This window comes from Manacus candei, unplaced genomic scaffold (assembly GCF_025592945.1).
Source record: "Manacus candei isolate 608988 ecotype Guabito, Panama unplaced genomic scaffold, ASM2559294v1 h1tg000099l, whole genome shotgun sequence".
In the NCBI taxonomy this organism is placed as follows: domain Eukaryota; kingdom Metazoa; phylum Chordata; class Aves; order Passeriformes; family Pipridae; genus Manacus; species Manacus candei.
In genome coordinates, this window is record NW_026138147.1 from 534,137 (window position 1) to 662,375 (window position 128,239).

At 53.1% G+C, this 128,239-nt stretch overlaps 5 protein-coding genes across 11 annotated transcripts; 2 read left to right on the forward strand and 3 right to left on the reverse strand.

Moving 5' to 3' along the window:
* Window positions 1–3,405: 3,405 nt before the first annotated feature.
* LOC127461281 (uncharacterized) lies at window positions 3,406–114,550 on the reverse strand. Of its 6 annotated transcripts, none has more exons than XM_051768959.1 (8): window positions 114,451–114,550; window positions 12,164–12,190; window positions 10,721–10,845; window positions 9,800–9,858; window positions 9,046–9,105; window positions 7,519–7,638; window positions 5,732–5,896; window positions 3,406–4,369 (listed from the first exon to the last, which is right to left on the reverse strand). In XM_051768959.1, exons 3-8 carry the CDS (start codon window positions 10,822–10,824, stop codon window positions 4,299–4,301), a joined length of 579 nt encoding a protein of 192 aa, XP_051624919.1. In that variant the 5' UTR covers window positions 10,825–10,845; window positions 12,164–12,190; window positions 114,451–114,550; the 3' UTR covers window positions 3,406–4,298. The 6 variants fall into 6 exon arrangements, with proteins under 6 accessions (XP_051624919.1, XP_051624915.1, XP_051624916.1 ...); XM_051768955.1 differs by lacking the exon at window positions 114,451–114,550 and adding an exon at window positions 13,397–13,755 and having other exon boundaries at window positions 12,164–12,290; XM_051768956.1 differs by lacking the exons at window positions 9,046–9,105; window positions 114,451–114,550 and adding an exon at window positions 13,397–13,755 and having other exon boundaries at window positions 12,164–12,290.
* On the reverse strand, window positions 25,932–27,006 carry LOC127461284 (olfactory receptor 6F1-like). The gene has a single exon (XM_051768963.1). It carries the CDS (start codon window positions 27,004–27,006, stop codon window positions 26,023–26,025), a length of 984 nt encoding a protein of 327 aa, XP_051624923.1. The 3' UTR covers window positions 25,932–26,022.
* LOC127461327 (uncharacterized) lies at window positions 47,356–53,768 on the forward strand. The gene is made up of 6 exons (XM_051769006.1): window positions 47,356–47,417; window positions 47,875–47,903; window positions 50,803–50,962; window positions 51,688–51,790; window positions 52,395–52,686; window positions 53,208–53,768. The coding sequence occupies exons 1-6, from the start codon at window positions 47,356–47,358 to the stop codon at window positions 53,276–53,278; spliced, it is 717 nt and encodes a 238-aa protein (XP_051624966.1). The 3' UTR covers window positions 53,279–53,768.
* Window positions 78,597–82,623, forward strand: LOC127461328 (uncharacterized). Its single transcript, XM_051769007.1, has 4 exons — window positions 78,597–78,805; window positions 80,919–80,999; window positions 81,776–81,878; window positions 82,264–82,623. Exons 1-4 carry the CDS (start codon window positions 78,597–78,599, stop codon window positions 82,621–82,623), a joined length of 753 nt encoding a protein of 250 aa, XP_051624967.1.
* LOC127461282 (uncharacterized) lies at window positions 101,802–116,017 on the reverse strand. Of its 2 annotated transcripts, none has more exons than XM_051768962.1 (7): window positions 115,659–116,017; window positions 112,047–112,105; window positions 111,291–111,350; window positions 109,708–109,875; window positions 105,991–106,158; window positions 104,316–104,417; window positions 101,802–102,895 (listed from the first exon to the last, which is right to left on the reverse strand). In XM_051768962.1, the coding sequence occupies exons 1-7, from the start codon at window positions 116,000–116,002 to the stop codon at window positions 102,825–102,827; spliced, it is 972 nt and encodes a 323-aa protein (XP_051624922.1). In that variant the 5' UTR covers window positions 116,003–116,017; the 3' UTR covers window positions 101,802–102,824. The 2 variants fall into 2 exon arrangements, with proteins under 2 accessions (XP_051624922.1, XP_051624921.1); XM_051768961.1 differs by having other exon boundaries at window positions 104,253–104,417.
* Window positions 116,018–128,239: the final 12,222 nt, after the last annotated feature.

Below are 128,239 nucleotides of genomic sequence, written 5' to 3' on the forward strand. Positions count from 1 at the left end.
CATCTCTGTGAGACTCCGCAGGGTCACAACGGTCCCTTGATTCTGTCAGATTCCACAGTATCCCAGGATTCCTTTGCTTCCCTGGGCCCTGCACAGTCACAATGGACTGTTGATTCCATCAGGTTCCACGGTGCCAAAACGGCCCCTTGATTCTGGGAGGTTCCACAGCATCCCAAGATTCCTTTGGATCCACAAGGCCCAGCAGGGTCACAATGGCCCCTTGATTCCATGAGGTTCTTCAGTGTCACAGTGGCCCTTTGTTTCTATGAGGTTCCACAGTGTCCAAGGATTCCTTTGGTTCCATGAAGCCCTGCAGTGTCACAATGGGTTGTTGATTCCGTGCAATCCTGCAGGGTCACAAAGGCCACTTGGTTCCACGAGTTTCCTCAGTGTCCCAGGCTTCCCTTGGTTCCATCAGGTCCTGCAGGGTCACAGGCACCCCTTGCTCCCATGTGGTTTCCCAGTGTCCCAGGTTTCATTTTATTCCAGGAGGCCCTGCAATGGCACAATGGCCACACAATTCCATGGGGTTCCCCAGTGTCCCAATGGCCCATTGATTCCATGAAGTTCCAAAATGTCCCAGGGTTTCTTTGCTTCCATGAGGTCCCCCGTGTCACACTGGCCACTTGATTCCAGGAGATTCTGCAGTCTCCCAGCTTTCCTTCAGATCCATGAGGCCCTCCAGTGTCACAATGGCCCTTTGATTCCAGGAAGTTCCACACTCTCCCAGAATTCCTCTGCTTCCATGAGCTTTGCAGGGTCTCAATAGGCCCTTGAGTCCATGAGGTTCCAAACTGTCCCAGGCTTCCTTTGGTTCCAGGAGACCCTGAAGTGTCACAACAGCTCATTGATTCCCTGACTTTCTCTGGTGTCACAATGACCCCCTTGATTCCAACAAAGGCACCCTATCTAAATTTGTTCCTTGCAAACTGTCCTTGCTGTCACCTCCTGGCAGTGGCTTCATGGCCCCTGTCAGAGCCAGCCCTGTCCCTGCACTGACCCAGCTCTGCTGCCCCACAGATGCTGGATCAGGAGGGGAAGGCCCACGGTGCAGGGCAGTGCACTGGGACTCATCCTGGAAGGGACCTCGGCAGGTTTCTGGGCCAAACCAAAGCACAGCCAGTGGAGAAAGGGACACAGGGATGGGCAGTTGGTGTGCTCTGCCACCTCAGGGGGAGATGTAGAGCTACAGGGACACCCAGCCCATGTGGATCCCTCCAGGAGATGGTTCCCAGGTCTCATCTAGGCAGTGGGTGCTCCGGTTTGATGTTCACTGGTGGTCACACCCACCCACACCCACACCAGTCTCATGTGCACACACACCAGTCTCACCAGAGTCTGGCCCCCCAGAGAACACAAGACCCCATCATTTGTCAATCCCACTCCAGAAAGTGGCACTGGGACCTCCCTCCAAACCCAGAGCACAGAGTTCCCTTGTCCTGAAAAGTTCTTGGCAATGGAGGGATGAAGCAAACGGGACAGACTGTGGGGATCCCTTGCCGGGCATGGCCAGGGATGGGCACTGACCACTCACCTGTTTGCACGTGACCAGTGAATCCGAACAATCGGCCCCAAAGACTGCTCAGAGACATTCTTTTATCTTTAAGCAGCAAGGTATTCAATGTTGGGAGCAAGCCCGTTGGCACTGGACAAAGTTACTCAACTTGAAAGTGCAAAACTAAGCCATTTTATACGCTTTGGATACAGGGTTACCTCATTTATTATACATATTAATAAGCAGGCTGGTCTCTGGGCAGAGTCTTTCCAGACATGCCCAGTCTTCTACTGTGGGGGGCTTCTCCTCAAGCCTTCATCCCTCTGGTGGTCGCCATGGACGTCTTCCTCAATTTGACCTCTTCAATCAGGTGACCTGAATTCTTCAAGCTTGCAAAATCCTGGCTCTGGGCCTTCTAGATCTTATTCAAACATCTGGGCTACCTAATTTATTACTGTGTGTGTACTACTCCTATTCTTTCTATAATAAGGCCTTTGGTCCAGTGAGCAGAACAGAACATGAGATTAACCAGTGCTCCGAAAATGTTCTTCCAGCAAAACAGGTATTGGGTTTCTCAGCAGGCCAAGATATCTCAGTTAACTCTTCTAGGCCTGGCTCCTGTTTCAATCCTCCTTCTGGCCCTTCTTGTGGATGGGCATCACATGAGCACCTCCACTCATCGGGTCCTCCCTAGTGAGCCAGGACTGATGGTAAATGGTGGAGGGTTTCTGCTGAGCTCTCCCTCCAGCTCCCTCAGCACCCTTGGATGAATCCCTTCTGGTCCCATAGACTTGGGAGTGTCTCAGTGGCTCAGCAGATCACCAACTGCTTCCTCCTGGATTACAGAGGGTCCATTCTGCTCCCTGTCCTTGTCTACCAGCTCAGGGGCCTGGTTGTCCTGAGGATAACAGGTCTTTCTGTTAAAGACTGAGGCAAAGAAGGCATTAAATGCCTTGGCCTTTTCCTCATCCTTGGTGACAGTGTTCCCCCTGGTGTCCAATAAAGGATGGAGATTTTCCTGTGCCCTCCTTTTGTTGATGATGTATTATATAAACCCTTTTTATTACCCTTTACAGAAGTAGCCAGATTGAGTTCTAGCTGAGCTTTTACCTTTCTAATTTTCTCTCTACATGGCCTAACAACATCCTTGTACTCTTTCTGAGCTGCCTGCCCCTTCTTCCAAAGGTCATAAACCCTTTTTATTCCCCCAGTCCCAGAAAAGTTCCCTGCTCAGCCAGGCCAGTCGTCTTCCCTGCTGGTTCATCTTGCAGCACACATGGACAGGCTGCTCCTGGGCCTTCAAGATTTCCTTCTTAGAGTATATCCAGCCTTCCTGGACCTCTTTGTTATTAAGGACTGTTTTCCAGGACACTGTCTCAACCATTTCAGTGTCCTGAACAGGCCAAAGTCCACCCTCCAGAAGTCTAAGGTAGAAGTTTATTGACCCCTTCCTTACCTTTTGATCCCTTAGAAGCTGGACCGGGATGGCCAGACAGAATGCAGAGGGGGTGACCTTGGCCCCCCCGCTGCTGCTGCTTACCCAGTTGGACGAACAAGATGATAACCATAGCTGTTGTTTCTTTATTTACTTTTATTTCAATTTTGACATTTGTTCCTTGCATAATTATCTGCATTCAAAATTTGTTCTTAAGGAGTGTCTCAGCTAATATCATCATAGAAAACAAGAAGGGGGTGATGCGGGGAGCATGGAGGAGGAAAGAGAGAAGTTTGCGAGGTGGAGAAGGCAGCTGCGAGAGACCAGAGCTGAAGAGGCGACAGAGGAGGACGTGGATTCTGGGCATTCAGTGTCCAGTTATGAAGACTGAGACTGTTTTACAGACTAGGACTGAACAGGATTGTTAACAAAAGTTACGAATGTATTGTACCTCAGTTTATGCCAAATGTTTTCACAGTTTTCTCCTCATGTTTATTACCTATTTTCTGACTGGCTGCAATCTGCTGCATTGCAGATGTTTTCCTTATTGGCTCCTATTTCTCCCTTATTCCCTCCTTTCCCTTCTGACTGGTCCATGTCCCTGCCTGTCCTATGCTCCTCCCTGGTTTCTGGAACCTTCTCCTGCCGCCCTATAAATAGGGGTGGCACACCCTAATAAGGCTGCAATAGCTTCGAGCTACCACTCTGCACGAACCCCCGGCTGTCGCGGCTTCTCTCCCCTGCGACTGTGACAGATGGTGCCCAACTAGCGGGGCACAGTGGTGGTTCTCTTACTCTAAGGGAACTCCTCTGCCTGCGCAGGGCACAGGCACCCTTGGAAGACAGGTGTTGCCCCGGCCTCAGGAGGAACATGCTAATTCTACACTTGTGCTGTGCACATTAACTACAAACAGAAGCAGGAAAGAAGACAGGTAATGCGAGAGTAGTAAACATGTCACAGAAAAATCAGGATTGCAACTGAACACTTCATTCTCCAGGTGAAATGGTTCCCCCACTGCTGTACATCCCAGATTCTTCACACACGCAAAATGTTAAAACACTTAAAATCCAGGATTCCCAGGACTCTGCCCTGAGATTTTGTGTAGAGCTCGCTGGGTAATTCAGCTCTGCTCTGGGTTGCACTTTGGCTGCTGTTGCTTTCACTTGTTTGAAACCAGGCAGTGGATGGATCTGCCCTGGCACAGCAGGAACCAGCTCACAGGAGGGAGAAAAGCCCTAACAATTATCTCAGTCTTCCGGCAGCACGAGCACTTCCCAACACAGCAAGCCCAGGGAGTGCAGGGGGTGGGGGGCCAAGCTCAAGGGAAATGTAATGAGAGCCAGACTTTAATTTTGTTGATCAATGCTTCACCAGCTCAGGAGTTGTCTGTGCATCTGTATCATGGCCTCGTCTTCTGATGCACTTTCTATCAGCACACCTGCAAAAGATTAAAGAGCCAAGAGGAAGTGAAAATTAAACCCACACAGGAATTGGGTAGAGATCCAGCTACCTCTGACTTGGTAGGTTCTGAAAGCTGTGTTTTCAGATGTCTCGTGCCCTGTACAGAATCACAGAAACACAGACAAGGAGAGGTTGCAAGGGACCTCCAGAGACCATCTGGAGCTGGGTGGCCAGAACCTCCTCCAGGGGTTTTTGAATATCTCCAAAAAAGGAGACTCTACAATCTCTCAAGGAACTGGTCACCCTCACAGTGCTGAGTCACCCTCACAGTAATGAAGTTCTTCCTCGTGTTCAGGTGGAAATTGCTTTGTTTCCCTTTCTGCCCATTGCCTCCCATCCTATCACTCAGCACCACCCAGAAGAGCCTGGCTCCATCCTCCTGACCCTTCAAACACTTGTGTCCACTGATGACATCCCCTCTCAGACTTCTCTTCTCCAGACTAAACAGGCCCAGCTCCCTCAGCCTCTCCAGCCCCTGATCATCTCTGCAGCCTCAGCTGGACCCGCTGCAGGAGCTCCATGTTTCCCTTGTACTGAGGAACCCAGCACTGGACACAGCACTCCAGATGGGCCTCACCAGGGCTGCTCCTCCCTTGGCCTGCTGGCAAAGCTCTTCCGAAGGCAGCCCAGGCAGCCTTGGGCCTTCTTGGCCATTGCTGACCCTTGGCCAGCTCTCTGTCCACCAAAACCCCCAGGGCCTTCTCTGCACAGCTACTTGCCAGAGGGTCAGCCCTGAGCCTGGACTGGTGCCTGCCCTTCTTCCTGACCAGGTTCCTTGAATTGCTTGGATGGGTTGAGTGCAGCAGGGCTGGGGAAAGAGCCCAGGCCCTGTGAGCCTTCCTGAGGCCTTGGCAAAGGCCTGGGGGGCAGGATGGGGGGTAGGGATCATCCCCCTCCACATCTGTAGACAGCATCCGTGGGCCATGGGAGACAACCCTCTGTCATGAGGAAGGTGAGTGCGTGGGAGGACTGGCAGTGGACACCTTTAGCACCCATCGGGTCAGAGCTGTCCTCACTGCCCTCAAAGACAAGGGAGAGAAGAGGGGCCTTGACCCCCTGCAGGGAACACTTCAGCATGGAGCTGTTTCAGTGTCACGGATCACAAAAGCTGTTTGTTCCCCGTGGGCAGAGGCCCAGACAAGTGGCCTTTAGTCACGGGATGGATTGTGGTGGTGATTCCCAGGACTGAAGGCAGCTTCTCTGGGCCTCTCCCCATGTCAGGGCTGTCCTTCTCCATCCCCTTTGAGGAGCTGTGCAGGACGAACTCACAGGGTGGTTTGCCTGTAGAGCAGCTTCGGCGTCCAGAGAGATGGAAGTGCTTGGGAATGGCCCTGCTCACCTTGTTCTATCTCCATTTTTGCTCCGAGGAGCTGAAGGATGTGCTGTTTGGACCCCTGCCTCCCGTAGAATTCTTGTTCCAGAGTTCCAATTCTTTGGCAGAGCTGCTGAAATTTCTTGTCCATCTTGGATTCCTGGGCCCTCATCATTTTCTTCATTTTCCTGTCTGTGAAGGCAGAACAATGATCCTGGGTCACTGACTGTGATGGCTTTGCACAGTTACTGGTGGATTGAGATTGTAAACAAGTCACTCCCCTTTTGTTTCAACCTCTCCCTACTCCTCTCCAATAATGAAGGGACATAATATAATATGTCCTCTCCATATAATGAAGAGATAAAAGTACAAAAATAACAATTTAAAAAGGAAATAGCAGGAACTCCAAAGAACCAAGGGAAAATGGTTTAAGCTGAAAAGGCAGAAATCGTTTCCTAGTCCCCCTACCCTGGGACAGAAAAGCCCCAAATGGCAGCTACCACATGGTTGCCACAAGCAAAGCCAAAACATTGGGAGGCTCCCCTGCCATCTGGACCATGCAGGGGAAAAGAAACAAATTAAACCAAACCATAGCAAACAGGTTCTCAAAGACCCACCCTCCAGGATGAGGGGATGGGGTGAATATTCATCACAAAGCTCCACGCCCTGGCTTTGGAACCATAACACTGATGCTTCCTCCTTGAGAGGCAGACCAGCTCTCTGACACAAGGATGCCCAAAGGCTCTGATTTAAGCTCCCTGCCAGAGGGTCTCTTCTCAGGGCTCTCCTCTGGGTGTATATTTTCCTTCCTCACTCCCCCTCAGAAATCCTCAGCTCACAGGAATTCAATTTTGTGATGGAGGTACAATCTGGAAATGGTTTTCCCTTTGCCCTCTGTCCTTTAGCAGGGAGGGAACAAGAAACTCGGAGCACATTTTCCTCCCTTTTCAGCCTCTCATTGGTGCTTTCTGTAGCTCAATTAAATATGGTTTCAGCTTTGAAAAGGGGGGCACAGGCTTCATCCTAAGGCCACAGTGCCCTGAGCCATCAGGAAGTCAAGGGGTTGCCCTGGACTGTTCTGGGCTGCTCACTGCCAGAGATTTGCTCCTGCAGCAAGAACGGGACCCCCAGGCAGGTGAGGCCCATCTTGTCTCCCCTTTCCCTGCCCGGGGTGCAACAGGCTGTGCCCCAACACACACTGTGTCCTGCCTGAGCCAGGCCCAGGAGCACCATCTGGGGCTCAGCAGGCCCACTGGGGTGTCTGTGCCCCAGCTGACTCCTTCCCTTCCCAGCACCAGCTCTTCAGGGAGAGCTGTTCTGCACAGGCCCCTGTGCTCAGAGACACCTGCAGTGCTCATGGAGCTGGGTCTCCTTGTGGATCTTCAACAGGAAGACAAGGTTGGGATCACATGTGCCCCAAGACGGCCCCAGGAGTGGGGAGTGGGAGAAGGGGAGTGGGGAAAGGGAGAGAGACGCTGACAGGACTGCAAGGGGGGAACCTTAACAAGGATCAGGGGATCAGAGAACTCACAGCACACACTCTCTGCAGAGATGAGGGAGACAAGTGTGGCCATGACCACCTGCAGGGAACACTTCAGCATGGAGCTGTTTCAAGGTCAGGCAGCACAAAAGCTGTGCCCCATGTCAGGGCCGTCCTTCTCCAGCCCCTTTGAGGAGCTGTGCAGGACGAGCTCTCAGAGTGGTTTGCCTGTAGAACAGCTTTGGTGTTCAGAGAGATGGAAGTGCTTGGGAGTGGCCCTGCTCACCCTGTTCCTTCTTCAGGCCTTCTATGAGCAGCTGAATATCACACTTACTGGATTCCTGCCCTTTCTGGAGATCTTCACGCATAGCTTTCACTTGTTGGATGAGCTCCTGGAAGTCCTCCTTCATCCAAGATTCCTGAGGCTTTGTGGCCTCTGCCTCCCGTTCTTTTTCTGTGAAAATAGACAGGTGTCAGTGGCAGACTGACACTGCTCCCTTGAAAGGGAGACCACCCATCTGCCCTAAGAATGCTCAAAACCTCTGTTGTCAAGTCTCTCCTTCAGGGTCTCTTCTCAGGCCTTCCTGCAGGTTGTCTTTTTAATTCCTCTCTGCTCCTGAGAAATACTCACTTCAGAGGAATTAAACCTTGCACTCAAGGTGCAACCTGCAAACGGGCTTTTTAGCCTTATATCTTTGGGCTGGGAAGGAACAAGAAACTCACACTCAGGTCCCTCATGTCCAGCCTGTTTACTAATTTGTGTGCTCCAAACTTCCTTTTCTTTAGAGAATCCTTCCTAATTCAGCAGCCTTGGAAAACAACTCACTAATTCCAGAAAAACAGGGCTGGGGAATTCCCAAGCTGATGCACTGTGGGCACCATCAGTGATCTCTTGCCCAGCTTTCAAATCCTTTCCCACCAGGAATTTGCTCCGGGAAGGAGCCTTGATCTGTCCTGCAGCTGCAGTCTTCCTTGGGACATGGAGCCTGTTTTCTCTTCCAGGTTTTGTCTGTGGAAAGGAGTCTCAGCACCACTGTGAGCCCTCAGAACCATGGGCTTGGAGCTCCTGTGCTGCTGGGGAGGAGCACTGACAGGAAGCCCCCTGCCCCCTCACTCCCCAAGGGCCTGGCCCCGGGGGAGAGCCCAGGCCCTGCTGATTTCCAAGTGTTCCTTGAGGGAAGAACATTGCCCTGCCCCCATGCCAGCTGCAAAGAGCAGGGACAGACAAACAGCTGCCTTAGAACCTGGGCAGGATGGGAGCCAGCAGAGCCCAGGCTGTGCTGGGCAAAGCCACTGCCGGGGCAGCTCTGCACCCTGGGGGCCTGGACACCTGCACGGGGGTGGGAAATACAGCAAAGCACTTCTGGAGGCCCTTGGAAGTGGGAATTTATGGACAGATGGGACTATTTGGCCTCACTGTGCTGGGCCCTCATGCACAACAGGCCTTTGTCTCTTCTCTTTGTTCGGCAGGGTTTAGTTTCCAGGTAGTGTGGGCAAGTCCTGGCCCTCACCTGCATGCAAAGGCTTCTCCCTTTTGGCCCTGGAGGAAAGCCCAGGAGGAGATTCCTCCTTTAGTGGTCAAGGGAAGGAAAGGAAATCCCAGAAGTGCTGTGTTATGCCTTTCAATCCTTACCAATTGCCAGGGATACCCTCTGCTAGAGCAGGACGTGTCTCTGGTCAAAGAGGGACGTCCCTCTGACCAAAGTCACCCCACCCCAAAGGCCTCCTGCTGTGCACTGAAGGGGTTCTGTAGGTAACGTGCTCAAACCTTGACTGGCTTTGCTTCTCTCAGGGATAACACCTCACATCCCAGAGGTTCCCAAGGATGAGCACAGACAAGAGGAATGGGATCAGCACTCACTTCCTCGCTCGAATGCCTCGTCTATGAGTTTCTCAACCAGCTTCACACCAACCGCAGCAGCTGGGCATCAGGGTCACATGGAAATAAATCAAAGAGAAAAAGAGGATTTTTAAGGAGGAGCTTTCCCTGAGGAACTCCTGGAATGCATTGAGCAGGTTCTGGGGCAGAACACACCATCCAGCTGGCCCTGGAACCACAAGGTCCTGTGCACCAGAGCCCGACAGCAGTGCTGGGGGGGCTCTGACCTTCGAGGCCACTCAGGCTCTCCTGGCCAAGAACCTGCCTCGGCTGCCACAGCATTCGGGCACCACACAGGTGCCTCAGCACAGTCCCACCAGAACAGAGACACCCCAAAGTGTGAGACACTCCTCCTCCACACTGCACAAGTGGAGAGGGACCTCCCAGGGCCCTTCATTGTCCCTTGGCCTTTTCATTTGGGCCTGTCTTCTCAAAGACTTTCAGATGACCACAGGCAAGAGGAATGGGATCCAGCACACCTGCTTATCAACCCAAATACATCTCTTAGGACACTCTGCCACCAGCTCTCCATTTCTGCCCACTGGGTTCACATGGAAAGAAAAAGGAAAAAAGGAAACTTCACTAGGACTTTTCCCTCCAGATTTCAAGAATGCATGAAGGAGCTTTTTTGGGACACATATCCCTTATACTATTCAAACCTCTGATGTACTTGGGGTTTTAAAATCACTTATTTCCCCTTCTGTCACTGTCTAAACAGAAGAAACACAACTCTTACCAACTGTTCCAATGCCTGCCATGCTTCTTCTCTCCCAGGTCCTTTTCTCAGGGTTCACTCTGCAATGCAAGGGAATAGAGGAGCAAAATCTATGGGGTGGGCACAGGACTAGAGAAGAGGAGGCAGTTGAGAAGATCTGGGGGGGCAGCCAAGAGAGACAGGAGGCTGTGAACTGCCAAGCCTTTGCCTTCCCTGGGTTTGCTGGAACAAGGGCTGAGCCCTGCTGCTCCCCTATGATCCACCCCAGGGCCTTTGCTGGGCTTTATGAGAGCCAGGGACGAGCCTGCCTGGTGTGAATTTAGGAGGAGAATAACATTGATGACCCAGCCGAGTCTCGGCTGTGCCTCAGTCGTGCTCACCCCAAGTCAAGGACCTTTCAGTTGCCCATGATCTGCCCGGGAGGAGCTGCACAAGAAACCAGGAGGGAGCACGGCCAGGACAGGTGACCTGAATGGGCCAGAGGGATATTCCAGAGCCCAGAACGTCATGCCCAGTACATGAACTGGGGGAATTGACTGGGAGGTGCCTCCCGGGGATGGGCTGGGCATCGGTCAGTGGGTGCTGAGCAGTTCCCTTGTGCATCACTGGTTTTTCATGGCATTTATCCCTCTCAGTACTTTCCCTTTTCATTCCCGTTATTGCTATTACTATTGTTGTTATTACTGTTATTATATTTTACTTTATTTCAATTATTATACTGTTCTTATCTCAACCCACCAGTTTTACCTCCTTCTGATTCTCCTCTCCTATCACAGGGGTGGGGATGATGGGAGGGAGCAGCTCTGTGCTCCTTAGTTGTTGGATGGGCTTAAACCACAGCAGTCCTTTTTGGTGCCCAATGTGTGCTCCACCAGCACTCAGGCACAGCCTTCCAAACCATTCCACAGTGCCATGAAAACCCCTCACTCCCAGAGCTCCTACCTCCCACCCAGCTCTTGGGCTGCTCCAGAGTATTTGGTCACAGAAGCTGCTGTGACCAAGGACACCCTCTGCCAGGAGCTGCCCTGCCGAGGCTCCCCGGGCATGTCACGGCCCAGGACCTTCACCTGGAGAAGAGAAAAATGGGAAGAGCTGCAGGAAAACCACGAAGCTCCAGAGCTGAGAGCTCAAAGGGCTGGGCAGGGTCTTCTCCTGCTCCCACCCCCTTAGAGATGAGCTCCAAAATCCAGGCCCTGGTGTGGGAAACTCCCCTATGGTGCTCCAGAGGAGACTTGGGAGTGGAAAGTGGAGGGTTGGTGTGTGATACTGGGAGCACTGGGGGGAGCCAGAGAGCCATACTGGGAGCACTGGGAGGGAAATGAGAGCGCTGGGGGGGACCAGTGAGCGATACTGGGAGCTCTGGGGTTGCACTGGAATTTTTAGGCCCTGAACCCCACAATCTGATGGCAAACAGGGCATGTAGCTTAAGTTAGGGGGATTCAAGGCTCTGGAGCATTAATTTTGGGAGCTGCAAGGCTCAGAAAGACAAATTTTGGGAGCTCTGGGGCTCAGAAAGAATGATTTAGGGGGCTTTGGGGCTGAGAAACTGATTTGAGGGACTTTGGGGCTCCAGAACACTGATTTCAGGAGCTTCTGGGCCTAAAAAGCCCTTATTGAGGGATCTTTTAAGCTCAGAATCAGCAATGTAGGGAGTATTTAGGCTCAGAAACCCCCATTTAGAAACATTTTTTGGTCCAGAACACCAGTTTAGGGAGCTTTGGAGCTGAGAAACACTCTTCTGGGAGATTCTGGGCTCAGGAATATCCATTCAAAGAATTTTTGGGCTTCCAAAAAAACTTGTTCAGGAACCCTGATTTAGGAAGCTTTGGGCCTGGGAAACACACGTTTAGGGAGCTTTTAGGGTCAGAGCCAGTGATTTAGGGAGCTTTTGATGTTCAAAGCATTGATTTTGGGAGCATCTGGACCAGAAGGACCAATTCAGGGAGCTTTGGGGCTCCCAAACCCCCTCTATTGGGTTCATGTGGCCAGGTTTTGGTAGCGGGGGGGCTCCAGGGGTGGGTTCTGTGAGCAGCTGCCAGAAGCTTCCCCCATGTCCGGCACCGCCAATTCCAGTGGCTCCATCAGTTGTGCAGGAGGAATTAGAGCCAGAGGAGAGCAGAGTGAGAACAGAGGAACAGCTCTGCAGACCCCCAGGGCAGTGCAGAAGGAGGGGCAGGAGGTGCTCCAGGCACCAGGGCTGAGATTCCCCTGCAGCCCAAGGAGGAGCCCACACCAGAGCAGGGGATGCCCCAAAAGGAGGATGTGGTCCTGTGGGAAGCCTGTGTTGGAGCAGAGTCCCTGCAGGGGCCTGGGGATCCCTGGAGAGAGGAGCCCACGCTGGAAGAGGTTTTCCTGGAAAGACCTGTGGCCCTGTGGGGGACCCACCTTGGAGCAGGGAAGGGACTTTGACTCCTCTCTGAGCAGCAGCAGGATCAGCCTGTGATGTTTGGGATTACATTCCAGTCTCCCTGAACCACTGAGGAGGAGGAGGGAGGGTCTGGGATGGAGGGGGCTTGGGGGGAAGATTTTTGTAAGATTTCTTTTACCTCTCATTATCCTGCTCTGATTTTGTTGGTAATAAATTCAATTAATTTCCACAATTCCAGTCTGGTTTGCCCATGATGTAATCAGAGAGGGATCTCTCTCTGTCCTTATCTCAACCCATGAAGCTTTTGCTGTATTTTCTCTCCCCTGTCCAGGTGTGGAGGGCAGTGATAAAGTGGCTTTGGTGGGTGCCTGGCACCCAGTCAGAGTCAACTCACTACACACCCATCTGGGGAGCTTTTGGGCTGAGTGACAGCGATTTAGGGAGCTCCTGCATTCAGAAATACCCATTTTGGGATCTTTGAGGCTCAGAAAAAAAGGTGTAGGGAACTTCTGGGCTCAAAACCAGCAACTTCTGCTTTTTTAGGGGCTCAGAACCCCACCCCTCAGGAGCTTTTGGTCTCAGATACTGCAAGTTTGGGAGCTTTTGATCTCAGAAGCAGTGATTTAGGGAGCTTTGGGGCTCAGAACCATCCATTTAGGGAGATTTTGGTGTCTCAAACACTGATTTAGGGAGATTTGGGGTTGAAAAACACCAATTTCGGGAGCATTTGGCTCAAAACCACTCATTTAGGGAACTTTTGGCCTCAGAAAGTCTCATTTAGGGAGCTCTTGAGCTCACCCAATTCCAATTTAGGGAGCTCTTGGTCTCAGAAACAAGTATTTATGGATCTTTTGGGGCCTGAAGCAGCAATTCAAGTAGCATGTAGGTTCAGAAAGAGGGATTTAGGGAGCCCTGGTGCTCCAGACCACCAATTTAGTGAACCTTGGGCCTAAGAAACCCCAATCTGGGGAGCTTGAGGCTCAGAAAAGCTGAGTACCAGTATCCTGGTATCAGGAGCTTTGGGTCAGGGAGAGCGATTTGGGGATATTTTCAGCTCAGAAAGAGCGAATGAAAGAGCCTTTGGGCTCCAAAAGACCAAGTGAAGCAGATTTTGGGCTCAGTAGCCCCCATTTAGGCAGCTTTGGAGCTCCAAACCAGCGATTTGGGAAGCTTTTGGGCTCAGAAACACTAATTTCGGGAGCAGAAGTAGCCCCACGGGGGGAAGGGTGGGAGTGAGGGGCTGCACTTACCTGGAAGAAGGTCGGGACGAAGCGGCTCCGCAGGGAGCACCGCGGGGCTCCTGACGCTTATATTCCTCCTGCCCTACCCCACTCCTACAGGACCTACCCCTGCCCTTTATCCCCTGGCACCTCAGTTCTCGGGTGTACACCAGTTTCTCGGAAATCCCTGGAAACCAAAAGCGAAAATGCTCCGAGCAGGGGGCGGCTCCTGGGGCGGGAGAGGAACAGCAGAGCCCCGGGGTCCCTGCTGGGGCGAGGGGGCACAGCCAGTGGCCCCTGCCTGCTCCTGGGGCCTCCCGGGGCACCAGGAATGGCACTGGGGGGGAACTGGGAGCACTGGGAGCGAACCCCATGGTCTGATGGCAAATGGGGCGTGTGGCACGAGTTAGGGGGTTCGGGGCTCTGGAACCCCAATTTCAGGAACTTCGTGGCTTAGACACTCCTCTTTTGGAGGTTTGGGGTAATAACAGCGATTTCAGGAGATCTGAGGCTGAGAAAGAGCAATCTGGGGGGCCTTGGGGCTCCAGAATACCAATTTCAGGAGCTTTTGGGCTCAGAAATTCACATTTAGAGAGCTCTGAGTCTCAGAAACACCAATTAAGCAAGCTTTGGACTGAAGAAAAAACAACCCCCAAACCAAACAATAAAACAATTTATAGATGTTTTGAGCCAAGAAAGAACAATTTAGGGAGAGTTTTGGCTCAGAAACACCCATTTAGGGATATTTTGGGGTCTAAAAAACTGCTTTAGGGAGCTTTAGGGCTGAGAAACACTTGTTTTGTGAAGATTTAGACTCAGAAATATCAAACTGAGGAGTGTTTGGACATCCAAAAAACCTGTTTAGAGAGGGTTTTGCTCACAATGGCTGAAATATAAGTATGGGGAGGCCTGGCAGATTGTCTGTATCCCACTGCCCCAAACCCCTCAGCAATGCCATGTGCTTGCAATGGGGGAACCAACACTGGATGGCTGGAAACATCTCCTGTGTCCCAAGGCACTGCCTGGAACACTGTCCTGGGCCTGGAGAAGCAAGTTTTAATGGTGACATGAAACCCCTGAAAGAACTGAATCAGACAGTGGAACTCATTTCTGAACCAGCCTCAGAGACACTTGGGCCAAAGAACCTGGCCCTGAGCGGGTGAATCACATCCCCTGTCATGCACCAGCCTCTGGGGAGATCCCAGGATGCAAGGGACAGGTGAAGAGGACACTGAGGGCAAAGGCTGGTGGGGCTGCAAACACGGGGTTACACATTTACCAAAGGTTCCTCAACAGCAGAGGATCTGCCAGTCGGGCTGGCCCTGCCCAGTCAGCATATTTACGTGCTGTGGAAGGGGACAAAGTTCCTGCAGTGCACATGAAAAACATGCTGGGGAAATGTGGTGGGTTTCTGTGGCTGGGTTTGGTAGCACTGGGGGGGGTTACAGGGGTGGCTTCTCTTAGAAGCTGCCAGAAGCTTCCCCTGTCCTGTGGAACCAACACCAGCTGGCTCCAGGACGGACTCCCTGCTGCTGGCCAAGACCAAGCCAATCAGGAGTGACAGTAACACCCCTGGGATAACATATTTAAGAACAGAAGGCTGTGGGACAGAAAGAATTCCAGCCAGGGAAGAGCGGAGTGAGAACATGGGAACAACAAAGTAGACCCCAAGGTCAGGGCAGGAGGGGCAGGAGGAGCTCCAGGTGCTGGAGCTGAGGCCCTGCAGCCCGTGGGGCAGAGCAGGGTGGGGCAGCTGTGCCCCTGTGCCCATGGGGGAGCATCGGGGTGCAGAGACCCCCCTGCAGCTCCTGGGGGAGCATCGGGGTGCAGAGACCCCCCTGCAGCCCCTGGGGGAGAATTGGGGTGCAGAGACCCCCCTGCAGCTCATGGGGGAGAATTGGGGTGCAGAGACCCCCCTGCAGCTCATGGGGAGAATTGGGGTGCAGAGACCCCCCTGCAGCCCCTGGGGGAGAATTGGGGTGCAGAGACCCCCCTGCAGCTCATGGGGGAGAATTGGGGTGCAGAGACCCCCCTGCAGCTCATAGGGGAGAATTGGGGTGCAGAGACCCCCCTCCATCCCCTGGGGGAGCATCAGGTGCAGAGACCCCCCTGCAGCCCCTGGAGAAGCCCACTCCAGAGCAGGTGGATGCCCAAAGGAGGCTGTGACCCCGTGGCAGGCCCAGGATGGAGCAGGGTCCTGGCAGGGACCTGCAGCCCGTGGAGAGGGAAGCCCAGGCTGTAGCAGGTTTTTCCTGGGTAGGACTCGTGGCCCCTGTGGGGGACCCACGCCGGGACAGCTCATCCATGAGGGACTGACCCCATGGAGGAGTGACCCACGGGACAGCAGGTTGGGAAGAGCTGCTGCCCAAGGGGTGGACTCACGCTGGAGAGGTCCATCAAGGACTGTCTCCTGTGGGAGGGACCCCAGGGCAGCAGGGGAAGGACTCCAACTCCTCTCTCTGAGCGGCAGCAGAAACAACAACTGACTGCAACCCCCATTCCCGTCCCCCTGCACTGCTGGGAGGGAGGAGGGAGAACATGGAGGGAAGGAGGGGTGGGGGGAAGGTGTTTTTAAGACTGTTTTATTTCTCACTCTTTGGCTCTTATCCTGTTAGCAATAAATTGAAGTAATATCCTCACTTTGAGTCTGTTCTGCCCATTGCAGGTAATCAGCAACTGACTCTCCCAGCTCTTATCTCAGCTCATGAATCCTTGGCTGTGTTTTCCTCTCCTCTGTCCAGTTGCAGAGGGAGAGTGAGAGAGTGGCTTTAGTGGGTACCTGGCATCCGGCCAGGGTCGACCCGCTGCAGGAGAACAGTCTGGGTTATTCCTGCCTCAGGCAAAGGCAAACCCACCCGTGGGATTGATGTTGCTCAAGGACACGAGTGTACTTGGTGGCTGATGTGGGAGAGTGGGAATTCCTGTGTGTGCCTTAAGGGGATTTGATTTGGGGTGAAAATAGCCAATGAATTAAATCTGATGTTAAGAACTAACCAACACTTCTGTGGTGGCTACGTGTGCATCACCTGAGCACCTCCCAGCATCGACCTCAACCACAAGTGTTCTGGGGATCTGAGCCTTGACTTCCCTCGGAAGGAAGGAGGAACTTTGATCAAACTGAACAACAATTGAACAGTGGAGTCAGAACTGACTCCAAAGTGCCACACGCAACAATCCAACACCTCCCACACAGCTTTCCTGTTCCCAGGGATGGAGGCCAAAGTCATGGACTGAATGAATTCAACAAACAATTTTTGTGGACATTTTATGACCATTTGACAGAGGTGTTCCACACACTATGGGAATGATGTCTGTATTCATATCTACCAAATAGATAAATAGGAAATGTGATGGGGAATTGGGAAGTGTGAGAATTGGCATGACATCATTGGAATGGGGTAAGGGGTGGATATTGTCCTGTTTTCAGCTGGGAAGGAGTTAATTTAGTCTCAGTAGCCATTACAGTGCCATGTGTTGGATTTGGAATGAGAATATTGTTGATAACACACTCATGTTTGGGGTTTTACTGAGTCGTGATAATCCTAAATCAAGGAATTTGGTTTTGGTTTTGTTTTATGTCCCCTGCTCTGCCAGTGAGAAGGTTCCCAAAAGAAAAAAGCTGGGAGGCAGTAGAGCCAGGACAGGTGACCTGAAATGGCCAAAGGAATATTCCACACCATTAAACATCATGCCCAGTATATGAACTGGGGCAGTTACCTGGGATGGGGGACTGATCTGGGCTTGGGAAGGGGGGCCTGGCATCAGTCAGGGGGTGGTGAACGATTGCATTGTGCATTGTTTGGTACTTTTTTCCTTTCCATTTAATCATCATTACTCTGATTATTCACTATATTATTATATTTTACTTTGTTCTCAATTATTAAACTGTTCTTATCTCCACCTGCAAGTTTTTCCCTTGATTCCTCTCCCCACCCCACCGGGGGTGGGGGGGCTGTGAGCGAAGGGCTGGGTGGTGAATAGTTGCCAGGGGGGCTTAAACCAGGACAAAGAGCTACAGAGTGAGGCTGCAGGAAGGGGGCCCATGGCACCGTCCACAGCCAGGCCTCCAGGTATAATCCTGGAGGGCCTGATCTGTGGCCTGGTTTTCTGGACCCCCTGCTCAAGGTGCCCCAGGGCCATTGTCACCCACCAGGCCCTGGAAACCACTGTTCCCAGCACTGGTCTGTCAGCCACCTCTGAGAGGTGGTTTGTTCCTTCACAGAGGGACATCAAGTGACGGGGCCAGAACTCCAAGAGGTCCCAAGACTTTGTCCCCTCGGGCACAGCCTGGTCTGTGCCACCACGGGCTGGGAGGACACACGTTGTGCTGAGGCCCTGGGGCCTCGTGGCCTCCTGGCACAGCCCGGCAAGGCTGGGCACTGTCACCCCCTCGTCCTTCCCTCAGCGTCACCCCCATCCCAGTGCCCTGGCAGAGCCCTGAGCAAGGTGAGAGGGACAGGATCTGCCTTCCCCGGGCTGGGGGTCAGGGCTGGGCCTTTCTGCTGCCTCCAGCCGAGCCAGGCTGTGCTCAGCACCTGAGCTGCTGCCCAGAGCCTTTGCCTCCCTGCACTCACGGCCTCCAAGGATCTGCTGGAGAGTCCCTGGGGAGGCTTTGTCAGGAATGGCCCTTGGGGGGCTCCTTAATGCTTCAAGAGACCGCAGGATTTTCAAAGTACTTTTCATTTTCCTTTCCACACTGAATCTCTGAGAGGTTTGTGCAATCATCTGCAATTATCTGCTTTAACCAGTCCCCTGAGAGCCTGTGTCAGTAGTGACACTCACTGGGGCTCATTAATTCTTTCAAGGAGTTCAGTTTTTAGGGGGACTTTGGGTTTTGCTTTTGATACTGAGAGGTTTGTGCAATCGTGGCCCCCCGTTATCTCCTCCAAGGGGGTCCATGAGGAGCCTGTTTTGGGAATGGTCCTCAGTTGCACCCATTAATGCTCTGAGATACTTTCAGTTTCTCTTTGACCCTTGGAAAGGTTTGTGCAATGTCCTCTCAGTCCCTGAGGTTCAAAGGCTCAGCACCAAGTACACCACGGGGTTCATTGAGATAAACCAGGTCCTAATAAACCATGGAACTTCTGTGATTGCCCTCTAATCTAGGAGGGTTAATTAAGAAGGTTGCCTGTGTAGTTATGGAGAAAGTTCAAAGAGCTTCTAACAAATATGCATTCCTACTTTAAAGGGTGTACTTTATTACTTTTCTCTTTGGAGAAGAAATGATTGCAGCGTTCTCGAACTGATCTTGATCCAGGGTCTCTCCTAAGGAGGTCTGGACTATTTGGAGAACTGTCCCTTGAGGTCTGACACAGTGTGGACAACCTTGCTCCACATCTCCCCAACCCCATCATGTCTCTCATCAGTCTCCTGGGTCCTGCTCTGCTCACAGAACCGGCTGCACACAGCACAGAGGGGTTTTTCTTCTTTCTTTGCAGCAATCTGAAAGCCCCAAGTTTCACCTTTGGTAACAGACACTCCTCAGCTGTGAGCCAATCCCCGCTGCCACCAATGGGGTTCAGCTCCCCCAGGGCAAACCCGTGCGAGAAACGTTTTAGACGAACAGGAACACAAATAAAGAGTTGGCACTGGGGGGGCACTTAGGGATCCTGGGGGGTACTTGTGGGTCAGTTTGGGGTCCGGGAAGCATTTTGGGACACTTGGGCGTCCCCGGGGGGGCACTTGGAGGTCGGGGGAGGGAATTTGAGGGCACTTGGGGGTCTGGGGACACTTGGAGGAACTGGGGGCATTTATCGGGGCTCTGGGTGCGGGGCATGACGGGAGTTGTAGGCACGGGTACAATGGGCTCTATGGGGCCGCAGGGCATGACGGGAGCTGAAGTCCCAGAAGTGGCTCTAAGAGGCACTTCGGGGTCCGAGGGGCCATTTATGGGTCCGAGGGGCCACTTTGGGGTTCTCGGGGCGCACTTGAGGGCACCTCAGGGGTCGGGGAGCCTGTGGGAGGCACTTGGGGGTCTGCAAACACAGCTGTAACGGGGCTCAATGGGGCGCGGAGCATGACGGGAGTTGTAGTCCCTGCCTTGACTTTCTCGGGGCTCTGTCACCCCCTTGTCCTTCCCTCAGCGTCACCCCCATGCCAGTGCCCTGGCAGAGCCCTGAGCAAGGCGTGAGGGACAGGATCTGCCTTCCCCGGGCTGGGGGTCAGGGCTGGGCGCGTTGCTGGGGGTCCCAAGCAGGGGTCAGGAGACCCATCGGGGTGTGAGGGGGCTCTCAGGGATCCCGGACGGCGCCGATAACGGGTCTGTACGGGCCGCGGAGCATCATGGGAAGTGCAGGCGCGGCTGTGATTGGCTCGTGCCGCGGGGCACGATGGGAGCTGTAGTCCCAGAGTGGTTTAACGGCTCTTGAACAGACTAATACCCGCTAGAGCAGAAGAACTTCTTCCTGAAAGCCAATGTGGTTTCAGAGCCAACAGGGGGACCACAGACATGGGGTTTGTTCTCAGACAACTGCAAGAGAAGTGCAGGGAACAGAACAAAGGTCTCTATGGAACCTTTGTTGAGCTCACCAGGGCTTTCAATACTGTGAGCAGAAAAGGTCTGTGGGAGATTTTGGAACGTTTAGGTTGTCCCCCCAAGTTCCTTAAAATAATCATCTACTCCACGAGGATCAGCACGGCCAAGTCAGATATGGCAATGCACTTTCTGAGCCCTTTCTAATAACCAATGGTGTGAAACAAGGCTGCGTTCTCGCACCAACCCTATTCACAATCTTCTTCAGCAGGATGCTCCAAAGGGCCATGGCAGACCTCAATGAAGAAGGTGGGATCTACATCCCATATCGTACCCCTGGAAGCCTTTTCAACCTAAGGCGACTGAAGGCCCACACTAAGACCTTAAACCATCTTGTCCAGGAGCTGCTTTACGCTGACGCCGACGCCCTCGTGGCTCACACAGTGGCAGCTCTGCAGCGTTTAACATCCTGCTGTGCTGAGGCTGCTGAGCTCTTTGGGCTGGGCGTCAGCTTGAAGAAGACACAAGTTCTCTATCAACCTGCACCTCAGGAAGGCTTCCATCACCCCCACATCACCATTGGCCAATCAGAGCTCAAATCAGTCCAGCAGTTTAATTACCTGGGTGGCCTCATCTCCTCGGGCGGTGAGATTGACGGAGAGACAGACAACAGGTTAGCAAAGGCATCGAGAGCTTTCGGAAGGCTCCATCAAAGAGTTTGGCGAAATAAACACCTGAAGAAAAGCACCAAGATCAGTGTTTACAGAGCCATTGTGCTGTCTACTCTCTCATATGGGTCCGAACCGTGGGTCATCCACCACCACCACCTGCGACTCCTCGAACACTTCCATCAACGCTGTCTCCGCACAATCCTAAACATCCCCTGGTCAGATGATGTGACCAATACGTCTGTTCTAGAACAGGCAGCAGTCACAAGTATTGAGGCCATGTTGCTGAGAACACAGCTGAGCTGGGCAGGGCATGTCTCCAGGATGAAGGACCAACCACCCCCTCTCGAAGGTCCTGCTTTATGGTGAACTTGCCACCGGCTGCCGCAAGAGAGGAGCCCCGAAGAGGAGATGCAAGGATTCCCTGAAGCAACATCTCAGCCTTGGCCACATTGATCTCCATCGCTGGTCTACTCTGGCCTCCAGTCAGGAGGTCTGGAGACACACCATCTATAACGCTGCTGCTTCCTTTGAGAACGCTCACAGGATCACTCTCGAGGAGAAAAGACAGCGCAGAAAGAATCGTGTCCTGCAGAATACACCACCTAAGGAGTCTTTCTGCTGTGCCTTTTGCAATCAGATATGTCTATCTCGTATTGGCCTCATTAGCCACCAGTGTGCCTGTAATAAATGTGGATAGAGCCTTCCTAAATCTTCGTTTGCGAAGCCCAGCCATGAGGGGGTAGGAAAGGGTTGTGGGGGCACCATGGAGGCTCGAGGGGATCAACATGGGGGCATTTAGGGCTTAGGAGGCATTTAGAGGTCCTGAGTGGGCCCTGGGGACACTTGGGGGGCCCTGAGGTGACAATGGCGGAGCTCAAAGGGGCCGCGGGGCAGGACGGGAGTTTTAGTCAAAGAAACGGCTAAAATGGCGCGGCTCCAAGGCACCGCCCCCAACCCCGTTCCCGAGCGGTGATTGGCTGAGCGCAGTGACGGGCGGGCGCAGCTGCCAATGGGAGGTCGGAGGCGGGAAGCGGTGGCGCTGACGGGAGCATGGGGGGCAGCGGATTTGGGGGGATTTGGGGACTTTGGGGAGTTTTGGGGGTCCCTCATGACCCCCCACAGCCTCCCGGGACCCCCCTGGCGCCTGTTGGCCGTGAACGTAAAGGAGGAGAAGTCAGATGAGCCCTTCCCCCTGCGGTTTCCTCCCGGGACCCCCAAATCCCGCCGGACCCTCCCCAAACAAGGGCGGGAAGGGAAAGGGGTCCCGGAGGCGCTGCCCGCGCTCCCTGGGGGCACTTCTGTGCTGATGCCCCTTGGTTGTTGTGCCTGCAGGGACTGGAACATGGATGTTTGTCCCAAGAAAGCGCTGCTCCATCTCCGAACCGCCCCTGCTCCTCTCACACCTTGTTCTCTCTCTTTGCCCAGCAGTCCCTGGGTGGCTCCAGAGCCCTCCGGCTGTGGGTGTGTGACACATTCACATCAGCCCCTGCTCTCCTGGGCTCCTACACACGCCAGCCATGAGCTGCTCCTCCGTGATCTTGCTGTCCGTTCATAAACAGATCTTTGAAAGTGTTGCTGATTTAGAAACTGAACCTCTCAAGGCCCTTCCCCATCTTCGTTGCCTCCTTTGGAAAATCTCTAAGGGCTCAATGTCTTTATTTTATTGTGTCCCCCCAGACTGCCCCAATGGTGCAGGTGAGGCCGCCCCAGGGCAGAGCAGAGTGGGACAATCCCCTCCCTGGCCCGGCCGTGCTGGGCCTGATGCCCCCAGGACAGGGTTGTCCCTCCTGGCTGCCAGGGCACTGCTGGCTCAGGGCCAACTGGCCACCCACCAGGACCCCCGAGGCCCTTTCCTGGCACTGCTCTCCAGCCTCTCATTCCCTGCTCTGTCTGTCCATCCGTGGTTGCCCCATCCTGGGGGCAGAATCCAACACTTCCCCCTGTTGAACTCCCTGTGGTTGGTGATTCCCAGCCCTCTGATCTGTCGAGGTCTCTCTGCAGGGCTTCCCTCTTCCATGAGGCCCCTCAGTGTCCAAATGCTCCCTTTGTTCCATGAGGTTCCCAGGGTCCCTTTGGCTCCTTAAGACTGCAGTGTGACAATGTCCCCTTAATTCCATGAGTTTCTGAAATGTCTCAGGGCTCCTTTGGTTCCAAAAGGCCCTGCCATGTCCAAATGGCCCCTTACTTCCATGAGGTTCTGCAGTGGCCCAGTTTTCCTTTGCTTCCATGAGGCCCTACAGTGTCACAATGGACCCTTGATTCCAAGAGGTTCCAAAATATCTCAGGGTTCCTTTGGTTCCGTGGGGCCCACCAATGTCACAATGGCTCCTTGGCTCCATGACTTTCCATAGAGTCCCTGAGTTCCTTTGCTTCCATGAGGCCCTGCAGAGTCCCAGTGGCCCCTTGATTCCTTGAGGTTCTGAAATGTCACAATGGCCCCTTGATTCCTTGAGGTTCTGAAATGTCACAATGGTCCCTTGATTCCATGAGGTTCTGAAATGTCACAATGGCCCCTTGATTCCTTGAGGTTCTGAAATGTCACAATGGCCCCTTGATTCCATGAGGTTCTGAAATGTCACAATGGTCCCTTGATTCCATGAGGTTCCACACTGTCCCAAAATTGCTTGGGTTCCATGAGCCCTTGGAGTGTCACAGTGGACCCTGTTTCTCCAGGGGAAGAGGGACAGCACAAGACACACAGACACCAACTCTAAGGAACAAGTGTGTCATTTCTCCGTAGTGCAAAAGAGCAAAGAATTACAAAAGGATAAGCTCAGTAATGCACCTCATCGTTCCTACAAAGAGTGCCTGGAGTGATGAGAAAAGATGCATCCTCAGTTCCCCTCATCCGTTCCCCTCAGCCAGGCCCGCACGGCAGCGGGGGAGCCCCGGTCACAGCCAAGAGTTGGAGAACCCCTCCTGGGGAAGGGAAATCCACTCGTAGGGGAGAGCTCCATCTCTGCTGGGAGGGGGTCCAGCTTTCCTGTGCTTGAATAAACAAGCTCACAGAGCTATGTTAATTTGGAAGGTTCATCCAGAGGCCAACTTTGGCTCAGGGATGTTGTTCAGGCCTCAGTGCTTCAGCTGCAGAGCCTTGTGGAACCAAGGGGCCGTTGTGACACTGTGGGGCCTTGTGGAACCAAAGGGACCCTGTGATACTGTGGAACCTCATGGAGACAAAGGAACCCTGGGACACTGTGGAACCTCTTGGAATCGAGGGGCCATTGTGACATTGCAGGGCCTCTTGGAATCAAGGGGCCATTGTGACACTGTGGAACCCAAGGAACCCTGGGAAACTGTGGAACCTCATGGAATCATCAGGGCAATTGGGACACTGTGGAACCTCATGGAACAAAAGGGTTTCCTTGTGACACTGTGGGGCCACATGGAACCAAAGGGACCCTGTACCTGTGTCTGATGGACACTCGAGGCCCATTATCCTGGCTGATTATGGACTCTAATGGGCACCAACACAGGATCAGTTCCCCATGGACATTTCCCACATTCTGAACCACTCTTACCATTGTATAAGTTTGTTATTTTAGCTTCTCTAATGACCTTGATGTTCAAGTATATCCTCAACAGACAGAAAACTGGATGTATATCCAGACGTGAGACAAAAAACTGCTCAAGCAGAAGTGGGAAGGACTTTTGTCTCCCAACGTGGCTGTGGAAGCTCCGTGGGGAGACTCCCAAATTCCCTGTATGGGAATAAAACAGCTCTGGACACAGAGGAACCCCCTGTCCTGGACAGTGCAGTGAGCAATGAATCTGCTGCAGGTAAAGCTGCAACAGAATCAGAACCTCTATAATGAAAAGCATTAAATGGTTTATCTTTTTCTGTTTACAGGACATTGTTTCTGGTATTTTTAATATAAATATAATAATATTTAATATTTCATGGTTATTTATCCCTGGATTAGCCAGCCATCCTAACAAGACCTTGCAACTCACGATTTTAGAAGAAAGAATTCAGAGTGATGTCCCCTAAGGGCCACTCCCATACAACACACAGAGAGCAAATGCCACCTGACCCTTGGAAGAGAAACTCACCCCGAAAGCTAATGCAGGCTGTGACACTGATAACAAACAGCAGGAACTGCTGGATTTGTTCTGTTTCCCACTCCTTCAAATGAAAGCATTCCAATGATGGGACTTCCAACACCAAACATGGACCACTCCAATGGTCTCCCTCCAACTGGAGTGATGCTCCTTTTGGAAGGAAAAGCAGCCCAACCTCCCATAGATCCACAAATCCTCTTCATGGTCACTCCCCTGGGGTTAAGTGAAAGGAGAGATCTGCCTGCTATCTCGTATGGTGGTTTATATCAATCTCTTCTTAATGCTTGTTTCTTTTGCAGGTTCGGATATAATTGCTTTAATATAATTGCTTTGATACAGTGCACTGTACTACTTTATGCTGTATTATACCCTACTAGTAGGTTTTTAGTCTTTACACTGTGTAGTAAACAAATCTGATTAAGAGTTTTCATCTGTTCACTTGTCTGTTCATTTGTCATAATAAATAATTCATTTTATATAAATACATCTGATCTGCCATCGTTAAAACCTGTGAGACAAAATTATTTAATCACACCTCTGTAATTCCTTAAATTTAAACTGTTGACACAGCCCAAGGCTAAGACTGGATCCAGCCACACTCGGGCTCCTCTCTGAGAAGGCATTTAGAAAGCAAGGGGATCCTTTCTGTACCTCGTGACTCAACAGCAGGGCTTCTTTAATAACTTTGTCTGAGCCTTCCACTCCCCCCGTGCCAGCCCCGCGCCCACACACACGAACCCTGCAGTCCAGTCGCTCCAGTGGCTCCGTTGTCAGCACTATTGACACGGGGGCTGTTCAGGGCCCTGCTCCTCCTCCAGTTGCTGCACTCACACCCCCGTGCTCACGAGCTCTTGCAGAGAGAATTGGCTCACACAGGAGTTGGAAGTTAAGTTTAATGAGAAGACAGAACAGACTGCACTGGTTGGGGTCCTCCCCTCAACTTCCCTCCAGTCCTGTGTTATCCAAAACTGCTCTTCCCCTGCATCCCATCATGTGTCCTACACTCCAAGGCAACAATCCCCCTAGGCCAAATGGGGATCTGCTCTCAGTGACTGAGGGGTTTCAGACCTGGACAACAGGGCTGATGGTTCTCCCAGGGCAGCCCTGGAAAGAGCTGGGACATGGGATCCATTTCCCAGAGCCTGGCATTGGGGTTGTCACTTGCCACTGTTCCTCTGTGCTCTCTCTGTTTGGAGATGGATTCTTGGAGAGCTGATGGCCCTGCAGTGATGGAGCAGCCAGGGCAGAGCATTAACTGAGTTACTCCTCCTCCCACTGTTAGTGCCCTGTCTGTGTGTGCAGATGAGCTTCTTATCACTTAACCTGACACAAGCTGACAAGAGCACAAATCTCCTGAGGCATCCGTGTTTGGAGGTCACACACATATGCCCTGCTATTGTTTAACAGATGAGAGCAGATCCTTGGAATTTATGTCCAGAAATGCATCAGGATTAGGGGAAAAGCTTTGTTATTGTACTGGCAATGGATTTGTTCAGTGCCAGTATCACAGCCTTGTTCCTAAGGCTGTAGATGAAGGGATTTAAGAATGGGTACAGGACTGTGTTCAGCAAAGCTACAATTCGGTTGGTCTTCAAGGAAACATCTGCTGAAGGACACATGTAGAGAGCAATGCAGCTCCCATATGCAATGGATAAGGTGATGAGATGGGAAGAGCAGGTGGTAAAAGCTTTCTTCCTCCCAGAGGCTGCTGGAAGCTGCAGAACACAGCAAAGGATGCACGTGTAAAATGCCAGAGTTAAACAGAAGGAACCCAGCACGACCCACGATAAGAAAACAGAGTCTATTTTCCAAAGCAGGCTGGTGTCAGAGCAGGACAGTTTGAATAAGGGGGAGTTGTCACAAAGGAAATGGGGGATCCTGTTGGAGCCACAGAAGGACAGCTGAGAGAGGAAGAGCAGGCGGTAGCTCAGGAGGGTGAAGCCGAGGAGCCAGGCAGCAAGAACCAGGCAGAGGCAGAGCTGAGGCTCCCTGGTGGCAGCGTAGTGCAGGGGGTGGCAGATGGCAACCCAGCGGTCAAAGGCCATGACAACAAGCAGGACAAACTCTGTGCAGCCCAGGGCGAAATAGAAATAGGATTGGGCAAAGCAGCTGCTCAGCGAGATGGTTTTCTGATCAGAACTCAGGATGGCAAACAATTTGATGCTTGTGGAGGATGTAAACCAGATTTCCAGGAACGCCAGGTTGCTAATGAAAAAGTACATGGGGGTTTGCAGGTGGTGATCCACACACACGAGGAAAATGATGGTTGCATTCCCTGTCACTGTTGTCAGGTACATGAGCAGAAGGATCACAGAGAGAAACAGCTGCAGGCTTTGATCAAGCCCTGGGAAACCCTCTAGGATGAACTCAGTAACTGTTGTTTCATTTGCTGCTCCCATGCTGAATTTCAGTTCATCCTGCCGGGACAGGAACATGGCAAAACCAAGTGTGATAATTTCACAGGCAGGACAAAATGTTCTGTCCTTCCCTCTCTGCTCCTTTCATTTCCTGCACTCTTCCTGTACAGCCCAGAGATCGTCCTTCAAGCAATTCTCACACCCTGATTTTTCTGTTTCACATTTCACTCAGAGTCCTCAGAGATTTTGCTGTCTTATTTCTACTTTGCCAAATACTCACAAAGAATTCTTTCACCAGAACAGAGGATTCTGGAGAGGCTGTTGGCTATTTCACCCCATTCCTGGGAAATCCCAGGCTCACTCAGACCTCTGGCAAACATCTGTCACACCTCTGTGCCAAAAGCCTCTCTTCTACTGCACAGATGCTAACCCATGAAATCACATCCACTCTGCATGTTTAAAGCTCTTGTCTCTACTTTTCAGTGTTGGCCTTTTGCACTGGGAATCCCTGAGAATCTGTTGATTCCAAAATAAGCAATATCAAGTATTTTGCAATCCCCTGCTTTCTGCCACAGCTTCTTGCTCTCTGGTTCTTCAGGAAAAGAGAGGGGAGGGCAGAATAGGGACCAAGTATAACTTGACTTTTTAGTACTCTAAATAATGACCAAAATTTATTATGGATCCACACAGTGTGTCACAGAGTCCCACCTCACACCCGTCTGCACAAAAAGGCACTTGTTGCCATACAGTTGCTCGTTGCTATTGCTGTCAAATGTTCCAACCCAAATGCAGAGCAAGAGAACAGTGCCAGGAAGAGATTTGTAACCTCTCCTTTGCCTGCCAGTTTTAGACTGGGAGAACCCAGCCTCCAGAGCCTTCTCTTGTCTCCACTGACTACAGAGGGAGCCTGGAGAAAACAAGTTCCATAAGGGCCTGCAGTGGAGCAGATGAAACTCATTATTCAAGTCTCAAATCTCCGATTAATTAAGTTGTTATGCTTTTAAATGAAAATTCACAGTTCACAGAAAGAAGCATGAGAAAAAATGTGCAATAAAGACTGGCATTTTCCCTTTCATCTTTTGATTTTGTTTTTAGGCAGAGAGGAGCAGAGCACATGGCTCCAAAACCAGGGTGATTTGAAATTCCAGGGGGAGAAGAGGGGATGGTGGTTTTGAAGCAATGAAACAAAGCTGTGTTGATGTGCAGCCAGAGCACTGAAGTCATTAGTCCCCTGAGTGGTCCCAGCTCATTGTCCACATAGATAAGAGGAGAGACTGGTCTGAGAGAGCCCATCAGCTTGAAACCAAGGGATTGAATTCAGTCAAGACCCTTAAAAATTAACAAACTCCAAAAGGAGCAACAATTTTGAGTCACCTTCAAAATCAGCTGTTGGACTGAATTGTGTGGGACCTGCCCAGGGACACCCTCCAGGGAAGTCCAGGCAGTCCTGGAGATGGGCAGATCCTGCTGTGCCCAGGCCTTTTCTGGGGCATAAATGTGGCGACTGCCGTCCTGGGGGGAGAATCTGACGCTTCAGAGATCCCTGGAGCAGCTTCTGCTGCACAGCTGAGTAAACCTGAATGAGTTGGAAGATGCTTACACATGCCAGAGGGGGCATGCAGGACCACAGGTCAGGTGGATTATAAGAATTAATCAGAACAGTGGTGACCAAAGTCACACCTGATCCAATTGAAGACACTGGTGCAAGGACCATTGCAAAGGAAACTCTTCCAATCTGAGTTATCCCACAAGTCAAGCAATCTTTTCCTTGAGAGCTCATCAAAAATAGAGAGGAAGAAAAAAAAAGCGAGGAAGAAGGAGAGATATAAAATGTGCTAATACCAACTGAGAAGAACCTCTGAGCAATGTTTCACCACTCAAACTGTTGGTAGAAAATGTGTTTGGGAAATGACTGCACAAAGAACATTCATGAATCTGGGAAGGAAGACTTCTCCAGAGAGTACACAGAAGTCTTCATGTCAGAGGGCTCCACTATTTCCTAAAATCTACGTTCAGGGCTTGAGTCAGCTGTTTGCAGAGAGGCCACCAGTGGCTCCAGCATTCTCTGGGGTAGCTGAAGCCCTCTGGGACTGGGAAAAGTGTCCCAGGACCTACGGGAGCTCTTCTGGAGCACGAGCTGGAAGGCCTGAGCTGAGGCAGGTACCTCAGGAGCGGTGCAGGACTGCTGGGTGCACTGGACAGGGACCAACAGCCCAGGAGCTCCTTGTCCTTCTGGGTGCCAGCTGTGAGGTCACTTCTGTCACAGGAACTGAGTAGCCCCCAGCTGATCTGTGGGAAGGCAAAGAATCAGAAGTCATGAATGTCATCAGAAAGCTACTCCCAACATGATGGCAGATTTGGGAAGGTCAAGGGGAACGGGGACAAGGGAGATGGGAGACTTGGCAAGGGAATAATGCTTGGCCAAGAGAGATGGAAGATTTGACCAGAGAAGGGCTGCTGGGAGATGTGATGGTCAGAGGTGTCTTGGGCACAGCAACCATGAAATGATGGAGTTTTCAGTTCTGGGTGAAGTAAGGAAGGGGTCAATAAAACCTTTACCTTGGACTTCTGGAGGGTGGACTTTGGCCTGTTCAGGACACTGAAATGGTTGAGACAGTGTCCTGGAAAACAGTCCTTAATAACAAAGAGGTCCAGGAAGGCTGGACATACTCTAAGAAGGAAATCTTGAAGGCCCAGGAGCAGCCTGTCCATGTGTGCTGCAAGATGAGCCAGCAGGGAAGACGACTGGCCTGGCTGAGCAGGGAACTTTTCTGGGACTGGGGGAATAAAAAGGGTTTATGACCTTTGGAAGAAGGGGCAGGCAGCTCAGAAAGAGTACAAGGATGTTGTTAGGCCATGTAGAGAGAAAATTAGAAAGGTAAAAGCTCGGCTAGAACTCAATCTGGCTACTTCTGTAAAGGGTAATAAAAAGGGTTTATATAATACATCATCAACAAAAGGAGGGCACAGGAAAATCTCCATCCTTTACTGGACACCGGGGGGAACACTGTCACCAAGGATGAGGAAAAGGCCAAGGCATTTAATGCCTTCTTTGCCTCAGTCTTTCACAGAAAGGCCTGTTATCCTCAGGACAACCAGCCCCCTGAGCTGGTAGACAAGGACAGGGAGCAGAATGGACCCTCTGTAATCCAGGAGGAAGCAGCTGGTGATCTGCTGAGCCACTGAGACACTCCCAAGTCTATGGGACCAGAAGGGATTCATCCAAGGGTGCTGAGGGAGCTGGAGGGAGAGCTCAGCAGAAACCCTCCACCATTTACCATCAGTCCTGGCTCACTAGGGAGGACCCGATGAGTGGAGGTGCTCATGTGATGCCCATCCACAAGAAGGGCCAGAAGGAGGATTGAAACAGGAGCCAGGCCTAGAAGAGTTAACTGAGATATCTTGGCCTGCTGAGAAACCCAATACCTGTTTTGCTGGAAGAACATTTTCGGAGCACTGGTTAATCTCATGTTCTGTTCTGGTCACTGGACCAAAGGCCTTATTATAGAAAGAATAGGAGTAGTACACACACAGTAATAAATTAGGTAACCCAGATGTTTGAATAAGATCTAGAAGGCCCAGAGCCAGGATTTTGCAAGCTTGAAGAATTCAGGTCACCTGATTGAAGAGGTCAAATTGAGGAAGACGTCCATGGCGACCACCAGAGGGATGAAGGCTTGAGGAGAAGCCCCCCACAGTAGAAGACTGGGCATGTCTGGAAAGACTCTGCCCAGAGACCAGCCTGCTTATTAGTATGTATAATAAATGAGGTAACCCTGTATCTAAAGTGTATAAATTCGCTTAGTTTTGCACTTTCAAGTTGAGCAATTTTGTCCAGTGCGAGCTGGCTTGCTCCCAACATTGAATAAAGAATTACCTTGCTGCTTAAAGATAAAAGATTGTCTCTGAGCAGTCTTTGGGGCCGATTGTTCGGATTCACTGGTCACGTGCAAACAGGTGAGTGGTCAGTGCCCATCCCTGGCCATGCCCGGCAAGGGATCCCCACAGTCTGTCCCGTTTGCTTCATCCCTCCATTGCCAAGAACTTTTCAGGACAAGGGAACTCTGTGCTCTGGGTTTGGAGGGAGGTCCCAGTGCCACTTTTTGGAGTGGGATTGACAAATGATGAGGTCTTGTGTTCTCTGGGGGGCCAGACTCTGGTGAGACTGGTGTGTGTGCACATGAGACTGGTGTGGGTGTGGGTGGGTGTAACCACCAGTGAACATCAAACCGGAGCACCCACTGCCTAGATGAGACCTGGGAACCATCTCCTGGAGGGATCCACATGGGCTGGGTGTCCCTGTAGCTCTGCATCTCCCCCTGAGGTGGCAGAGCACACCAACTGCCCATCCCTGTGTCCCTTTCTCCACTGGCTGTGCTTTGGTTTGGCCCAGAAACCTGCCGAGGTCCCTTCCAGGATGAGTCCCAGTGCACTGCCCTGCACCGTGGGCCTCCCCCTCCTGATCCAGCATCTGTGGGGCAGCAGAGCTGGGTCAGTGCAGGGACAGGGCTGGCTCTGACAGGGGCCATGAAACCACTGCCAGGAGGTGACAGCAAGGACAGTTTGCAAAGAACAAATTTAGATAGGGTGCCTTTGTTGGAATCAAGGGGGTCATTGTGACACCAGAGAAAGTCAGGGAATCAATGAGCTGTTGTGACACTTCAGGGTCTCCTGGAACCAAAGGAACCCTGGGACAGTTTGGAACCTCATGGAGTCAAGGGCCTATTGAGACCCTGCAAAGCTCATGGAAGCAGAGGAATTCTGGGAGAGTGTGGAACTTCCTGGAATCAAAGGGCCATTGTGACGCTGGAGGGCCTCATGGATATGAAGGAAAGCTGGGAGACTGCAGAATCTCCTGGAATCAAGTGGCCTTTTTGCACTGAGGGGCCAGAACTGGACACAGCACTCGAGGTGGGGCCTCAGCAGTGCCCAGCACAGAGGGGCAATCAGTTCTCTGCTCCTGCTGGCCACACTCTTCTCCACAAAGGCCACGATGCCCTTGGCCTTCTTGCCCCCCTGGGCACACTCTGCCTCATATCCAGCCGCTGTCAAGCAGCACCCCCAAGTCCCTTCCTGCTGAGCAGCTCTCCAGCCCCTCTGCCCCCAGCCTGGAGCGTTCCAGGGGGTTGTTGGGACCCAAGGGCAGGGCCTGACACTTGGCCTTATTGATCCAGCCTGTCCAGATCCCTCTGCAGAGCCTTCCTGCCCTCCAGCACATCCACAATCACACCCAACTTCATGGTATCAACCAATGTACTGAGGGGGCACTTGATCCCCTCATCCAGATCAGCAAGAAGGATGTTAAACAGGAGCAGCCTGAGCCCTTGGGAACCCCACTAGTGACCGACCCCAGCTGGATTTAGTTCCATCCCCCACCACTCTCTGAGCCATCAGCCACTTTGTCACCCAGCAAACAGTTCCCTGGGCAAGCCATGAGCAGCCAGTTTGTGCAGGAGGTGCTGGGGGAGATGGGCTCAAAGGCTTTCCTGAAGTCAGAACAGACACATCCCCAGCCTTTCCCTCAGCTTCTGAGGGGGTCATTTTGTCAGAGGAGGAGACCAGGTTGGTCAGGCAGGACCTGCCTTTCCCAACCCCACACTGGCTGGGCCTGATCCCCTGGATGTCCTGCCCGTGCCGTGGGATGGTGCACTCGGGTGCATCCCTTCTGGGCCCAGGGCCTTGTGGGGGTGTCACTGGCAGGGCAGGTCACTGAGCATTTCCTGCTGGATTACAGGGGCTTCACTCAGCTCCCCATCACCAGCTTCCAGCCCTGGGCTCAGGGGATCCTGAGGACAAGTGGTTTTAGAAGTACAGACTGAGGCAAAGGAGGCAACAAGTCCCTCAGCCTTTTCCTCCTCCCCTGACACTGGGCTGCCCTCTCCACCCAGCAAGGGATGGAGACTCTCCTGAGCCCTCCTTTTGCTGCCCATGGATTCAGAGACACATTTTTTTGCTGTCTTTAAGTGCAATGGTCAAATTCTGTTCTGGTTTGCCCTTTTCCCTTTGAATTTTCTCCCTACATAACCTCACCACATCCTCGTAGTCCCCCCAAGTTTCCTGCCCCTCCTTCCAGGGGTGATAAACTCTCTTTTTTCCCTGAGTTCCAGTCTAAGTTCTCTGTTTAATCAAGTTGTGCCTTTTGCCTCCTGGCTTGTCTTAGGGCACATGGGCACAGTTCCTGGAGCTTTGAGATTTCCTTCTTAAAGCACCTCCAGCCTTCCTGGACTCCTTTGCCCTTCAGGATTGACTCCCAAGGGACTCCAGCAATCATTCTCCCAAACAGGCCAAAGTCTGCCTGCCGTCAGTCCAAGGTGTCAGTTCTGCTGCCCCCTCCTTCCTCCACCCAGAAAGGAAAACTCCAGCATTTTGGGGTCTCTGTGCCCGACGGCTCCGACCACCACCTCCCCCACCAGTCCCGGAATCATGGAATGGTTTGGCTTGGAAGGGACCTTAAAGAGCATCTCAGTGCGGCTGTGAAGCCGGGGGTGCAGCCAGGGGTGCCCAGGGCTGTGGGGCAGAGCAGGGTCCTGCAGCCCAGGGCGCTGTGCTGGGCAGGGACTCTGCTGCCTGCCAGGGGCAACTCTCAGCCGGCCCGGGAGCTGCTGCCAGGGCTGGGGGAGAAGGGCTGTGGGCAAGGAGAAATCCCTTGGAGGTGAGGGCAGCATCCTTTGGATGCCGTGCTCTTGCAGGGTCAGACCTGCTCACAGCTCCAGATCCCCACAAGGTATTTTACAGGGAAGATTTGACCAAGCACACAAAGTCAGGGGCTTTGGGGAGGCACTGGGACATAGAAATTGTTCTCTCAGTTTAGGAAGAAGCACTTAAATGCAAAGCCTTTTCCTCTCAGACATGAAGAATTCAAGGACTCTCAGAATCAGACAGGATCCTGGGCAGTGTTGAGCTGTGGGGGGAAGTCACAGCCCCACGAAGCCCCTGAAGCTTGAGGGCTTTGAAGGATTACAGAGTGTTAGACCGTTTTCCATGAGAACAGTAAGGCTAACTAGATAGTTCCCATGGTCACAGCCTTGAGATATAAAGAGTACAAGGTCAAAGCAGTCTGGTTGAAGGCAGCTGCTGGATGCCTAAGTGTTTCTGCAAGAATATGTTTATATTCTGTGTGTGAAAGTAGAAGTGAGCGAGCTCAGTAAAGGCTGTGCTCTGTGGATCCCCTGGGAGCAGGGACAGCACAAAGCCTTTCCCACGTGCCTCCCTCACCTGGTTGTGGTCTCCCTGTTTGTCAGCACTGCCATATTTTCCAACTTGAACCCCCCTCCATCTCCTCCCCATCCCTGGATCTGACCCTGTCAGTTCTGTACTCAGTGGTTCCTCCAGCACTGAACCCCCTCATCTACAGCCTGAGAAACCAGGAGTTCAAGGATGCTCAGAGAGAAATGATGACTGGATGCTTTCCAGGAGCAATCAAGTGCCTGTTTTCTGGGCTGTAGCATTCAGAATGGGTCTCACTAATGGCCCAGCCTTTCTGCTCAGGTTTTTTGTGGAGTTCATGGAGTTGTTCTCACAATAAGTTTCTGTGCAATTAAATATTATTATGCACCGGCCTTCTAATTTAGTGTTCACCTTTTGACCCAGAGATGTATAAATGATGAATTGTACTCTCGGAGTATTTAAACCATATAAAGGACCCTGCAGTGCCTTCTTTGTCCAAGATCCTTCTTCTTAGCTGTTCCCAAAGGACAGCACACTGCAGGACAGGATGTATTTGCAAAGGGGAAGGGGACAATAATCCCAGCCCAGCAGCACTGCCAGGGAGCAGCAGCGCTTGGTCTTCCCAGAGCTGTTCTCTTGCCCCTTCCACACTGTCCTCCTGAGCCCCTTTCTCCCTGTAAGGCCTGAGTGCTCTCTGAGCACAGTCCTGGGGGCTGGAAGCCCTTGGAGCACAGGCAGGGACAGGCCCTGGGAACTTGTGAAGCAGAGCTGGGCTCCCTTCCAGCATCTCCAGGATGCTGTGGGATCTTCTGAGGGCAGGGCATGGACTGGGGCACTTCTTCTGTCACCTTGCTCCAGGGCTGGAACTCTCCTGCAGTGTCACCATGACACTCCTGCTCTCTGCTTTCCAGGTTCCATTTTCAGATCCAATCTTCCCCTCCTGTTCCCAGGGACATCCTGGGAGTGCTTCAGAGCTGCCATCCTGGGGCAGCTCCTGCCCAGCGTGGGCAGGCACAAGGTCTCTCCAGCTGCTCCTCTCCCCTCCCCAGTGCCACTGTTTTCTGCAGCCTCCTCATCCTTGCCCAGCACAGCCCTCCTGGCACAGTTGGACACAGCCCTTGTTCTACCCCCTCCTCAGGCACCTGCCCAACCCCCTCAGCTCCAGCCTGATGGCCACAAACCTTCAGGGCAGGGAGGCACCAGGGAAATGCTGAGGAAACCTTTCAGCTGCACTCCAATCCAATTGGAGGGGTTGGCCTGGAGGAAGAAATCCCTTCTCATTGTCCAGAACCACCAGGACAACCTGTGTGGTGTCCTGGGCACTCCTCTGGAAGTGTGGGCTATGGAAAAGGTTTTGGTGTCAGGGATATTGAGAAGGCTGGGCAGTGTCACTGGGAGACCTCTCCCAAACCCTTGGAAAGGCCAGAGCCATCCCAGAGCTTCCTGGGGCCTTGGCAAAGGCAGACATGGAAGCAGTCTGCAAACAGGGCAGCAAGGAGGGTTGGCAGAGTTCCACACTGCTCAGGCTCAGCAGGGAAGGGGAGAGGGCAAGTCCTCCTGCAGCCATTGCCAGGCATGGGAAGGACAAGGCAGGGACTGCAGAACCCCTGTGGGAGGGGATAGAAGAGGATGTTGTGTGCCCAGACTCCAGCAAGGCCTTTGACATGGTCTGCTGTGGTCTCTTAGAGCCAGACTGGACTGCAGAAGTGGAAGATGTGGTGGGTGGGAAGTTGGCTGAATGAAGAGTGTCCAAAAAAATCCATGGTACAAAGTCCTCTTGGTAGCAACTTCCTGATGAAATCCCTCGGTGACCAGCCCTTGAACACCACTGTAGAACATCTTTATTCTCTTTCTGTACAATGGGACCAAATGTATTTTCAAGTCCTTTGTGGATGATGCCAAATTTCAGGGAGCCCTTGAGCAACCTGTCCTGGTTTAAAGACACATATTGGGCAGGGAACTCCAATCAAATGAACTCACTCCCCTTTTACTCCCCACCAATACAGGGAGACAAAAATACCAGGAGGTATAAGTGAAAAAATAACAATTTACTGACAAGAAATATGGCAGCAAAAACAACAATACCAACAGAACAGTTCAAAGCAAGAGCCGAGAGAGAAATTGCCTCCTCTCTCCCCCCCTGCCCCAACTCCCTTTTGTAAAGACAAAACCAGGGATCAGCAGGTGCCTCCCTTCCCCCTCTTCCCCCTGAGTGAACAAAGAACAAAAAACAAAACCAGGGGAAAGAGGGGGCAAAGCAAAATGTGGGAAACTCTCTGGCCTGAGGTGAGTTGTGCTGCCCAAGAACACGCTGACTCCAGAGGTGTCCCAGCGGGGCAGAGCCGGCGACTCCGGTCCGTGGGGCAGGGGGGAGGCAGCGGCTCTGCTTGATCCCATGGAGTTCTGGGGAGGCACAGGGGGGGCCAGGAGACTCTTCAGTGTCACTGTGGCCCCTTGGTTCCAAGAGGTTCCACAGTGTGGCAATGGTCCCTTCACTCTACAAGGTTACGTCCTCTCACAGGGTCCCCTTGGCTCCAGGAGGCCCCTCAGTGTCACCAAGCCCCCTTGATTTAATGAGCCTGCACTGTGTCCAAATGGCCCCGTGGGACCACAAGGTTTCACAGTGTGCGGGTTTCCACGAGGTTCTGCAGTGTCCAAGGGTCCCTTTGGCTCCATAATGCCTGGTCACAATGGCCTCTGGATTCCATGGGATTCCTCAGTGTCACAATGGCCTCTGGATTCCATGGGATTCCTCAGTGTCACCATGGCCTCTGGATTCCATGGGATTCCTCAGTGTCACAGTGGCCTCTGGATTCCATGGGATTCCTCAGTGTCACCATGGCCTCTGGATTCCATGGGATTCCTTAGTGTCACAATGGTCTCTGGATTCCATGGGATTCCTCAGTGTCACAATGGCCTCTGGATTCCATGGGATTCCTCAGGGTCACAATGGCCTCTGGATTCCATGGGATTCCTCAGTGTCACAATGGCCTCTGGATTCCATGGGATTCCTCAGGGTCACAATGGCCTCTGGATTCCATGGGATTCCTCAGTGTCACAATGGCCCCTGGATTCCATGGGATTCCTCAGTGTCACAATGGCCCCTTCGTCCCACAAGATTCCACAGAGTCCTGGTGCTCCTTTGCATCCCTAAGGCCCTGTAGTGTCACAATGGCACCTTGATTCCATGAGATTCCAATTTGTCCATGGGTTCCTTTGGCTCCAGAGGGCCCTGTAGTGCCAAAATGGCCCCTGCATTCCATGAGTTTCCACAGTGTCCTCTGGTGCATAGGGCCTTCAGTGGCACAATGCCTCCTTGATTTGCACAGTGTCCCAGGGTTCCTTTGTTTCCATGAGGCCCTGCAGTGCCACAATGGCCCCTTGATTCCATGTGTGTCATCACAAAGCTGATCCCACCCAGATGAAAGTTTGGGGGAGATTGGGAGGAACTGGGACAAAAAGGATTGGATATTTCGGGAAGGAAAGAGGGGCTTGGCCAACAGATAGGAAGGATTTTGATGAGGTAAAAACAGGTTTAGGTAATTCTGAGGGTGCTGAAAAACTGACTGTGAAAACAGTCCTGATGGACTTTTACTCTCTTTGTAACCTCAAGCCACACCACTACCCAAAGTGCTGCCCCTCCCATTGAAAGGAATCCACTGCTCTAATCCCAACCTCAACTGGACCTTGAAGGCAAACCCAAAAGCCAGAACTCCAAATTCTTATTTGTCCTCTAATGCCCACCCTAATCCCAAACCTGTATTACCAGTATAAAAAGCCAAGCTTTAATCCTAACCCAGCCCAAAAAGCTCTTCCCCTAATCATGAACCAGACACCACCAGGAGAACAACAAAGCTCCCAAAGTTGTGCCTCATCCCCAGCCTGAGCTCTAAACCCCAAGCCCTGACCATTCAGCACCCCCACAGCCCTTGGGAGCAGGGCAAGGACCTGCAGGGCCCAGAGCAGGCCCAGGGGGTTGGCAGAGGAATGGGAGGTGACCTGGATCTGCTCAGCTCTGCAGTGACCCCCAGGAGAAGGGCCTGGGCTCTGGCAGGGATGTCCTGTGGCACAGGGGCTCAGGATCCAAGTTCAGAAGGCCAAGTGCCCATGGCAACAGCCAGAGCTGGTGCAGAGACACCAGGGAGGGTCTCGAAATGCTGCTGGGAGGGGGTGGGAAAGCAGGAGGGGTGTGTGCAGCCTGCAAGGCCAGAGCAGCAGCAGGGCCAGGGCAGGACAGCCTGCAGGAGAGATGGCCAAGGGCTCTGGCAGGGCTGCAAGGCCCAAAGGCACCCAGGCCTTTGTCCCCTTGCCTCTGGCAGCTGCCTCTGCCACTCAGGCCACCACAAGCAACTTGCCTGGCAGGTTCTGCACTTGGTTTCTGCCTCGCCCCTCCCCAGGAGCCTGGCAGGGGTTGCCCAGTTTTGGGCCTTTGTTGTTCCTCCCCTCCCATCCCAGTGCCCCCCAAACAGCCCTGAGCCAGCCGGGAGGGACAGGATCTGCTGGGCCAGGGCCTGGGGCTCAGCCCTTGGCCTTTGTGCTCCACAAAACCAAGGCAGGCTTTGCTCAGCATTGCAGGGGCCTGCCCAGAGCCTTTGTCTGCCTGCACTCCTGGCCTCCAAGGAGCTGCTCCAAGGAGTCCCTGGGGAGGCTTTGGCAGTGCCTGCCCTCAGTGGGGCCCAGCAATGCTTCAAGGCACTTGGAGTTTGGCTTCTGACTTCTTCAGCAGCTGCTTCAATCTTCTCTCAGCACCTGAGGAGAATGCATGCAGCTCCAAACACATTGTGGGACTCATTAAAACACAGAAAAACAAATTCTTTCCCTTCCTTTAATTGTCTTCAAGTCTTCAAGACATCAACAACTAATTGCAGTTGTTTTGTTGTTCAGCTAAGGAGGAAGATTTTAAAGTGGACGTCACGAAAAATATATATTTTTTGATGAAAGGGAATGATTTCCACAGAGCCTTGGGATGCCAGAGGGTCAGGGCCCAAAGGATTTGGATCCAAAGATAAGGGGGCAAAAGACATTAGTAGCATTTGCTTATTGATCAGTTTAACAATTATCAAGTGATTCAACAGCATTTGCTAATATTTTAACAGTGACTGAATTAGAGATTCCCACTCCAGGGACACTTCCCCACACCCCTGGTCCAGTCCAGGGGCTCTTCATTGCTCAGCTGGTTTGGTCAAGGCTTGTCAGGAGCTCCTGAGATCACTGACCAGGCCTGAGGACAATGGGGGAGGATGCACCACCACAGGGGCTTCTAAGAAAGATGGGCACAAACTTTGTGTAGGGACATTTCTGAGCACTCTCCAAGGGTTTTGCAGATGAAAACATTGTGCTCCTAGCCTGAGATAGTCCCAGGGATTCATTTTACCAAGGCCTGGAGTGGCAGAACATGGGGCAATGGATTTCAACTGACCTAGGGGAGCTTTCTATTGGATAAAATGAAGAAATATTTACCAGTGGGGTTGGCAAGAACTGCAACAGGTTCCAAGAGAAGTGGATGTGCTCTGAGCCTCATGATGGGCAGCCAGAAAGGGGATTTGGGGACTGGGCAAGACTTGTCCTGGGATGTCTCCGAAGGAACTAAAGCAAGGGGAGGATCCCAGTGGTCACTGGAGGAACAAGCATGAGAAAACAGAGAGCAAAGAGGCTGAAAAAGCTGGTCCTGTTAAACAGGAGGCTGGTCAAGACACGTCCTTGGCTGTGCCCTGCAAGTGATCCCCACAGCCTGTCCCGTTTTCTTACGAACTCCATGGCCAGGAAGTTTCTGTGGGGAGGGACCTCTCTGCTCCTGGCACAGATTGTGGCCCAAGTTCCAGCCACTGCAGCAGGAGCCACAACTAGTCAGGTCTTGTGTTCTTTGGGGGCCAGACTCTGCCCAGACTGGGGTGTGTGTGTGTGTGTGTTGGAAGCACAAAAGAGTGAAGGAAATGCAAAGCTAAACACCCAATGTAGCCTGACTTTGTCCCTAAGTGGGGCTGAGAATTGGACACAACATGTGCAGGGACAGAGGGAGGGGTTTGTCCCCCTGGCCCTGCCCACAAGGGACACCTTTCAGGAAGGGTTGTGGCCTTGGCTGTGCTGAGGGTTGCCCCGGGCAATGCAGCTTGGGATTGCAGTGGCACTGTCAGGGCTCTGCAGAGCTCCTGGCAGTTCCTGCATTTGTCCCCAGCAATGCCAGAGAACTGCAGGGGTTGCAGTCAAGTCATTGTGCTCTTTGGGACCCTGACTGGCTCTGCTGAATGGGGCAGACCTGGAGTTCCCAGACTGTTCCTGCATCCAGGGTCGGGCCTGCAGTGACGTTTGTGCAGCATTCAATTGGCGCAGTGGCAGGATGGCCATGGATCCATTCCTGCACAAACACAATGGTGCTCCGTCCCAGGCAGGGGTAGAATGGGCCCAAGAATTTTGGAAGGATAAGAAGCAGGGAGTTTTGGCCCTGTGGAACCCCATGGAACCAAAGGAACCCTGGGACATGGCAGAACCTCCTGGAATCAAGGGGACATTGTGACCCTGCAGCACCTCACGGAACCAAAGGGAGTCTGGGACGTGGCAGGGCCTGATGGAAACAAAGGAACCTCCTGGGAACAAAGGGACCCTGGGCACTGCCAAAAGTCAGGGAGACAAGGGAACCCCAGGACACTGGGGAATCTCCTGGAATCCGGGGGCCATTGGAATCCACTGGGGCCTCCTGGAACCAAAGGGAACATGGGACACTGCGGAACCTCATGGAATCAAAAGGACCCCGGGACTCTGTGGAACGTCAGGGAAACAAGGGGCCAGTGTGACATCCCAGAACCTTTTGGAACCAAAGGGACCCAATGGGACTTTGTGGAACCTCATGGAATCAAGGGGCCATTGTGACACTGGGGAAAATGATGGGATCAGTGGGCCATTGTGGGCACTGCAGTGCACTGCAGGGCCTTCTGGAGCCAAAGAACACTGGGAAACAGTGCAACCTCATGGAATCAAGGAGCCATTGTCCCACTGCTGAGCCTCAAGGAATAAGGGATCCAATCTTTGCCTCAGATTTTGTCAACAATTAAATTTAAGGAATTACAGAAGTGGGATTGAACCACTTTTGTCCCACAGGTTTTAATGATTGGCCAAATGAGAATATTGATATAAATTGAATCATTTATTCTTACAAAAGATCAGACAAAAGACCTTAATCAGAATTATTTACTAGACAGTATAAAGGCTAAAACTACTAGTAGTGTAGTATAAGATAGGATAGTGCCCTATATTGAAGCAATTATTGAAACAATTCTATTAAAGCTACCGGGGGTGGTGGGGAGAGGGGGTGGGTAGGGGGGAGGATTAGCGTAGGGTGTCAAGTAGACCGTGGGGGTCCGCCGACCAGCAGGAGGGAGAGCGGCACAATCCCATCTGAAATGTCGCAGGTGAGCAGTGTACCTGAAGATATGTGGAAACGCAGTGGGGGGAGGATAAGGTCAGGGTGGATAGTGGGTTCTTTTAGAATAATGGGGGTCCCCGCCAGGCTGGGGCCATGAAAGGCACCCCCGCCTCGATGGGTACTGGGGTCAGAATGATTGCTTTGTTTGTTTTGTCTGTCTGTTTTTGGTTCTCCTGCGGCTACTGCCCAGGTTCGGCATGTTCTGGATATACTTGCTTTGCTCTGTTACATCCTGAAACGGTGGGCAGGACAAAGGGTTGTTCCTGGGTACCTCCCTCAGTTTGTTTATAGATAGGTGTTAATAAAGCAGGAAATGAAAGAGTTGCCCAAAGCGTTCTAATAGGAACATAGTCTCTGTACCCCTGTGTGGTTGCGAGCTATGTGGTACGTGCCTCCAGTAGGGTCGCCCACGCCAGACAGGTCAAAACCGTAGGACCAGATTTAATACATTCTTGGGCAGGATGAGCTCATTAGCCTCCTGGCAGTCAGCCTAGGAGAAGGACAACTCCAATCCCAAACCCGGGCAGACGGAGCTTGCTTAGCCCTGTAAGGCCATCCATCTAAGAGAAGGTCACTCTAATTAAACCTGTGTCCTGAGGACCTCACTGCCACCATCCAAGCTCGCTCGGCCCTGGCAGATGAACCTCAGCATTAAAGGGTGGGTTCAGTTCTGCGCACACTGTGTCTCACCTAAAACATCCATTGCGCAGGTTTGAAGCCTTTACCCACATGCAAAAAGTCCTGTAGCGACGGGCGAGGGTCGAAATGGCAGGTGAGAGGTGCACTGGGAGCCGCAGACCCAACCCTGCATGCAGGCGGTTCAGGATATTGGTCATTTGAGACTGACCGGAGACGAGTCTCTTGGGGCAGCACCCTGAACGACCAAGCAGCCTTTCCAAGGACAACACTGCTTGCTCCACTCGGAGAGGGGCCTAGAAAAGGTGGCCTAACCAAAGCTCATCTCCACTTTCACCCGGTTGGTTAACCGCGGTCAACGGGCATCTTCTTCCAGCGCAGTCGCACAAAGATAAAAGACAAAGGCACGCACCTGCCTCCAAAGGTGTACCTAAATTAACTCTAGCATGTTGGAACTCAGAACCATGCTCGATTCTGCGGATAGCGGACGTCCTGAGCGTCGGTCTGCCCTAATTGCCCATGAGCTGGCTCGTCTCAACATCGACATTGCCGCTCTCAGTGAAGTTCGCCTTCACAAGGAAGGCAGCCTCAGAGAACGTGGTGCTGGTTACACACTCTTTTGGTCAGGCAAGCCCAGAACCGAAAAACACCTCTCAGGAGTCGGCTTCATGATCAAAAACTCCATTGTTCCTAAACTCGAAAATCTGCCGACAGGTCACTCTGACCGCATTATCTCCCTACGCCTCCCACTAAACAACAACCAACACGTTGTCATCTTTAGTATATATGCCCCAACTCTCCAAGCTGACCCTGCTGAAAAAGATAAATTTTACACCGACCTGCGCCACCTTACCCAAAAGGTGCCTGCAGACGATAAGATCATTATCCTTGGTGATTTAAACGCCAGAGTAGGCAAAAATTTTGAAGTCTGGAAAGGAGTATTAGGCAAGCATGGTGTTGGAAACTGCAACGATAATGGTCGACTTCTGCTAGAATTCTGTGCAGAACAACAGCTCACCGTCACTAACACTATCTTTCAGCAGAAAGATAGTCTGAAGACAACCTGGATGCACCCCCGTTCTAAGCATTGGCACCTCATTGATTATGTCTTGGTGTGACAGAGAGATGTCCACGATGTCCACCATACCCGCGTGATGCCCAGCACAGAATGCCAAACAGACCATCGGCTTGTGCGCTGTAAACTCAATTTCAAGCTCAAATTCAAACCTAAAAGGGGCAGCATCCCAAGGAGAAGACTCCAAGTTAACAATCTCCAATCAGCCACAGTAAGAGACAGTTTCCAGGCAAACCTTCAAACTAGGCTCGAAAACCTTCCCACAGATTCTGCAGATTCCTCTCCTGAAACAATCTGGCACCATATTAAAAACAGCATCCTGCAATCCTCTGAAGAATCCCTAGGGTTCTCCCTCAAGAAGAACAAGGACTGGTTTGACGAAAACAACCAAGAAATCCAAGGCTTGGTGAGGAAGAAGAGAACCGCCCACCAAGCACACCTTGCACTGCCATCCTGTCACGCAAGAAAAGCAGCCTTTCGTCTCGCATGCAGCAGCTCCAACAGAAACTCCGTGACATCCAGAACAAGGGGTGGATCGATCTAGCTGAGAAAACTCAATTATGCGCAGATACAGGTGATCACAAAGGTTTCTATGAGGCCTTGAAAACAGCATACGGGCCTGCATACCAGGTCCAAAGCCCTCTGCTCAGCGCTGATGGTCAAACCCTTCTAACAGATAAAACCTCCATTCTGAATTGATTGTCTGAACACTTTCAGACTCTTTTCAGTACCAACCGTGTAGTCCAAGACTCAGCAATTCAGTCCATCACACAACAACCAGTAAAGTATGAATTGGATACTGCCCCCACTTTAGGAGAAACCCTCAAGGCCATACAGCAGGTGAAAACTGGCAAGGCAGCTGGGGTTGATGGAATTCCACCTGAAGTCTGGAAACAGGGGGGCCTTGCACTCCACACCAAATTTCACGAGTTTGTGGTGCGCTGTTGGGAGCTCGGTGAACTACCATCAGACCTTCGAGATGCAGTCATCATCACCTTGTATAAGAAGAAAGGTATTAAATCAGATTGCTCAAACTATCGTGGTATTACTCTGCTCTCCATTGTTGGCAAAATCCTGGCAAGAATACTCTTGAACAGACTAATACCCACTATAGCAGAAGGAATCCTTCCTGAAAGTCAGTGTGGCTTCAGAGCCAGCAGTAGTACCACAGACATGGGATTTGTCCTCAGACAACTGCAAGAGAAGTGCAGGGAACAGAACAAAGGTCTCTGTGTAACCTTTGTCGACCTCACCAAGGCTTTTGATACTGTGAGCAGAAAAGGTCTGTGGCAGATTTGGAACGTTTAGGTTGTCCCCCCAAGTTCCTTAAAATGATCATCTCACTCCATGAGGATCAGCATGGCCAAGTCAGATATGGCAACACACTTTCTGAGCCCTTTTTAATTAAGAATTGTGTGAAACAAGGCTGCATTCTCGCTCCTACCCTGATCACTGTCTTTTTCAGCAGGATGCTCCAAAGGGCCACGGCAGACCTCGATGATCAGGACGGGATCTACAGTCGATACCGTACTGATGGAAGTCTATTCAACCTACGGCGACTGAAGGCCCACACCAAGACCTTAAACCATCTTGTCCGGGAGCTGCTTTATGCTGATGATGCTGCCCTTGTTGCTCACACAGTGGCAGCTCTGCAGCGTTTAACATCCTGCTGTGCTGAGGCTGCTGAGCTCTTTGGGCTGGGCGTCAGCTTGAAGAAGACACAAGTTCTCTATCAACCTGCACCTCAGGAAGGCTTCCATCACCCCCACATCACCATTGGCCAATCAGAGCTCAAATCAGTCCAGCAGTTTAATTACCTTGGTAGCCTCACCTCCTCAGATGGTAAGATCGACGGAGAGACAGACAACAGGTTAGCAAAGGCATAGAAAGCTTTTGGAAAACTCCACAAAAGAGTCTGGCGTAATAAACACTTGAAGAAAAGCACCAAGATCAGTGTTTACAGAGCCATTGTGCTGTCCACTCTCTCATATGGATCTGAATCATGGGTCATCTACAGCCACCACCTGCATCTCCTGGAACGCTTCCATCAACGCTGTCTCCGCACAATCCTAAACATCCCCTGGTCAGATGATGTGACCAATACGTCTGTTCTAGAACAGGCAGCAGGCACAGGCATTGAGGCCATGTTGCTGAGAACACAGCTGTGCTGGGCAGGGCACGTCTCCAGGATGAAGGACCAACCACCCCCTCCCGAAGGTCCTGCTTTATGGTGAACTTGCCACCGGCTGCTGCAAGAGAGGAGCCCCGAAGAGGAGATACAAGGACTGCCTGAAACAACATCTCAGCCTTGGCCATATTGATCACCATAACTGGTCTACTCTGGCCTCAAATCGGGAGGCCTGGAGACACACCATCTATAACGCAGCTGTCTCCTTCGAGAACACACGCAGGATCACTCTCGAGGAGAAAAGGCAACGCAGAAAGAACCGTGTATTGCAGAATATACCACCTAAGGAGTCTTTCTGCTGTGCCTTTTGCAATCGGATATGTCTGTCACATATTGGCCTCATTAGCCACCAGTGTGCCTGTAATAAATGTGGATAGAGCCTTCCTAAATCTTCGTTTGTGAAGCCCAGCCATGATGATGATGTTAAAGCTAGCCAAAAGAAATAATTATTACGTAGAGATCTGATGGAACTCACCCAGACCAACGGTCACTGGGAGATTTCTTTTGCTCAGCCTTGAGGAGTGTCCTTGGAGGGCGTCCCCAGCCAAGGCAGGAATCTCCACACATCTACCCCAAGAAGGGCTGTGTTGGAAGAACCTGCCTGGATGAAAGGGGACTGGACTTCTCTAGTATAAAGTGACTGACTGCTCCTCACAAATGGACAGGCCAGTTCCCAGCTTCTCTGTCCCACCCAACTTCCCAAAGCAGGATGTGTGTTTGCAGTTGGCTGAACCAGGCTGGTTTGAGCATCATCCAACACCAAACCCATTCCCATGGTGGCACCAGTAACTCTCAGATCTCACAGACAGCTTGCAGGAGAGCTGGCACTGTTGGCATTGTCTGATGGCATTTTAGGCCTTCTCAGGGCAGGCCCTCCTGCCACCCGGGTCGAGAGGTTGGCTGTGCAAGTCCATCCTGGAGATGCACAGGGAGCCAAGAGTTGGGCTCCTGAGTGACATCCAGCAATGGACAGGGGGATGGGACTGAGCAGATGAAAGTGTCTCGGGTAGAGCTGGACTGGCAACACAAGGGGGAATTATTCCTGGCTCGCTGGGCCCAGGACACCTCAGGGCCTCAGGGAAGAGCTGCAACAGGGCAGGCACAGTTCAGACTGAATACCCTCTTTGCACTGGAAGGCATTTTTTGTTGCACAGGCATTTAAAAGCATTTCCCAGGACAGAATTTCGGGACAGGGGCACAGGTAGGTGTGGGGAATCCCGGCTGGGCCGGGACCCCTGGTATAGAACGAAAACCTGACTGTGAATAAAGGCCTTAGTGCTGACAGCAGGCACCCTGAGAAGAGGAGAAAAACATCCAGAGAACAAGGCCACTGTTCCTGTGAGAACAAGGATACTGTCTCATGGGAACGAGGACTTGTTTTGAACAGAGTGACTGAGAAAAATATAAACATCAAAGGGAAACAGGGACAGGTGCCCAGAAATGTTGTGAGAAAGTAGAACTGAGAAAGTGCAACTCAAATCCACCTATTGGCTGTAAGAATTGTAGTTTGTGTGTTTAAATGGACCCATCTGTGTGGTATACATGTGCCTGAAGAGCTGTATTTGAGAGGCTGTAAACTGCAGCTCGTGGCTGCTGCTGCTGCTCCGTAGTCCGTCCCAACCAGGACAGGGAGGTCCCAGCCTCACAGGGGTGCCAAAAGGGCTCGGGGGCGGCAGAGCTGGTCCCCAGGTGTGCTCCGCTCTCCGGCTCCTCGTCTCCCTGCACGAGACACTCGTTTCTCGGCCAAGGAGGATGAGGAAGGGAAGGAAAGCAGCAGGTGGATGCAAAGGGCTGAGCGAGCAGGCGGGTGAGGAGAAAGGCTCCTTTGGAAGAGCGAGACAATTGGGGCACATTTGGGATTAAAAACGGAGGGCCAAAAAGCGGCGAGCGGTAATTTGGGACTGCAAGGTCTGCCGTCATCGGGAGCGGGACCGGGCGAGGATGCGGGAAAGGCGGGGAGCGGGACGGGAACAGGCTCGGGGCTGCCGCGGAGGATCCCGCAGGTGCGGGAGGAGCAGCACCTGGGCTGCGGGAGCGCGAACGGGGCAGGGGGAGGGCACCGAGCGCTGCCCCGGGGCCCGGCGGGGCTCCGGCGGGGCATCGAAGGTGCAGAGAAGGGACAGCGAAGGGGCAGCGAAGGGACAGCGAAGGGACAGCGAAGGGGCAGCGAAGGGACAGCGAAGGGGCAGCGAAGGGGCAGCGAAGGGGCAGCGAAGGGACAGCGAAGGGTTAAGCGCGGCCGCGCCGCCGCCGCTCCGCCGCCCGCCCCCCGCGCACGGCGGGGCCGGGAGTGGGGTCTGCGCGGAGCCCGCCCGGCCCCCGCCGCTGCCGCTCAATGCTGCGGGAACACCGGGAGCACCGCGGGGCTGCGGGAGCCGCGGGAACGCCGGGAGCACCGCGGGGCTGCGGGAGCAGCGCCGGGCAGGGCAGGGCAGGGCAGTGCAGGGCAGGGCAGGGCAGGGCAGGGCATGTCCCCCCCGCCCGCACAGGTGAGCGCGGCTCGGCACCGGGAGCAGGCAGGGGGGGTTGGAAAGGGGAAAGAAAATAGGACTAACTAAGGAAATTAGGAAAGGCTGCGGTTCGGGGGAAGGAGAGCGCGGCCGCGCTGCGGGAGCCGGCGGGGATGCGGGGCCGGGCGGACGCGGTGCCTGCCCCGCCGGGCTCCCCGCAGTGCCCCCGCGGCTCCTGGCCGGGCGGAGCTCTGTGCGGGGCTGGGCGCGGGGTCCGCAGAGTCGGCCCGGCCGGGGGTCGCTGCGTTGCCCCCGGGCACGGGGAGCGGGAGCGGCGGGACCGGGAGCATCCTTCGCTCCCTCCATCCCTCCCTCCCTGCACGCGCAGGGATGCTCCCGCCAGGCCGGCACAGACGCGCGCACAACTTTTTGCTGGCTAACGCGGCTGGAGCTGAAGCTCCTTTCGCCTTCCCCGGGCTGATGCTGCTCCCGTGTCGTGAGCAACAAACTGCAGCGTGTTGTTTTATCGATCCCAGACAGGAATGACTCGCTCTCTAAACTACAACTTAAAGGATGCTGCTTGCATAACAAGTGGGAATAGTTGGGATCTTACATACTAATTATCCGTCACCCTCTAGGCTCAGCAAAAGAGGGTTTGTGGGGTTTTTGCAAGGAGGGTTCGATAAAGCCGCCTGATGTCTTGTAGCCACGTCTTCATCTCCACTGGCTGGATTAATGTGGGCAAAGGATTAAGAGCCAGTACGTTGATGAGGCACCCGGAGGTGCAGGGAAGCAGGGGAACGTTCGGCTGGGGAGAGAAGTCAGTTTTTGTGTTTGTGCTGGCAGATCCTCCCGTTTCCGTGGCTCAGTTCAGGACCTGCATCCCAGCCGATAAATCCCTGAGGTGAGAGCAGGGACTGGTGTAAGGCTCCGGTTCTAACGCTCGTGCTGCTCCCGAGCTCCTTCCCGACACGGTGTCCAGCACGGTGGGCAGAGCTGCCCTCCCACCCGCCGTGGGGCCGGAGGTGCTGTGACCCATCCCAGTGGCATCGTGGCTGGGGGAGCCCCTTCCCCAGTCCCTCTGGCTCCCTGCAGCAGCTCCAGCCCGGCTGTGCAGGTGATGCTCCGGCCGCACCGTGGCCGGTACCGATCGTGGGCAGCGGGGGGGGGGTCTGCACTTGGGGCCAGCCAGGTGGTCCCTCCAGAAGCCTTTTCTGCTGCTTCCCTGGCCGGGACACTGGTTTTTATTCTTTTCTGGACCCGAGGAGCTGCATTTTTACCCCGCCTTTGTAAGTCCCTGAAAACTGCTGAAATGGCTCTGGAATAATCCTTCAAAGTCACCTCCCCTCTTTAATCTAATACCAAAAGGGCTTACTTTACACGGCTAATCCCTCTTTTACTTGCTGTACAGCCTCATTTGGAGGTGTGCCCACTGCTAATTTTCCCCAAGCAGGCTGCTCTAGACAAGGGCTTCCACTGGCGTGCAGCAACCTCTCCCTCCTGTGCTGAACTCTGGGCAGAGCTGAATCCCTCTGACAAGATTTTACTTCATTTCAGGACGGGTCAAGTGAAGGAACCCTTCTCAGGAAGCCACAGCAGACGCTGTTTAGTGTGTATTTGTAAATCCCACTTCTTGGGAGGCTCCCAGGGTCTCCTGGCCCAGGTGCCCATAGCCTGGAGGCAGCACTTGTGTGGTGAGGGCTGCAGGGAGCCAGGGGGTGCCTGCAGGGAGCTGGAGTTGAATGATCCCGGCTAAACTCTGGGGAGCTGGAAGTTCTGCCATCCATCCCTTCTGCAGTGAGCTGAGCTCTCTGTAGCCCATCCAGCGCTCCCAGAATTTTCAGCCTGTGCTGTTGTGCAGGTGACAGGACGTGTGTTGGGAATGTGACTGACAGCGGGAGAGCAGCTCACCTTTGCCAGCAGCCTGGTGGCAAAGGGGATGGGATGATGCAACCTTCAACCCCTGACTTTCCATGGGGTAACAGTGGTGTCTGGAGCTCCTCAGCCTCTCACCTGAGCTCACCAGGGGTGTCCGAGGAGGGCAAGTGTGTCTTCGGTGTGGTGGGAGGAGGCGAGTGGTGACGTGTCCTGTTCCCTGAGCCACAGGACACCTTTGGCTGTGGTGTGGCACAAGCCCTCTGGGGTGGGTGGTCTCTGAGACCGCAGCCACCCTTCCCTGGGGTGACCTGAGTTGTATTTCCAGCGTTAATCCCTCCAGGGTTTGATTCCTGCTGATTTTCAGCCCTTGGCTGAGGAGCGTTGTTGGAGAGGGAGGAACAGCAGCACTGGCAGACACCAAACAGCTGGTGAGAGAGCCCTCCTTGGTTCTCAGACTTGCACCTCCTCATGCAGGAAAGTGTTTCTTGTTGCTATCCAAGTCTTTTTTTATTCGGATTCCCATTTCTTTGATTTCAAATTCACTCCCGTGTTACCCCATCAGGGACATCCAGAAAGCAGGGCTGAGCTCATGAAAAATTTCTACCACAGATGCAAAACTTCAGAATAATTTTGTAGATATTCTGGTGCCCCGTGATTTATTTCCCTTGGGTTAAGGAGTTGGCTTGGTCTGACAGTTCTGTGTAGTTAACGGAATTTAAAACACTCTTTAAAAATCAGAGGTGAAGCCAAGGCAGAGTGAAGGAAGGCTATTAACCATCAGGTAACTCAATTGCCTTTTTCTTTGCTCTCGTGGTCTTTGTGAGCTCTGTTTGCTGGGCCATGCTGGAGATGGCTGATCCCCATCAGGGGCAGGGGTGGGCACAGCCCTGGTACTGTGCAGGCCCTGCCAGGGAAGATGCTACTCCTTGGAAATCCTCTGCTGGGTTTGAAAGTCCCTAAATCGTGCCAGGTCTCTTTTTAGGTGTGTTAGATTCGAGCGAGTGTGGGGTTTCTTCCCCCTGTGGCCTGCAATGCCCCCCTGCCCCCCCTGTGGCAGCAGTTGGCAGCCTCCCTTTGCTGCTGCTGCTGCCCTGGTGTTCAGCGCCGCGGTTCCCCAGAGGACGAGCCTCCCTTTGCAGAGGATTTGGCGCGGGGGGAGGCGGAGCGGCGGCGAAGAGCGGCGAGGAGCGGCTGAAGGAGATGGAGGCCGAGATGGCGCTGTGAGGGGCGGGGGGAAGGGGCGGGGCTTTGTGGCCATGGCAACGGGGGCGGGGCCGGGGGCTGCAGGGAGGGGAGGTGTGCCCTGGGAACGGGGGCGGGGCTTGGGGTGGCCATGGCAATGGGGGCGGGGCCTGGGTGGGGGGTGGTGGTGGTCGGGGGAGGCCTGAGGGTGGCCATGGCAACGGGGGAGGGGCTTGGGGGTGGGTGGAGCCTGAGGGTGGCCATGGCAACAGAGGCGGGGTCGCTCTGGTGGGTGGGGCTTAGAGGCAGGAGGAGCTTTGGGGTGTTAATGATTGTGGGCGGGGCTTGGAGGTTAATGGCGATAGTGGGTGGGACTTGGGGCAGTGGGCGGGGTTTAAGGGTGTCCATGGCAATGGGGTGGGGTTTGGGGCAGTGGGAGGAGTTTGGGTTCCTATGGCAACAGGGGTGTGGTCTACGGCGTTGGGGTGGGCGGGGCTTGGTTTTCCCGTGGCCATGTGGGCGGGGCCAGGGCCTTGGTGATGGGGGTGTTACTGGGAGGGCCCTGGGTGTTACTGGGAGCACTGGGAGGGTGCTGGGGGGTCACTGGGGTGTTACTGGGAGCACTGGGAGGGTGCTGGGGGGTCACTGGGGTGTCACTGGGAGCACTGGGAGGGTGCTGGGGGGTCACTGGGGTGTTACTGGGAGCACTGGGAGGGTCACTGGTGTCACTGGGGGGGTGTCACTGGTGCCCCTCCCCCCCCAGGTTCGAGCAGGAGGTTTTGGGGGCTCCAGGCCCCGCCCCCGGGGACCCGCTGGCCCCACCCCCCATCCTGCGGCCAATCATCGCCACCAACACCTACCAGCAGGTGACCTTTGACCCCCCTAAAATGACCCCTGACCCCCCCAATGTCCGCCAGTGTCCCCCCAATGTCCCCAAAATCCCTCCAATGTCCCCCCAATCTGCCCCCAATGTCCCCCCAGTGTCCCCCCAGTGTCCCCCCAATGTCCCCCAATATCCCCCAATGTACCCCCAATGTCCCTCCAATATCCCCCCAATATCCCCAATGTCCCCAATGTCCCCCAATGTCCCCCAATGTCCCCCCAATATCCCCAATGTCCCCAATGTCCCCAATCTTCCCCCAATGTCCCCAATCTCCCCCCAATGTCCCCAATCTTCCCCCAATGTCCCCAATCTCCCCCCAATGTCCCCCAATATCCCCCAATGTCCCCCCAATGTCCCCAATGTCCCCAGTGTCCCCCAATGTCCCCAATGTCCCTCCAATGTCCCCAATGTCCCCCCAATGTCCCTCCAATGTCCTCCAATGTCCCCAATGTCCCCCCAATGTCTCCAATGTCCCCAATGTCCCCCCAATGTCCCCAATGTCCCCCAGTGTCCCCCCCTTTGGAAATGTTTGGCACCATCCAAACACAGGTACAACTCACAGCTGTCCCTCCTCACGTCCCTCGCAGGTCAGCAGCAACATCCTTGGAGGAGCCTCAGGATTGCTCCCTGCAGTGATCCCTGCTCCAGCCTTGGAATACAGAGCAAAAACCCAGGGAATGCTCCGTGCCTGCAGCTCTCCCGCTCTGGGCTGTGCCACCTCCACACAGCTTCTCCTGGGAAGTTCTCTGCAGCCCAGCACAGGAGGATTCAGCTCTGCTCGCGGCCCTCTGCTCGTGGAGTCGTCGAGAAGCAGCTGCAACAATTCCCCGAGTCCCATTCCCGCGTCTGGGGACGTTTCCTTGGAGCTCCCTTTGTTCTGTGACATGTTCCAAACCTCCTCAAATGCCCCCGAAAACTCCCCCAGGACCCCACAAACCCTCCTGTGACCCTCCAAAATCCAGCAGAGACCCCCAAACCCCCCCAAATCCCTCATGTTCCCCCAAATCCCTGCAAATCCCTCATGTCCCATCAAATCCCCCCCAAATCCCCCCAAATCCCTCATGTTCTCCCAAATCCCCCCAGATCCCTCATGTCCCCCCAAATCCCCCCAAATCCCACTCCCACCTTGCTGGCGAAGCACAGGGAATTGATGGATTCCCCAAAATTCTCCTCCAGGGGGAAAATGGTTACTAACATGTCTCCAATTTCCCCTCTCCCCTGGCACAGAATTAGTTTTTCCCCAGGGCTGGGTTTCCTTGAGGGACACATTGGATCTCTCCATCCTTCCTCATAACCATCCAGGGATTTCCGGGCCCTTGAGCAAAAACAATCCCACGACTGGGTTTGTCTTGGCCTGAGGGAGGAGTGATCCAAAGGGCCTTACCTAACATACCTTTTAGATGGATGGCTGGAACTTTGTCTCCATCTCCAGTGTGGAGGGATTGTGCTTGGGCAGGACCAGCTGGGTTGACAGAGCCTCTAGTGTTGACTAGCCAGGTGGCCTTGGCTAAGTTCTTATCCCAATTTTTGTAAGTTCCCTCACCTAGTGCCTTTAGGGTTGTCGCCAACAGTCCATTACACCTTTCTACTTTTCCTGCAGCAGGTGCATGATATGGAATGTGATATACCCATTCAATCCCATGCTCCTGTGCCCAAGTGGCTAATGGGCTGTTCTGGAAATGAGTCCCGTTGTCTGACTCAATCCAGCACTCGCTGAGCTCCCTCTGGAGCTGCTCCCGGCACTCCTTGAGCTCCCTCTGGAGCTGCTCCCGGGATTCCTTGAGCTCCCTCTGGAGCTGCTCCCGAGATTCCTTGAGCTCCCTCTGGAGCTGCTCCCGGGACTCCTTGAGCTGCCTCTGGAGCTGCTCCCGGCACTCCTTGAGCTCCCTCTGGAGCTGCTCCCGGCACTCCTTGAGCTCCCTCTGGAGCTGCTCCCGGGACTCTTTGAGCTCCCTCTGGAGCTGCTCCCAGGACATTTTTGATGGGGAAAAAAGTGATTTTTGAGGGAAAAAATGTCATTTTTGAAGGCAAAAAAGGGATTTTTGAGGGGAAAAAGGGCATTTTTGGGTGCAGCCCTTCTCACCTCGTCGGGCTGGCTGACAATGAATGTGTCATTGTGCGGGGAGAAGTGCAGGTGCTGCATCCCCCGCTGCCGCTCCGACTCCTCCGGCAGCATGGGCCGCACGCGGCAGAACAGGGGATGTTGTCCTGGAAAACGGGGAAAAAAACGGGATTTAGGGATTTGAGGAAAGTTTAGGGGGGAGTTCCCCTCATAAAATGCCCCCCTCTGCCCCAGGCCCACTTTGAGCTCCTGGATGTCACTGTGGAGGCGGCGTCGCTCCATCTCCAGATGGTGCATCCGTTCGTCCCGCTGATCCAGGAGAGATTTTTTTGATCTCTGTACCTCCTGGAGCGCGGCCATCTGGTGCCGCTGCAGGCAGAGATGGTCTTCGACCCGCCTCTGGTGAGCCTGGGGAGGAACGGGGGGTAAATGGCACCAAAAGGGAAAAAAACGGCGGAATCGGGGCAAAATTCCCAAGGTTTTCCTGACTCTTCCCAAATTTTGAGGTGCCACGAAGCGGATTTTGACGCCAAAATGGCAGAATGGGTAAAAAAGTGCCATTTTTTCCAGATTTTTGAGGCACCTCCTGAGGGATTTTGATGCCAAAAGCAGCACAATTGGTAAAAATTCCAAATTTTTTTCTCGGTTTTTCAGCATACTCAGAGGGATATTTGGCCGAAAAATCGTGAAATTGGTAAAAATTCCCATTTTTTGAGAATGTTGAGGTGCCCCCCCAAGGGATTTTGGGTGGAAAATTCCCTTCTTTTCTTCTTTTCCCAAATTCTGCGGCGCTCCCTGAGAGATTTCAATGCCAAAAAGCTCAAAATCGGTGCAAACCCCCATTTTCCCACCTTTTATTTTGGCACCACTGGTGGATTTCAGGCACAAAACCGCCAGACCTGGTGCAAATTCCCCATTTTTCCCAATCTTTCCCCATTTTTTGGGATGGGCTTTTGATGCCAAAAAGAAAGCCGAAATCAGAGCAAATCCCCGATTTTTTCCCCATTTTTCCCAAATTCTGAGGTGTTTTCGGTTCAAAAACCAGCAACACTGGTGCGAATTCCCATTCCTTGCCTTTTTTCCTTGACTCTTCCCATGTTTCCGGCCCCCCCCTGAGGAATTTTGGGCTCAAAAGACCGGGAATTGCCGCCACCCTCAGATTTTCCCGCCTTTTGTTTTCCTCCGCGTTGGCGCCCCCTGGCGGATTTCGCCCCACAGAGCACCCAAACGGCTCCGGATTTCCCCGGTTTTTTCCCCGTAAGTTTTTGGGAATTCCAGGCCCCCCGCAAACCTCTGATTTCTCGGAGATGTTGGAGAGCTCTTCCTGCGGAGCTGTGGCGTGGCTCTGCCGCTGCTCCTCCTCCCGCAGACGCTGCTCCAGCTCCGACTGCAGGGAGCTGCGGGAAAGTCCCAGAATTTCTCCCTGAATCTCTCCCAAATTCCCATCAAACCTCTTCCCAAACCACCCCTCAAAAGTCCCAAGCCCCCCGGAATTCCCATCTCCCCCTTAGAATTCCGAAATTCTTCCCAAATCCTCCCTCTGATCCCCCAAATGCCCTGAATTTTCTTGAATTTCCCCCTGAATTTTCCTGAATTTCCCCCTGAATTCCCACCAAATCCCCACCAAATCCCTTCCCAAACCCCCCTCAGAATTCCCAAATCCTCCCTCTGATCCCCCAAATGCCACGAATTTCCCCCTGAATCCCCCCAGATTCCCTGAATTTCCCCCCAAATTCCCTGGGTGTCTCTGAATTTCCACCCAAATGCCCCCAAATCCCTGAATTTCCCCCCAAATTTCCCCCTGAATCCCCCAAACTCCTAAATTGGAATTCCCAAACCTCGAGGGGCTTGGGGGATTTGAAGGCAAATTGGAGGGAATTGATGCCATTTTGGAGGGGGCTTTGTGGGGAATTGGGGAATTTGTCGAAGGGTTTTGGGGAATTTCTGTGGGGATCCTTGAGAGAATCTCAGAAAATTCCCATGTTGAGGGATTTGGAGGAAATCTTTGGAATTTGGGGTGATTTGGGGAAATTTTGGAGAAGTTGGAGGGAATTGGGGAATTTTTGGAAGGCTTTTGGGGGAAATTCTGTGGGATCTTGAGGGGTTTGGGGTTGACTTGTGTGGACTTGAGGTCAATTTTTGTGGATTTTCAGAAGGTTTTGAGGGATTCTTGATGGAATTTGAGGGGGTTTGGGTGTATTACAGGGGAATTTTGGTGGTTCCCTCACCCCACTCGGAGGCAGCTTTCCCACAGCTCCGGCTGGAGGGGGATTTTCAGTGGATCTTTGATGGATTTGGAGTCGGTTTGGAAGCATTTTTGCTCCATTTCAATGGATTTCAGCTCAGTTCTGAAGGATTTCCTGGAATTTTGAGTGGATTTCAGGGGGATTTGGAAGGATTTGGATGGATTTTGATGGTGTTTTTTATGGGATTTGCGTGCATTTTGCTGGATTTGGGGCAGTTTCGGGGGATGTTTCGGTGCTTTGCTCCCCATACTCTGGAGCTCAGGTCGCTTTCCCGTCGTTCGCGCTCCCTGAGCTCTCTGTGCAGAGTCTCCCGGGACTCCTTGATTTTCCTCTGGAGCTGCTCCCGGGACTCCTTGAGCTCCCTCTGGAGCTGCTCCCGCCACTCCTTGAGCTCCAGATTTGGTGAACAATCCACTCTGGTTCCTCAAGCACGGTTCAATTTTGTGGGACAAATCCCATGCCCATCCCAGGACACACTCACCATTCTCTGGATCAGTTCAGCTCCTGGTTCCAGCCTGTTTTCCTCCAGGCCTTTGCTCAGCTCTTGCAGCTCTTCCAGCCTCTTCTGCAGGGCCTGGAGTTCCAGCATAGCCAACTCCTTTTTCCTCAGTAAGTCTCTCTCCTCTTCCACTAGGGATTGAACAACGATATTCAATGAAACGATAAGTCCTGGGTTTCTCAGTGTGGTCCTGACAAGCTGCTTGCTTTTCATCGTAGGGAGGTGTGCAAGTTTCGAGCTGGCTTCCCGCCAAGTCCCCGAAACTCGACAAGAAGGACCTGCTTCCCAGAGAGGGAAGAGAAAAAAAAACGACTTAAGCAGCCAAAGCTATAGCAAAAATATATATATATATATTTTACATATGAGACAGATATATACAATGAGAATACTATGCACCACAACTCCAGAAATCCCAAACAGCTCCCCAAAAAGGGAAGAGGGGGAGAGAGAAAGGAAAAGGACAAAAAGGGACAAAGACCAACCAAGTCAACCAGCCAACTGCAGGTAAATTAGCAAAATCTCACCACTTCCCTTTGAACAGGCAGGATGGCTGGACACGGCCCAGCGCTCTCCCCTCACGCATGGCAGATAACAGCAGTCACTGTGGGCCTCAGCTCCAGATAAGCCAGACCGAGACAGGGACCCGCCGTTCTCGAACCTTGCCGGGAAGGAAGAGCGCGAGGTCCCTCCTGCTGGCTTTATTTATACCTCAAGTTACGCAAAGGAATAGCATGGAATACTTCCGTGATCACCTTCCTGGTTCCAAGCTGGTCTCCAGGAAGGCCTGAGTGAAACCATCCCATTCTCCACCCCTTATTCCATACTATTTCTTTACGTAACACCTGTATATTGTGTCCATCTCTATCCCGCGCGTATACATATACATATATACATATAGTCCATGTTTATTTCGAGGCTGTCGTCTGTTGTTGGAGATCAGCACCACCAGCAGCTCGATTAGGATTCTTGGCCCTTTCGTGGCAATCACAGTTCTGGTTTAGGGCTGGCTCATTGGTTTGGGCTGTCTCATCATGGGACATCCTTGGATACCGGAATCACTTTGTTCGGGTCTTTTCCGTCTGGTGTCTGGTCTCCTGTAAAACACAACTTAGGGCACAGAATTAGTTTTTCCCCAGAGCTAGGTTTCCTTGAGGCACACATTGGATCTCTCCATCCTTCCTCATAACCATCCAGGGATTTCCGGGCCCTTGAGCAAAAACAATCCCACGACTGGGTTTGTCTTGGCCTGAGGGAGGAGTGATCCAAAGGGCCTTACCTAACATACCTTTTAGATGGATGGCTGGAACTTTGTCTCCATCTCCAGTGTGGAGGGATTGTGCTTGGGCAGGACCAGCTGGGTTGACAGAGCCTCTAGTGTTGACTAGCCAGGTGGCCTTGGCTAAGTTCTTATCCCAATTTTTGTAAGTTCCCTCACCTAGTGCCTTTAGGGTTGTCGCCAACAGTCCATTACACCTTTCTACTTTTCCTGCAGCAGGTGCATGATATGGAATGTGATATACCCATTCAATCCCATGCTCCTGTGCCCAAGTGGCTAATGGGCTGTTCTGGAAATGAGTCCCATTGTCTGACTCAATCCTCTCTGGAGTGCCATGTCTCCACAGGACCTGCTTCTCCAGACCTAGAATGGTGTTTTGGGCTGTTGCATGCGGTACCGAATATGTTTCCAACCATCCTGTGGTTGCTTCCACCATGGGAAGCACATAGCGTTTACCTTGGCGGGTCTGTGGCAACATGATATAGTGTCCTAGTTAGGACAGCTGAGATCAGTTCATCATGGTGGGTGTAACCCAAAACTGTATTCTATAGCCTTCCATGTCATTTCCCAGAAACTAGACTATTGTTGTCAATAGACTATTCGCACCCTCTGCCCATAGAGCCTGACTCCTCAGGCTATAAACTAGGTGTTAAGAGGCCTGTGAGATAGGAGGATGTTTCTGTCCTCACACCCTTTGTGGAACTCCCCACCCTGAGGGGAGCACTGAACATTCCTGCCTGAACTGGAGGATATATAATCTTGGAGTTTTGGAACATTTTTAACCCACTCGTGGGATCCAGAGGAAGGCTGCAGCTCATCGCTCTCAACCAGACTTAGACCACCACTGGACTGCGATCACCAGTTCTGGCCAGACTGCAGCAGCTCTCCCACCAGCAGGTTCTTCCCCTCTCCCTTTACTTTGGACTCAAACAGGGCCCAAGGAACACCACTTTGTTCAGGCCCCAGGGTACTGGGTTATACATTTGGGTTTTTGTGGGTTGAGACCAATTGTTGGTTTGTATTATTGTACTTATTGTATTATTGTAATAAATTGTTATTCTGATTTATAATCTCTCCTTTGAGTTGAGTTCATTCCCCCTGCTGGTTAACTTTTAAACCAGCACATTTTGGCGCCCAACGTGGGGCAGAGAGAGAGAAGTCAGAATCACAATTTCATTTGAAGCATTTGTCTATTTGAATATAGAAACTCCCTGATCACCATGTTGTTTGATGCACTCACATGGATGTTGTATTTGAGCCTGTTCATATTTCCACAGATGGGGTATTATTTGCCTTTTTGATGCTCTCTTTAAGACCAGGGAGAGGGATCCAAATTGTTTTATTAGTATATTATGTTTATGTCATTCTAACATCAGAAGCAATGAGTTTCATTGTAAATGTGTATTCAGTCCTGTTTGCCTGTCCTGGTTTGGGTTGCTACCTCTGGGGCCTCATTAAAAATCGTACCCAGCTTTTTGGGGGAACAGGGGTGGATGGTTTCCAGCCTCCCACCTCCTTCTTCCCCTTCAGACCTGCTACAACAGTTTTTGAAAATATTGAGTTCCCTTTTGATGTTAAGGACAGCATAATGTTATTGTTAGTGTTGCTCTGTCTGCTCTGTACTGTGTACACCATGTTTAGGGTCAGAAAAGTGCCTTTTAGGGAGGTTGGTTGGACACCTGCCCTGGGAGCAGATAATGCTGAGTGGCACGGGAAGTGGGAGGACATCAGCCAGTATTTGGAAAAGTTTTCTCCTCCAATGATCTGGAAATTCACCCCTGAACAACTGCAGGATCCTGTTAGCATGATAAGACTGGTGAAGGAAAAATGCTCTGGCAGCTCCAGAGATGGCCAGCTCACAGCAACCTGCTGGGCCCTGGCCACTGCCTACCGGGCACTGCTTGACATGGTACAGCACTGTCAGGAGGAGGAGAGAAGGACCAAATCCGCAGGCACCACGTCCACCCAAACCACAGCTGAGTCAGAGGGAGAAAGAAATAAACCAACCGGCACCGTGTCCACACAAACCATCGAGGAGCCAGAAGAGCAACCAAAACCAATAGCAGTCGCCCCTGTCCAGAAAAGGAAATCAAAGACTAAATCAGTTCGCATAGCAAATGATGACGAAGAGGCGGGACCTTCACATCCACCGGAGGAAACAGAACCAGAAATAATCACTCGGTCCCTATCCCTGGGTGAGCTACGTGAGCTCCGGAGAGAGTTCACACGACAGGCGAACGAGTCCATTCTGACCTGGCTGCTCCGAATCTGGGATGCCGCAGCTAACGATACGATCCTAGATGGGAGTGAAGCCAGACAGCTGGGATCCCTGTCTCGAGATGTAGTCATTGATCAGGGGATTGGAAGGAGGCAGGAAACTCTCAGCCTCTGGCAGCGACTGTTGTCCAGTGTGAGGGAGAGATACCTTTGCAAGGAGGACCTCCACGTACAGCAAGGACAGTGGAACACGATGGAACAAGGTATCCGGTGCTTAAAGGAGTTAGCTGTACTGGAGATAATCTTTTCAGAGGATGAAAGATTCCCTAAGAGTCCAGATGGCGTACAGTGCACCTCCCAAATGTGGTTAAAGTTTGCACGACTCGGGCCAGAAATGTATTCCCGCTACTTAGCAACGCTGCAATGGAGGGAGGGAGAGGACAAGGTGGGAGCATTGGTTAGCAAACTCAGGATTTATGAAGACACTGTCACCGCCCCATTACGAGCCCACGTCTCATCTGTGGAAACCAAACTGGCTGAACACGTCCGAAGCCTGGAAGAGAAAATTGAAGAGGGACACCAGAAGCTAAGAGAAGAGATTAAGGAAGGGATTTTCCATATCTCGCCAGGACAAACAAGAGTCTCTGCTATCAGGAGCCAGCGTCCCCCAGCTAAGGAGAGAAGGTACACTCCACGTGGCGATCTGTGGTTTTACCTCCGTGAGCATGGAGAAGATATGAGGAAGTGGGATGGGAAACCCACCTCTTCCTTAGCAGCCCGGGTACGTGAACTGAAAAGAGGAACAAATACCATAAAGAACTCTTCAAGGGTAAACGTTGCTCCAGTCTCTCGTGGGCAAAACTCCAGACGGTACAGGAATGATCCTCTTGAAGGGACCTCCAGGTCATACCCACAAGAAGAGCACAATGAGTACCATGACCAGGACTAGGGGTGCCCTGCCTCTAGCCAGGTAGAGGAGAGGGACAATCGAGTCTATTGGACTGTGTGGATTCGGTGGCCTGGCACATCAGAGCCACAAAGATATAAGGCCTTAGTGGACACCGGCGCACAATGTACTTTAATGCCATCAAGATACGTAGGGGCAGAATCCATCTCCATTTCTGGGGTGACAGGGGGATCCCAACAGCTGACTGTACTGGAAGCTGAAGTGAGCCTGACTGGGAAGGAATGGCACAGACACCCCATCGTGACTGGTCCAGAGGCCCCGTGTATCCTTGGCATAGATTACCTGAGGAGTGGGTATTTCAAAGACCCAAAAGGACTTCGTTGGGCTTTTGGCATAGCTGCTGTGGAGACGGAGGAAATCAGACAGTTGAACACCTTGCCTGGTCTCTCAGAGGACCCCTCTGCTGTGGGACTGCTGAAGGTTGAAGAACAATTGGTACCGATAGCCACAGCAACAGTGCACCGTCGGCAATACCGCACCGACCGAGACTCTGTGACCCCTATACAAAAGATGATCCGTGACCTGGAGACCCAGGGGGTGGTCAGCAAGACTCGCTCACCCTTTAATAGCCCTATATGGCCAGTGCGTAAGTCCAGTGGAGAGTGGAGGCTGACGGTGGATTACCGTGGACTCAATGAAGTCACACCACCCCTGAGTGCTGCTGTGCCGGACATGCTGGAGCTCCAGTACCAGCTGGAGTCCAAGGAAGCCAAGTGGTATGCCACCATTGACATAGCCAATGCTTTTTTCTCCATTCCTTTGGCAGCGGAGTGCAGGCCACAATTTGCTTTCACTTGGAGAGGTGTGCAGTACACCTGGAATCGACTGCCTCAGGGGTGGAAACACAGTCCCAGCATTTGCCATGGACTGATCCAGACTGCACTGGAAGAGGGTGAGGCTCCAGAGCACCTACAGTACATTGATGACATCATTGTATGGGGGAACACAGCGGGCGAAGTCTTCGAGAAAGGAGAGAAGATAATCCAGATTCTCCTAAGAACCGGTTTTGCCATTAAACGGAGTAAGGTCAAGGGACCTGCTCAGGAAATTCAGTTCCTAGGAGTGAAGTGGCAAGATGGACGCCGCCTAATTCCAATGGAGGTGATTAACAAAATAGCAGCCATGTCCCCACCAACCAGCAAGAAGGAAACACAGGCTTTCCTAGGCGCTGTGGGCTTTTGGAGGATGCATATCCCCGAGTATAGTCAGATTGTAAGCCCTCTCTACCTTGTGACACGGAAGAAAAATGATTTCCAGTGGGGCCCCGAACAACAACAAGCCTTTGAACAAATTAAACAGGAGATTGCCCATGCGGTAGCCCTTGGGCCAGTAAGGACAGGACAGGAGGTGCTGGGGGAGATGGGCTCAAAGGCTTTCCTGAAGTCAGAACAGACACATCCCCAGCCTTTCCCTCAGCTTCTGAGGGGGTCATTTTGTCAGAGGAGGAGACCAGGTTGGTCAGGCAGGACCTGCCTTTCCCAACCCCACACTGGCTGGGCCTGATCCCCTGGATGTCCTGCCCGTGCCGTGGGATGGTGCACTCGGGTGCATCCCTTCTGGGCCCAGGGCCTTGTGGGGGTGTCACTGGCAGGGCAGGTCACTGAGCATTTCCTGCTGGATTACAGGGGCTTCACTCAGCTCCCCATCACCAGCTTCCAGCCCTGGGCTCAGGGGATCCTGAGGACAAGTGGTTTTAGAAGTACAGACTGAGGCAAAGGAGGCAACAAGTCCCTCAGCCTTTTCCTCCTCCCCTGACACTGGGCTGCCCTCTCCACCCAGCAAGGGATGGAGACTCTCCTGAGCCCTCCTTTTGCTGCCCATGGATTCAGAGACACATTTTTTTGCTGTCTTTAAGTGCAATGGTCAAATTCTGTTCTGGTTTGCCCTTTTCCCTTTGAATTTTCTCCCTACATAACCTCACCACATCCTCGTAGTCCCCCCAAGTTTCCTGCCCCTCCTTCCAGGGGTGATAAACTCTCTTTTTTCCCTGAGTTCCAGTCTAAGTTCTCTGTTTAATCAAGTTGTGCCTTTTGCCTCCTGGCTTGTCTTAGGGCACATGGGCACAGCTCCTGGAGCTTTGAGATTTCCTTCTTAAAGCACCTCCAGCCTTCCTGGACTCCTTTGCCCTTCAGGATTGACTCCCAAGGGACTCCAGCAATCATTCTCCCAAACAGGCCAAAGTCTGCCTGCCGTCAGTCCAAGGTGTCAGTTCTGCTGCCCCCTCCTTCCTCCACCCAGAAAGGAAAACTCCAGCATTTTGGGGTCTCTGTGCCCGACGGCTCCGACCACCACCTCCCCCACCAGTCCCGGAATCATGGAATGGTTTGGCTTGGAAGGGACCTTAAAGAACATCTCAGTGCGGCTGTGAAGCCGGGGGTGCAGCCAGGGGTGCCCAGGGCTGTGGGGCAGAGCAGGGTCCTGCAGCCCAGGGCGCTGTGCTGGGCAGGGACTCTGCTGCCTGCCAGGGGCAACTCTCAGCCGGCCCGGGAGCTGCTGCCAGGGCTGGGGGAGAAGGGCTGTGGGCAAGGAGAAATCCCTTGGAGGTGAGGGCAGCATCCTTTGGATGCCGTGCTCTTGCAGGGTCAGACCTGCTCACAGCTCCAGATCCCCACAAGGTATTTTACAGGGAAGATTTGACCAAGCACACAAAGTCAGGGGCTTTGGGGAGGCACTGGGACATAGAAATTGTTCTCTCAGTTTAGGAAGAAGCACTTAAATGCAAAGCCTTTTCCTCTCAGACATGAAGAATTCAAGGACTCTCAGAATCAGACAGGATCCTGGGCAGTGTTGAGCTGTGGGGGGAAGTCACAGCCCCACGAAGCCCCTGAAGCTTGAGGGCTTTGAAGGATTACAGAGTGTTAGACCGTTTTCCATGAGAACAGTAAGGCTAACTAGATAGTTCCCATGGTCACAGCCTTGAGATATAAAGAGTACAAGGTCAAAGCAGTCTGGTTGAAGGCAGCTGCTGGATGCCTAAGTGTTTCTGCAAGAATATGTTTATATTCTGTGTGTGAAAGTAGAAGCGAGCGAGCTCAGTAAAGGCTGTGCTCTGTGGATCCCCTGGGAGCAGGGACAGCACAAAGCCTTTCCCACGTGCCTCCCTCACCTGGTTGTGGTCTCCCTGTTTGTCAGCACTGCCATATTTTCCAACTTGAACCCCCCTCCATCTCCTCCCCATCCCTGGATCTGACCCTGTCAGTTCTGTACTCAGTGGTTCCTCCAGCACTGAACCCCCTCATCTACAGCCTGAGAAACCAGGAGTTCAAGGATGCTCAGAGAGAAATGATGACTGGATGCTTTCCAGGAGCAATCAAGTGCCTGTTTTCTGGGCTGTAGCATTCAGAATGGGTCTCACTAATGGCCCAGCCTTTCTGCTCAGGTTTTTTGTGGAGCTCATGGAGTTGTTCTCACAATAAGTTTCTGTGCAATTAAATATTATTATGCACCGGCCTTCTAATTTAGTGTTCACCTTTTGACCCAGAGATGTATAAATGATGAATTGTACTCTCGGAGTATTTAAACCATATAAAGGACCCTGCAGTGCCTTCTTTGTCCAAGATCCTTCTTCTTAGCTGTTCCCAAAGGACAGCACACTGCAGGACAGGATGTATTTGCAAAGGGGAAGGGGACAATAATCCCAGCCCAGCAGCACTGCCAGGGAGCAGCAGCGCTTGGTCTTCCCAGAGCTGTTCTCTTGCCCCTTCCACACTGTCCTCCTGAGCCCCTTTCTCCCTGTAAGGCCTGAGTGCTCTCTGAGCACAGTCCTGGGGGCTGGAAGCCCTTGGAGCACAGGCAGGGACAGGCCCTGGGAACTTGTGAAGCAGAGCTGGGCTCCCTTCCAGCATCTCCAGGATGCTGTGGGATCTTCTGAGGGCAGGGCATGGACTGGGGCACTTCTTCTGTCACCTTGCTCCAGGGCTGGAACTCTCCTGCAGTGTCACCATGACACTCCTGCTCTCTGCTTTCCAGGTTCCATTTTCAGATCCAATCTTCCCCTCCTGTTCCCAGGGACATCCTGGGAGTGCTTCAGAGCTGCCATCCTGGGGCAGCTCCTGCCCAGCGTGGGCAGGCACAAGGTCTCTCCAGCTGCTCCTCTCCCCTCCCCAGTGCCACTGTTTTCTGCAGCCTCCTCATCCTTGCCCAGCACAGCCCTCCTGGCACAGTTGGACACAGCCCTTGTTCTACCCCCTCCTCAGGCACCTGCCCAACCCCCTCAGCTCCAGCCTGATGGCCACAAACCTTCAGGGCAGGGAGGCACCAGGGAAATGCTGAGGAAACCTTTCAGCTGCACTCCAATCCAATTGGAGGGGTTGGCCTGGAGGAAGAAATCCCTTCTCATTGTCCAGAACCACCAGGACAACCTGTGTGGTGTCCTGGGCACTCCTCTGGAAGTGTGGGCTATGGAAAAGGTTTTGGTGTCAGGGATATTGAGAAGGCTGGGCAGTGTCACTGGGAGACCTCTCCCAAACCCTTGGAAAGGCCAGAGCCATCCCAGAGCTTCCTGGGGCCTTGGCAAAGGCAGACATGGAAGCAGTCTGCAAACAGGGCAGCAAGGAGGGTTGGCAGAGTTCCACACTGCTCAGGCTCAGCAGGGAAGGGGAGAGGGCAAGTCCTCCTGCAGCCATTGCCAGGCATGGGAAGGACAAGGCAGGGACTGCAGAACCCCTGTGGGAGGGGATAGAAGAGGATGTTGTGTGCCCAGACTCCAGCAAGGCCTTTGACATGGTCTGCTGTGGTCTCTTAGAGCCAGACTGGACTGCAGAAGTGGAAGATGTGGTGGGTGGGAAGTTGGCTGAATGAAGAGTGTCCAAAAAAATCCATGGTACAAAGTCCTCTTGGTAGCAACTTCCTGATGAAATCCCTCGGTGACCAGCCCTTGAACACCACTGTAGAACATCTTTATTCTCTTTCTGTACAATGGGACCAAATGTATTTTCAAGTCCTTTGTGGATGATGCCAAATTTCAGGGAGCCCTTGAGCAACCTGTCCTGGTTTAAAGACACATATTGGGCAGGGAACTCCAATCAAATGAACTCACTCCCCTTTTACTCCCCACCAATACAGGGAGACAAAAATACCAGGAGGTATAAGTGAAAAAATAACAATTTACTGACAAGAAATATGGCAGCAAAAACAACAATACCAACAGAACAGTTCAAAGCAAGAGCCGAGAGAGAAATTGCCTCCTCTCTCCCCCCCTGCCCCAACTCCCTTTTGTAAAGACAAAACCAGGGATCAGCAGGTGCCTCCCTTCCCCCTCTTCCCCCTGAGTGAACAAAGAACAAAAAACAAAACCAGGGGAAAGAGGGGGCAAAGCAAAATGTGGGAAACTCTCTGGCCTGAGGTGAGTTGTGCTGCCCAAGAACACGCTGACTCCAGAGGTGTCCCAGCGGGGCAGAGCCGGCGACTCCGGTCCGTGGGGCAGGGGGGAGGCAGCGGCTCTGCTTGATCCCATGGAGTTCTGGGGAGGCACAGGGGGGGCCAGGAGACTCTTCAGTGTCACTGTGGCCCCTTGGTTCCAAGAGGTTCCACAGTGTGGCAATGGTCCCTTCACTCTACAAGGTTACGTCCTCTCACAGGGTCCCCTTGGCTCCAGGAGGCCCCTCAGTGTCACCAAGCCCCCTTGATTTAATGAGCCTGCACTGTGTCCAAATGGCCCCGTGGGACCACAAGGTTTCACAGTGTGCGGGTTTCCACGAGGTTCTGCAGTGTCCAAGGGTCCCTTTGGCTCCATAATGCCTGGTCACAATGGCCTCTGGATTCCATGGGATTCCTCAGTGTCACAATGGCCTCTGGATTCCATGGGATTCCTCAGTGTCACCATGGCCTCTGGATTCCATGGGATTCCTCAGTGTCACAGTGGCCTCTGGATTCCATGGGATTCCTCAGTGTCACCATGGCCTCTGGATTCCATGGGATTCCTTAGTGTCACAATGGTCTCTGGATTCCATGGGATTCCTCAGTGTCACAATGGCCTCTGGATTCCATGGGATTCCTCAGGGTCACAATGGCCTCTGGATTCCATGGGATTCCTCAGTGTCACAATGGCCTCTGGATTCCATGGGATTCCTCAGGGTCACAATGGCCTCTGGATTCCATGGGATTCCTCAGTGTCACAATGGCCCCTGGATTCCATGGGATTCCTCAGTGTCACAATGGCCCCTTCGTCCCACAAGATTCCACAGAGTCCTGGTGCTCCTTTGCATCCCTAAGGCCCTGTAGTGTCACAATGGCACCTTGATTCCATGAGATTCCAATTTGTCCATGGGTTCCTTTGGCTCCAGAGGGCCCTGTAGTGCCAAAATGGCCCCTGCATTCCATGAGTTTCCACAGTGTCCTCTGGTGCATAGGGCCTTCAGTGGCACAATGCCTCCTTGATTTGCACAGTGTCCCAGGGTTCCTTTGTTTCCATGAGGCCCTGCAGTGCCACAATGGCCCCTTGATTCCATGTGTGTCATCACAAAGCTGATCCCACCCAGATGAAAGTTTGGGGGAGATTGGGAGGAACTGGGACAAAAAGGATTGGATATTTCGGGAAGGAAAGAGGGGCTTGGCCAACAGATAGGAAGGATTTTGATGAGGTAAAAACAGGTTTAGGTAATTCTGAGGGTGCTGAAAAACTGACTGTGAAAACAGTCCTGATGGACTTTTACTCTCTTTGTAACCTCAAGCCACACCACTACCCAAAGTGCTGCCCCTCCCATTGAAAGGAATCCACTGCTCTAATCCCAACCTCAACTGGACCTTGAAGGCAAACCCAAAAGCCAGAACTCCAAATTCTTATTTGTCCTCTAATGCCCACCCTAATCCCAAACCTGTATTACCAGTATAAAAAGCCAAGCTTTAATCCTAACCCAGCCCAAAAAGCTCTTCCCCTAATCATGAACCAGACACCACCAGGAGAACAACAAAGCTCCCAAAGTTGTGCCTCATCCCCAGCCTGAGCTCTAAACCCCAAGCCCTGACCATTCAGCACCCCCACAGCCCTTGGGAGCAGGGCAAGGACCTGCAGGGCCCAGAGCAGGCCCAGGGGGTTGGCAGAGGAATGGGAGGTGACCTGGATCTGCTCAGCTCTGCAGTGACCCCCAGGAGAAGGGCCTGGGCTCTGGCAGGGATGTCCTGTGGCACAGGGGCTCAGGATCCAAGTTCAGAAGGCCAAGTGCCCATGGCAACAGCCAGAGCTGGTGCAGAGACACCAGGGAGGGTCTCGAAATGCTGCTGGGAGGGGGTGGGAAAGCAGGAGGGGTGTGTGCAGCCTGCAAGGCCAGAGCAGCAGCAGGGCCAGGGCAGGACAGCCTGCAGGAGAGATGGCCAAGGGCTCTGGCAGGGCTGCAAGGCCCAAAGGCACCCAGGCCTTTGTCCCCTTGCCTCTGGCAGCTGCCTCTGCCACTCAGGCCACCACAAGCAACTTGCCTGGCAGGTTCTGCACTTGGTTTCTGCCTCGCCCCTCCCCAGGAGCCTGGCAGGGGTTGCCCAGTTTTGGGCCTTTGTTGTTCCTCCCCTCCCATCCCAGTGCCCCCCAAACAGCCCTGAGCCAGCCGGGAGGGACAGGATCTGCTGGGCCAGGGCCTGGGGCTCAGCCCTTGGCCTTTGTGCTCCACAAAACCAAGGCAGGCTTTGCTCAGCATTGCAGGGGCCTGCCCAGAGCCTTTGTCTGCCTGCACTCCTGGCCTCCAAGGAGCTGCTCCAAGGAGTCCCTGGGGAGGCTTTGGCAGTGCCTGCCCTCAGTGGGGCCCAGCAATGCTTCAAGGCACTTGGAGTTTGGCTTCTGACTTCTTCAGCAGCTGCTTCAATCTTCTCTCAGCACCTGAGGAGAATGCATGCAGCTCCAAACACATTGTGGGACTCATTAAAACACAGAAAAACAAATTCTTTCCCTTCCTTTAATTGTCTTCAAGTCTTCAAGACATCAACAACTAATTGCAGTTGTTTTGTTGTTCAGCTAAGGAGGAAGATTTTAAAGTGGACGTCACGAAAAATAGATATTTTTTGATGAAAGGGAATGATTTCCATAGAGCCTTGGGATGCCAGAGGGTCAGGGCCCAAAGGATTTGGATCCAAAGATAAGGGGGCAAAAGACATTAGTAGCATTTGCTTATTGATCAGTTTAACAATTATCAAGTGATTCAACAGCATTTGCTAATATTTTAACAGTGACTGAATTAGAGATTCCCACTCCAGGGACACTTCCCCACACCCCTGGTCCAGTCCAGGGGCTCTTCATTGCTCAGCTGGTTTGGTCAAGGCTTGTCAGGAGCTCCTGAGATCACTGACCAGGCCTGAGGACAATGGGGGAGGATGCACCACCACAGGGGCTTCTAAGAAAGATGGGCACAAACTTTGTGTAGGGACATTTCTGAGCACTCTCCAAGGGTTTTGCAGATGAAAACATTGTGCTCCTAGCCTGAGATAGTCCCAGGGATTCATTTTACCAAGGCCTGGAGTGGCAGAACATGGGGCAATGGATTTCAACTGACCTAGGGGAGCTTTCTATTGGATAAAATGAAGAAATATTTACCAGTGGGGTTGGCAAGAACTGCAACAGGTTCCAAGAGAAGTGGATGTGCTCTGAGCCTCATGATGGGCAGCCAGAAAGGGGATTTGGGGACTGGGCAAGACTTGTCCTGGGATGTCTCCGAAGGAACTAAAGCAAGGGGAGGATCCCAGTGGTCACTGGAGGAACAAGCATGAGAAAACAGAGAGCAAAGAGGCTGAAAAAGCTGGTCCTGTTAAACAGGAGGCTGGTCAAGACACGTCCTTGGCTGTGCCCTGCAAGTGATCCCCACAGCCTGTCCCGTTTTCTTACGAACTCCATGGCCAGGAAGTTTCTGTGGGGAGGGACCTCTCTGCTCCTGGCACAGATTGTGGCCCAAGTTCCAGCCACTGCAGCAGGAGCCACAACTAGTCAGGTCTTGTGTTCTTTGGGGGCCAGACTCTGCCCAGACTGGGGTGTGTGTGTGTGTGTGTTGGAAGCACAAAAGAGTGAAGGAAATGCAAAGCTAAACACCCAATGTAGCCTGACTTTGTCCCTAAGTGGGGCTGAGAATTGGACACAACATGTGCAGGGACAGAGGGAGGGGTTTGTCCCCCTGGCCCTGCCCACAAGGGACACCTTTCAGGAAGGGTTGTGGCCTTGGCTGTGCTGAGGGTTGCCCCGGGCAATGCAGCTTGGGATTGCAGTGGCACTGTCAGGGCTCTGCAGAGCTCCTGGCAGTTCCTGCATTTGTCCCCAGCAATGCCAGAGAACTGCAGGGGTTGCAGTCAAGTCATTGTGCTCTTTGGGACCCTGACTGGCTCTGCTGAATGGGGCAGACCTGGAGTTCCCAGACTGTTCCTGCATCCAGGGTCGGGCCTGCAGTGACGTTTGTGCAGCATTCAATTGGCGCAGTGGCAGGATGGCCATGGATCCATTCCTGCACAAACACAATGGTGCTCCATCCCAGGCAGGGGTAGAATGGGCCCAAGAATTTTGGAAGGATAAGAAGCAGGGAGTTTTGGCCCTGTGGAACCCCATGGAACCAAAGGAACCCTGGGACATGGCAGAACCTCCTGGAATCAAGGGGACATTGTGACCCTGCAGCACCTCACGGAACCAAAGGGAGTCTGGGACGTGGCAGGGCCTGATGGAAACAAAGGAACCTCCTGGGAACAAAGGGACCCTGGGCACTGCCAAAAGTCAGGGAGACAAGGGAACCCCAGGACACTGGGGAATCTCCTGGAATCCGGGGGCCATTGGAATCCACTGGGGCCTCCTGGAACCAAAGGGAACATGGGACACTGCGGAACCTCATGGAATCAAAAGGACCCCGGGACTCTGTGGAACGTCAGGGAAACAAGGGGCCAGTGTGACATCCCAGAACCTTTTGGAACCAAAGGGACCCAATGGGACTTTGTGGAACCTCATGGAATCAAGGGGCCATTGTGACACTGGGGAAAATGATGGGATCAGTGGGCCATTGTGGGCACTGCAGTGCACTGCAGGGCCTTCTGGAGCCAAAGAACACTGGGAAACAGTGCAACCTCATGGAATCAAGGAGCCATTGTCCCACTGCTGAGCCTCAAGGAATAAGGGATCCAATCTTTGCCTCAGATTTTGTCAACAATTAAATTTAAGGAATTACAGAAGTGGGATTGAACCACTTTTGTCCCACAGGTTTTAATGATTGGCCAAATGAGAATATTGATATAAATTGAATCATTTATTCTTACAAAAGATCAGACAAAAGACCTTAATCAGAATTATTTACTAGACAGTATAAAGGCTAAAACTACTAGTAGTGTAGTATAAGATAGGATAGTGCCCTATATTGAAGCAATTATTGAAACAATTCTATTAAAGCTACCGGGGGTGGTGGGGAGAGGGGGTGGGTAGGGGGGAGGATTAGCGTAGGGTGTCAAGTAGACCGTGGGGGTCCGCCGACCAGCAGGAGGGAGAGCGGCACAATCCCATCTGAAATGTCGCAGGTGAGCAGTGTACCTGAAGATATGTGGAAACGCAGTGGGGGGAGGATAAGGTCAGGGTGGATAGTGGGTTCTTTTAGAATAATGGGGGTCCCCGCCAGGCTGGGGCCATGAAAGGCACCCCCGCCTCGATGGGTACTGGGGTCAGAATGATTGCTTTGTTTGTTTTGTCTGTCTGTTTTTGGTTCTCCTGCGGCTACTGCCCAGGTTCGGCATGTTCTGGATATACTTGCTTTGCTCTGTTACATCCTGAAACGGTGGGCAGGACAAAGGGTTGTTCCTGGGTACCTCCCTCAGTTTGTTTATAGATAGGTGTTAATAAAGCAGGAAATGAAAGAGTTGCCCAAAGCGTTCTAATAGGAACATAGTCTCTGTACCCCTGTGTGGTTGCGAGCTATGTGGTACGTGCCTCCAGTAGGGTCGCCCACGCCAGACAGGTCAAAACCGTAGGACCAGATTTAATACATTCTTGGGCAGGATGAGCTCATTAGCCTCCTGGCAGTCAGCCTAGGAGAAGGACAACTCCAATCCCAAACCCGGGCAGACGGAGCTTGCTTAGCCCTGTAAGGCCATCCATCTAAGAGAAGGTCACTCTAATTAAACCTGTGTCCTGAGGACCTCACTGCCACCATCCAAGCTCGCTCGGCCCTGGCAGATGAACCTCAGCATTAAAGGGTGGGTTCAGTTCTGCGCACACTGTGTCTCACCTAAAACATCCATTGCGCAGGTTTGAAGCCTTTACCCACATGCAAAAAGTCCTGTAGCGACGGGCGAGGGTCGAAATGGCAGGTGAGAGGTGCACTGGGAGCCGCAGACCCAACCCTGCATGCAGGCGGTTCAGGATATTGGTCATTTGAGACTGACCGGAGACGAGTCTCTTGGGGCAGCACCCTGAACGACCAAGCAGCCTTTCCAAGGACAACACTGCTTGCTCCACTCGGAGAGGGGCCTAGAAAAGGTGGCCTAACCAAAGCTCATCTCCACTTTCACCCGGTTGGTTAACCACGGTCAACGGGCATCTTCTTCCAGCGCAGTCGCACAAAGATAAAAGACAAAGGCACGCACCTGCCTCCAAAGGTGTACCTAAATTAACTCTAGCATGTTGGAACTCAGAACCATGCTCGATTCTGCGGATAGCGGACGTCCTGAGCGTCGGTCTGCCCTAATTGCCCATGAGCTGGCTCGTCTCAACATCGACATTGCCGCTCTCAGTGAAGTTCGCCTTCACAAGGAAGGCAGCCTCAGAGAACGTGGTGCTGGTTACACACTCTTTTGGTCAGGCAAGCCCAGAACCGAAAAACACCTCTCAGGAGTCGGCTTCATGATCAAAAACTCCATTGTTCCTAAACTCGAAAATCTGCCGACAGGTCACTCTGACCGCATTATCTCCCTACGCCTCCCACTAAACAACAACCAACACGTTGTCATCTTTAGTATATATGCCCCAACTCTCCAAGCTGACCCTGCTGAAAAAGATAAATTTTACACCGACCTGCGCCACCTTACCCAAAAGGTGCCTGCAGACGATAAGATCATTATCCTTGGTGATTTAAACGCCAGAGTAGGCAAAAATTTTGAAGTCTGGAAAGGAGTATTAGGCAAGCATGGTGTTGGAAACTGCAACGATAATGGTCGACTTCTGCTAGAATTCTGTGCAGAACAACAGCTCACCGTCACTAACACTATCTTTCAGCAGAAAGATAGTCTGAAGACAACCTGGATGCACCCCCGTTCTAAGCATTGGCACCTCATTGATTATGTCTTGGTGTGACAGAGAGATGTCCACGATGTCCACCATACCCGCGTGATGCCCAGCACAGAATGCCAAACAGACCATCGGCTTGTGCGCTGTAAACTCAATTTCAAGCTCAAATTCAAACCTAAAAGGGGCAGCATCCCAAGGAGAAGACTCCAAGTTAACAATCTCCAATCAGCCACAGTAAGAGACAGTTTCCAGGCAAACCTTCAAACTAGGCTCGAAAACCTTCCCACAGATTCTGCAGATTCCTCTCCTGAAACAATCTGGCACCATATTAAAAACAGCATCCTGCAATCCTCTGAAGAATCCCTAGGGTTCTCCCTCAAGAAGAACAAGGACTGGTTTGACGAAAACAACCAAGAAATCCAAGGCTTGGTGAGGAAGAAGAGAACCGCCCACCAAGCACACCTTGCACTGCCATCCTGTCACGCAAGAAAAGCAGCCTTTCGTCTCGCATGCAGCAGCTCCAACAGAAACTCCGTGACATCCAGAACAAGGGGTGGATCGATCTAGCTGAGAAAACTCAATTATGCGCAGATACAGGTGATCACAAAGGTTTCTATGAGGCCTTGAAAACAGCATACGGGCCTGCATACCAGGTCCAAAGCCCTCTGCTCAGCGCTGATGGTCAAACCCTTCTAACAGATAAAACCTCCATTCTGAATTGATTGTCTGAACACTTTCAGACTCTTTTCAGTACCAACCGTGTAGTCCAAGACTCAGCAATTCAGTCCATCACACAACAACCAGTAAAGTATGAATTGGATACTGCCCCCACTTTAGGAGAAACCCTCAAGGCCATACAGCAGGTGAAAACTGGCAAGGCAGCTGGGGTTGATGGAATTCCACCTGAAGTCTGGAAACAGGGGGGCCTTGCACTCCACACCAAATTTCACGAGTTTGTGGTGCGCTGTTGGGAGCTCGGTGAACTACCATCAGACCTTCGAGATGCAGTCATCATCACCTTGTATAAGAAGAAAGGTATTAAATCAGATTGCTCAAACTATCGTGGTATTACTCTGCTCTCCATTGTTGGCAAAATCCTGGCAAGAATACTCTTGAACAGACTAATACCCACTATAGCAGAAGGAATCCTTCCTGAAAGTCAGTGTGGCTTCAGAGCCAGCAGTAGTACCACAGACATGGGATTTGTCCTCAGACAACTGCAAGAGAAGTGCAGGGAACAGAACAAAGGTCTCTGTGTAACCTTTGTCGACCTCACCAAGGCTTTTGATACTGTGAGCAGAAAAGGTCTGTGGCAGATTTGGAACGTTTAGGTTGTCCCCCCAAGTTCCTTAAAATGATCATCTCACTCCATGAGGATCAGCATGGCCAAGTCAGATATGGCAACACACTTTCTGAGCCCTTTTTAATTAAGAATTGTGTGAAACAAGGCTGCATTCTCGCTCCTACCCTGATCACTGTCTTTTTCAGCAGGATGCTCCAAAGGGCCACGGCAGACCTCGATGATCAGGACGGGATCTACAGTCGATACCGTACTGATGGAAGTCTATTCAACCTACGGCGACTGAAGGCCCACACCAAGACCTTAAACCATCTTGTCCGGGAGCTGCTTTATGCTGATGATGCTGCCCTTGTTGCTCACACAGTGGCAGCTCTGCAGCGTTTAACATCCTGCTGTGCTGAGGCTGCTGAGCTCTTTGGGCTGGGCGTCAGCTTGAAGAAGACACAAGTTCTCTATCAACCTGCACCTCAGGAAGGCTTCCATCACCCCCACATCACCATTGGCCAATCAGAGCTCAAATCAGTCCAGCAGTTTAATTACCTTGGTAGCCTCACCTCCTCAGATGGTAAGATCGACGGAGAGACAGACAACAGGTTAGCAAAGGCATAGAAAGCTTTTGGAAAACTCCACAAAAGAGTCTGGCGTAATAAACACTTGAAGAAAAGCACCAAGATCAGTGTTTACAGAGCCATTGTGCTGTCCACTCTCTCATATGGATCTGAATCATGGGTCATCTACAGCCACCACCTGCATCTCCTGGAACGCTTCCATCAACGCTGTCTCCGCACAATCCTAAACATCCCCTGGTCAGATGATGTGACCAATACGTCTGTTCTAGAACAGGCAGCAGGCACAGGCATTGAGGCCATGTTGCTGAGAACACAGCTGTGCTGGGCAGGGCACGTCTCCAGGATGAAGGACCAACCACCCCCTCCCGAAGGTCCTGCTTTATGGTGAACTTGCCACCGGCTGCTGCAAGAGAGGAGCCCCGAAGAGGAGATACAAGGACTGCCTGAAACAACATCTCAGCCTTGGCCATATTGATCACCATAACTGGTCTACTCTGGCCTCAAATCGGGAGGCCTGGAGACACACCATCTATAACGCAGCTGTCTCCTTCGAGAACACACGCAGGATCACTCTCGAGGAGAAAAGGCAACGCAGAAAGAACCGTGTATTGCAGAATATACCACCTAAGGAGTCTTTCTGCTGTGCCTTTTGCAATCGGATATGTCTGTCACATATTGGCCTCATTAGCCACCAGTGTGCCTGTAATAAATGTGGATAGAGCCTTCCTAAATCTTCGTTTGTGAAGCCCAGCCATGATGATGATGTTAAAGCTAGCCAAAAGAAATAATTATTACGTAGAGATCTGATGGAACTCACCCAGACCAACGGTCACTGGGAGATTTCTTTTGCTCAGCCTTGAGGAGTGTCCTTGGAGGGCGTCCCCAGCCAAGGCAGGAATCTCCACACATCTACCCCAAGAAGGGCTGTGTTGGAAGAACCTGCCTGGATGAAAGGGGACTGGACTTCTCTAGTATAAAGTGACTGACTGCTCCTCACAAATGGACAGGCCAGTTCCCAGCTTCTCTGTCCCACCCAACTTCCCAAAGCAGGATGTGTGTTTGCAGTTGGCTGAACCAGGCTGGTTTGAGCATCATCCAACACCAAACCCATTCCCATGGTGGCACCAGTAACTCTCAGATCTCACAGACAGCTTGCAGGAGAGCTGGCACTGTTGGCATTGTCTGATGGCATTTTAGGCCTTCTCAGGGCAGGCCCTCCTGCCACCCGGGTCGAGAGGTTGGCTGTGCAAGTCCATCCTGGAGATGCACAGGGAGCCAAGAGTTGGGCTCCTGAGTGACATCCAGCAATGGACAGGGGGATGGGACTGAGCAGATGAAAGTGTCTCGGGTAGAGCTGGACTGGCAACACAAGGGGGAATTATTCCTGGCTCGCTGGGCCCAGGACACCTCAGGGCCTCAGGGAAGAGCTGCAACAGGGCAGGCACAGTTCAGACTGAATACCCTCTTTGCACTGGAAGGCATTTTTTGTTGCACAGGCATTTAAAAGCATTTCCCAGGACAGAATTTCGGGACAGGGGCACAGGTAGGTGTGGGGAATCCCGGCTGGGCCGGGACCCCTGGTATAGAACGAAAACCTGACTGCGAATAAAGGCCTTAGTGCTGACAGCAGGCACCCTGAGAAGAGGAGAAAAACATCCAGAGAACAAGGCCACTGTTCCTGTGAGAACAAGGATACTGTCTCATGGGAACGAGGACTTGTTTTGAACAGAGTGACTGAGAAAAATATAAACATCAAAGGGAAACAGGGACAGGTGCCCAGAAATGTTGTGAGAAAGTAGAACTGAGAAAGTGCAACTCAAATCCACCTATTGGCTGTAAGAATTGTAGTTTGTGTGTTTAAATGGACCCATCTGTGTGGTATACATGTGCCTGAAGAGCTGTATTTGAGAGGCTGTAAACTGCAGCTCGTGGCTGCTGCTGCTGCTCCGTAGTCCGTCCCAACCAGGACAGGGAGGTCCCAGCCTCACAGGGGTGCCAAAAGGGCTCGGGGGCGGCAGAGCTGGTCCCCAGGTGTGCTCCGCTCTCCGGCTCCTCGTCTCCCTGCACGAGACACTCGTTTCTCGGCCAAGGAGGATGAGGAAGGGAAGGAAAGCAGCAGGTGGATGCAAAGGGCTGAGCGAGCAGGCGGGTGAGGAGAAAGGCTCCTTTGGAAGAGCGAGACAATTGGGGCACATTTGGGATTAAAAACGGAGGGCCAAAAAGCGGCGAGCGGTAATTTGGGACTGCAAGGTCTGCCGTCATCGGGAGCGGGACCGGGCGAGGATGCGGGAAAGGCGGGGAGCGGGACGGGAACAGGCTCGGGGCTGCCGCGGAGGATCCCGCAGGTGCGGGAGGAGCAGCACCTGGGCTGCGGGAGCGCGAACGGGGCAGGGGGAGGGCACCGAGCGCTGCCCCGGGGCCCGGCGGGGCTCCGGCGGGGCATCGAAGGTGCAGAGAAGGGACAGCGAAGGGGCAGCGAAGGGACAGCGAAGGGACAGCGAAGGGGCAGCGAAGGGACAGCGAAGGGGCAGCGAAGGGGCAGCGAAGGGGCAGCGAAGGGACAGCGAAGGGTTAAGCGCGGCCGCGCCGCCGCCGCTCCGCCGCCCGCCCCCCGCGCACGGCGGGGCCGGGAGTGGGGTCTGCGCGGAGCCCGCCCGGCCCCCGCCGCTGCCGCTCAATGCTGCGGGAACACCGGGAGCACCGCGGGGCTGCGGGAGCCGCGGGAACGCCGGGAGCACCGCGGGGCTGCGGGAGCAGCGCCGGGCAGGGCAGGGCAGGGCAGTGCAGGGCAGGGCAGGGCAGGGCAGGGCATGTCCCCCCCGCCCGCACAGGTGAGCGCGGCTCGGCACCGGGAGCAGGCAGGGGGGGTTGGAAAGGGGAAAGAAAATAGGACTAACTAAGGAAATTAGGAAAGGCTGCGGTTCGGGGGAAGGAGAGCGCGGCCGCGCTGCGGGAGCCGGCGGGGATGCGGGGCCGGGCGGACGCGGTGCCTGCCCCGCCGGGCTCCCCGCAGTGCCCCCGCGGCTCCTGGCCGGGCGGAGCTCTGTGCGGGGCTGGGCGCGGGGTCCGCAGAGTCGGCCCGGCCGGGGGTCGCTGCGTTGCCCCCGGGCACGGGGAGCGGGAGCGGCGGGACCGGGAGCATCCTTCGCTCCCTCCATCCCTCCCTCCCTGCACGCGCAGGGATGCTCCCGCCAGGCCGGCACAGACGCGCGCACAACTTTTTGCTGGCTAACGCGGCTGGAGCTGAAGCTCCTTTCGCCTTCCCCGGGCTGATGCTGCTCCCGTGTCGTGAGCAACAAACTGCAGCGTGTTGTTTTATCGATCCCAGACAGGAATGACTCGCTCTCTAAACTACAACTTAAAGGATGCTGCTTGCATAACAAGTGGGAATAGTTGGGATCTTACATACTAATTATCCGTCACCCTCTAGGCTCAGCAAAAGAGGGTTTGTGGGGTTTTTGCAAGGAGGGTTCGATAAAGCCGCCTGATGTCTTGTAGCCACGTCTTCATCTCCACTGGCTGGATTAATGTGGGCAAAGGATTAAGAGCCAGCACGTTGATGAGGCACCCGGAGGTGCAGGGAAGCAGGGGAACGTTCGGCTGGGGAGAGAAGTCAGTTTTTGTGTTTGTGCTGGCAGATCCTCCCGTTTCCGTGGCTCAGTTCAGGACCTGCATCCCAGCCGATAAATCCCTGAGGTGAGAGCAGGGACTGGTGTAAGGCTCCGGTTCTAACGCTCGTGCTGCTCCCGAGCTCCTTCCCGACACGGTGTCCAGCACGGTGGGCAGAGCTGCCCTCCCACCCGCCGTGGGGCCGGAGGTGCTGTGACCCATCCCAGTGGCATCGTGGCTGGGGGAGCCCCTTCCCCAGTCCCTCTGGCTCCCTGCAGCAGCTCCAGCCCGGCTGTGCAGGTGATGCTCCGGCCGCACCGTGGCCGGTACCGATCGTGGGCAGCGGGGGGGGGGTCTGCACTTGGGGCCAGCCAGGTGGTCCCTCCAGAAGCCTTTTCTGCTGCTTCCCTGGCCGGGACACTGGTTTTTATTCTTTTCTGGACCCGAGGAGCTGCATTTTTACCCCGCCTTTGTAAGTCCCTGAAAACTGCTGAAATGGCTCTGGAATAATCCTTCAAAGTCACCTCCCCTCTTTAATCTAATACCAAAAGGGCTTACTTTACACGGCTAATCCCTCTTTTACTTGCTGTACAGCCTCATTTGGAGGTGTGCCCACTGCTAATTTTCCCCAAGCAGGCTGCTCTAGACAAGGGCTTCCACTGGCGTGCAGCAACCTCTCCCTCCTGTGCTGAACTCTGGGCAGAGCTGAATCCCTCTGACAAGATTTTACTTCATTTCAGGACGGGTCAAGTGAAGGAACCCTTCTCAGGAAGCCACAGCAGACGCTGTTTAGTGTGTATTTGTAAATCCCACTTCTTGGGAGGCTCCCAGGGTCTCCTGGCCCAGGTGCCCATAGCCTGGAGGCAGCACTTGTGTGGTGAGGGCTGCAGGGAGCCAGGGGGTGCCTGCAGGGAGCTGGAGTTGAATGATCCCGGCTAAACTCTGGGGAGCTGGAAGTTCTGCCATCCATCCCTTCTGCAGTGAGCTGAGCTCTCTGTAGCCCATCCAGCGCTCCCAGAATTTTCAGCCTGTGCTGTTGTGCAGGTGACAGGACGTGTGTTGGGAATGTGACTGACAGCGGGAGAGCAGCTCACCTTTGCCAGCAGCCTGGTGGCAAAGGGGATGGGATGATGCAACCTTCAACCCCTGACTTTCCATGGGGTAACAGTGGTGTCTGGAGCTCCTCAGCCTCTCACCTGAGCTCACCAGGGGTGTCCGAGGAGGGCAAGTGTGTCTTCGGTGTGGTGGGAGGAGGCGAGTGGTGACGTGTCCTGTTCCCTGAGCCACAGGACACCTTTGGCTGTGGTGTGGCACAAGCCCTCTGGGGTGGGTGGTCTCTGAGACCGCAGCCACCCTTCCCTGGGGTGACCTGAGTTGTATTTCCAGCGTTAATCCCTCCAGGGTTTGATTCCTGCTGATTTTCAGCCCTTGGCTGAGGAGCGTTGTTGGAGAGGGAGGAACAGCAGCACTGGCAGACACCAAACAGCTGGTGAGAGAGCCCTCCTTGGTTCTCAGACTTGCACCTCCTCATGCAGGAAAGTGTTTCTTGTTGCTATCCAAGTCTTTTTTTATTCGGATTCCCATTTCTTTGATTTCAAATTCACTCCCGTGTTACCCCATCAGGGACATCCAGAAAGCAGGGCTGAGCTCATGAAAAATTTCTACCCCAGATGCAAAACTTCAGAATAATTTTGTAGATATTCTGGTGCCCCGTGATTTATTTCCCTTGGGTTAAGGAGTTGGCTTGGTCTGACAGTTCTGTGTAGTTAACGGAATTTAAAACACTCTTTAAAAATCAGAGGTGAAGCCAAGGCAGAGTGAAGGAAGGCTATTAACCATCAGGTAACTCAATTGCCTTTTTCTTTGCTCTCGTGGTCTCTGTGAGTTCTGTTTGCTGGGCCATGCTGGAGATGGCTGATCCCCATCAGGGGCAGGGGTGGGCACAGCCCTGGTACTGTGCAGGCCCTGCCAGGGAAGATGCTACTCCTTGGAAATCCTCTGCTGGGTTTGAAAGTCCCTAAATCGTGCCAGGTCTCTTTTTAGGTGTGTTAGATTCGAGCGAGTGTGGGGTTTCTTCCCCCTGTGGCCTGCAATGCCCCCCTGCCCCCCCTGTGGCAGCAGTTGGCAGCCTCCCTTTGCTGCTGCTGCTGCCCTGGTGTTCAGCGCCGCGGTTCCCCAGAGGACGAACCTCCCTTTGCAGAGGATTTGGCGCGGGGGGAGGCGGAGCGGCGGCGAAGAGCGGCGAGGAGCGGCTGAAGGAGATGGAGGCCGAGATGGCGCTGTGAGGGGCGGGGGGAAGGGGCGGGGCTTTGTGGCCATGGCAACGGGGGCGGGGCCGGGGCTGCGGGGAGGGGAGGTGTGCCATGGGAACGGGGGCGGGGCTTGGGGTGGCCATGGCAACGGGGGCGGGGCCTGGGTGGGTGGTGGTGGTGGTCGGGGGGGGCCTGAGGGTGCCCATGGCAACGGGGGAGGGGCTTGGGGGTGGTGGGTGGAGCCTCAGGGTGGCCATGGGAACGAGGGCGGGGTTTGGGGGGTGGGTGGAGCCAGAGGGTGGCCATGGCAACAGAGGTGGGGTCGCTCTGGTGGGTGGGGCTTAGAGGCAGGAGGAGCTTTGGGGTGTTAATGATTGTGGGCGGGGCTTGGAGGTTAATGGCGATAGTGGGTGGGACTTGGGGCAGTGGGCGGGGTTTAGGGGTGTCCATGGCAATGGGGTGGGGTTTGGGGCAGTGGGAGGAGTTTGGGTTCCTATGGCAACAGGAGTGAGGTCTAAGGGGTTGGGGTGGGCGGGGCTTGGTTTCCCCGTGGCCATGTGGGCGGGGTCAGGGCCTTGGTGATGGGGGTGTTACTGGGAGGGCCCTGGGTGTTACTGGGAGCACTGGGAGGGTGCTGGGGGGTCACTGGGGTGTTACTGGGAGCACTGGGAGGGTGCTGGGGGGTCACTGGGGTGTTACTGGGAGCACTGGGAGGGTGCTGGGGGGTCAGTGGAGTGTTACTGGGAGCACTGGGAGGGTCACTGGTGTCACTGGGGGGGTGTCACCGGTGCCCCTCCCCCCCCAGGTTCGAGCAGGAGGTTTTGGGGGCTCCAGGCCCCGCCCCCGGGGACCTGCTGACCCCGCCCTCCATCCTGCGGCCAATCATCGCCACCAACACCTACCAGCAGGTGACCTTTGACCCCCCGAAAATGACCCCTGACCCCCCCTATGTCCGCCAGTGTCCCCCCAATGTCCCCAATGTCCCCCCAATGTCCCCAATATCCCCCCAATGTCCCCAGTGTCCCCCCAATGTCCCCCCAATGTCCCAATGTCCCTCCAATCCCCCCCAATCCCCCCCAATGTCCCCCCAATGTCCCCAATGTACCCCAATGTCCCTCCAATGTCCCCCAATGTCCCCAGTGTCCCCCCAATGTGTCCCCAATGTCCCCAATGTCCCCCCAATATCCCCCAATGTCCCCCCAATGTCCCCCCAATGTCCCCCCCTTTGGAAATGTTTGGCACCATCCAAACACAGGTACAACTCACAGCTGTCCCTCCTCACGTCCCTCGCAGGTCAGCAGCGACATCCTTGGAGGAGCCTCAGGATTGCTCCCTGCAGTGATCCCTGCTCCAGCCTTGGAATACAGAGCAAAAACCCAGGGAATGCTCCGTGCCTGCAGCTCTCCCGCTCTGGGCTGTGCCACCTCCACACAGCTTCTCCTGGGAAGTTCTCTGCAGCCCAGCACAGGAGGATTCAGCTCTGCTCGCGGCCCTCTGCTCGTGGAGTCGTCGAGAAGCAGCTGCAACAATTCCCCGAGTCCCATTCCCGCGTCTGGGGACGTTTCCTTGGAGCTCCCTTTGTTCTGTGACATGTTCCAAACCTCCTCAAATCCCCCCGAAAACTCCCCCAGGACCCCCCAAACCCTCCTGTGACCCCCCAAAATCTAGCAGAGACCCCAATTTTTGTAAGTTCCCTCACCTAGTGCCTTTAGGGTTGTCGCCAACAGTCCATTACACCTTTCTACTTTTCCTGCAGCAGGTGCATGATATGGAATGTGATATACCCATTCAATCCCATGCTCCTGTGCCCAGGTGGCTAATGGGCTGTTCTGGAAATGAGTCCCGTTGTCTGACTCAATCCAGCACTCGCTGAGCTCCCTCTGGAGCTGCTCCCGGGACTCCTTGAGCTCCCTCTGGAGCTGCTCCCGGGACTCCTTGAGCAAAACTCAAGAACTACCAGCAAAGAACAGGGATGGTTTGGTTCAGTGCTGAATGACATGGGTGTAAACGGCAGGTCTGAGATGAAGAAGTTTTTTTTCCAGTTTAACCCCCTCACCCCTTGCCATTTTGGGCAAGACACGTGGCAGCGGCAGCCAATCAGCGCTGAGCACACACAAATCTTTATTAATTCTTTTGTTTTTAAAAACAAGATGAGGGCGGAGCGAAGGGCGGAGCAAAGGGCGGGGCTTGTTCTCAGTTCCGGTTGGGGTCCGGTGTGCCGATCACGTGGTCTTTCACTGGGGTGGGATGGGGGCGGGTGAGACCCCCCAAAACCAACCTCAAGACCCCCCAAACCCCCCGTGACCCTCCAAAACTCCTCCAGTGACCCCCATGCCCCCTCAAATGCTCCCGTGACCCCCCAAATTCCCTCTGCGAACTCCCCAAACCCCCCAGAGTCCCACCCAAAACTCCCCCCGGACCCCCTCAAGCCCCTCTGTGACCTCAAACCTCTCCCCAGACCCCCCAAGCCCCCTCTGTCACCCCCCAAATTCCCTCTGGGACCCTCCAAACCCCTTCAAATGCCCCCGAGGATCGCCCCAAACTCCCCCAGTGACCCCCAAACCCCCTCAAATCCCCCCCAACCGCCCCACAGACCCTCAAAACCCCCCCCCAACTCCAACCTAAATTCCATCCCAAATCCCCCCAAAACTCCCCCAAACCCCTTCAAATCCCCCCCAAACCCCCTCCTGGACCCCTCAAACTCCCCTAACCCCCCCAAACCCCTCTGTGAGCCCCCAGGACCCCCAAAAATTTTTGAGGGGCAAAAATGACATTTTTGAGGGGGAAAACCGGGATTTTTGAGGGGAAAAAACAAAATTTTTGAGGGGAAAAAGGGCCATTTTTGAGAGGAGGAAAAAAGGGATTTTTGAGGGAAAAAATGACACTTTTGAAGGCAAAAAAGGGATTTTTGAGGGGAAAAAGGGCATTTTTGGGTTCAACCCTTCTCACCTCATCGGGCTGGCTGACAGTGAATGTGGCGTTGTGTGGGGAGAAGTGCAGGTGGTTCAGGCCCTGCTGCCGCTCCGACTCCTCCGGCAGCACGGGCCGCACGCGGCAGAACAGGGGGATGTTGTCCTGGAAAACGGGGAAAAAAATGGGATTTAGGGATTTTGGGAAAGTTTAGGGGGGGTTCCCCTCATAAAATGCCCCCCTCTGCCCCAGGCCCACTTTGAGCTCCTGGATGTCACTGTGGAGGCGGCGTCACTCCATCTCCAGATGGTGGATCCGTTCGTCCTGCTGATCCAGGACAGATTTTTGTGATCTCTGTACCTCCTGGAGCGCGACCATCTGGTGCTGCTGCAGGCGGAGATGATCTTCGACCCACCTCTGGTGAGCCTGGGGAGGAATGGGGGGAAATGGCACCAAAAGGGAAAAAACCGGCAGAATTGTGGCAAAATTCCCAAGGTTTTCCCGACTTTTCCCAAATTTTGAGGTGCCACGAAGCGGATTTTGACACCAAAATGGCAGCACTGGTAAAAAAGTGCCATTTTTTCCTGATTTTTGCGGCACCTCCTGAGGGATTTTGATGCCAAAAGCAGCACAATTGGTGAAAATTCCAAATTTTTTTCTCGGTTTTTCAGCATCCTCGGAGGGATTTTTGGCCGAAAAATCATGAAATTGGTAAAAATTCCCATTTTTTGAGAATGTTGAGGTGCCCCCCCCAAGGGATTTCGGGTGGAAAGTTCCCTTTTTTTCTTCTTTTCCCAAATTCTGCGGCGCTCCCTGAGAGATTTCAATGCCAAAAAACTCAAAATCGGTGCAAACCCCCATTTTCCCACCTTTTTTTTTGGCACCACTGGTGGATTTCAGGCACAAAAACGCCGGACCTGGTGTAAATTCCCCATTTTTTCCAATCTTTCCCCATTTTTGGGATGGGCTTTTGATGCCAAAAAGAAAACCGAAATCGGAGCAAATCCCCGATTTTTTCCCCATTTTTCCCAAGTTCTGAGATGTTTTCGGTTCAAAAACCAGCAACACTGGTGCGAATTCCCATTCCTTGCCTTTTTTCCTTGACTCTTCCCATGTTTCCGGGCCCCCCATGAGGAATTTTGGGCTCAAAAGACCGGGAATTGCCGCCACCCTCAGATTTTCCCGCCTTTTGTTTTCCTCCGCGTTGGCGCCCCCTGGCGGATTTCGCCCCACAGAGCACCCAAACGGCTCCGGATTCCCCCGGTTTTTTCCCCGTAAGTTTTTGGGAATTCCAGGCCCCCCGCAAACCTCTGATTTCTCGGAGATGTTGGAGAGCTCTTCCTGCGGAGCTGTGGCGTGGCTCTGCCGCTGCTCCTCCTCCCGCAGACGCCGCTCCAGCTCCGACTGCAGGGAGCTGCGGGAAAGTCCCAGAATTTCTCCCTGAATCCCCCCCAAATTCCCATCAAACCTCTTCCCAAACCACCCCCCAAAAGTCCCAAGCCCCCCGGAATTCCCAACTCCCCCTTAGACTTCCAAAATTCTTCCCAAATCCTCCCTCTGATCCCCCAAATGCCCTGAATTTTTCTGAATTTCCCCCTGAATTTTCCGGAATTTCCCCCTGAATTTTCCTGAATTTCCCTCTGAATTCCCACCAAATCCCCACCATATCCCTTCCCAAACCCCCCTCAGAATTCCCAAATCCTCCCTCTGACCCCCCAAATGCCTGGAATTTCCCCCTGAATCCCCCCAGATTCCCTGAATTTCCCCCCAAATTCCCTGGGTGTCTCTGAATTTCCACCCGAATGCCCCCAAATCCCCTGAATTTCCCCCCAAATTTCCCCCTGAATCCCCCAAACTCCCAAATTGGAATTCCCAAACCTCGAGGGGCTTGGGGGATTTGAAGGCAAATTGGAGGGAATTGATGCCATTTTGGAGGGGGCTTTGTGGGGAATTGGGGAATTTGTCAAAGGGTTTTGGGGAATTTCTGTGGGAATCCTTGAGAGAATCTCAGAAAATTCCCATGTTGAGGGATTTGGAGGAAATCTTTGGAATTTGGGGTGATTTGGGGAAATTTTGGAGAAGTTGGAGGGAATTGGGGAATTTTTGGAAGGCTTTTGGGGGAAATTCTGTGGGATCTTGAGGGGTTTGGGGTTGACTTGCGTGGACTTGAGGTCAATTTTTGTGGATTTTCAGAAGGTTTTGAGGGATTCTTGATGGAATTTGAGGGGGTTTGGGTGGATTTCAGGGAAATTTTATTGGTTTCCTGTGCTGATTTAAAAGTTAACCATCAGGGGAAATGAACTCAACTCAAAGGAGAGATTATAAGTCAGAATAACAATTTATTAAAATAATACAATAAGTACAATTATACAAACAAACAATTGGTCTTAACCCACAAACCCCAAATGTATAAGCCAGCACCCTGGGGCATGAACAAAGTGGTGTTCCTTGGGCCCCCCCCCGAGTCCAAAGTAAAGGGAGAGGGGAAAAACCTGCTGGTGGGAGAGCTGCTGCAGTCTGGTCAATAGTGGTGATTGCAGTCCAGTTGAGGATGGTGGTCTCAGTCTGGTTGAGAGTGGTGAGCTGCAGTCTTCCTCTGGATCCCACGAGTGGTAGAAAGGTTCTGAAACTCCAGGTTTATATATTCTCCAGTTCAGGCAGGAATAGTCAGTCCTTCCCTCAGAGCAGGGAATTCCATAAAAGGATCCTCAGTCCTTCCCTCAGAGTGGGGAATTCCATAAAAGGGTATGAGGCTGCTCAGTCCATAAAAGGGTATGAGGGTGCTCAGGACATCCCCCCCACCTCGCAGGCCTCTACTGACAACAGTTTCTGGGAAAATGGCATGGAAGGCCATAGAATACACAGTTTTGGGCTACACCCATCCAGTGATGAATCCGTCCCAGCTGTTCTAACTAGGACATTATCCACCCCTTATTCTATGCCATCCATGTCATGCCCAAATTAACCCCCTTAAAAACTATGTCTCCTTAAAACTATATCCATTCTCACTCAAAATTAGGTCCCCTTGTGGTACACAACGTGTCTCCCCATCTTTTTGCATTACCCACCAGGTGGAACCAGGTCCTTGAGCAAAAACAATCCCTCGGATGGGTTTGCCTTTGCTTGAGGTGGGACTAATCCAAACAGTCTTCCCTAACATTCCTCTCATATGTACCACGGGGACTTTATCTCCATCTACAGTATGCAAAGGTTCTGACTGGGCAGGGCCAGCTCGATTGATGGAGCCTCGGGTGTTGACCAACCAGGTGGCCTTTGCTAAATGCAGATCCCAGGGTTTGAGAATCTCCCCACACAGTGCCTTCAGGGTGGTTTTCAGCAGTCCATTGCACCGCTCAACTTTTCCAGCAGCTGGTGCATGGTAGGGGATATGATACACCCACTCAATGCCGTGCTCTTTGGCCCAGGTGTCTACGAGGTCATTCTTGAAATGGGTCCCATTATCAGACTCAATTCTCTCCGGGGTGCCGTGTCGCCACAGGACTTGTTTTTCAAGGCCCAGGATGGTATTCCGGGCAGTGGCATGAGGCACGGGGTATGTCTCCAACCATCCAGTACTTCCTTCTACCATGGTCAGTACGTAGTGCTTGCCTTGGCGGGTTTTGGGGAGCGTGATGTAGTCAACTTGCCAGGCTTCCCCATACCTGTACTTCGACCACCGTCCACCATACCATAGAGGCTTCACCCGCTTGGCCTGCTTGATGGCAGCACATGTCTCACAGTCATGGATGACCTGTGAGACAATGTCCTTGGTTAAGTCCACCCCTCGGTCACGAGCCCATCTGTATGTTGCATCTCTCCCCTGGTGACCGGAGGCGTCATGGGCCCATCGAGCCAGAAATAATTCTCCTTTGTGCTGCCAATCCAGATCTACCTGAGAGACTTTAATCCTGGCAGCTCGGTCCGCCTGCTCGTTGTTACGATGCTCCTCATTAGCCCGTTTCTTGCCTACATGAGCGTCTACGTGACGGACCTTCACACTCAGCTTCTCTACCCGGCCAGCGATGTCCTGCCACATCTCCGCCGCCCAGATGGGTTTCCCTTGGCGCTGCCAGTTGGCCTTTTTCCATCGCTCCAACCATCCCCACAGAGCATTGGCCACCATCCATGAGTCAGTGTAGAGATAGAGTCTTGGCCACTTCTCTCGTTCAGCTATATCCAAAGCCAACTGAACGGCTTTAAGCTCTGCAAACTGACTTGACCCACCTTGTCCTTCGGTCGCTTCTGCAACTCGCCGTGTGGGACTCCATACAGCTGCCTTCCATTTTCGGTTTGTCCCTACAATGCGGCAGGAGCCATCCGTGAAGAGCACATATCGCCTTTCATCTGCGGGTAGCTTGTCATATGGTGGGGCCTCCTCAGCCCGTGTCACCTTCTCCTCCTCTTCTTCAGAGGATAGTCCGAAACTCTCACCTTCGGACCAATTGGTGATAATTTCCAGAATCCCAGGGCGATTAGGATTCCCTATCCGGGTTCGCTGCGTGATCAGAGCCATCCACTTACTCCATGTGGCATCGGTGGCATGATGTGTGGAAGGAACTCTTCCCTTGAACATCCAGCCCAGCACTGGTAGTCGGGGTGCCAGGAGGAGCTGCGCTTCGGTGCCGATCACTTCTGAGGCAGCTCGAACTCCTTCATAGGCAGCCAGGATCTCTTTCTCAGTTGGTGTATAGCTGGCTTCAGATCCTTTGTATCCCTGACTCCAGAATCCCAGCGGTCGTCCTCGGGTCTCCCCAGGCACTTTCTGCCAGAGGCTCCAAGAAGGGCCATTCTCCCCGGCTGCGGTGTAGAGCACATTCTTCACGTCCTGTCCTGTCCTTACTGGCCCAAGGGCTACCGCATGGGCAATCTCCTGTTTAATTTGTTCAAAGGCTTGTTGTTGTTCGGGGCCCCACTGGAAATCATTTTTCTTCCGTGTCACAAGGTAGAGAGGGCTTACAATCTGACTGTACTTGGGGATATGCATCCTCCAAAAGCCCACAGCGCCTAGGAAAGCCTGTGTTTCCTTCTTGCTGGTTGGTGGGGACATGGCTGCTATTTTGTTAATCACCTCCATTGGAATTAGGCGGCGTCCATCTTGCCACTTCACTCCTAGGAACTGAATTTCCTGAGCAGGTCCCTTGACCTTACTCCGTTTAATGGCAAAACCGGCTCTTAGGAGAATCTGGATTATCTTCTCTCCTTTCTCAAAGACTTCGCCCGCTGTGTTCCCCCATACAATGATGTCATCAATGTACTGTAGGTGCTCTGGAGCCTCACCCTCTTCCAGTGCAGTCTGGATCAGTCCATGGCAAATGCTGGGACTGTGTTTCCACCCCTGAGGCAGTCGATTCCAGGTGTACTGCACACCTCTCCAAGTGAAAGCAAATTGTGTCCTGCACTCTGCTGCCAAAGGAATGGAGAAAAAGGCATTGGCTATGTCAATGGTGGCATACCACTTGGCTTCCTTGGACTCCAGCTCGTACTGGAGCTCCAGCATGTCCGGCACAGCAGCACTCAGGGGTGGTGTGACTTCATTGAGTCCACGGTAATCCACCGTCAGCCTCCACTCTCCACTGGACTTACGCACTGGCCATATAGGGCTATTAAAGGGTGAGCGAGTCTTGCTGACCACCCCCTGGGTCTCCAGTTCACGGATCATCTTTTGTATAGGGGTCACAGAGTCTCGGTCGGTGCGGTATTGCCGACGGTGCACTGTTGCTGTGGCTATCGGTACCAATTGTTCTTCAACCTTCAGCAGTCCCACAGCAGAGGGGTCCTCTGAGAGACCAGGCAAGGTGTTCAACTGTCTAATTTCCTCTGTCTCCACAGAGGTGCTGGTTCCCTCACCCCACTCGGAGGCAGCTTTCCCACAGCTCCGGCTGGAGGGGGATTTTCAGTGGATCTTTGACAGATTTGGAGTGGGTTTGGAAGGATATTCGCTCCATTTCAAAAGATATCAGCTCAGTTCTGAAGGATTTCCTGGCATTTGGTTGGATTTCAGTGGGATTTGGAGGGACTTGGATGGATTTTGAGAGGTTTTTTTAAGGGATTTGGGCGGATATCAGGGGGATTTTGAAGGACTTGGATGGATTTTGATGGTGTTTTTTACGGGATTTGGGCGGATTTTGCTGGATTTGGGGCAGTTTCGGGGGATGTTTCGGTGCTTCGCTCCCCATACTCTGGAGCTCAGGTCACTCTCCCGTCGTTCTTCTCCCTGAGCTCCCTCCACAGGTTCACACAAGACTCCTTGAGCTGGTCCGTGTACTCCTGGAGCACCCGGTTCTCCCGTTCCAAGCCCTGTTTCTCCCTCTGCAACTTCCAGAGCTGCTCCCGGGCCTGGCCCAGCTTGTCCCGGAGCTCCCGTGACTGCACCCAAAGGTCCCAGGGCGAGTGTTTGGGGGGGGCACAGGGGGCTCCTGGGGGCACACCCGGGGTTGGGGACATCAGGACTGGAGTTTGGGGACGTTGGGGAGAGGTTTGGGGGCATGAGAGATGGGTTTGGGGCTACCAGAGGTGACTTGGGGACACCATGGGGGGTCTCAGGCCTCACCCGCTCCTGGTGCAGCTGCAGCAGTAGAATTCTCCAGGGGTGTACCTGGGGGGACAGGGGACATTTTGGGGGGGGCTTTGAGCTCCTTGAACTCTCTGTGGAGCAGCTCCTGGCACTTGATGAGCTCCCTCTGGAGCTGCTCCCGGCACTCCTTGAGCTCCCTCTGGAGCTGCTCCCGGGACTCCTTGAGCTCCCTCTGCCCCGGGCCCACTTTGAGCTCCTGGATGTTGTCTTGGAGGCGGCGTCGATCCATCTCCAGATGGTGGATCCGTTCATCCCGCTGATCCAGGAGGGATTTTTGCGATCTTTGCACCTCATGAAGCTGCTCCTGGACCCGCCTCCTGTGAACCTGGGGAGGAATGGGGGGGAAATGGCACCAAAAGGGAAAAAACGGCGGAATCGGGGCAAAATTCCCAAGGTTTTCCTGACTTTCCCCAAATTTTGAGGTGCCACGAAGCGGATTTTGACGCAAAATGGCAGAATGGGTAAAAAAGTGCCATTTTTTCCAGATTTTTGAGACACCTCCTGAGGGATTTTGATGCCAAAAGCAGCACAATTGGTAAAAATTCCAAATTTTTTTCTCGGTTTTTCAGCATCCTCAGAGGGATTTTTGGCCGAAAAATCATGAAACTGGTAAAAATTCCCATTTTTTGAGAATGTTGAGGTGCCCCCCCAAGGGATTTCGGGTGGAAAATTCCCTTTTTTCTTCTTTTACCAAATTCTGCGGCGCTCCCTGAGAGATTTCAATGCCAAAAAGCTCAAAATCGGTGCAAACCCCCATTTTCCCACCTTTTTTTTTAGCACCACTGGTGGATTTTGGGCACAAAACCGCCAGACCTGGTGCAAATTCCCCGTTTTTCCCAATCTTTCCCCATTTTTGGGATGGGCTTTTGATGCCAAAAAGAAAACCGAAATCGGAGCAAATCCCCAATTTTTTTCCCATTTTTCCCAAATTCTGAGGTGTTTTTGGTTCAAAAACCAGCAACACTGGTGCGAATTCCCATTCCTTGCCTTTTTTCCTTGACTCTTCCCATGTTTCCGGGCCCCCCATGAGGAATTTTGGGCTCAAAAGACCGGGAATTGCCGCCACCCTCAGATTTTCCCGCCTTTTGTTTTCCTCCGCGTTGGCGCCCCCTGGCGGATTTCGCCCCACAGAGCACCCAAACGGCTCCGGATTTCCCCGGTTTTTTCCCCGTAAGTTTTTGGGAATTCCAGGCCCCCCGCAAACCTCTGATTTCTCGGAGATGTTGGAGAGCTCTTCCTGCGGAGCTGTGGCGTGGCTCTACCGCTGCTCCTCCTCCCGCAGACGCCGCTCCAGCTCCGACTGCAGGGAGCTGCGGGAAAGTCCCAGAATTTCTCCCTGAATCCCCCCCAAATTCCCATCAAACCTCTTCCCAAACCACCCCCCAAAAGTCCCAAGCCCCCCGGAATTCCCAACTCCCCCTTAGAATTCCAAAATTCTTCCCAAATCCTCCCTCTGATCCCCCAAATGCCCTGAATTTTCCGGAATTTCCCCCTGAATTTTCCTGAATTTCCCTCTGAATTCCCACCAAATCCCCACCAAATCCCTTCCCAAACCCCCCTCAGAATTCCCAAATCCTCCCTCTGACCCCCCAAATGCCTGGAATTTCCCCCTGAATCCCCCCAGATTCCCTGAATTTCCCCCCAAATTCCCTGGGTGTCTCTGAATTTCCACCCGAATGCCCCCAAATCCCCTGAATTTCCCCCCAAATTTCCCTCTGAATCCCCCAAACTCCCAAATTGGAATTCCCAAACCTCGAGGGGCTTGGGGGATTTGAAGGCAAATTGGAGGGAATTGATGCCATTTTGGAGGGGGCTTTGTGGGGAATTGGGGAATTTGTCGAAGGGTTTTGGGGAATCTCTGTGGGGATCCTTGAGAGAATCTCAGAAAATTCCCATGTTGAGGGATTTGGAGGAAATCTTTGGAATTTGGGGCGATTTGGGGAAATTTTGGAGAAGTTGGAGGGAATTGGGGAATTTTTGGAAGGCTTTTGGGGGAAATTCTGTGGGATCTTGAGGGGTTTGGGGTTGACTTGCGTGGACTTGAGGTCAATTTTTGTGGATTTTCAGAAGGTTTTGAGGGATTCTTGATGGAATTTGAGGGGGTTTGGGTGTATTACAGGGGAATTTTGGTTGTTCCCTCACCCCACTCGGAGGCAGCTTTCCCACAGCTCCGGCTGGAGGGGGATTTTCAGTGGATCTCTGCCAGATTTGGAGTGGGTTTGGAAGGATTTTTGCTCCATTTCAATGGATTTCAGCTCAGTTCTGAAGGATTTCCTGGCATTTGGTTGGATTTCAGGGCGATTCTAAAGGATTTCGATGGATTTGAAAGGATTTTCGCTCCATTTCAATGGATTTCAGCTCAGTTCTGAAGGATTTCCTGGAATTTTGAGCGGATTTCAGGGGGATTTGGAAGGACTTGGATGGATTTTGATGGCGTTTTTTATGGGATTTGGGCGGATTTTGCTGGATTTGGGGCAGTTTCGGGGGATGTTTCGGTGCTTTACTCACCATACTCTGGAGCTCAGGTCGCTTTCCCGTCGTTCGCGCTCCCTGAGCTCTCTGTGCAGAGTCTCCCGGGACTCCTTGATTTTCCTCTGGAGCTGCTCCCGGGACTCCTTGAGCTCCCTCTGGAGCTGCTCCCGCCACTCCTTGAGCTCCAGATTTGGTGAACAATCCACTCTGGTTCCTCAAGCACAGTTCAATTTTGTGGGACAAATCCCATGCCCATCCCAGGACACACTCACCACTCTCTGGATCAGTTCAGCTCCTGGTTCCAGCCTGTTTTCCTCCAGGCCTTTGCTCAGCTCTTGCAGCTCTTCCAGCCTCTTCTGCAGGGCCTGGAGTTCCAGCATAGCCAACTCCTTTTTCCTCAGTAAGTCTCTCTCCTCTTCCACTAAGGATTGAACAACGATATTCAATGAAACAATCAATCCTGGGTTTCTCAGTGTGGTCCTGACAAGCTGCTTGCTTTTCATCGCAGGGAGGTGTGCAAGTTTCGAGCTGGCTTCCCACCAAGTCCCCGAAACTCGACAACAAGGACCTGCTTCCCAGAGAGGGAAGAGAAAAAAAAAACGACTTAAGCAGCCAAAGCTATAGCAAAAATATATATATATATTTTACATATGAGACAGATATATACAATGAGAATACTATGCACCACAACTCCAGAAATCCCAAACAGCTCCCCAAAAAGGGAAGAGGGGGAGAGAGAAAGGAAAAGGACAAAAAGGGACAAAGACCAACCAAGTCAACCAGCCAACTGCAGGTAAATTAGCAAAATCTCACCACTTCCCTTTGAACAGGCAGGATGGCTGGACACGGCCCAGCGCTCTCCCCTCACGCATGGCAGATAACAGCAGTCACTGTGGGCCTCAGCTCCAGATAAGCCAGACCGAGACAGGGACCCGCCGTTCTCGAACCTCGCCGGGAAGGAAGAGCGCGAGGTCCCTCCTGCTGGCTTTATTTATACCTCAAGTTACGCAAAGGAATAGCATGGAATACTTCCGTGATCACCTTCCTAGTTCCTTCCTGGTTACAAGCTGGTCTCCAGGAAGGCCTGAGTGAAACCATCCCATTCTCCACCCCTTATTCCATACTATTTCTTTACGTAACACCTGTATATTGTGTCCATCTCTATCCCGCGCGTATACATATACATATATACATATAGTCCATGTTTACTTCGAGGCTGTCGTCTGTTGTTGGAGATCAGCACCACCAGCAGCTCGATTAGGATTCTTGGCCCTTTTGTGGCAATCACAGTTCTGGTTTAGGGCTGGCTCATTGGTTTGGGCTGGCTCATCATGGGACATCCTTGGATACCGGAATCACTTTGTTCGGGTCTTTTCCGTCTGGTGCCTGGTCTCCTGTAAAACACAACTTAGGGCACAGAATTAGTTTTTCCCCAGAGCTAGGTTTCCTTGAGGGACACATTGGATCTCTCCATCCTTCCTCATAACCATCCAGGGATTTCCGGGCCCTTGAACAAAAACAATCCCACGACTGGGTTTGTCTTGGCCTGAGGGAGGAGTGATCCAAAGGGCCTTACCTAACATACCTTTTAGATGGATGGCTGGAACTTTGTCTCCATCTCCAGTGTGGAGGGATTGTGCTTGGGCAGGACCAGCTGGGTTGACAGAGCCTCTAGTGTTGACTAACCAGGTGGCCTTGGCTAAGTTCTTATCCCAATTTTTGTAAGTTCCCTCACCTAGTGCCTTTAGGGTTGTCGCCAACAGTCCATTACACCTTTCTACTTTTCCTGCAGCAGGTGCATGATATGGAATGTGATATACCCATTCAATCCCATGCTCCTGTGCCCAAGTGGCTAATGGGCTGTTCTGGAGATGAGTCCCGTTGTCTGACTCATGATATAGTCAACCTGCCAGGCCTCCCCATATTTATACTTCTCCCAGCGTCCACCATACCACAGGGGCTTCAACCTTTTTGCCTGCTTAATAGCAGCACAGGTTTCACAGTCACGGATAACTCGAGAGATGATACCCATGGCTAAATCCACCCCTCGGTCTCGTGCCCCTCTAGAGGGGCATCTCGGCCCTGATGACCTGAAGCATCATGGGCCCATGGAGCTAGGAACAATTCTCCCTTCTGCTGCCAGTCTAGGTCTGCTTGTGATACCTTGACCTGTGCAGCTCGGTCTGCCTGTATGTTATTAGCATGTTCCTCATTAGCTCGTTTCTTGGGCACGTGGGCATCTACATGGCGGACTCTCACGGTCAATTTCTTCACTCTGGCAGCGATGTCTTGCCACGGATCAGCAGCCCAGATGGGTTTTCCTCTACGCTTCCAATTCATCTCTTCCCACCAGTCTAGCCACCCCCACAGGGCATTGGCTCTCACCCACGAACCGGTGTACAGGTAGAGCCTTGGCCATCCTTCTCTCTCTGCGATATCCAGGGCCAATTGGACTGCTTTGAGTTCCGCAAACTGACTCGATTCGCCTTTACCTTCAGTGGCTTCCGCCACTCGTCGGGTGGGACTCCAAACGGCTGCTTTCCACTTCCAGCTCCTCCCTACAATACGGCAGGAGCCATCGGAGCCAAGGGCATAGCGTGTCTCTTCATCTGGCAGCTGATCAAATGGCAGAGCTTCTTCAGCTCGGCTTACTGGTTCTCCTTCTTCTTCTGCCAGACTGAAGTTCCCACCTTCAGGCCAATTGGTTATGATTTCCAAGATGCCAGGGCGATTCGAGTTCCTGATTCGGACACGTTGCGTAATCAAAGCCATCCACTTGCTCCACGTGGCATCGGTGGCATGATGCGTAGGGGGCACCTTCCCTTTGAACATCCAGCTCCAGACTGGTAACCGGGGTGCCAGGAAGAGCTGTGCTTCGGTACCAATTACCTCTGAAGCTGCTCGTGTGCCTTCATACGCCGCTAAGATTTCCTTTTCCACAGGGGTGGAATTGGCCTCACAACCTCTGTAGCTTCGGCTCCAGAAACCCAGTGGTCGCCCTCGCGTCTCGCCAGGCACCTTTTGCCAGAGGCTCCAGGAGGGACCTTTATCTCCAGCTGCAGAGTAGAGTACATTCTTTACATCTGGTCCCGCCCTGACTGGTCCAAGAGCAATTTCTTGCTTGATGTGCCTGAAAGCTTGTTGTTGCTCAGGACCCCACTGGAAATTGTTCTTTTTACGGGTCACAAAGTAAAGAGGGCTCTCAATCTGACTGTACTCTGGGATGTGCATCCTCCAGAAGCCTGTGGCTCCCGGAAAAGCTTGGGTCTCTTTCTTGTTTGAGGGTGGAGCCATGGCTACAATCTTGTTGATGACGTCTGTTGGTATCTGGCGTCGTCCATCTTGCCATTTCACCCCTAGGAACTGGATCTCTCGGGCAGGTCCCTTGACTTTGCTCTTCTTGATGGCAAAAGCGGCCTCTAGGAGAATCTGGATGATCTTCTGTCCTTTCTTGAAAACTTCTTCAGCTGTGTCCCCCCATCCAATGATGTCATCGATGTACTGGATGTGTTCGGGAGCCTCACCCTTCTCTAGTGTGGCCTGGATCAGCCCATGACAGATGGTTGGACTGTGTTTCCAGCCCTGGGGCAGGGGGATCAGGCCCAGCCAGTGTGGGGTTGGGAAAGGCAGGTCCTGCCTGACCAGCCTGGTCTCCTCCTCTGACAAAATGAGCCCGTCAGTAGCTGAGGGAAAGGCTGGGGATGTGTCTGTTCTGACTTCAGGAAAGCCTTTGAGCCCATCTCCCCCTTTTCCACTCCAGCTCCGTCTCTCCTACATTGGGGGGGCAGGGGAAAGACAAACTCTCTTAAATTCCTAACCTAGAAGAGAATGTCTGATGGTTGCCATGAGAACTGACATGGGCAATGCGAATGTATGCTGGTTGCCATGGTAACTGACCATAGCAACCAGAATGTTTGCTGTTTGCCATGGTAACCGCCCGTAGCAACACAAGTGTATGATGGTTGCCATGGTAACTGACTGTAGCAGTGGGACGTATGATGGTTGCCATGGTAACTGAACGTAACAATGGGAATGTATGATAGTTGCCATGGTAACTGACCGTAGCAACGCAACTGTATTATGGTTGCCATGGTAACTGACTGTAGTAATGTGACTATACGATGGTTGCCATGGTAACTGACTATGGCAATGGGACTGTATGGTGGTTGCCATGGTAACCGACCATAGCGATGGGAATGTATGATGGTTGCCACGGTAACCGACCATGACAACGGGAATGTGTGAAGGTTCCCATGGTAACTGACCGTAGCAACGTGACTGTATGATGGTTGCCATGGTAAGTGACCATCACAATGGGAATGGATGATGGTTGCCATGGTAACTGACCGGAGCAATGGGAATGTGTGGTGGTTGCCATGGTAACTGACCATTGCAATGGGAATGTGTGATGGTTGCCATGGCAACCAACGGTAGCAGTGGGAATGTGTGATAGTTGCTATGGTAACTGACTGCACCGGTGGGAATGTACGATGGTTGCCATGGTATCCGAGTGTAGCAACAGGAATGTATGATGGTTGTCATGGTAACCAACCGTAGGAATGGGAATGTATGAGAGTTGCCATGGTAGCCAAACATAGCAGTGGGAAGTATCATAGTTACCATGGTAACCAAACGTAGCAGTGAGAATGTGTGATGGTTGCCATGGTAACTGACCATAGCAATGGGAGTGTATGATGGTTGCCATGGTAACCAACCCCAGCGCTCTCTCCTAGTTGCAGGGGCCGGGACCAGTTTATCACTGGGGGGTGCCACCAAAACTGTGTATTTTACACCCTCTGGGTCATTTCTGAGGGACTCCTAAGAATGGATCCTTTGCAGCAGCTGCCCAGGGCCCACCTGACACCTCAGCCTACAAGCTGGCCATGAAAGAACTGTGCAAGGAGTGTTCCTTTGCCTTCACACCCAGGACTCTGCTGCCAGAACTCCCCTCCGGGGAGGCATTAGCACCTTCACCCCCAGCCTGAGGGGTCATCTCTGCCAATGGGCCGCCTTGGACTGGCAGAACAGGCAGCTGCAACACCCAGACCATCACACACTCCAGAAATACCCCGTGACTCACAGAGTTCAATCGCCCATTGTCAAACTCCCTGCCCTGGGGGAGGTGCTGCACATCCCCACCTGAACCTGAGCACATTTACTCTTGGGCTTTGGGCACTTCTGCTACCACTCGTGGCATCGAGAGGAGGAGCAGAACTCCAACAGGACTGGGATTGGAACTCTCCACAGGACTGCCATCATTACCTCAACACAACTGCCACCATCATCTGCACCAACAGCGTTTCCTTTCCTTTTCCTTTGCACCCTGGGGCCCACGTGGTGCTCAGCACTGTTCTCTTCTTGTCCCAGGCTGCTGGCTTATACAGCTATTTGTGTGGGTTAGAACCAGTTTTCTCTGTACCATTGTATTTCTTGTCATCTTCTTAGGAAATTGTGAGTCTGACTTGTAATCCCTCGCGTGGGTTCATTTCTCCCTCCGGTTTACTTTTAACCCAGCACACGACGGGAGCGTAGGATGGTTGCCATGGTAACTGACCGTGGCAAGAGGGCTCAGTGCCGTTGCCCACGGCTTCCACTTCTGCAAATTGGCTTCACTCCCCTTCTGCTGCAGCAGCCTCAGCCACTCGTCGGGGGGGCCCCACACAGCAGCTTCCCCCCTCCGTGAGGTTCTGCAGCAGCCCAGAGTCCCTTTGGCCCCACAAGGTCCTGCAGTGTCCCCATGGCCCCTTGATTCCGGGAGGCTCCACAGTGTCCCAGGGTCTCCCTGCTTCCAGGAGTTTCCCCAGTGTCCCAGGTTTCCTTTGGTTCCATGAGACCCAGATGTGAAGCAGTGGCCCCTCGATTCCACGAGGCTTTGCAGTGTCCCGAGGGCTCCTTTCTGCCCTCAGGTTCTGCACAGTCTCAGGGTTCCTCTGCTTTCAGGAGGTTCCGCAGTGTCCCGATGGCCCCTCGATTCCAGGACCATCCCAAACGTCCCAGCCTTCCTTTGCTTCTAGGAAGCCCTGCATGTCCAAATGGCCCCTTGATGCCATGAGTTTTCACAGGGTCCCCATTTGCCCTTGCTTCCATGAGGACCTGCACTGACACAATGGTCCCTTGATTCCATGAGGTTCCAGTCTCCCAGGGCTTCTTCATCTCCGTGAGACTCCGCAGGGTCACAACGGTCCCTTGATTCTGTCAGATTCCACAGTATCCCAGGATTCCTTTGCTTCCCTGGGCCCTGCACAGTCACAATGGACTGTTGATTCCATCAGGTTCCACGGTGTCAAAACGGCCCCTTGATTCTGGGAGGTTCCACAGCATCCCAAGATTCCTTTGGATCCACAAGGCCCAGCAGTGTCACAATGGCCCCTTGATTCCATGAGGTTCTCCAGTGGCACAATGGCCCTTTGTTTCTATGAGGTTCCACAGTGTCCAAGGATTCCTTTGGTTCCATGAAGCCCTGCAGTGTCACAATGGGTTGTTGATTCCGTGACATTCTGCAGGGTCACAAAGGCCACTTGGTTCCACGAGTTTCCTCAGTGTCCCAGGCTTCCCTTGGTTCCATCAGGTCCTGCAGGGTCACAGGCACCCCTTGCTCCCACGTGGTTTCCCAGTGTCCCAGGTTTCATTTTATTCCAGGAGGCCCTGCAATGGCACAATGGCCACACAATTCCATGGGGTTCCCCAGTGTCCCAATGGTCCATTGATTCCATGAAGTTCCAAACTGTCCCAGGGTTCCTTTGGTTCCATGAGGTCCCCCGTGTCACACTGGCCACTTGATTCCAGGAGATTCTGCAGTCTCCCAGCTTTCCTTCAGATCCATGAGGCCCTCCAGTGTCACAATGGCCCTTTGATTCCAGGAAGTTCCACACTCTCCCAGAATTCCTCTGCTTCCATGAGCTTTGCAGGGTCTCAGTAGGCCCTTGACTCCATGAGGTTCCAAACTGTCCCAGGCTTCCTTTGGTTCCAGGAGACCCTGAAGTGTCACAACAGCTCATTGATTCCCTGACTTTCTCTGGTATCACAATGGCCCCCTTGATTCCAACAAAGGCACCCTATCTAAATTTGTTCTTTGCAAACTGTCCTTGCTGTCACCTCCTGGCATGGCCAGGCATGGGCACTGACCACTCACCTGTTTGCATGTGACCAGTGAATCCGAACAATCGACCCCAAAGACTGCTCAGAGACATTCTTTTATCTTTAAGCAGCAAGGTATTTGTTTATTCAACGTTGGGAGCAAGCCAGCTCGTGCTGGACAAACTTGCTCAACTTGAAAGTGCAAAACTAAGCGAATTTATACGCTTTAGATACAGGGTTACCTCATTTATTATACATATTAATAAGCAGGCTGGTCTCTGGGCAGAGTCTTTCCAGACATGCCCAGTCTTCTACTGTGGGGGGCTTCTCCTCAAGCCTTCATCCCTCTGGTGGTCGCCATGGACGTCTTCCTCAATTTGACCTCTTCAGTCAGGTGACCTGAATTCTTCAAGCTTGCAAAATCCTGGCTCTGGGCCTTCTAGATCTTATTCAAACATCTGGGTTACCTAATTTATTACTGTGTGTGTACTACTCCTATTCTTTCTATAATAAGGCCTTTGGTCCAGTGAGCAGAACAGAACATGAGATTAACCAGTGCTCCAAAAATGTTCTTCCAGTAAAACAGGGGTTTCTTAGCAGGCCAAGATATCTCAGTTAACTCTTCTAGGCCTGGCTCCTGTTTCAATCCTCCTTCTGGCCCTTCTTGTGGATGGGCATCACATGAGCACCTCCACTCATCGGGTCCTCCCTAGTGAGCCAGGACTGATGGTAAATGGTGGAGGGTTTCTGCTGAGCTCTCCCTCCAGCTCCCTCAGCACCCTTGGATGAATCCCTTCTGGTCCCATAGACTTGGGAGTGTCTCAGTGGCTCAGCAGATCATCAGCTGCTTCCTCCTGGATTACAGAGGGTCCATTCTGCTCCCTGTCCTTGTCTACCAGCTCAGGGGGCTGGTTGTCCTGAGGATAACAGGCCTTTCTGTTAAAGACTGAGGCAAAGAAGGCATTAAATGCCTTGGCCTTTTCCTCATCCTTGGTGACAGTGTTTCCCCTGGTGTCCAATAAAGGATGGAGATTTTCCTGTGCCCTCCTTTTGTTGATGATGTATTATATAAACCCTTTCTATTACCCTTTACAGAAGTAGTCAGATTGAGTTCTAGCTGAGCTTTTACCTTTCTAATTTTCTCTCTACATGGCCTAACAACATCCTTGTACTCTTCCTGAGCTGCCTGCCCCTTCTTCCAAAGGTCATAAACCCTTTTTATTCCCCCAGTCCCAGAAAAGTTCCCTGCTCAGCCAGGCCAGTCGTCTTCCCTGCTGGCTCATCTTGCAGCACACATGGACAGGCTGCTCCTGGGCCTTCAAGATTTCCTTCTTAGAGTATGTCCAGCCTTCCTGGACCTCTTTGTTATTAAGGACTGTTTTGCAGGAGACTGTCTCAACCATTTCAGTGTCCTGAACAGGCCAAAGTCCACCCTCCAGAAGTCTAAGGTAGAAGTTTATTGACCCCTTCCTTACCTTTTGATCCCTTAGAAGCTGGACCGGGATGGCCAGACAGAATGCAGAGGGGGTGACCTTGGCCCCCCCGCTGCTGCTGCTTACCCAATTGGATGAACAAGATGATAACCATAGCTGTTGTTTCTTTATTTACTTTTATTTCAATTTTGACATTTGTTCCTTGCATAATTATCTGCATTCAAAATTTGTTATTAAGGAGTGTCTCAGCTAATATCATCATAGAAAACAAGAAGGGGGTGATGCGGGGAGCATGGAGGAGGAAAGAGAGAAGTTTGCGAGGTGGAGAAGGCAGCTGTGAGAGACCAGAGCTGAAGAGACGACAGAGGAGGACGTGGATTCTGGGCATTCAGTGTCCAGTTATGAAGACTGAGACTGTTTTACAGACTAGGACTGAACAGGATTGTTAACAAAAGTTACGAATGTATTGTAGCTCAGTTTATGCCAAATGTTTTCACAGTTTTCTCCTCATGTTTATTACCTATTTTCTGACTGGCTGCAATCTGCTGCATTGCAGATGTTTTCCTTATTGGCTCCTATTTCTCCCTTATTCCCTCCTTTCCCTTCTGACTGGTCCATGTCCCTGCCTGTCCTATGCTCCTCCCTGGTTTCTGGAACCTTCTCCTGCCACCCTATAAATAGGGGTGGCACACCCTAATAAGGCTGCAATAGCTTCGAGCTACCACTCTGCACGAACCCCCGGCTGTCGCGGCTTCTCTCCCCTGCGACTGTGACAGATGGTGCCCAACTAGCGGGGCACAGTGGTGGTTCTCTTACTCTAAGGGAACTCCTCTGCCTGCGCAGGGCACAGGCACCCTTGGAAGACAGGTGTTGCCCCGGCCTCAGGAGGAACATGCTAATTCTACACTTGTGCTGTGCACATTAACTACAAACAGAAGCAGGAAAGAAGACAGGTAATGCGAGTGTAGTAAACATGTCACAGAAAAATCAGGATTGCAACTGAACACTTCATTCTCCAGGTGAAATGGTTCCCCCACTGCTGTACATCCCAGATTCTTCACACACGCAAAATGTTAAAACACTTAAAATCCAGGATTCCCAGGACTCTGCCTGAGATTTTGTGTAGAGCTCGCTGGGTAATTCAGCTCTGCTCTGGGTTGCACTTTGGCTGCTGTTGCTTTCACTTGTTTGAAACCAGGCAGTGGATGGATCTGCCCTGGCACAGCAGGAACCAGCTCACAGGAGGGAGAAAAGCCCTAACAATTATCTCAGTCTTCCGGCAGCACGAGCACTTCCCAACACAGCAAGCCCAGGGAGTGCAGGGGGTGGGGGGCCAAGCTCAAGAGAAATGTAATGAGAGCCAGACTTTAATTTTGTTGATCAATGCTTCACCAGCTCAGGAGTTGTCTGTGCATCTGTATCATGGCCTCGTCTTCTGATGCACTTTCTATCAGCACACCTGCAAAAGATTAAAGAGCCAAGAGGAAGTGAAAATTAAACCCACACAGGAATTGGGTAGAGATCCAGCTACATCTGACTTGGTAGGTTCTGAAAGCTGTGTTTTCAGATGTCTCGTGCCCTGTACAGAATCACAGAAACACAGACAAGGAGAAGGTTGCAAGGGACCTCCAGAGATCATCTGGAGCTGGGTGGCCAGAACCTCCTCCAGAGGCTTTTGAATATCTCCAAAGAAGGAGACTCTACAATCTCTCAAGGAACTGGCCCCAGTGCTGAGTCACCCTCACAGTAATGAAGTTCTTCCTCGTGTTCAGGTGGAAATTGCTTTGTTTCCCTTTCTGCCCATTGCCTCCCATCCTATCACTCAGCACCACCCAGAAGAGCCTGGCTCCATCCTCCTGACCCTTCAAACACTTGTGTCCACTGATGACATCCCCTCTCAGACTTCTCTTCTCCAGACTAAACAGGCCCAGCTCCCTCAGCCTCTCCAGCCCCTGATCATCTCTGCAGCCTCAGCTGGACCCGCTGCAGGAGCTCCATGTTTCCCTTGTACTGAGGAACCCAGCACTGGACACAGCACTCCAGATGGGCCTCACCAGGGCTGCTCCTCCCTTGGCCTGCTGGCAAAGCTCTTCCGAAGGCAGCCCAGGCAGCCTTGGGCCTTCTTGGCCATTGCTGACCCTTGGCCAGCTCTCTGTCCACCAGAACCCCCAGGGCCTTCTCTGCACAGCTACTTGCCAGAGGGTCAGCCCTGAGCCTGGACTGGTGCCTGCCCTTCTTCCTGACCAGGTTCCTTGAATTGCTTGGATGGGTTGAGTGCAGCAGGGCTGGGGAAAGAGCCCAGGCCCTGTGAGCCTTCCTGAGGCCTTGGCAAAGGCCTGGGGGGCAGGATGGGGGGTAGGGATCATCCCCCTCCACGTCTGCAGACAGCATCCGTGGGCCATGGGAGACAACCCTCCGTCATGAGGAAGGTGAGTGCGTGGGAGGACTGGCAGTGGACACCTTTAGCACCCATCGGGTCAGAGCTGTCCTCACTGCCCTCAAAGACAAGGGAGAGAAGAGGGGCCTTGACCCCCTGCAGGGAACACTTCAGCATGGAGCTGTTTCAGTGTCACGGATCACAAAAGCTGTTTGTTCCCCGTGGGCAGAGGCCCAGACAAGTGGCCTTTAGTCACGGGATGGATTGTGGTGGTGATTCCCAGGACTGAAGGCAGCTTCTCTGGGCCTCTCCCCATGTCAGGGCCGTCCTTCTCCATCCCCTTTGAGGAGCTGTGCAGGACGAACTCACAGGGTGGTTTGCCTGTAGAGCAGCTTTGGCATCCAGAGAGATGGAAGTGCTTGGGAATGGCCCTGCTCACCTTGTTCCATCTCCATTTTTGCTCCGAGGAGCTGAAGGATGTGTTTTTTGGACCCCTGCCTACCGTGTAATTCTTGTTCCAGAGTTTGAATTCTTTGGCAGAGCTGCTGAAATTTCTTGTCCATCTTGGATTCCTGGGCCCTCATCATTTTCTTCATTTTCCTATCTGTGAAGGCAGAACAATGATCCTGGGTCACTGACTGTGATGGCTTTGCACAGTTACTGGTGGATTGAGATTGTAAACAAGTCACTCCCCTTTTGTTTCAACCTCTCCCTACTCCTCTCCAATAATGAAGGGACATAATATAATATGTCCTCTCCATATAATGAAGAGATAAAAGTACAAAAACAACAATTTAAAAAGGAAATAGCAGGAACTCCAAAGAACCAAGGGAAAATGGTTTAAGCTGAAAAGGCAGAAATCGTTTCCTAGTCCCCCTACCCCGGGACAGAAAAGCCCCAAATGGCAGCTACCACATGGTTGCCACAAGCAAAGCCAAAACATTGGGAGGCTGCCCTGCCCTCTGGACCATGCAGGGGAAAAGAAACAAATTAAACCAAACCATAGCAAACAGGTTCTCAAAGACCCACCCTCCAGGATGAGGGGATGGGGTGAATATTCATCACAAAGCTCCACGCCCTGGCTTTGGAACCATAACACTGATGCTTCCTCCTTGAGAGGCAGACCAGCTCTCTGACACAAGGATGCCCAAAGGCTCTGATTTAAGCTCCCTGCCAGAGGGTCTCTTCTCAGGGCTCTCCTCTGGGTGTATATTTTCCTTCCTCACTCCCCCTCGAAATCCTCAACTCACAGGAATTCAATTTTGTGATGGAGGTACAATCTGGAAATGGTTTTCCCGTTGCCCTCTGTCCTTTAGCAGGGAGGGAACAAGAAACTCGGAGCACATTTTCCTCCCTTTTCAGCCTCTCATTGGTGCTTTCTGTAGCTCAGTTAAATATGGCTTCAGCTTTGAAAAGAGGGCCACAGGTTTCATCCTAAGGCCACAGTGCCCTGAGCCATCAGGAAGTCAAGGGGTTGCCCTGGACTGTTCTGGGCTGCTCACTGCCAGAGATTTGCTCCTGCAGCAAGAACAGGACCCCCAGGCAGGTGAGGCCCATCTTGTCTCCCCTTTCCCTGCCCGGGGTGCAACAGGCTGTGCCCCAACACACACTGTGTCCTGCCTGAGCCAGGCCCAGGAGCACCATCTGGGGCTCAGCAGGCCCACTGGGGTGTCTGTGCCCCAGCTGACTCCTTCCCTTCCCAGCACCAGCTCTTCAGGGAGAGCTGTTCTGCACAGGCCCCTGTGCTCAGAGACACCTGCAGTGCTCATGGAGCTGGGTCTCCTTGTGGATCTTCAACAGGAAGACAAGGTTGGGATCACATGTGCCCCAAGACGGCCCCAGGAGTGGGGAGTGGGAGAAGGGGAGTGGGGAAAGGGAGAGAGACGCTGACAGGACTGCAAGGGGGGAACCTTAACAAGGATCAGGGGATCAGAGAACTCACAGCACACACTCTCTGCAGAGATGAGGGAGACAAGTGTGGCCATGACCACCTGCAGAGAACACTTCAGCATGGAGCTGTTTCAAGGTCAGGCAGCACAAAAGCTGTGCCCCATGTCAGGGCCGTCCTTCTCCAGCCCCTTTGAGGAGCTGTGCAGGACGAGCTCTCAGAGTGGTTTGCCTGTAGAGCAGCTTTGGTGTTCAGAGAGATGGAAGTGCTTGGGAGTGGCCCTGCTCACCTAGTTCCTTGTTCAGGTCTTCTCTGAGCAGCTGAATATCCTGCTTTGTGGATGCCAGCCCTTCCTGGAAATCTTCACGCATAGCTTTCATTTCTTTGCAGAGCTGCACAATGGTCTCCTCCATCACAGATCCCTGAGCCTTTGGGGGATTTTCCTCCTCTGTCTTTCCTGTGAAAAAATAGACAGGTGTCAGTGGGAGACTGACACTGCCCCCTTGAAGGAGAGACCACCCATCTGCCCTGGGGATGCTCAAATCCTCTGTTTTCAAGTCTCTTCTTCAGGGGCTCTCCTTAGGCCTTCCTGCAGGTTGTCTTTTCAACTTCACTCTCCTCCTGAGAAATACTCACTTCAGAGGAATTAAACCTTGCACTCAAGGTGCAACCTGGAAATGGACTTTTTTGCCTTATTTCTTCATGCAGGGAGGGAACAAGAAACTCAGACTCAGGTCCCTCATGTCCAGCCTGTTTACTGATTTGTTTGCTCCACACTTCTTTTTCTTTAGAGAATCCTTCCTAATTCAGCAGCCTTGGAAAAGAACTCACTCATCCCTGAAAAACAGGACTGGGGAATTCCCAAGCTGATGCACTGTGGGCACCATTAGTGATCTCTTCCCCAGCTTTCAAATCCTTTCCCACCAGGAATTTGCTCCGGGAAGGAGCCTTGGTCTCTCTCCTGGAGCTCCAGTCTTCTTTGGGACATGGAGACTTTTCTGTTCCAGCTTTTGTCTCTGGAAAGGAGTCTCAGCACCACTGTGAGCCCTCAGAACCATGGGCTTGGAGCTCCTGTGCTGCTGGGGAGGAGCACTGACAGGAAGCCCCCTGCCCCCTCACTCCCCAAGGGCCTGGCCCCGGGGGAGAGCCCAGGCCCTGCTGATTTCCAAGTGTTCCTTGAGGGAAGAACATTGCCCTGCCCCATGCCAGCTGCAAAGAGCAGGGACAGACAAAGAGCTGCCTTAGAACCTGGGCAGGATGGGAGCCAGCAGAGCCCAGGCTGTGCTGGGCAAAGCCACTGCCGGGGCAGCTCTGCACCCTGGGGGCCTGGACACCTGCACGGGGGTGGGAAATACAGCAAAGCACTTCTGGAGGCCCTTGGAAGTGGGAATTTATGGACAGATGGGACTATTTGACCTCACTGTGCTGGGCCCTCATGCACAACAGGCCTTTGTCTCTTCTCTTTGTTCGGCAGGGTTTAGTTTCCAGGTAGCCTGGGCAAGTCCTGGCCCTCACCTGCACACAAAGGCTTCTCCCTTTTGGGCCTGGAGGAAAGCCCAGGAGGAGATTCCTCCTTTAGTGGTCAAGGGAAGGAGAGGAAATCCCAGAAGTGCTGTGTTATGCCTTTCAATCCTTACCAATTGCCAGGGATACCCTCTGCTAGAGCAGGACGTGTCTCTGGTCAGAGAGGGACGTCCCTCTGACCAAAGTCACCCCACCCCAAAGGCCTCCTGCTGTGCACTGAAGGGGTTCTGCAGGTAACGTGCTCGGGGGAGAGACCTTGACTGGCTTTGCCTCTGCCAGGGATAACACACAAGGCAGCAGCTGGGACTCACAGGGGCTCCTGCTGCCAAGGTCCCTCAGTGCAGTCTGGGCAGTGGCAGCCCCCACAGCGACTGTGACCTGCAGCCAGGCTGGAGAAAAGTGGCTGCCTCTCCCTCCAGTGCCCAGGGGGAAGAGGATGGCCACCCTTCCCCTTCTGGTCCTCCGATTTTTCCTGTCAAACCCTCGCCCCATAGGATGAGGGGATGGGGTGAATATTCATCACAAAGCTCCACGCCCTGGCTTTGGAACCATAACACTGATGCTTCCTCCTTGAGAGGCAGACCAGCTCTCTGACACAAGGATGCCCAAAGGCTCTGATTTAAGCTCCCTGCCAGAGGCTCATCTTCTTAGAACTCTCCTCTGGGTGTATATTTTCCTTCCTCACTCCCCCTCAGAAATCCTCAGCTCACAGGAATTCAATTTTGTGATGGAGGTACAATCTGGAAATGGTTTTCCCTTTGTCTTCTATCTTTTAGCAGGGAGGGAACAAGAAACTCGGAGCACATTTTCCTCCCTTTTCAGCCTCTCATTGGTGCTTTCTGTAGCTCAATTAAATATGGTTTCAGCTTTGAAAAGGGGGTCACAGGCTTCATTTTAAGGCCACAGTGCCCTGAGCCATCAGGAAGTCAAGGGGTTGCCCTGGACTGTTCTGGGCTGCTCACTGCCAGAGATTTGCTCCTGCAGCTGCTGCAAGAACCTGCAATGCTGGGGCCTGAAGATCCGGCCCTGAGCCAAAGTTAACCTGTGAGATGAGCTCTCCTACCTAGTATTGTATTTCGCCCTATATCTGCTTATTAACCAAGATGCTATATAATCCTTAGTACTGCCTGAAGAACACACAGTTATGCTTGTTAGCCCAGCAGGTTATCAAGAATTAGTAAGGCCTGTATGTGCTATGAATATGCCTTTTCTTTCCAGCCAAGGTCACGAAAAATAGTAGGGCCTCACATGGTCGCAGCTGGTTCAATTTGATTTCAATGTAGCTCTAAGTTCTGTATTTAGTGACCAGTCAAGGCCATGAAGCATTTAATAGTGGATGCTCCAAATCTACTCCCTTGGTCTCCCTCTGGGCCCTGGCCAGGCCGAAGGGGAACACCAACAGAGGTAGAAAGGCAGATTGTGTTTCTGCCCCAATCGAGTGACTCAGCTGGTTTGTTTAACACTGTATGAGCTGAACTCTCACAGCCAGGATGGAGGCCCCACCTACGAGTGGATGCACTGCACAGGATTTCCCAGGGACAGGGAAGGGCTTCTCCAGGCCTTTGCTGCCACGGGGCTCCCCAGCTGAAGTGTGGTCTGGATGATGACGATTCCTTAGGGGAACTGGTGATGTATCTGTCTCTTAATCATTCCGAGACTTTCTCTGTAGTAATGATTAGATGCATTGCTAAGTGTATCCTTTGATAAGCCACTGCTTCTTTTGTAATTCTTTACTGTCTTGCACTAAAGGAAACGTATACACTTATTCTTTAAAGTCGGTGTCTGTGCTCTTCAATTTATCCTGGTTACCAGGGGAGGGAGGGGGCAAAACAGAACAGGACCCCCAGGCAGGTGAGGCCCATCTTGTCTCCCCTTTCCCTGCCCGGGGTGCAACAGGCTGTGCCCCAACACACACTGTGTCCTGCCTGAGCCAGGCCCAGGAGCACCATCTGGGGCTCAGCAGGCCCACTGGGGTGTCTGTGCCCCAGCTGACTCCTTCCCTTCCCAGCACCAGCTCTTCAGGGAGAGCTGTTCTGCACAGGCCCCTGTGCTCAGAGACACCTGCAGTGCTCATGGAGCTGGGTCTCCTTGTGGATCTTCAACAGGAAGACAAGGTTGGGATCACATGTGCCCCAAGACGGCCCCAGGAGTGGGGAGTGGGAGAAGGGGAGTGGGGAAAGGGAGAGAGACGCTGACAGGACTGCAAGGGGGGAACCTTAACAAGGATCAGGGGATCAGAGAACTCACAGCACACACTCTCGGCAGATATGAGGGAGACAAGTGTGGCCATGACCACCTGCAGAGAACACTTCAGCAGGGAGCTGTTTCAGGGTCAGGCAGCACAAAAGCTGTGCCCCATGTCAGGGCCGTCCTTCTCCAGCCCCTTTGAGGAGCTGTGCAGGACGAGCTCTCAGAGTGGTTTGCCTGTAGAGCAGCTTTGGTGTTCAGAGAGATGGAAGTGCTTGGGAGTGGCCCTGCTCACCTTGTTCCTTGTTCAGGTTTTCTCTGAGCAGCTGAAAAAGCCAATTTGTGTATTCCTGCCCTTTCTGGAGATCTTCACGCATAGCTGTCATTTCTCGCGTGAACTTCTGGAAGTCCTCCTTCATCCATGATTCCTGGGGCTTTGAGGCCTCTGGTTCCCATCCTTTTTCTGTGAAAAAAGACTGATGTCAGTGGGAGACTGACACTGCCCCCTCGAAGGAGAGACCACCCATCTGCCCTGGGGATGCTCAAATCCTCTGTTTTCAAGTCTCTTCTTCAGGGTCTCTCCTTAGGCCTTCCTGCAGGTTGTCTTTTCAACTTCTCTCTCCTCCTGAGAAATACTCACTTCAGAGGAATTAAACCTTGCACTCAAGGTGCAACCTGGAAATGGACTTTTTTGCCTTATTTCTTCATGCAGGGAGGGAACAAGAAACTCAGACTCAGGTCCCTCATGTCCAGCCTGTTTACTGATTTGTTTGCTCCACACTTCTTTTTTCTTTAGAGAATCCTTCCTAATTCAGCAGCCTTGGAAAAGAACTCAGTCATCCCTGAAAAACAGGACTGGGGAATTCCCAAGCTGATGCACTGTGGGCACCATTAGTGATCTCTTCCCCAGCTTATCAAATCCTTTCCCACCAGGAATTTGCTCCGGGAAGGAGCCTTGGTCTCTCTCCTGGAGCTCTAGTCTTCCTTGGGACATGGAGACTTTTCTGTTCCAGCTTTTGTCTCTGGAAAGGAGTCTCAGCACCACTGTGAGCCCTCAGAACCATGGGCTTGGAGCTCCTGTGCTGCTGGGGAGGAGCACTGACAGGAAGCCCCCTGCCCCCTCACTCCCCAAGGGCCTGGCCATGGGGGAGAGCCCAGGCCCTGCTGATTTCCAAGTGTTCCTTGAGGGAAGAACATTGCCCTGCCCCATACCAGCTGCAAAGAGCAGGGACAGACAAAGAGCTGCCTTAGAACCTGGGCAGGATGGGAGCCAGCAGAGCCCAGGCTGTGCTGGGCAAAGCCACTGCCGGGGCAGCTCTGCACCCTGGGGGCCTGGACACCTGCACGGGGGTGGGAAATACAGCAAAGCACTTCTGGAGGCCCTTGGAAGTGGGGATTTATGGACAGATGGGACTATTTGGCCTCACTGTGCTGGGCCCTCATGCACAACAGGCCTTTGTCTCTTCTCTTTGTTCGGCAGGGTTTAGTTTCCAGGTAGCCTGGGCAAGTCCTGGCCCTCACCTGCACGCAAAGGCTTCTCCCTTTTGGGCCTGGAGGAAAGCCCAGGAGGAGATTCCTCCTTTAGTGGTCAAGGGAAGGAGAGGAAATCCCAGAAGTGCTGTGTTATGCCTTTCAATCCTTACCAATTGCCAGGGATACCCTCTGCTAGAGCAGGACGTGTCTCTGGTCAGAGAGGGATGTCCCTCTGACCAAAGTCACCCCACCCCAAAGGCCTCCTGCTGTGCACTGAAGGGGTTCTGCAGGTAACGTGCTCGGGGGAGAGACCTTGACTGGCTTTGCTTCTCTCAAGGATAACCCCTCACATCCCAGAGGTTCCCAAGGATGAGCACAGACAAGAGGAATGGGATCAGCACTCACTTCCTCGCTCGAATGCCTCGTCTGTGAGTTTCTCAAGCAGCTTCCAACCAACCGTAGCAGCTGGGCATCAGGGTCACATGGAAATAAAACAAAGACAAAAAGAGGACATTTAACAAGGACTTTTCCCTGAGGAACTCCTGGAATGCATTGAGCAGGTTCTGGGGCAGAACACAGCACCCAGCTGGCCCTGGAACCACAAGGTCCTGTGCACCAGAGCCCGACAGCAGCGCTGGGGGGGCTCTGACCTTCGAGGCCACTCAGGCTCTCCTGGCCAAGAACCTGCCTCGGCTGCCACAGCATTCGGGCACCACACAGGTGCCTCAGCACAGTCCCCCCAGAACAGAGACACCCCAAAGTGTGAGACACTCCTCCTCCACACTGCACGAGTGGAGAGGGACCTCCCAGGGCCCTTCATTGTCCCTTGGCCTTTTCATTTGGGCCTGTCTTCTCAAAGACTTTCAGATGACCACAGGCAAGAGGAATGGGATCCAGCACACCTACTTATCAACCCAAATACATCTCTTAGGACACTCTGCCACCAGCTCTCCATTTCTGCCCACTGGGTTCACATGGAAAGAAAAAGGAAAAAAGGAAACTTCACTAGGACTTTTCCCTCCAGATTTCAAGAATGCATGAAGGAGCTTTTTGGGGACACACATATCCCTTATACTGCTCAAACCTCTGATATACTTGGGGTTTTTAGATGACTTATTTCCCCTTCTATTACTGTCAAAACAGAAGAAACACAGCTCTTACCAGCTCCTTCCAGGAATCCCATGCCTCTTCTGTCCCAGGTCCTTTTCTCAGGGTTCATTCTGCAATGCAAGGGAAAAGGGGAGCAAAATCTATGGGGTGGGCACAGGACTAGAGAAGAGGAGGCAGTTGAGAAGATCTGGGGGGGCAGCCAAGAGAGACAGGAGGCTGTGAACTGCCAAGCCTTTGCCTTCCCTGGGGTTTGCTGGAACAAGGGCTGAGCCCTGCTGCTCCCCTATGATCCACCCCAGGGCCTTTGCTGGGCTTTGTGAGAGCCAGGGACGAGCCTGCCTGGTGTGAATTTAGGAGGAGAATAACATTGATGACCCAGCCGAGTCTCGGCTGTGCCTCAGTCGTGCTCACCCCAAGTCAAGGACCTTTCAGTTGCCCATGATCTGCCCGGGAGGAGCTGCACAAGAAACCAGGAGGGAGCACGGCCAGGACAGGTGACCTGAATGGGCCAGAGGGATATTCCAGAGCCCAGAACGTCATGCCCAGTACATGAACTGGGGGAGTTGACTGGGAGGTGCCTCCCGGGGATGGGCTGGGCATCGGTCAGTGGGTGCTGAGCAGTTCCCTTGTGCATCACTGGTTTTTCATGGCATTTATCCCTCTCAGTACTTTTCTTTTTCATTCCTGTTATTGCTGTTACTATTGTTGTTATTACTGTTATTATATTTTACTTTATTTCAATTATTAAACTGTTCTTATCTCAACCCACCAGTTTTACCTCCTCCTGATTCTCCTCTCCCATCACAGGGGTGGGGATGATGGGAGGGAGCAGCTCTGTGCTCCTTAGTTGTTGGATGGGCTTAAACCACAGCAGTCCTTTTTGGTGCCCAATGTGTGCTCCACCAGCACTCAGGCACAACCTTCCAAACCATTCCACAGTGCCATGAAAACCCCTCACTCCCAGAGCTCCTACCTCCCACCCAGCTCTTGGGCTGCTCCAGAGTATTTGGTCACAGAAGCTGCTGTGACCAAGGACACCCTCTGCCAGGAGCTGCCCTGCCGAGGCTCCCCGGGCATGTCACGGCCCAGGACCTTCACCTGGAGAAGAGAAAAATGGGAAGAGCTGCAGGAAAACCACGAAGCTCCAGAGCTGAGAGCTCAAAGGGCTGGGCAGGGTCTTCTCCTGCCCCCACCCCCTTAGAGATGAGCTCCAAAATCCAGGCCCTGGTGTGGGAAACTCCCCTATGGTGCTCCAGAGGAGACTTGGGAGTGGAAAGTGGAGGGTTGGTGTGTGATACTGGGAGCACTGGGGGGAGCCAGAGAGCCATACTGGGAGCACTGGGGGGGAAATGAGAGCACTGGGGGGGACCAGTGAGCGATACTGGGAGCTCTGGGGCTGCACTGGAATTTTTAGCCCCTGAATCCCATGATCTGATGGCAAACAGGCCATGTGGCTTAAGTTAGGGGGATTCAAGGCTCTGGAACATTAATTTTGGGAGCTGTAAGGCTCAGAAAGACAAATTTGGGGAGCTCTGGGGCTCAGAAAGAATGATTTAGGGGGCTTTGGGGCTGAGAAACTGATTTGAGGGACTTTGGGGCTCTGGAACACTGATTTCAGGAGCTTCTGTGCCTAAAAAGCCCTTATTGAGGGATCTTTTAAGCTCAGAATCAGCAATGTAGGGAGTATTTAGGCTCAGAAACCCCCATTTAGAAACATTTTTTGGTCCAGAACACCAATTTAGGGAGCTTTGGAGCTGAGAAACACTCTTTTGGGAGATTCTGGGCTCAGGAATATCCATTCAAAGAATTTTTGGGCTTCCAAAAAAACTTGTTTAGAGAGGGTCTTGTTCAGGAACCCTGATTAAGGAAGCTTTGGGCCTGGGAAACACACATTTAGGGAGCTTTTAGGGTCAGAGCCAGTGATTTAACGAGCTTTTGCTGTTCAAAGCATTGATTTTGGGAGCATCTGGACCAGAAGGACCAATTCAGGGAGCTTTGGGGCTCCCAAACCCCCTCTATTGGGTTCATGTGGCCAGGTTTTGGTAGCGGGGGGCTCCAGGGGTGGGTTCTGTGAGCAGCTGCCAGAAGCTTCCCCATGTCCGGCACCGCCAATTCCAGTGGCTCCATCAGTTGTGCAGGAGGAATTACAGCCAGAGAAGAGCAGAGTGAGAACAGAGGAACAGCTCTGCAGACCCCCAGGGCAGTGCAGAAGGAGGGGCAGGAGGTGCTCCAGGCACCAGGGCTGAGATTCCCCTGCAGCCCAAGGAGGAGCCCACGCCAGAGCAGGGGATGCCCCAAAAGGAGGATGTGGTCCTGTGGGAAGCCTGTGTTGGAGCAGAGTCCCTGCAGGGGCCTGGGGATCCCTGGAGAGAGGAGCCCACGCTGGAAGAGGTTTTCCTGGAAAGACCTGTGGCCCTGTGGGGGACCCACCTTGGAGCAGGGAAGGGACTTTGACTCCTCTCTGAGCAGCAGCAGGATCAGCCTGTGATGTTTGGGATTACATTCCAGTCTCCCTGAACCACTGAGGAGGAGGAGGGAGGGTCTGGGATGGAGGGGGCTTGGGGGAAAGATTTTTGTAAGATTTCTTTTACCTCTCATTATCCTGCTCTGATTTTGTTGGTAATAAATTCAATTAATTTCCACAATTCCAGTCTGGTTTGCCCATGATGTAATCAGAGAGGGATCTCTCTCTGTCCTTATCTCAACCCATGAAGCTTTTGCTGTATTTTCTCTCCCCTGTCCAGGTGTGGAGGGCAGTGATAAAGTGGCTTTGGTGGGTGCCTGGCACCCAGTCAGAGTCAACTCACTACACACCCATCTGGGGAGCTTTTGGGCTGAGTGACAGCGATTTAGGGAGCTCCTGCATTCAGAAATACCCATTTTGGGATCTTTGAGGCTCAGAAAAAAAGGTGTAGGGAACTTCTGGGCTCAAAACCAGCAACTTCTGCTTTTTTAGGGGCTCAGAACCCCACCCCTCAGGAGCTTTTGGTCTCAGATACTGCAAGTTTGGGAGCTTTTGATCTCAGAAGCAGTGATTTAGGGAGCTTTGGGGCTCAGAACCATCCATTTAGGGAGATTTTGGTGTCTCAAACACTGATTTAGGGAGATTTGGGGTTGAAAAACACCAATTTCGGGAGCATTTGGCTCAAAACCACTCATTTAGGGAACTTTTGGCCTCAGAAAGTCTCATTTAGGGAGCTCTTGAGCTCACCCAATTCCAATTTAGGGAGCTCTTGGTCTCAGAAACAAGTATTTATGGATCTTTTGGGGCCTGAAGCAGCAATTCAAGTAGCATGTAGGTTCAGAAAGAGGGATTTAGGGAGCCCTGGTGCTCCAGACCACCAATTTAGTGAACCTTGGGCCTAAGAAACCCCAATCTGGGGAGCTTGAGGCTCAGAAAAGCTGAGTACCAGTATCCTGGTATCAGGAGCTTTGGGTCAGGGAGAGCGATTTGGGGATATTTTCAGCTCAGAAAGAGCGAATGAAAGAGCCTTTGGGCTCCAAAAGACCAAGTGAAGCAGATTTTGGGCTCAGTAGCCCCCATTTAGGCAGCTTTGGAGCTCCAAACCAGCGATTTGGGAAGCTTTTGGGCTCAGAAACACTAATTTCGGGAGCAGAAGTAGCCCCACGGGGGGAAGGGTGGGAGTGAGGGGCTGCACTTACCTGGAAGAAGGTCGGGACGAAGCGGCTCCGCAGGGAGCACCGCGGGGCTCCTGACGCTTATATTCCTCCTGCCCTACCCCACTCCTACAGGACCTACCCCTGCCCTTTATCCCCTGGCACCTCAGTTCTCGGGTGTACACCAGTTTCTCGGAAATCCCTGGAAACCAAAAGCGAAAATGCTCCGAGCAGGGGGCGGCTCCTGGGGCGGGAGAGGAACAGCAGAGCCCCGGGGTCCCTGCTGGGGCGAGGGGGCACAGCCAGTGGCCCCTGCCTGCTCCTGGGGCCTCCCGGGGCACCAGGAATGGCACTGGGGGGGAACTGGGAGCACTGGGAGCCAACCCCATGGTCTGATGGCAAATGGGGCGTGTGGCACGAGTTAGGGGGTTCGGGGCTCTGGAACCCCAATTTCAGGAACTTCGTGGCTTAGACACTCCTCTTTTGGAGGTTTGGGGTAATAACAGCGATTTCAGGAGATCTGAGGCTGAGAAAGAGCAATCTGGGGGGCCTTGGGGCTCCAGAATACCAATTTCAGGAGCTTTTGGGCTCAGAAATTCACATTTAGAGAGCTCTGAGTCTCAGAAACACCAATTAAGCAAGCTTTGGACTGAAGAAAAAACAACCCCCAAACCAAACAATAAAACAATTTATAGATGTTTTGAGCCAAGAAAGAACAATTTAGGGAGAGTTTTGGCTCAGAAACACCCATTTAGGGATATTTTGGGGTCTAAAAAACTGCTTTAGGGAGCTTTAGGGCTGAGAAACACTCGTTTTGTGAAGATTTAGACTCAGAAATATCAAACTGAGGAGTGTTTGGACATCCAAAAAACCTGTTTAGAGAGGGTTTTGCTCACAATGGCTGAAATATAAGTATGGGGAGGCCTGGCAGATTGTCTGTATCCCACTGCCCCAAACCCCTCAGCAATGCCATGTGCTTGCAATGGGGGAACCAACACTGGATGGCTGGAAACATCTCCTGTGTCCCAAGGCACTGCCTGGAACACTGTCCTGGGCCTGGAGAAGCAAGTTTTAATGGTGACATGAAACCCCTGAAAGAACTGAATCAGACAGTGGAACTCATTTCTGAACCAGCCTCAGAGACACTTGGGCCAAAGAACCTGGCCCTGAGCGGGTGAATCACATCCCCTGTCATGCACCAGCCTCTGGGGAGATCCCAGGATGCAAGGGACAGGTGAAGAGGACACTGAGGGCAAAGGCTGGTGGGCCTGCAAACACGGGGTTACACATTTACCAAAGGTTCCTCAACAGCAGAGGATCTGCCAGTCGGGCTGGCCCTGCCCAGTCAGCATATTTACGTGCTGTGGAAGGGGACAAAGTTCCTGCAGTGCACATGAAAAACATGCTGGGGAAATGTGGTGGGTTTCTGTGGCTGGGTTTGGTAGCACTGGGGGGGGTTACAGGGGTGGCTTCTCTTAGAAGCTGCCAGAAGCTTCCCCTGTCCTGTGGAACCAACACCAGCTGGCTCCAGGACGGACTCCCTGCTGCTGGCCAAGACCAAGCCAATCAGGAGTGACAGTAACACCCCTGGGATAACATATTTAAGAACAGAAGGCTGTGGGACAGAAAGAATTCCAGCCAGGGAAGAGCGGAGTGAGAACATGGGAACAACAAAGTAGACCCCAAGGTCAGGGCAGGAGGGGCAGGAGGAGCTCCAGGTGCTGGAGCTGAGGCCCTGCAGCCCGTGGGGCAGAGCAGGGTGGGGCAGCTGTGCCCCTGTGCCCATGGGGGAGCATCGGGGTGCAGAGACCCCCCTGCAGCCCCTGGGGGAGAATTGGGGTGCAGAGACCCCCCTGCAGCCCCTGGGGGAGAATTGGGGTGCAGAGACCCCCCTGCAGCTCATGGGGAGAATTGGGGTGCAGAGACCCCCCTCCATCCCCTGGGGGAGCATCAGGTGCAGAGACCCCCCTGCAGCCCCTGGAGAAGCCCACTCCAGAGCAGGTGGATGCCCAAAGGAGGCTGTGACCCCGTGGCAGGCCCAGGATGGAGCAGGGTCCTGGCAGGGACCTACAGCCTGTGGAGAGGGAAGCCCAGGCTGGAGCAGGTTTTTCCTGGGTAGGACTCGTGGCCCCTGTGGGGGACCCACGCCAGGACAGCTCATCCATGAGGGACTGACCCCATGGAGGAGTGACCCACGGGACAGCAGGTTGGGAAGAGCTGCTGCCCGGGGGGTGGACTCACGCTGGAGAGGTCCATCAAGGACTGTCTCCCGTGGGAGGGACCCCAGGGCAGCAGGGGAAGGACTCCAACTCCTCTCTCTGAGCGGCAGCAGAAACAACAACTGACTGCAACCCCCATTCCCGTCCCCCTGCACTGCTGGGAGGGAGGAGGGAGAACATGGAGGGAAGGAGGGGTGGGGGGAAGGTGTTTTTAAGACTGTTTTATTTCTCACTCTTTGGTTCTTATCCTGTTAGCAATAAATTGAAGTAATATCCTCACTTTGAGTCTGTTCTGCCCATTGCAGGTAATCAGCAACTGACCTCTCCCAGCTCTTATCTCAGCTCATGAATCCTTGGCTGTGTTTTCCTCTCCTCTGTCCAGTTGCAGAGGGAGAGTGAGAGAGTGGCTTTAGTGGGTACCTGGCATCCGGCCAGGGTCGACCCGCTACAGGAGAACAGTCTGGGTTATTCCTGCCTCAGGCAAAGGCAAACCCACCCGTGGGATTGATGTTGCTCAAGGACACGAGTGCACTTGGTGGCTGATGTGGGAGAATGGGAATTCCTGTGTGTGCCTTAAGGGGATTTGATTTGGGGTGAAAATAGCCAATGAATTAAATCTGATGTTAAGAACTAACCAACACTTCTGTGGTGGCTACGTGTGCATCACCTGAGCACCTCCCAACATCGACCTCAACCACAAGTGTTCCGGGGATCTGAGCCTTGACTTCCCTCGGAAGGAAGGAGGAACTTTGATCAAACTGAACAACAATTGAACAGTGGAGTCAGAACTGACTCCAATGTGCCACACGCAACAATCCAACACCTCCCACACAGCTTTCCTGTTCCCAGGGATGGAGGCCAAAGTCATGGACTGAATGAATTCAACAAACAATTTTTGTGGACATTTTATGACCATTTGACAGAGGTGTTCCACACACTATGGGAATGATGTCTGTATTTATATCTACCAAATAGATAAATAGGAAATGTGATGGGGAATTGGGAAGTGTGAGAATTGGCATGACATCATTGGTATGGGGTAAGGGGTGGATATTGTCCTGTTTTCAGCTGGGAAGGAGTTAATTTAGTCTCAGTAGCCATTACAGTGCCATGTGTTGGATTTGGAATGAGAATATTGTTGATAACACACTCATGTTTGGGGTTTTACTGAGTCGTGATAATCCTAAGTCAAGGAATTTGGTTTTGGTTTTGTTTTATGTCCCCTGCTCTGCCAGTGAGAAGGTTCCCAAAAGAAAAAAGCTGGGAGGCAGCAGAGCCAGGACAGGTGACCTGAAATGGCCAAAGGAATATTCCACACCATTAAACATCATGCCCAGTATATGAACTGGGGCAGTTACCTGGTATGGGGGGCTGATCTGGGCTTGGGAAGGGGGGCCTGGCATCAGTCAGGGGGTGGTGAACGATTGGTACTTTTTTCCTTTCCATTTAATCGTCATTACTCTGATTATTCACTATATTATTATATTTTACTTTGTTCTCAATTATTAAACTGTTCTTATCTCCACCTGCAAGTTTTTCCCTTGATTCCTCTCCCCACCCCACCGGGGGTGGGGGGGCTGTGAGTGAAGGGCTGGGTGGTGAATAGTTGCCAGGGGGGCTTAAACCAGGACAAAGAGCTACAGAGTGAGGCTGCAGGAAGGGGGCCCATGGCACCGTCCACAGCCAGGCCTCCAGGTATAATCCTGGAGGGCCTGATCTGTGGCCTGGTTTTCTGGACCCCCTGCTCAAGGTGCCCCAGGGCCATTGTCACCCACCAGGCCCTGGAAACCACTGTTCCCAGCACTGGTCTGTCAGCCACCTCTGAGAGGTGGTTTGTTCCTTCACAGAGGGACATCAAGTGACGGGGCCAGAACTCCAAGAGGTCCCAAGACTTTGTCCCCTCGGGCACAGCCTGGTCTGTGCCACCACGGGCTGGGAGGACACACGTTGTGCTGAGGCCCTGGGGCCTCGTGGCCTCCTGGCACAGCCCGGCAAGGCTGGGCACTGTCACCCCCTTGTCCTTCCCTCAGCGTCACCCCCATCCCAGTGCCCTGGCAGAGCCCTGAGCAAGGTGAGAGGGACAGGATCTGCCTTCCCCGGGCTGGGGGTCAGGGCTGGACCTTTCTGCTGCCTCCAGCCGAGCCAGGCTGTGCTCAGCACCTGAGCTGCTGCCCAGAGCCTTTGCCTCCCTGCACTCACGGCCTCCAAGGATCTGCTGGAGAGTCCCTGGGGAGGCTTTGTCAGGAATGGCCCTGGGGGACTCCTTGATGCTTCAAGAGACTGCAGGATTTTCAAAGTACTTTTCATTTTCCTTTCCACACTGAGTCTCTGAGAGGTTTGTGCAATCATCTGCAATTATCTGCTTTAACCAGTCCCCTGAGAGCCTGTGTCAGTAGTGACACTCACTGGGGCTCATTAATTCTTTCAAGGAGTTCAGTTTTTAGGGGGACTTTGGGTTTTGCTTTTGATACTGAGAGGTTTGTGCAATCGTGGCCCCCAGTTATCTCCTCCAAGGGGGTCCATGAGGAGCCTGTTTTGGGAATGGTCCTCAGTTGCACCCATTAATGCTCTGAGATACTTTCAGTTTCTCTTTGACCCATGAAAGGTTTGTGCAATCTCCTCTCAGTCCCTGAGGTTCAAAGGCTCAGCACCAAGTACGCCACGGGGTTCATTGAGATAAACCAGGTCCTAATAAACCATGGAACTTCTGTGATTGCCCTCTAATCTAGGAGGGTTAATTAAGAAGGTTGCCTGTGTAGTTATGGAGAAAGTTCAAAGAGCTTCTAACAAATATGCATTCCTACTTTAAAGGGTGTACTTTATTACTTTTCTCTTTGGAGAAGAAATGATTGCAGCGTTCTCGAACTGATCTTGATCCAGGGTCTCTCCTAAGGAGGTCTGGACTATTTGGAGAACTGTCCCTTGAGGTCTGACACAGTGTGGACAACCTTGCTCCACATCTCCCCAACCCCATCAAGTCTCTCATCAGTCTCCTGGGTCCTGCTCTGCTCTCTGCTCACAGAACCGGCTGCACACAGCACAGAGGGGTTTTTCTTCTTTCTTTGCAGCAATCTGAAAGCCCCAAGTTTCACCTTTGGTAACAGACACTCCTCAGCTGTGAGCCAATCCCCGCTGCCACCAATGGGGTTCAGCTCCCCCAGGGCAAACCCGTGCGAGAAACGTTTTAGACGAACAGGAACACAAATAAGGAATTGGCACTGGGGGGGCACTTAGGGATCCTGGGGGGTACTTGTGGGTCAGTTTGGGGTCCGGGAAGCATTTTGGGACACTTGGGCGTCCCCGGAGGGGCACTTGGAGGTCGGGGGAGGGAATTTGAGGGCACTTGGGGGTCTGGGGACACTTGGAGGAACTGGGGGCATTTATCGGGGCTCTGGGTGCGGGGCATGACGGGAGTTGTAGGCACGGGTACAATGGGCTCTATGGGGCCGCAGGGCATGACGGGAGCTGAAGTCCCAGAAGTGGCTCTAAGGGGCACTTCGGGGTCCGAGGGGCCATTTATGGGTCCGAGGGGCCACTTTGGGGTTCTCGGGGCGCACTTGAGGGCACCTCAGGGGTCGGGGAGCCTGTGGGAGGCACTTGCGGGTCCGCAAACACAGTTGTAACGGGGCTCATGGGGCGCGGAGCATGACGGGAGTTGTAGTCCCTGCCTTGACTTTCTCGGGGCTCTGTCACCCCCTTGTCCTTCCCTCAGCGTCACCCCCATGCCAGTGCCCTGGCAGAGCCCTGAGCAAGGCGTGAGGGACAGGATCTGCCTTCCCCGGGCTGGGGGTCAGGGCTGGGCGCGTTGCTGGGGGTCCCAAGCAGGGGTCAGGAGACCCATCGGGGTGTGAGGGGGCTCTCAGGGATCCCGGACGGCGCCGATAACGGGTCTGTACGGGCCGCGGAGCATCATGGGAAGTGCAGGCGCGGCTGTGATTGGCTCGTGCCGCGGGGCACGATGGGAGCTGTAGTCCCAGAGTGGTTTAACGGCTCTGGAACAGACTGATACCCGCTAGAGCAGAAGAACTTCTTCCTGAAAGCCAATGTGGTTTCAGAGCCAACAGGGGGACCACAGACATGGGGTTTGTTCTCAGACAACTGCAAGAGAAGTGCAGGGAACAGAACAAAGGTCTCTCTGGAACCTTTGTTGAGCTCACCAGGGCTTTCAATACTGTGAGCAGAAAAGGTCTGTGGGAGATTTTGGAATGTTTAGGTTGTCCCCCCAAGTTCCTTAAAATAATCATCTACTCCACGAGGATCAGCACGGCCAAGTCAGATATGGTGATGCACTTTCTGAGCCCTTTCTAATATCCAGTGATGTGAAACAAGGCTGCGTTCTTGCACCAACCCTATTCACAATCTTTTTCAGCAGGATGCTCCAAAGGGCCACAGCAGACCTCGATGAAGAAGGTGGGATCTACATCCCATATCATACCCATGGAAGCCTTTTCAACCTAAGGCGACTGAAGGCCCACACTAAGACCTTAAACCATCTTGTCCGGGAGCTGCTTTATGCTGACGCCGACGCCCTCGTGGCTCACACAGTGGCAGCTCTGCAGCGTTTAACATCCTGCTGTGCTGAGGCTGCTGAGCTCTTTGGGCTGGGCGTCAGCTTGAAGAAGACACAAGTTCTCTATCAACTTGCACCTCAGGAAGGCTTCCATCATCCCCACATCACCATTGGCCAATCAGAGCTCAAATCAGTCCAGCAGTTTAATTACCTGGGTGGCCTCATCTCCTCGGGCGGTGAGATTGACGGAGAGACAGACAACAGGTTAGCAAAGGCATCGAGAGCTTTCGGAAGGCTCCATCAAAGAGTTTGGCGAAATAAACACCTGAAGAAAAGTACCAAGATCAGTGTTTACAGAGCCATAGTGCTGTCTACTCTCTCATATGGGTCCGAATCGTGGGTCATCCACCGCCACCACCTGCATCTCCTCGAACGCTTCCATCAACTCTGTCTCCGCACAATCCTAAACATCCCCTGGTCAGATGATGTGACCAATACGTCTGTTCTAGAACAGGCAGCAGGCACAGGCATTGAGGCCATGTTGCTGAGAACACAGCTGAGCTGGGCAGGGCATGTCTCCAGGATGAAGGACCAACCACCGCCTCCCGAAGGTCCTGCTTTATGGTGAACTTGCCACCGGCTGCCGCAAGAGAGGAGCCCCGAAGAGGAGATACAAGGACTGCCTGAAGCAACATTTCAACCTTGGCCATATTGATCACCATAAGTGTTTTACTCTGGCCTCCAGTCAGGAGGTCTGGAGACATCCCATCTATAACGCTGCTGCTCCCTTTGAGAGCGCAGCAGGATCACCATCGAGGAGAAAAGACAGCGCAGAAAGAATCGTGTCTTGCCGACCCCATCCAAGGAGTCTCTGCTGTGCCTTTTGCAACCCATCTTGTCTATCTCGCATTGGCCTCTTTAGCCACCGGGGTGCTTGTAGCAAATGTGGGTAGAGCCCTTCCCAAATCTTCGTTGGCGAAGCCCAGCCATGCTGATGGTGATAAAGTGGTCGGTGAGGTTGGTGGGTGTGCATGCTTTATGGAGCTATCTTCATGCACCCAGCACACTGAATGAAGTCATGTGGGCTTTCTAACCCAAAAAACTGGTTGGAGAGTTTGTTTCCCAGTTTTCGGTACCAGAACCTGATGGAACCAAAGGGACCCTGTGACACTGTGGGGGTTGATAGAACCAAAGGGACCCTGGGACACTGTGGGGGCTCAGGGAACCCAAGGGACCCTGTGACACTGTCAGCACCCTCGTGGTGCCCAGGGTTGAGGAATCCCGTGGGTGCAGGTGGCTCAGGGAGCATCTGCAGTTGGAGCTGTGGGATGAGCTCTGGGTGAGTGGCCTCAGACAGAAGACCGTGAGCTGCTGACCCTGGAGCAGCCAAGGGAGAGGACACTTGGAGACACGGCAGGAGTCCAGGACTCAGTAGGAAGAGGTAGACCTTTTTATGCTTGTGTCTCAGTTTGATGAAACTGAAGTGTTTTGCTAAGGGGGATGAGCTATAAGGAAAACCAAGCTCCTTCCTCTAAGCAATTGTAAGTCCAAAATTAAGAGGCTCCAGTTGAGGAATATGGAGAAAGAAAAAACAACAGCCCTTTTTGAAAGGATATATGTGTGTTGGCAGAACAACAAAAGAACACAAAACCAACAAAACAATAATCCTGTACCCAAAAATCCCCCTCAAAAAGTAAACAGTTCAATAATCTCTGCCTTTTGGTGCAATTCTAACCATGGCCAGCAGGGGGCGCTGTTGGATCTCGGGAGGGGCGGGGCCTGCAGTGCTGGTGTTGACCAGCAGGGGGCACTGTTGGATCTGTGCAGGGGGCGGGGCCTGCAGTGCTGGTGTTGGCCAGCAGGGGGCGCTGTTGGATCTCTGGGGGCGGGGCCTGCAGTGCTGGTGTTGGCCAGCAGGGGGCGCTGTCAGAAGATGAAAATGGCGGTTTCCCCCCTCCGAGAAGGGGAAGGAAAAGGGGAAAAAGAGGGAGGGCTGTTCCTACGAAACTCACCCTGCCTGCGGCTGGCCCTGGCTGGGATTTCCCCCCTTCCGTCGCTGGACACACGCTGCTGCCAACACGGGAGTGGAGGAGGGAGAGGGCGACCTCCTCCCCCAAAGGTTCCCCTGCAGATGGGTCAGGTCACTCCAATAAAATTGCTGGGGTGTGGCAGTTCCCAGATCCAGCCCACCCCATTTCCCAGCACTGCAGGCCCCAAATGGGTCCAGTCTCCAGCCCCAGAGCAGAGCCCAGGGGGGAAGATTCCTCTGCCACTCCCTTTGTCACACCCGGGGCCACCCACATCACCTGGGTCCCGCTCTGCAGAGCTGCCCCACTCGGGGGGGGTTCCAAGGGACCCCAACCCCAACAAGGCTCCAAGTCCAGCTCTGTCCCTGGCTGGGACTTGGCCACAGCTCCCCACAGGCCCTTGTCCCCACACGGTGTCTGTCCATGGCCCTGGGCCCACGCCAGCGCTGGCCCTGGGCAGGATGTGGCCATGCAGGGGGACAGGGTGAAGGGGCCCTTGTCCCCAGGCAGCCACTTGGAGCTAATTGGGCAAACAGAGCTCCCCTGCCAGCAGGAGGGGTGTTTGTCCCTGCCAGCACCTCTGATAAGCCCTGTTTGCCCATGGCCTGAGGCAGCAGGAAGCCATTCAGCAATCCCGGGGCTTTCCAGCCCTGTCTGATCCGGGCAGTCTGGGAATGGGGGAGGTCAAGGCAGCCTGGACACCTGGGCTCCCCCCAGGCCTGGCAGAGCAGGGCAGAGCTGGGGGCACGGGCAGGAGCAGGTCCTGGGGCACCCCACAGCCCTGGGGCTCCCTTGCTGCCCTCAGGACAGGCCGGAGCCCAGAGGTGGGGGCAGCGCCCAAAGCCTTGCTGAGCTCCAGGCACACAACACCCACAGCTCTGCTCTCCTCCAGCCAGCCAGCTGGGCCATCCTAGATGGCAATCGGGTGGGTCAACCCTTGGTGAATCCATGCTGACCACTCCTGATCCCCTTCCTGTCATCCACGTGCTCAGACGGCCTCCAGGATGAGCCATTCCAGCCCATTCCAGGGATGGAGGTGGGGCTGACTGGCCTGCAGCTCCCTGGGTCCTTCTTGCCCTTTTGGAAGAGTGGGATGACACTGGCTCTCATCCAGCCCTCAGGCCCCTCTCCTGACTGACACAGCCTTTCAAAGATCACCAGCAGTGGCCTCCCTGTGGTGTCCAGCAGCACCCTCAGTGCTCCCAAATGCATCTGACAGGACCCACGGACTTGTGGATGCCAAGTTTGCCCAGGAGATCTCAACCCAGATCCCCCTTGACCATGGGAAAGGCTTTCTTCCACCATTTCTTTTCACTGCTCTCCTGGGTCAGAGACTCCTCAGGGCTGGTTTTGTGTTCCAGAAGGGGCGACTCCACTGCTCCCCTTCCTGGCCTGCTTTGCCAAAACCCCTGGAGCCGTTCATGACAACACTCCAACTCTGGAGCCATCCCACCATCTCTCTGGGAGATCCAGGTCTCCAACTGCACAGGATCTCCAAATCTCTGTGTTTGTTTCCCTGCCTCGGGCTTTGCTCTCCAGGCACTTCACTGAGGTGTTGGAGAGGGTCTGTTTGCCAGGAGGGCTGCCAGAGGACACCCCCTTGTCAGGCCTTGGGGCCACTCCCTGGGCTGCTGGACCTTCCTGGAAGTTTCCCCACTGGAGCCTTGTCTTGCTGCCTGGCTGCTCTCCAGGACTCTGCCCTTCCCATGTCTTTCCTAGTTGAAATCCCTCCTTCCCAGGTTGGCTCAGACACCTGTGTCCCATTTCTTGTGTCTCCCAATCCCCTGTTGATCTTCAAACAGGGTGCCATGGTTCCTCTGGAAACTCATTCTCTGTCTGATATGTGCCACAGTCATTCAAGCTGTGCTTCCCAATCTCCATCCACTTCCAAATCCATCCAGCAGCCCATGGGACAGGAAAATAACCCTCTGGTTTAGTGCTCTGCATACTAAGGGTGTGAAGAGAAGTATTTTTAGGAGTCCCAAGCTGGGGATCAAAGGATGAAAACCTGTTTTGGGTTCTGAAGGCAGAGGAAGGTTTGCCTGATCCGCAGGCAATCCCAGGTGTTCCTGGGTTTGTTCCCACCATGATACAGACGCCCGTCACGGCTTCAAAGAAGTAAAAATACCCTGAGAAGTGGTTCCTGAGAACTGTCAATGGCTGATTGTTGTGTGACCTTCCGGGGCATTTGTTAAGGGTTGGGTTTCTCTCTTTCCAGGGCACTGTGGGGCCAGAACAGATCTGTTGTGGGGCAGCTGGGGAAACATTCCAGGCAACTGCCTTGACTATTTGCTCTGGAACTTGCCCAAGGAGGCGGCAGTGCCCGGGAAGATTTTCCTCTGGACTGTTTCTGCTTTCTGCCCCATTTCTTAGAGACCAGAGTGTGCCAGGGGGGGATTATTGCCCAGAGGCACATGTGCCGTGACATCATTGGTGTGCTGAATTCGTCTGGACAGGAATGAAGGAGCTGCCCACAGGGTCATCACTGAGGAACACTGACGCAGGAGAGGCCCAGGCTGCCTTGGAGATGCCAGTTAGGGGCAGGGCACTGGACACCAACTGAACATGTGCCAACAGCCTGGGGTTAAGGAGCTGGGCAGGCTGGGAGGCTCCCAGGGCAGGTGGGTTGGCCAGTCAGCTGCAGGAGCTGAGTGGGAACCCCACTGCCTCCCTCGGGGCTGTGTCTCAGCACATGTCCCAGCGTTTAAGGATGTCTTCCCCTCTCCTACCGACCACTGTCTCAGCCAGGAAGAGCTGACCTTTTCCTGCTCCAGGGAAAGGCTCTGGTGGCACAGCCCACGTGTCAGCCTGGGGTTCTGTCTGTGGGACTGGGGCTTGGCCATGAGGGTGTGGGATGGGGAAGCTCCCTGGAGACTGGAAGCTCAGGTCCAGAAACTGGAAGGAAAAGCAAAGGCCAAAAGCATTTGTGCAGGAGAACTCCTGCTCCAGTGTCTGTTGGGCAGGGGAGAGGGGCTGGTCTGACTTTTGACCCTGCTCAAGGCAGGGAGGAAATGTAACAAACCCCAGAAATCAATCCCCTGAGCAGGAACAGGGTCAACCCGGCCTCAGAAAGGGGCCCTGAGGGTTCCTGGGCTGTGTGGGATCAAAGGGCAACCAATGTGCCAATTGCCACTCTGACAGATGGCCAAGGACAATATCACACCCACCGGGGCTTCCTGGTTCCCTTCCATCAGCTGATCAGTGACTGGAGAGCAAAGGATTGCTCAGGAAGGCTCACTTGCCCTTTAGCAGTCCCATCTGGCCAGTGCAAAAGTGGAATGGGGAGTGGAAGCCTCCCTTGGGCTTTGAAAAGCATCACTGGGGGCACAGCCCCCCTGAAAGGACTGAACTGTGGAATGGGACTCATGAGAGCAGAGTGGGAAAGAGAAATGGCCTGCAGAGGAACAGGGAGGGCCAGGGCAGAGAATCTTACCCTTTGGCTCGGCTCTGGGGCTGGAGACTGGACCCATTTGGGGCCCACAGTGCTGGGAAATGGGGTGGGCTGGATTTGGGAACTGCCACACCCCAGCAATTCCCCAAGCCTCCCCCTTGTCTCCAGGTGCCCAACATTGCCCAGTGCTCCCCAGTGCCTCCAGTGCCTGGAGATCCCAGTCACGGGGCTGTTCCCACTGCCCAGGTCCCCCACTGTTCTCCCACCTAGGGATCCTTTCCTGGATCCTGGTCGGTGCCAGCCCTCTCCTTTCCCCATGGGGCTGGAGTGAGAAAACTAATCAGACACTTCAAGTCTGGGGCTGGGCTCAGCCCTGGGGTGTCCCAGAGGGAAAGCTGTGGGAAGGGATGGGCAGGAGGACATGGGAGGATGGATTGTGTTGTTGTGGGATTGTCCCCAGAGGGTATGCAGCTGCTTTC

Coding starts and splice junctions, on each gene's coding strand:
- LOC127461328 (XM_051769007.1), top strand. CDS start 78,597: ATGTCTTGTAGCCACGTCTTCATCTCCACTGGCTGGATTAATGTGGGC. Junction 78,806..80,918: donor CCAGCCGATAAATCCCTGAG/GTGAGAGCAGGG, acceptor CTCCCTTTGCAG/AGGATTTGGCGCGGGGGGAG. Junction 81,000..81,775: donor ATGGAGGCCGAGATGGCGCT/GTGAGGGGCGGG, acceptor CTCCCCCCCCAG/GTTCGAGCAGGAGGTTTTGG.
- LOC127461284 (XM_051768963.1), bottom strand. CDS start 27,006: ATGTTCCTGTCCCGGCAGGATGAACTGAAATTCAGCATGGGAGCAGCA.
- LOC127461327 (XM_051769006.1), top strand. CDS start 47,356: ATGCGGGAAAGGCGGGGAGCGGGACGGGAACAGGCTCGGGGCTGCCGC. Junction 47,418..47,874: donor TGCCGCGGAGGATCCCGCAG/GTGCGGGAGGAG, acceptor AGGGCAGGGCAG/GGCAGGGCATGTCCCCCCCG. Junction 51,791..52,394: donor CCACCAACACCTACCAGCAG/GTGACCTTTGAC, acceptor CGTCCCTCGCAG/GTCAGCAGCAACATCCTTGG.
- LOC127461282 (XM_051768961.1), bottom strand. CDS start 116,002: ATGGGGTTGGCTCCCAGTGCTCCCAGTTCCCCCCCAGTGCCATTCCTG. Junction 106,159..109,707: donor AAACCTGAACAAGGAACAAG/GTGAGCAGGGCC, acceptor ATTTTTTCACAG/GAAAGACAGAGGAGGAAAAT. Junction 104,418..105,990: donor AGACCTGAACAAGGAACTAG/GTGAGCAGGGCC, acceptor CTGCCTTCACAG/ATAGGAAAATGAAGAAAATG.
- LOC127461281 (XM_051768955.1), bottom strand. CDS start 13,740: ATGGGGTTCGCTCCCAGTGCTCCCAGTTCCCCCCCAGTGCCATTCCTG. Junction 10,846..12,163: donor AGTCCCTTCCCTGCTCCAAG/GTGGGTCCCCCA, acceptor TCTCTTCTCCAG/GTGAAGGTCCTGGGCCGTGA. Junction 9,106..9,799: donor GGCAGGCATTGGAACAGTTG/GTAAGAGTTGTG, acceptor CCTGATGCCCAG/CTGCTGCGGTTGGTGTGAAG.